Raw genomic sequence first — 144,179 nt, forward strand, 5'->3', positions numbered from 1 at the left:
TATTTTTGTCAGGAGATCCACATGTTCAACTTTGAGTTCTTTCAGAACTCTTGGATATATGCCATCTGGACCTGGTGACTTATTAGGTTTTAATTAATCAATCAGTTTTAGGACCTCCTCTATTGTCACCTCAATTTGACTCAGGCCTTTCAACACCCTTTCCAAAATTAGTGGTTCTGGAGCGGGCAAACACTTCTCATCTTCCACAGTGAAGACTGAGGCAAAAAATGCATTCAGCTTCTCAGCCATTTCCCTATCCTCCTTCAGTAATCCTTTTACCCCTTGGTCATCCAAGGGCCCCATTGCCTCCCTCGCTGATTTCCTGCTTCTAATATATTTGAAGACATTTTTTATTGTTAGTCTTTATGTTTTTTGCAATATGCTCCTCAAAGTCCCTTTTTGCCTGCCTGATCACAATCTTGCATTTGATTTGCCACAGCCTGTGTTCCCTGCACTTGGTGGGATGCTAATAACACCAGCACCATCTGTCAAGAGCCTGGGCATGATACTGGATGCCTCTCTCAATGGAGGTCTGGGTTACACATATTGCCAAAGCGGTGTTTTTTCATCTATGCCAAACTTGGCAATTAGCTCCCCTCTTGTCCAGTTTGGACCTAGCCACTGTAATTCATGAGCCTGTCACCTCCAGACTAGACTACTATAACTCACTCTATGCTGGCCTACCCTTGAGACTGACCCGGAAATTCCAACAGGCCCAGAATGCAGTGGCACAAATTCTGTTGGGAAAGTCACATATGGTACATATACAACCTGTGTTGTGCCAGCTGCACCAGCTTCTAGTTGAGTACCAAGTCAGATTCAAGATCTTGGCTTTGACCTTCAAGGCCTTGAGCAGTCTGGGACAATGTATCTACAGGACTGTCTCTTCTGTTATGTCCCTGACTGAGCGTTATACTCTTCTGGTAGCAATTTGCTGGTGATCCCCAGTCCTAAAGAGCCTTGCTGTCCTTAACTAGGGCCAGGAACTTCTCTTTCCTGGTCCCCACCTGGTGGAACTCTCTGCCAGATGACATTAGAGCCCTGTGAGACCTTATGCAATTCTGCAGGGCCTGTAAGGCAGAGATGTTCCACCCAGCTTTTGATTGAGGACAGCAACAACTGGCACCTTTTTTTTCTTTTTTGTCCACATCTCTTCAGCAGTCTTCCTCACCACCACTACCCCACTTATGCTCTGATTATTTGGAAGGAGAACTAAATTAACGGGACTCCATCATGGGATTTAGAGTTTTATAGGCTTAATTTAACTTTTTTGAAATGTTTTACTTGGAATTTAGATTGTGTATTGTTTTATCTGTTGTATATCATCCAGAGCCTGGCCTTGGTCAGGATGGGCAATCAAGCAAGTCCAATTAATAACAACAACAACCACAACAACAATCCAAGCACCATTTTTTCATCCATACCTTGTTCTGTGCCTGTCTAACTGGCCCTGCATGTGGAACTAGTAGCAATTCTGAGAATGCTAGCTTTGAGTTACTGGCCTTTAACCTAAATTTTTCCTCCAGGACCAAACAAATACATTTCACAGTATTGTTGGTGCCAACATGCACATGACTGCTGGCTTTTCCTGAGCACTATTTACCAACTTATCAACTGTGTGTGTTGTCATAAACCAGGGTTGGCCAAACTGCAGCTCAGGAGTCACATGCAGCTCTTTCACACATATTGTGTGGCTCCCAGAGGTTAAGGAGGAACTTAATGCAGACTTACTCTCAAGTAAGTGTGCTTAGCATTGGGACTTCAGTCAGCCTCTGACACTGACCCATAGGCAACTATTTCTGCCATGTGTGAAGCAAGGAAGGAGGGGGAAATAAGCAGGCTTGCAAGCCCATCTCCTCTACCACAGAGGTTGCCTGAAGACCTAGAGTGGAGAAAGAGAGTGCAAAAGCCAAGGGAGCCACTGGAATGACAGACAGAATTAAAGAGGGCAGTGCAGGGTTCCCCCTGAGCTTCATAGTTCTTGTAGGAGCTATATTTACTAACCTTGGTGTCAAGGCAATGAGAGATGCATAATGATACAAATGGTAGTAAATGATTTATATGGTACATGTATATTTCCTTCTCCCACTGGTGCCAAAATATAATTCCCTAACCTTTCCCTATTCTGGTTTTATGAGGACTGTTATTCCCAGATTTTGTTTTTTAAAAAAGCCTCCTTCTAGCATGGTCATGTTGTAAAGTACATATACATATGTATTTTATCTTTCTGTGCAAAGAAAGTATTAAGAGCTTTAATAAAGATGCATATGTAATATTTGTTCATGTCTTATGGCTCCCAAACATTTGATATTTATCTATGTGGCTCTTCCATTAAGCAAATTTGACCACCCCTGTCCTTAACCTTCACACCAGGCAGGCAAGTCACCATGTGGTCAGAATGCCTGTCACAGATCCCTCTCTCTATTCCTGATAATCTCTATTCCTCAGTCCTCTCATGGAGAGGGCGGGATAGAAATTTAAGGTAAATAAATCACCCACTACCAAAAGCCCACCTCCTCCCAATCACAGAGGAGTATCCAGTACAAGAGGACATTGGTCCATCACCCAAGGAAGGGGTTTCCTTCTAGGGGCCACATCTCTTCTTCTCAGACAGACTCTTACTCTTCAGAACAGCAGAAGAGCCATCAGCACAGGAGTGGGACTGTTCTTGTAGGTCTCTGAAGGTCTTATCCCCAGACCTCTGTCACTTTCTCTTAGCTTCTCTGGGTCAGCAACCCTAGCCTCAAGAGAACAAACCTGCTCACTGACAGTCAAGAGCTCCATGCATCAAGCACACACTCATGATTCCCATCTATAAATGTGGCATCCTGTACAAAAACACTGGATAGCTCTAGAGTTGCCAGCCCCCAGATGGGACTGGGGTAACCCCTGATTTTGCAGGCTCCTGCCCAACCCCAATAGCCATGACCTGGCACAATGTCCCCAACATGATGATATCACAGAAAAGTGACATCAACATGCCGGGGACATCATATGATAATGCTTTTGTGTTTTGGACATCAGAGCTTTTATGTCCTTCCTCAGGAAACTAGTGGAATTCTCTCCTACTCCCCCTTGACCTCCCTTGCTGAACTCCCAAGCTCAACTGTCCTGTTTGTTTGAAACACTGGACACAAGCCCTACATCAGTGGTGGACTGGGTCTCAAAATATTGGTTGCCAAGAGATAAAGTCCCCCCCCACAACTATAAGGCTATCATTTAATTTTTTTAAGAAATAAATAAAAAAATTTTAAAAAAAATACATGTGGAAAAAAGGTACAATTGAAAGTTTTGCTAAATAATGTGTGTGTGTGTGTGTGTGTAGTAATTACAGTGTGCATATATTGTCCATTTTACTGGAAGTATGCAGTTGATATTAAATGTCAATATAGATTGCATTTTCTCCAGGGGAGCTGATCTCTGCCAGCTGGAGATCAGTTGTAAAAGAAGGAGATCCCCAGGCCCCACCTGGAGGCTGACAACCCTAAATACAATGTAAATTTTAGTTATATTACAGTAATAATACTGGAACTTCTATTATATTCTCAAGCTACTAAAAGGACATTAACATTTTTAACATATTGTCTAATGTTTAAGGGGGCCCACTTGCCATCGGGTAAGCTGGCACCCTGGCCAGTCCACCACTGCCCTACATGGATCCTGAGTACCTCTTACAGAGTCAACCCTCTAATGAGTGTTACTTTACAGCTGAAATTGTAGCTCCACCACTAGGCATTTGACTCACCTCATTCAAGCAGAAGCCCCTCCCATCAGGACCATGTGCCTCTAGTGCACTCACCAAAAGCTAGATCTTCACACTGACAACCCCAGACTGCTCACAGACCCCACAGCCTCAAGCAAACAGATACACACACACCAATCCCAAGTACAACTACCCTGTTAGAAACAATGTTTGAAGAAATTATTTCAAGCCCAGGAGCAAGCTCCACAGAGATCCTGAGGTCTACTAGAACCTGATTAACCCAACGAGCGGACATCTAGCCGTCTTGTGTACATTATGACTACAGCACTTAGCACCTATTTTATATATTTTACCTATTTTAAATAACTTATTTGTAATTGATATATTTAAATTGTTCATGTTGTTTTATGTGAATCATGGGACTCCCATGTCTGTTAGCCGCCCTGAGCCCGCCTGGCGGGGAGGGCGGGATATAAAAATAAAATATTATTATTATTATTATTACTATGGTTGGCAGCACCTCTTGAAAGTTTCCTGTAGGAATCTTATCCCTAGTACTCTTACCCAAAACCCTTTATGAATGTATATGCTAGTGTTTGAACCTGGGGTCTGTGGCATGCAAGGTCAGTGATGGAATTTCAGTTCCTCTTTGGGGACATACTTGGCAGTCCAACAAGTATATAAGTGCAACATCACTAGACATGATGTCATGACAGTGTTCCATGAACATTTGCAGCATGCCCAGGTCCTCTGCATCATGTTGTAAGCAATTGCTACCTTGCTTAATGCTTTAGTTTCTCCAAAATGCTGGTTCATTTTGAGAGAGCTGTGGGCACAAAACACTCTGTAAGAACCAGGTACTTCTGACATGAATTACAAACAATTTGATGGGGCCTAAGCAAAAGAAAATCTGTGAAAATACTGTCATAGCTCAGGTACATGAAACAAAAGTATGATAGTTCACTCTGTCTCCTCAGAATTAGTAATATTCTGTCAATTTAGTCTCTTAAATTTGTACCATTAATTGTAGGCTTCTAGAGGAATTCTATTTTGCATCCTTAAACCATCAGGATTTTTCTGACTAGGAACACATGGTGAGAATAAACAGTTAACCAGATCTGACCAATTCATAGGAGGAGAGGAAATAGAAAACTTCATTGGGAGAGATCATAATCATGAGCACAAAAGGAAATAGCAGGCAAAAGAATGAAAAGTGGAATGACACGTTTCATGAATAATGTTGATAAAATATTTTACCGTATTAGCTAATTTAATTGGTCCTCCCTTAAAGTGTAATCTGTGTGACCTTAAGAGCCTGATAAGGCAATGAGACAAAATGTCTGTGATGAGTGCTGTGTATTTTTTCAAAAACCTGATCTTCCCCCTTGTTCAATACCTCCTCTAATCAGGCAGACACTCAAAATGGAAGGTTAACTGTTGGATTTCACATTGGAACTTGGAAACTATTTGTTTAACTTTCCCTCAGATATTAGCTATGCAGCCTTGTGAAACCAGGCAAGAAAGAGAGCCCTGTGGAGTGATTAAGGCATCTAAGGAGCTGAGGGTGCATAACAAACTCCTCAAGCCAGTGAAACAAAATAGGTCAGTGAAGTTGCTGGGGGAGTTACATAAGGGGGAAACGAACAATCCTCACGGGGGAGAGGGGGGAGTCAGCTTGTTAAAAAGGCATAGCAAGTCCCACTTGTGTGTGGTGCAAACAGGACTAGCTTGGAAAGTGTGTGTCTTTTTCATGCCATTTGGATGAGGCTTTTTTCCATGTAATAAATTATATTTCATTAAAAAACATTACCAGCATTACTGAATTATTATTGTTATTGTATTTGGGACTTAGAGAAGGAAACTTTGTTGATTGGCTTGTTGAGGATTAATTAAAATCCCAAATCACATGGAAAGAGTATGTTGGATGATCTAGGAAACCAGAAACCAATTCATTTGTGAGCAACAGAAAAAGCAACATGTTGCACGAAGAGTCCTTCTGACTGGTATTTCTGCTTATCACCACAGCTATCTGCAGGAGGCAGAATCCCATCTTGTTCAGAGACGCCAGGGCTCAGGCAAACAAACAAACAAAGGAGTATGGCTGATTCACACAAAGTGATTGTGCAGAGCCAATCTAACCATGATGAAGAGTGAGGCCTTAGTTTTTTAGATGCTACCAAGCTGTATGTTAATAAGTAGCTGTCGATAAGTAGCTCCTACATGGCTGGGATAATATGGTTAGCATGTCAAACTAGTGTATGGAGCACCCAAATCTGAATCTCCACAGAAGATCTCTGGGTGGACTACTTGATTACTGGACCAGAGAAAAGATCCAACTGATCTAGCATTAAGTGTCAGTAGTGTCCAGCCAGATTCCTTGGGAAGCTCATAAATGGACAGCTGAGAGAGAGAGAGAATTGTCTGCCCTGTTAATACTAAATCCTTTTAGAATTATTAAAATAGAATTTCTGTATGTAAAATTTGACAAAGCTACAAAAAACAGAATCAAAGAACATAATTCAATTGAATCTTTGGGACATAACATAAAGGAAACAGGGTTTTTTTTAATCCACAAATTCAGTGACTCAAATCTCTTGTCAATGCAGAGTTAAGATGAAGATACTCCTCAAGTCAGACCATAAGGAGACAAGAAATACAAAGTTCATCTAATTCTATCAACTTCCAGGAACCAGAAAGAAACAATATAATTCTTGAAAGTGGTAATATTAATGTGTCTGATGTTTCTTCACTACATTTTCATTATGTTTTTAGGGTACTAACATCTTAACTGTAACTAACATTGTATTAAGGTTGCTCTAAAATAGCCTAATAATGTTTACAATGCATTTTAAACTAGTTTTATTTGTTTTAATAATAGTAACCTAACTGTATTAATGTATTGCGCAGACTAGCATGATCTTAGATCTCAGAAGCTCAGCAGGGTTGGAGCTGGTTAGTATTTGGATGGGAGACCACCAAAGAACACCAGAATCTCTACACAGAGGAAGATAATGGCAACCCACTTCTGCTGGTCTCTTGCCTTGAAAATCCCATGAGAGTTGTCATAAACTGACTATAGCTTAAAGGCACTTTACATACACATCTGTAAACATCATGGTAACAAATACGGATGAAATTTTGCTTATATCTAACTTCTAACTAACTGTCAAAACAGAGAAAATGCAGAAGGATTCATTATTGGATCTTCCCAAGGGTCGTTTTGTAGAAAAATAGATGGTGGAGCTTATCCAGGGATTGTTATGCAGCTGCACCTACTATTCAATGGACAAGGTGGGAAAAAGGAGGTGGAACTGTCAGAAAGGTTCAGGAGCTGCACTACTGTGAGCTCCCAATAAATTCAAGGCCTGGATCTTCCCAGGTTCTGTTCAGGCTGCGTTTCAGCCTGCATTTCCATTCTAATTTAGATCAGTGCTGGATACACAGGGGAGAGGGGGTTTAACCCTTTAATCTTTCAGTAGTTTTGCTGATAGAAAATACTGTACACTGACACCACTACTGCCACCCTATGCTATTATAGCCCTTTCAAGATATAAGGACCTGTCATTTTTTTTCCCTTTGAAGAACTAACAACATTGCAAAGGTCTCCAAATAGTGTAAGGGTAGAAGAATTAAAACCTCTCTACTTTTTATTAAGCTCTCTTTGGCTATTATTCAAATTTAAAAGATTCTAGAAGAGCCATGGTCTTCTTAATATCTAGTTTTGACTCTCAGTCACATACTAATCTTATAATGATTACTGTATATATTTCTTCTAAATTTCCTCTCTTTCTATGTGTAAATTGGGGGGAAATGAAACCATTATTGTTAAGAAGGATTACTGCTTCTCCAAATTATTGTAATTTTGTAATGTTATTATGATCTTATTATAAAACACTGGAGGTTTAAATTAAAAAGACAGCCCATAAAATCTAGATTTACTATACTTCAAGTAAAAAAGTGTATATGAAATGTGAATTTGCAGCAAGTACATTATTCTAAAACAACATAAGTATAAGTTAAAATGACAGTCTATAAATTCTAAATGTGTACACTGTCTTTTATTTCAATTTAATAGAAATGTAAATAAAAAGCAAATTTAGATTTTATAATAAATTTAAACAAAAGTTGAATTTAGATATACTTTCCCTTTTTTCCACAAATAACCACTAAATTTTCACTGTGCCATGAAGCTGCTTGTGTAACTTTGAGCCATCTCCCAGTGTTAACCAAATTTACAAGTTTGTTGTGAGCATGAAAATGGAGGGATGTTTTAGGGGGATATATATATATATATATATATACACATTTCCATCACAGTTTGTCATCATCTAACTTTGTTAGATTCAATTTCCTGTATGTTCGCTTGCATGCCCCAGATGTATCCCAAATTCCACGTGTGAGGGGGTTTTTCTGCAGATGCGGAAGTTTGCACCTGCTAAATGTCTGCTGTCCATCTCTCAGAGGCACAAGTGTTCATAGTAGCCCTCTTAGGATGAATGGACAGGAGATCTACCAACATGCTGCCCAGTTGTGTGAAGAGTAACATATAAAATGGGGATCTAGGTCAGAGACATTATATATAGAAACTGCCAAAAGACTTTTGACAAGGCACCTCATCAAGGTCTGCTAAATAAGCTTAGTAATCATGAGATAAGATGAGTACTCTTATAGATTCTCTCTCTCTCTCTCTCTCGGCTTGGCTTCGCGAACGAAGATTTAAGAAGGGTGCAATAGTCCACGTTTGCTGCAGGCTCGCTGGTGGCTGACAAGACCAATGTGGGACAGGCAGGTCCGGCCACAGCAGCTGCAGGGAAAAGTCTGATTTAGGGTTGGTCCTGTAGCAGTGCGATTCTTCCTCAATCTCCTTTTGTCCTCAAGACCAGCTATGCGTGCGTTCTCAAAGGAAGAGACAGCCTGGTGGATGGTGTGCCTCCATGCTTTGCGATCTGAGGCTAGGTCAGACCACTGGTGATGGTTGATGTGACAGGTGCTAAGGGATAGATTAAAAAATGGTTAAATAACATGAAGAAAATAGTGTGACAAAATGGATGGTTTTCACAATGAAGGGGAATGAGCAATGAGGACCCACAAAATTGATATTGATGCAGGTACTGTTTTATTCGTTCATAGATGATCTGGAACTGGGGTAAGCAGTTCTCCAATTACTCCAACATTTTCAGGATGGTGACATAAAAGGGAACACAGGCTGTGGTAAATCAAATCCAAGTCTGTAATCAGGCAGACAATAAGGCACTATGAGGAGCATATTGCAAAAAATTTAAAGCCCAACAATAAAAATTTCTTCAAATACATTAAAAACAGGAAATCAGCCAGGGAGGAGTGGGGCACTTGGAAGACCAAAGGCTAAAAGGATTACTGAAGGAGGGTAGGGAAATGGCTGAGAAGCTGGATGCATTTTTTGACTCTGTCTTCACTGTAGAAGATGAGAAGTGTTTGCCCACTCCAGAACACTAATTTTGGGAAGGGTGTTAAAAGACCTGAGTCAGATTGAGGTGATGAAAGAAAAGGTCATACAACTGATAGACAAATTAAAAACTGATAAATCACCAGGCCCGGAGGGCATACATCCAAGAGTTCTGAAAGAACTCAAAGATGAACTTGTGGATCTCCTGACAAAAATATGTGATCTTTCACTGAAATCTGCCTCTTTTCCTGAAGACTGGAAGGTAACAAATGTCACCCCCATCTTTTTTTTTTTTAAAGGGTTCCAGAGGAGATCCAAGAAATTACAGGCCAGTCAGTCTGACTTCAATACCAGGAAAGTTGGTGGAAACTGTTATCAAAGAGAGAATTAGTAGGCACATTGATGAACAAAAGTTATTGAGGAAGACTCAGCATGGGTTCTGTAAGGGAAGATCTTGTCTCACTAACCTGTTACAGTTCTTTGAGGGGGTGAACAAACATGTGGACAAAGGGGACCCAATAGATGCTGTTTACCTTGACTTTCAGAAAGCTTTTCATTTCAGAGAGTTCTGAGAGAGAGCAGAGAAGCTCTGAGATAGAGCAGAAAATAACTGATATAAGGGTGAGCAGCTGGGGAAGTTGCTGAGAATTTGAGTTTGTGTGACTGCTGAAAATTCTGAGTTTTTGGTGCTGGGGAACTGCTGTTTGTTTGGTTGAGTGGGCTGAAGCTGAAGGTGATTGCTGCTGATTGATTTGGAGTGGCTGTGTTCCCAACCCTCTTTGCATTATTAAGCTGCACCTTGCCAGAGGCGAGAGCTAAAGGGCTCTTGGCCTGGGGGCTCTGTAAGGACCAGGAACCCAGATCCCTAATTTCCTTGTGCTCCCAATGAGGTAAGTTGACCCTCCAGAAGGGGAGCCACATTTATTTATTTATTTATTTATTACTTTACATTTATATCCCGCCCTCTCCGCAAGCGGACTCAGGGCGGCTTACAGTATCATAAAAACAATCAATTCCATAAAACATATAAAACCATAAAACATTTATCAAGTTAAAAACTAGTACGCTATCTCAATCTAGTCTGGCGGTTTTGGGTTCTGACTATGACCGCCAGCTTCTGTAGGATGTCCGGTGGCAGCCCATTTTCAGTCAACCAGAAAAGCCTGCCTAAACAGTTCGGTCTTACAGGCCCTGCGGAACGCCGACAAATCCCGCAGGGCCCTTATAGCTTCTGGGAGGGTGTTCCAGAGTTCTGGTGCTGCCACCGAGAAGGCCCTAGATCTTGTTGCGGATAGCCTGGCTTCTTTTGGGCCAGGGGCAGACAGCAGATTTTTTGTCCCTGATCGCAGTGCTCTCTGGGGGATATATGGGGAAAGGCGGTCCCGTAGATAGGCAGGTCCCTGACCATAAAGGGCTTTAAAGGTTAATACCAACACCTTGAAGCGAACTCGGAACACAACAGGCAACCAGTGTAGCTCTCTCAGCACTGGCCGAATGTGCTCCCGTCGTGGTAGCCCCATTAACAGCCGTGCCGCAGCGTTCTGCACTAGTTGTAGTCTCCGGGTTAGCGTCAGGGGTAGCCCCATGTAGAGAGCATTACAGTGATCTATTCTTGAGGTGACCGTAGCATGGATTACTGTCGCTAGGTCGCTGCGGTCCAGGTAAGGGGCCAGCTGCCGTGCTTGCCGAAGATGGAAAAAGGCAGATCTAACAGTGGCTGCCACCTGAGCCTCCATTGTAAGGGAGGACTCGAGGAGCACGCCTAAGCTCTTGACCTTGGGGACCGGTATTAGTGGCACCCCGTCAAGGGCCGGCAGCTGGATCTCTCTCCCCGGACCGCCCCGACCCAGGTAGAGAACCTCCGTCTTCGTCGGATTCAATTTCAGCCGACTCAGTCTGAGCCAGGAGGCCACGGCTTGTAATGCCAGGTCTAGATTTTCCGGGGTACAGTCAGATTTAAAGGGGACTGTATATTTAAAAAAAAAAGTTATCATGAAGGTAGAATGTCAGCAGGGGGGTGGGGGCTTTCCAGTGTTTTGCACTGTCATATGTATGACTATCTGCCCATAGGACAGAAGTCTTGGATGTGTGCTCGATGCAAGGAGTTCCAGGTCCTCAGGGAACAAGTTCGTACCTTGAGGCCGAGGTTACTGACCTGGAGAAGCAGAGACAGTCAGTTAGGTGCTCAGGGAAGACTCTCAGGGGCGTATTAGATGAGCCCCGCTCTGAACGTGGCAGCTCCGTGGCTGCCAGGGAGCATGAGGGTTCAGAGGGAACAGGGCACCATATTGAGGATAAGGGGAATGCACCCTCAGAAAGGACCTCTTCTTCAGTTGGTGAGTGGGAATCCTTTTGCGCCAAGGAACCATCCCTGGTAGTTGGTCTTGGTAGTTGGTGATTCGATCCTTAAACAAGTAGACAGCAGGGTGGCAAAACCATGTACTGACCATATGGTGACTTGCCTGCCTGGTGCGAAGGTAGCAGACATTACGTGTGTAGTAGATAAGCTGATAGACAGTGCTGGGGAGGAGCCAGTGCTCGTGGTGCATGTTGGCACCAACGATGTGGGGAAATGCAGTTGTGAGGTCCTGGAGGAAAAATTTAGGCTGCTAGGCAGGAGACTTAAGGCCAAGACCTCCAAGGTAACCTTCTCAGAAGTGCTACCTGTTCCACATGTAGGGCAGGAGAGACGGGCACAAATTAGAAGTCTCAATGTGTGGATGAGACAATGGTGTAAGGAAGAAGGGTTTAAGTTTTTTAGGCACTGGGATGCTTTCTGGAACAAGCGGGAGCTGTACAGAAAAGATGTCCCCGGATGGAACAAGGCTGCTGGCGCTTAAAATCAAAAAGGTGGCAGAGCAGTTTTTAAACTAAATCTAGGGGGAAAGCCAACATGAGATGAAATGTCTCTGGTTCGGGAGGACTCATCTCAAAGAGATGAAGGGTTAGCTGTTACTTTTCTACCGGGTAATGGATCAGAGTTGTCCACTGAGATGGTGACAAATAGTATGGACTGTCTGCCAAAGTCTCGAGGCGGTAGGAGGAAGGTTGCAGGCCTAGCTTGCCTGGGAAATTATAGATGTTTGTATGCAAATGCTAGAAGTGTTCAAAGTAAAATTGGTGAGTTGGAATGTTTAGAGTTGGGAGAAAACATAGACATTGTGGGAATTTCAGAAACTTGATGGAATGAGGAGAATCAGTGGGACATGGTGATTCCTGGATATAAGTTATATTGGAAGAATAGGGAGGGAAGGGTTGGAGGTGTGGTGGCTCTGTATGTCAGAGAGGGTATACAGTCCAGTAAGACTGAGGTCAGAGAATTAGATTCCCTTCTAGAAAAGCTTTGGGTTGAAATAGAGGGCCCAAAAGGAAATTTAACTATGGGAGTTTGTTATCGCCCACCAAATCAAAAGATAGAGGGCAATTATAATATGATGGAAGGATTAAAGATAGCAGCTAAACGTAAAAACTGTGTCGTAATAGGTGATTTTAACTACCCGCAGATTGATTGGGTCAATATGTGTTCTGGTCGAGAGAAAGAGATTGAGTTTCTTGATGCTCTCAATGACTGTGCTATTGAGCAGATGCTCTCAGACCTCCCAGAGGTGGGGCAATCCTGGATTTGGTCCTAAGTAATGCCCAAGACTTGGTGAGAGATGTAAAAGTGATCGCACTGCTTGGGAGCAGTGACCATAACATTATTGATTTCACCAAATGTTATTGATTGGGAGAGTTGTCCCAAAAGACCAGCACAACCACGTTTAACTTTAAAAGGGGTAAATTCTCTGAGATGAGGAGGCATGTGAAGAGGAAACTGAAGGGAAAGGTAAATACAGTCAAAACCCTTGGGGAAGCTTGGAGGCTACTTAAAACTACAATCCCAGAAGCTCAGATAAAATATATACCACAAGTTAGGAAAGGCACAAGCAGGTATAAGAAAAGGCCTGCATGGTTAACAAACAATGTAATGGAAGCTGTAAAAGGTAAGGAGGACTCCTTTAAGTGGTGGAAAGCTAGTCCAAGTGAGATTAATAAAAGGGAACACAGGCTGTGGCAAATCAAATGCAAGACTGTGATCAGGCAGGCAAAAAGACACTATGAAGAGCATATTGCAAAAAAAAAAAATCAACAATAAAAATGTCTTCAAATATATTAGAAGCAGGAAACCAGCCAGGGAGGCAGTGGGGCCCTTTGATGACCAAGGGGTAAAAGGATTACTGAAGGAGGATAGGGAAATGGCTGAGAAGCTGAATGCATTTTTTTCTTCCATCTTCACTGAGGAGGACAAGAAATGTTTGCCCGCTTCAGAACCACTAATTTTGGAAGGGGTGTTGACAGACCTGAGTCAGATTGAGGTGACAAGAGAGGAGGTCCTACAACTGATAGACGAATTAAAAACTAACAAGTCACCAGGTCCGGATGGCATACATCCAAGAATTCTGAAAGAACTCAAAGTTGAACTTGTGGATCTCCTGACAAAAATATGTAATCTTTCATTGATAACTGCCTCTGTTCCTGAAGACTGGAAGGTAGCAAATGTCACCCACATCTTTAAAAAGGGTTCCAGAGGAGATCCGGGAAATTACAGGCCAGTCAGTCTGACTTCAATACCGGGAACGTTGGTAGAAACCATTATCAAGGACAGAATGAATAGGCACATTGATGAACATGGGTAATTGAGGAAGACTCAGCATGGGTTCTGTAAGGGAAGATCTTGCCTCACTAACGTGTTACAGTTCTTTGAGGGGGTGAACAAACATGTGGACAAAGTGGACCCTATAGATGTTGTTTACCTTGACTTCCAGAAAGTTTTTAATAAAGTTCCACATCAAGGGCTCCTTAGAAAGCTCGAGAGTCATGGAGTAAAAGGACAGGTCCTCTTGTGGATCAAAAACTGGCTAATTAATAGGAAGCAGAGAGTGAATATAAATGGACAATCTTCACAGTGGAGGACGGTAAGCAGTGGGGTGCTGCAGGGCTCAGTACTGGGTCCCATGCTCTTTAACTTGTTCATTTATGATCTGGAGTTGGGAGTAAGCAATGAGGTGACCAAGTTTGCGGATGGCACTAAATTGTTCAGGGTGGTGAGAACCAGAGAGGATTGTGAGGCACTCCAAAGGGATCTGTTGAGGCTGGGGGAGTGGGCGTCAACGTGGCAGATGAGGTTAAATGTGGCCAAGTGCAAAGTAATGCACATTGGGGCCAAGAATCCCAGCTACAAATACAAGTTGATGGGGTGTAAACCTGCAGAGACTAACCAAGAGAGAGATCTTGGGGTCGTGGTAGATAACTCACTGAAAATGTCAAGACATTGTGCGATTGAAATAAAAAAGGCCAACGCCATGCTGGGAATTATTAGGAAAGGAAATGAAAACAGATCAGCCAGTATCATAATGCTCCTGTATAAATCGATGGTGCGGTCTCATTCGGAATACTGTGTGAAATTCTGGTCACCGCACCTCAAAAAGGATATTATAGCACTGGGAAAAGTGCAGAAAAGGGCAACTAGAATGATTAAAGGGTTGGAACACTTTCCCTATGAAGAAAGGTTAAAACGCTTGGGGCTCTTTAGCTTGGAGAAACATGGACTGCAGGGTGACATGATAGAGGTTTACAAGATATTATAGCATTGGAAAAATTCCAGAAAAGGGCAACTAGAATGATTAAAGAGTTGGAACACTTTCCCTATGAAGAATGGTTAAAACGCTTGAGGCTCTTTAGTCTGGAGAAACGTCGACTGCAGGGTGACAATGTAGAGGTTTACAAGATTATGCATGGGATAGAGAAGGTAGAGAAAGAAGTACTTTTCTCCCTTTCTCACAATACAAGAACTCGCGGCATTCAATGAAATTGCTGAGCAGTTGGGTTAGAACTGATAAAAGGAAGTACTTCTTTACCCAAAGGGTGATTAACACATGGAATTCACTGCCACAGGAGGTGGCGGCGGCTACAAGCATAGACAGCTTCAAGAAGGGATTGGATAAGCATATGGAGCAGAAGTCCATCAGTGGCTATTAGCCACAGCTTATCATTGGAACTCTCTATCTTGTGCAGTGAGGGTCTGTATTCTTGGTGCTTGGGGGAGCACAGTGGGAGGGCTTCTAGTGTCCTGGCCCCACTTTTGGACCTCCTGATGGCATTTGGGTTTTTTGGCCACTGTGTGACACAGAGTGTTGGACAGGATGGGCCATTGGCCTGATGCAACATGACTTCTCTTATGTTCTTATGTTAAGCCAAGGGATACATTTTTTGCTGCTTGTGTCTATTGGCTTGTTTTTAAGGTAGTGATGTGATTTTAATTTTCAACCACCTCAACCAGGACACTGAATAGGCAGGAAAGAAATATCCTAAATCAATAAGGGGTTAGCAACAGGCCATTTCTATGCCTTGTGGCAGTGAAATGAATAAGATATTGTGTGAAGAAGTATGTTTGCAGTCTTATAATATGAGGCTGATTTCTTTTCTTTTGTCCCTGCAAAAACTAGGTCAGAGAAGGAGCTATTCAGAACATGGAAGATAATGGCTGGGATGGAAAAGATAAAAAGGGATGTAAGTGGATGGAGCTAAGGAAGAGTCTAAGAGTGGTATGGTAACATAGGGGGCACATGTAGTAATCTCATGTTTGGAGGGCTCCAGCAGCCTTTGTTCATGAAGCACAACCAAAAGATGGGCAATAAAAATGGGTAAAAACCATACTGGGGACTTCAGCAACAAAAAAACAAAACAGCTTTGCCAGAATATTTTAAGAGTCAGTATGTTGTAGTGGTCAGAGTGTCATACTAGGATCTGGGACATCTGTGTGCGAATCCCCCATGCTTCCAGGGAAGCTTGTGTGGTGGCCTTAGGCCAATCACACACACACTCAGCCTCACAGGGTGGTTGTAAAAATAAAATGGAGGTGAGGAGAACAATGACAAATGTTTTGGTTTTGGTGGGCTATATATGAAATAAACGAACAAATAAACAATAAACACATTTTCAGAAATGACTAGAGCATTGAAAGACTCTCTCTTCAAATTTATTTATAATATGATGTGAACTGAGGATTTCTCAAATGTTTTACAAAGTATTAATGACCAGTCTTCATGTTGTCTCAACTAGTTCTGACCAGGACACTTCCTGACAGTTCAGTTGTAAAGAGCTCCTGGAAATGAATTATTTGTGTTATAGAAAAGATATGCACATTGTGTAACTGAGCCAATGTGGTAAAGTAGCCAGAGAGCTGCGCTGTATAGGGGCATGTATAAAACAGTGCTTTCATTTACATTCTTGGTTCATTGAAAAATGTTATCCATCTTTGTTATTTTTTCGTTATTTATTAACTTTTTCCACATTCTCCAAGTCCTGCTCCACTTTCTGGACAAATGCTGAGATTTGAACTTCACAGTGAACTGGCTCAGAAGGCTAACATATGATGTTAGCCTACCGTGATCACTCTGGAGCCAAGCCCTGGATCTTCTCATCTCATCAATGCTCAAGTTAAACAGCTACTGAACAGCTTTGTAGCTGTACAGTAGCTGTAGTGGAGCTTTGTTTCCTTGCCTTTTGTATCTATGAAATTGGTTCTCCACCGAGGTCATGGATGGTCAGGTCAGGTATTTAAATTACATGGGAGATGAATTGTGCCTCCTGTAAGACTGAGATAAAATATGAACATACAGCCTCAATAATACAGACTTAAATGATCAGCAAAGGTCAGACTTAAAAAACAGCAAAAGTGTTTATATTGCCAGACTGATTGATATGCTGATTATGTATTTATATGATTGGCTGCTATGGGACATGCAATGAGGAAAGGTCTGTGGCGGGGAGGAAATATAATTCTTGCCAGGCTGCATGAGAATGCACTACAACTAAATGTTCTATACCATTTTGTCTGAATATAGAAAAAGTAATTGGATGATCAGGCTTGAGCTGCTCACAAACAGCTGAATGGCTTGATGGCCAAACTGTGGGGTGTTCATAACAAGGCTGGGTCAAGCCAAGCAGGCCAGGCAGAATGCTGGCACAGCCTGAGAACCACTTTCTTCCTTTCCCTCAGTGCCTTAGCTACTCTTTCTGAGGTGCAAGTCTTCAGTAAACTTTAAGAAACATGGTCTCAGGGTACCCAGATTTATTAATTTAAATTTCCCATAGTTCACCAAGGCCAGAGCCACCAAGAGTCACCAGAGGGCCCCTTCTTGGACCCCTCTATATTACAGACTCTTCACATTCAGTATATAAAAGATGCTTGATTAGAAGAGGCATGCTGCTAAGATCTCCAAACGGCACCTTGGTCAGCTTCCTAGGGCCCCAGGTTATCTGCTTGCTAAATTATATTGTATCAAGCTCTGGCCAGCTTGCAGTGGCCCCAGCCCCATAATAAATCATACAGAAGGAGAAAGATAGAAGGTTGTTTTGAATGTCTATGCTCCTCCCCCGCCCCCCATGACTTCTGTGACGCCTACAACAGACAGGGAGTCACCAGAAGAATGAAGAGGTACAAATATTACTAATTGTTATATTTTAAGGTTTTTATTTGTTGTAATCACTAATATCGGAGCACAGACCCAATCACTTTTAGTCTAATGTACCTCACGAACTAATTGTGAAGGTAAAATGTGAAAGCCATTCTGTATGCCACACTGAGCTCCTTGGTGATTAGGGTTGCCAACAGGCCAGATATTTACCATGAGGAGAGGCTAACCAGCAACACTATGATCATAGAGTTTGGGACAAATGGTAGAGCGCTGCCTGACATAAGAACATCACTTCTAGGTGAGGCCGGCCTGCCTCCCCCCCGGAAGACCTGGATCGGGCGTTACAGGCTATCGCAACGTGGCTTAGACTGAGTGGGCTGAAGCTGAATCCGGCAAAGACAGAGGTTCTCTGTGTGGCTCGCGGCGCTCCAGGGGGGGAAATATCCCTCCCGACCTTCGATGGTGTGCAGCTAAAGGCGGCGCAGCAGGTGAAGAGTCTGGGTGTCTTACTGGAGCCTTCATTATCAATGGAGGCCCAGATAACAGCCACTGCTAAGTCAGCATTCTTCCATCTGAGGCGGGCAAAGCAGCTGGCCCCTTTCCTGGAGCGTCGGGACCTAGCAACGGTGATCCATGCGACGGTCACCTCACGATTGGACTACTGTAACGCCCTCTACATGGGGCTGCCTCTGTGCCGGACCCGGAAGTTACAGCTAGTGCAGAACGCGGCGGCCAGGCTGTTGCTCGGTCTCCCAAGATGGGAACATGTACGGCCGGGGCTACGCGAACTGCACTGGTTACCGATTGTATACCGGGTCCAGTACAAAGTGCTGGTTATCACCTTTAAAGCCCTATATGGCCGAGGACCAGCCTACCTGAAGGACCGTCTCTCCCCGTATGAACCCCAGAGAGCACTGAGGTCAGTAGGAAAGAACAGACTGACTACCCCTGGGCCAAGACAAATTAAACTACAGAATACTCGCTCTCGGGCCTTTTCGGCCGCAGCCCCATATCTCTGGAACCAACTCCCAGAGGAGGTGCGGGCCCTGCGGAACCTTGATCAGTTCCGCAGGGCCTGCAAGACCACCCTTTTTAAATTAGCTTTTATGAATAACTGAATTATACCAACAACGAAGAAAATCCGCCATCAGTACTAACTAGAAGAGCGTCAAGGATAGTGTTATAATATGTTTTAGTTAATTGTTTTAACAGGTTTTTAAGGTTAACTAATGTTTAATTTAATGTTTCTAATGTAACTGTTTTATTGTTTGGTGCACCATTGGTCATCGTATTGTTAGCCGCCCTGAGCCTGCTTCGGCAGGGGAGGGCGGGGTACAAATAAAATTTATTATTATTATTATGACAGAACTGAGGTAATGGAATTGCCAGTGCCCCTCACATTGCCCCCAGAATTCACACCCACTACCCAGCTTAGCAGTGGTGGGCAGAGCCAATGGGAGGCAGGAAGTGTCCTGCCACATATAAATGTGGTTTATATTTATATATACAGACAGGACTGCTTTTCTGGAAAAAGAGGTGCCGGATCTCTCAAGAGGGAAATGAAGGAGAAACATAAGAATTTTAAAAGATTTTTTGAAAATTTTGTTTCCATAAAGAGATTTTGGGACTTTATTCCACCACAATTCCCCTGGGGGTGGGGTGGAAGCCCTGTATACAGATATACTTGAAGGAGGACTGAACCAAAGGAGTGGGACATTTAATTTTTATAACGCCCGCAGGGATTTTTGTAAAAAGGCTGCGATAACAGCTGTTCTGCAATTCTTGTTTGTGATCCCTGATTGCCTCGGATTGCCCATGTGGAATGTATAGGAAGTATTTTCATACTCTAAATGAGCTTGATTTGCCTTTATAAGTCTCAGCAAATAGCCTGGACTGATTGATTACATAGCACTCTGATGTTGCTATGTCCAGTACATTATGTTTGTAGAGGCCTGGGATTGTCTGACTAAAAGGAGGATGCATACATGTTTTAATATTGTGCTACTGTTGTGTAGGGATGTCAGGTCCAACTCAGGATATATCTGGGAACTTTGGGGGTGGAGCCAGAAGACTTTCCCATTTCACAAACATAAATAAATAAAAATACAGCAGTGAAGTTCCCTGAAAACAATCTTCATTTGCTCCTCTTGTTGGCCTTTTTTGTTCCCCAGCAGCTGCTAAATGAAAGTGAACACACACACAATGCAGCCAAAATAAACAGTTTGTATGCTCACACTATTGTGATCTCCCTGGGGCAATGGTATAGATAGCTTTACTCACCAGAGTTGCTGAATGTAACAATCTACTGTATTTCAACCAACTTAGGGAGAGAGAGGTCTAGGGGCGGAGTTTTCCTCTATCCCATAATGAGGTTCTAGTTACTACCCTTTTTCTTTTTTTCTTTTTTAACTGCCACTTTACTATTCTAAACAGCTTCTGAAAGGAATGCAAAAGGAACAGAAGGACTGGGCTCTCTGGCTTCCTCGCTCACTCATGTAGCTCTGCCTGCTTGCCCCGCCTCACTGCAGCTTCAGTCTCCCCGAGATTTAAAGGCACGCACACAGACTTTCCAAAATAGAAGCAGTTTGCAAGCTTCTGAACCTGCCTGAGAATTAACGGCACATGGTGACTGTTGGAGTGGGGCTTCCCCTCCGCCAGCCAGTTGGCTGGTGGTGGGGAGGAGCATGCAAAAATGCGTGATCCCCCACAGAGATCTGGAAACTGGCAAGCCTACTGTTGTGTACTACTGTAATTAAGGATGGGCACCATCTGGCTGTTGAACCAAAGTTCACGAATTTTGGGCAGTTTGGGGTTCGCGAATTGGAGTTTGTGAACTGAAGAACTGGGATGAATTACAACAAATTTTGGTGCAATTTGTGGTGGTTCGTGATGGTTCGTGAAGAGCAACCCCTGCTTTCTGCTCTCTCCGTAAGTTGGTTGAAACCCACTGCTCAGCTGCTTGGTTTAAATGTATTTTATACACAAACACACACACACATGCATACACACATTTGATTGTGGAGTGCCAGCTGAATGCCCACCCATAAAGGTGGTGCAATCAGCAGGTGAGCCGCCACATTCTGCACCCACTGCAGTTTCCGGATCAATCTCAAGGGCAAGCCAGCATAGAGTGAGTTACAGTAGTCTAGTCTGGAAGTGACCATTGCATGGATCCCTGTAGCCAGGTCCTGGGGAGATAGATATGATGCTAGCTGCCCAGTGGTCTCGGTCCTTGTGCCACATGCTACAAAGAAACACAGTGTCATCCATCATCATTTCCTCACATAAACCAGGTATGCCTGGGACCTCCCATGCCCCAAACGCTGGACCTCCAAGGGGCTAAACCCCAGCCCAGCAGCTGTGGAAGCCACTCCAATGTGAAAGGAGTGAGCACAGAATTTCCCTGCAGCCAGATCAGCCAAGCTTAAGGCCCAGTGTAGCACTGGCCAGAACAGGTACTGCTGGAACAGTGGGCTTGACCTCTGGACCATCATCTGCAGCCATCACTCCAGTCCTTGCACTGGGCACAGTGCATTTCCTCCATGTTCCTGTGAAGGGTAACTGTCTGCCCCACCCCCTTAGTAATAATAAGAAGAATACTTTTTATTTATATCCCGCCCTCCCTGCCAAAGCAGGCTCAGGATGGCTCACAACATTTTAGTTCAATACAGTACGATACAATATAATACAATAAAATAAAATCACATAATTCAATAAATACCACATTATAAAACCTTCATTTAAAACAACATTCCAATTAAAATTAACAGCTATGGTGCTAAATTACAGGTTTTTAATAAATAGATGGCGGAATACAACAGCAGCAAATCTATCATTAGCTCAGCATTCAGTGAAGGCCATCTTAAAAAGAGTGGTCTTGCAGGCCCTGCGGAATTGGTCTGGTTTATTTTGGACCACCGGAACCTTCTGGTTTATTTTGGACCGCCATACCCTTAGCATGATAGCATCCACCCCCAGATCCATATCAGTTATCAGTAAGACCCTGTCTCTGCCATCCCAACACGACTTAACTACCAGCTCCCTTATTCTTAGCAACCCCAAAAATGCCAACAGTGTAGCCACCCCAAACAATTCTACATCCCACTGTGACCTGCAGTTGTTCCAAAATAAATGGAGAAGCGTCTGGATAATCTCTGGGATAAAGGGTTGTCTAGTGTCAGGTACTAGTGGTGCCTCCCTGACCCAGCCCTCTAGCATGCATCTCAACCTGAAATCCCCCCTGTATTCTCCTAAGCCCCTGGCTTTTGACTGAAAGGCTATTGCCGCCATGTGTCCTTTAATGGTCCAGAAAGCCAGGCCCCTGGTTCGCAATGCTACTGCAAACTGCAACAAATGTTCAACTGGCACCAGCCACTACTGACAAAGCCCCTGGCTGTTTTTGAACCCATGAAAGACTTCCAGGTACCCCGTTTGCCCCCCTCGTACCTGGGGCTAGTGATGCCGCAATGCCCATTCGACTTCGCCTGCCAAGCTTTCACAATTCTTCCAGCATTTGCTCTGGGTCCTGGTTTGTGTTTGGGACCAATTGCCTGAACCATTCCCCCTGAAAGTAAGACAAGGAGTCAACGATGTTGTTATGAACACCTGGCACATGCTCAAATCAGGCCCCACCTGAATAACATAAGTAGGCAGTACAATACATCCAATTAAAGTTTGGGTGTTAGAACATCGGGAGAGGGTGCACAACTATGTCCCTGAAGTGCCTCTCGTCTCCCATTACACAGAGACCCAACATTCTATCAATAATTATGAAATCCTAAACATAGGAATCGACCAGGAGTCACTGTGGATGTGCGTAAGACTTGTCTATGGGAAGAATCCTTTTGAACATACAAGCTAGACCAGGGGTATCAAACATGCGGCCGGGGGCTGAATCAGGCCCTCGAAGGGCTCCTATCAGGCCCCTGAGCAACTAACTCTTATCTGCTTCCTTCTTCCTTTCTCTTGCTTCCTTCTTCATCTCAGCTTGCTTTCCCAGGCTTGCTCAATCACACAGGACTGCAGAGCAAAACCTCAATTTTCTCCATTGGTTGAGGCTCCTCCCCTCCTGGTCCCTTGGGGAAAGAGCCAGAGCTTCCTTTGCCCAGTTCCCTGGATCCCCTGGGAGAAATACAAAGAAAGCACCTTTAAAACCAACAGGTGCTAATGTTTTAAGCATGTTTTATTTTAAGGTGAGATTTTTTTAGTCACGTTTGTGTGTGTCCTTTAAAAAGTTTACATCTCTGCTACCTAATCTTAAATAGATACACACATGGCTTGGCCTGACATGGCCCAGCCTGGCCTCATTTATATCAGATCCAGCCCTCATAACAAATGAGTTTGATGCCCCTGAACTAGACACCTTAGCCCCCAGGGGGCTTAATAATTGCATTGATTTTTCCTGTTTTTTATTATTTTTCCTAAATATTGTTATTACATAAAGAATTGTACATGTTACCAAGCAGTTGGTCTTGCCCCTTTAAATTGTAAAGACAGGTGCATTTAATTAGTAAGGTTGAAAGTTATTTAATGTTCCTACATGTGAATAAGGGTTGAGAGCTTTCTCCATTGAAGAGGACTTGTGCTTGATGTGTTAAGTGAAAGCATTCTTGTGGTGACTTTTACATTTGTATGTGTTCTTAAGAATCTGGATGTATTTGAATTGATTATTATGTGTTAAATAGTATGTATTATATAGGTTGGAAATTGTAATATTGTGGACAACTTTCTATGCCTCCATGAGGAAGGTTGATTGAAACATGCTGACCAGCTAGCAATGTCACAGGTGGTTTTGAGGTATCCATTACAAGATTTTTAAAAAATTAATATTCAATTAGCATTTCATTAATTTGATGAGTCTCTTTGGACTGATATGTTTCAACATACAGGAATTTGTGTACTGTTGTATTGTTAATTGATTTTGAAATGAATTTGTGATTTAAGACATTGCTTATGAAAAATATTACAATTTGAAAATCAGTATATTGTTAGTTAATTAACCACAGTCTATTTTTGTATTATATTCGCACCTGGATGCTGGCAACTCCAGGGCTTATGAGGCTTCTTGGCCTTACCTGGGGCATAACCCATGAGAAGAACTGTACCACATTGTTTCTTCATTGAGTAATTATTTTCAGCTTCACACACAATGCTCTTAATGCTTTCTTGCAATGTGGTGCTCCTGGTTTTGTTGTTTTTAGGGTCATGTTCTGTGGCAGATCCCTTTAACAAGCAGAACACTGAACTGGCTAGGTACGCCACTGTTACATGTGACTGGGCCTAAATCCTAAGGGATAAGAGCCTCTTAAATAAACTTCCAAGCATGAAACAATTTCTTTTCTGTCCCCAATGCCTGCCACAGGTCAAAATGTAAAGCAGGACTGTACTCTAGTGAGTGAATGATGTAATTACGTCCATTTGTTACAAGGCAAAGCTTTCAAAAGCCATGCAACTGGGGGATGGGTGGTGGACTCTGTCCAGGAGGTGTGTCGTGATGACAAGCTATTGAGCCAATCACAGAATCGAAAGATCATCACATTCATATCATAAAGAAAAGAAACACCCAGAGGTATTTATATATGAGAGAGGCTGAGTGAGTGAGTTTGCTGGCAAAGAGAGGTTCTGAACTTGCAACTTCATTGAAGGCATAGGAGAGGGAGAGGGAGGGAGCTCTCTCCTACCAGGATCAAACAGGCTAGGCCCTACTTTGAGAGGATTCTCTTGCTTTTTTTGTTTTTCTTCCTTTTAATTCTTTTAAAATTTTGGAGTTTGAGGATGACTGTTCTTGATACTTAACTGTTGTCAGGATTTTTCCCAGTTACTTGCAGATCATACCTAGGCCTTTGGTTTGAGGGAATTTCAGCAGCCCCCCACCCCACTCATCAGGCTGACTTCAAACCAATTTAACAGGGGTTTGGTCAATTAAACTTGGCTAATGTTTGGTTGTTGTTTTTTTAACTGAGCCCCACCAATATTAAACATTCTTTTCTGGGCTTTTTTTGAGCAGGAATGCACAAGAACCCAGTTCAGGCTGGCTTGGCATCAGGAGGTGTGGCATAATATGCAAGTGAGTTCCTGCTGGGCTTTTTCTACAAAAAGCCCGATGTGAAACAATGATGATGTCAGGTGTGTGACCTAATATGCAAATAAGTTCCTGCTGGGCTTCTTCTACCAAAAAAGCCCTGATTGTTTTAAACTTTGAATGTATTTTAAGAAATTACAAATTTAATCAATCAGTGTCTATTTTCCTCTACACTTCCATCCCACACCCACAACCTGATAATAATGTCAGTGTTCCAGGATACTCTTCACTCTGTGCCACTGATTAAATATTTACCCAGGCATTCACCAGCTGTTCTTGTCAGGGGAAAATCTCAGCTGGTTCACTGCTCTCCTATCAGTGCAGAACGGCAATGACAGGATGTGGGGAGAAAAGTAGATTTAGTTTTAACCAGGGGTCATTTTGTAGAAAAATAGGTGGTGGAGCTCATCCAGGGATTGTTATGCAGCTGCACCTTCTATTCAATGGACAAGATGGGAAGGAGGAGGTGGAACTCTCAGAAAGGTTCAGGAGCTGCGCTACTGTGAGCTCCCGCTGAATCTGAGTCCTGGTTTTAACCAAGGGGCAAATGGCCAGATTTTAGAAATGCTAAACCTTTTTTTTTAAAGCGGATTGAACTTTTCTGTCGAGGCAAGGTGGACAAGAACCACAGCACTGCCTTGCTTCTCTTGCCATCTGCACTACATTGACCTGCACCAGATCTTGATCTGTCCCTGGCTCCTTGCATTGTACCTTCCTGTTGCAATGCATTAAGGCTGATGATCAAATCTGAGTCTTTATTTTTCTGATCTGCATATTCTGCTATCATGTTAAATAGGGTAGCAAATTAGCTGAGGTCTGCAAAATCTGGTTTACTCTGCAGTTTTCATTTAGCAAAGGTTATCTTAATGTAGAACAAACTGAGGTCATCCAAGGGCCCTGTTTTGGTCTTCTGCCTCAGGTTCTGCAAGGTTTATTTTAATCAGCTTACAGTAAAAGTAAACTGTGTTGCTCAATTCTTTCCACTGATATAACAAGCAGTTTATATTACTTGGCAATCAGTTTGTTTAGAAAATTCAATCTGGATGAAGCTGGCCACAGAAAGGCAAATGACAAAGATTTCAAAACAGAAGTCTGAGAGTCTTCTGTTCGCATTGGGACAAGTTGGCAGGTCTGGTTCTCTATATGATTAGTCACTCTTTTATGGGCATTACGGATTAATATGACTGTCTACTCTTACAGGTTAATGAGCAACAGTGGTGTTTAATCCATGGCTAAGTGGCAGAGCCTCTGCTTACTATAGAAGGTGTCAGGTTCAATCCCTGGCATACCCAGTTAAAACAGTCAGGGAGTAAGTAGTGTAAGAGACCTCTGCCTGAGACCCTGGAGAGCCACTGCTTGTCTGAGAAGACAGTGCTGACATTGATAGACCAGTGGTCTTACGCATTAAGGCAGCTTCATGCCTTCAAAAGTTACTAATTAGAATTAGCACCAAGATGTCTCCAGACTGTAGGTTCATTAACTAGGAATTATTGTGGAGGAAATAACCCAAGTACTACTGGTATTGTCCTTGATACCCAGAACAAACTGGGCTGGATTAACTATGCAGCTAATATACTCTAGAGTTTGTCTCAGGTTAGCATGAGCTGAGTTATAGTCCTTCATGCAGGGGGATGCCTTTTCAAGAAAAGCAGCCACTTGGCAGAAAGAAATCTGATGACAGGTACCTGCAGGACTCCAAAATTTCCACTGCGCATGAATAAGAAGATGCTGAGATCTGGCATGCAGAAAGGGGCTGATGATTAACATGTAGGCAGATGCCCGCATCTGTTCTGAGGCACATCAGCACTTTGCAGTACAAAGCAGGAGTATTATAACATTTATATGAGTCTCTTTATTTCACTTACAGGTAGGCATGGTGACTTCCCATTTCCTCCTTCTTGACACAAACTACTGCTGTGAAAGATTTGTGGCAAAACTGAAAAAGTGAGTTGTGCTCTGTTATGACATGAGGAACTCCCCATTCCTTGCACCTGCAGATATTAAAGAATAGTTTGTGCATTTGCACCATTAATTGCTAGAGGGTGAAAATGAGAAATGAGAAATTGAAATCTACCTCCGTTCCTGAGGACTGGAAGGTAGCAAATGTCACCCCCATCTTTAAAAAGGGTTCCAGAGGAGATCCGGGAAATTACAGGCCAGTCAGTCTGACTTCAATACCGGGAAAGTTGGTAGAAACCATTATCAAGGACAGAATGAGTAGGCACATTGATGAACACGGGTTATTGAGGAAGACTCAGCATGGGTTCTGCAAGGGAAGATCTTGCCTCACTAACCTGTTACATTTCTTTGAGGGGGTGAACAAACATGTGGACAAAAGAGACCCGATAGATGTTGTTTACCTTGACTTCCAGAAAGCTTTTGATAAAGTTCCTCATCAAAGACTCCTTAGAAAGCTTGAGAGTAATGGAGTAAAAGGACAGGTCCTCTTGTGGATCAAAAACTGTCTGAGTAATAGGAAGCAGAGAATGAGTATAAATGGGCAGTCTTCGCAGTGGAGGACGGTAAGCAGTGGGGTGCCGCAGGGCTCGGTACTGGGTCCCATGCTCTTTAACTTGTTCATAAATGATTTAGAGTTGGGAGTGAGCAGTGAAGTGGCCAAGTTTGCGGATGACACTAAATTGTTCAGGGTGGTGAGAACCAGAGAGGATTGTGAGGAACTCCAAAGGGATCTGTTGAGGTTGGGTGAGTGGGCGTCAACGTGGCAGATTCAATGTGGCCAAGTGCAAAGTAATGCACATTGGGGCCAAGAATCCCAGCTACAAATACAAGTTGATGGGGTGTGAACTGGCAGAGACTGACCAAGAGAGAGATCTTGGGGTCGTGGTAGATAACTCACTGAAAATGTCAAGACAGTGTGCGTTTGCAATAAAAAAGGCCAACGCCATGCTGGGAATTATTAGGAAGGGAATTGAAAACAAATCAGCCAGTATCATAATGCCCCTGTATAAATCGATGGTGCGGTCTCATTTGGAGTACTGTGTGCAGTTCTGGTCGCCGCACCTCAAAAAGGATATTAGCATTGGAGAAAGTCCAGAGAAGGGCAACTAGAATGATTAAAGGGCTGGAGCACTTTCCCTATGAAGAAAGGTTGAAACGCTTGGGACTCTTTAGCTTGGAGAAATGTCGACTGCGGGGTGACATGATAGAGGTTTACAAGATAATGCATGGGATGGAGAAAGTAGAGAAAGAGGTACTTTTCTCCCTTTCTCACAATACAAGAACTCGTGGGCATTCGATGAAATTGCTGAGCAGACAGGTTAAAACGGATAAAAGGAAGTACTTCTTCACCCAAAGGGTGATTAACATGTGGAATTCACTGCCACAGGAGGTGGTGGCGGCCACAAGTATAGCCACTTTCAAGAGGGGTTTAGATAAAAATATGGAGCACAGGTCCATCAGTGGCTATTAGCCACAGTGTATGTGTGTATATAAAATTTTTTGCCACTGTGTGACACAGAGTGTTGGGCTGGATGGGCTGTTGGCCTGATCCAACATGGCTTCTCTTATGTTCTTATGAGAAGATGAGATTATTACCTCATTTCTAATGCATACAGATAACAAATTCCATACTCATGTAGAAAATTTATGCTGGAATAAAACTCCATTAAGTGTTAAGGTGCCACAGTATTCCAGGTTCTTTTGCTGCAATGGATAGACACAGCCACCTCGCTGAAATTATATTAATGTAGAGATTATTCAAGAGTATCTTCAGCCCTCCTGGGCTGCTGTTACATATCAAAGCGAAGCATGTGATTTGTTTTGGTAAGGCCTGGAGAATTCCAAGGCTTTTTGCAGAAAATTGGGTAGGGCTGCATAGTTGTGATTTGTGCCCTAATTGTCATTGTCTGGATGTGCTTAGCTGCAGCAGCCCAGAACATGGTGCCACAGCAGTCTTCCTTTCTGAATGGGGCTATCTATAAATCCTCCCAATTATGAACAAATTTGTTAGCAGGACCCAGTAGGGATATGTGAGTAGGGCTGCTAAGCCCCTGGGCCGGGCAGGGGTTCTCCCACCTGGAGGTTCCTAACCTGCTGGCCCGCATTGGGCTGGCAGGGGGAACCTCCCTCGATGCTGCCGATATGATGACATCACCCAAAAGTGACATCATTGCAACGCCGCATGTCGGCCACTCTAGGGGTTTCCGATAAAACTCTATGGTTTTCCCGGATGCTCTAGCAATTTGGGAGGGGAAACTATAGAGTCCTCTTCCCAAATTGCTAGAGCATCCAGGAAAACCATAGAGTTTTCCTGGAAACGCCTAGAGTGGTCGGTGCACAGCATTGCCAGCGTGATGACGTCACTTCTGGGTGATGTCATTGTGCTGTGCATGCATTGTGCTGCGCGTGCATTGCACACACAAAAAAGTCCCCTGTCAGAGGCTGTGAGGGACTTGGAAACCCTACCTGTGGGTTATACCTACAAAATGAAACAGATAACCAGTTCTGATGTCCCTCTTATGCACTCAGCATCGCTTCAAACAATCAGTCAGGGAATTCAAACTTCATGTCAAGATTTTCCCTTCCTACATAATTAAAATCAAAATACACATGCTCACATATATTGACAGAGAGATCTCACCCATCTGGGCTCACCAGGCAAGCAAATCAAGAGGATGTTTGGGATGTAGGGATACAGGGAGGGTAGAAGTGGAGGAAGAACTGACAGGTTTGACTTGTACCCATCCTCACCCCCTGCTGCACCTTCCAGGAAGAAAAAGCTTCAGATGATGACATGTGGTTCTGCTGGGGCTTCCCTTCCTCTCGGCTACAGGTGGCATAGGTTAGGGAAGCAACAGATGCCCATTGCCTCATAGACCTGCTTGGAATAGCAAAACACCTTGAGTTGTTCTAGCCCTTGGTATTTGTCCTTTGCCAGCACCAGGATCTTACCATGGATAACACCAAGGGGCACTCAATCAACTGGCCAGAAAACTTGACATTGTTCTCCAAAGTATCAGGAATGTAGTATTACCTGTCGTCTGCTCTGGACCCAAACTGATTGGGAGTGGGCCCAGGTCCACCTATAGGAAGCCAAAGGCTCTGCAGTTAGGCAGAAGTCCATGAAGGGGTTATCCTGAAGCCAGGCAATGGAACCACCTTATCCCATGGCTTTATACAATATGTTTGTTATTCTTACTGATTATTTTAAAAGGCTGAATAAAGTCTTATGGATCTGAGGTAATTGGACAGTCAGTAAGAAGAGACTTGAACCCCAGAACCTTATATTTTAGAACTCAAATCCTGTGTATTATATACCCAGTGTTTGGCAGTTCATCCTGAGTGCAAAGAATTTTACTCAGTTCCATATGAATCTTCTTAGCCAGCTGATGATGTGATGTCTGGCTGTATGTGTGAGAAATGAAAAGAAGGAACTTTTATCACCCTCACACTGAAACAATTGTAGCCAAGCTATTGCCCGCCAAACCCATAATCCATTAGTGCTCCTTCCAACAGCTAAACCTGGAGATTAAAGGCCTGAGTTCAAGTGTCAGGTTCCATGGTAACCTGTTTCTGCCAATCTATGTTTTCTCAGCCATGAGAATGTCTAGAACAGATAGCGTTAGGCCTGTCACAAACTTTTTGTGAAGCTTCTGAGTATGATTTTTTGAATAAGTATGAAGGTAAGAGTAAATGTGAGGCAACACTGAGGGAATGAGATTTGGGAGCCCCTGACAGTTTTGTGGACTTTAAAATGGATGGGGCCTAACAATCCAGTAGAACTGACATCACAGTCAATGTGAATAGGATGTGGGAGTGGAAAGAGCCTGCACAGATTTAGAGCAGAAAAAAGACAGAGTGAAGAATGAACCACCATGAGGGCTGAAGATTAATCATTCCACTACCTTATTTAGTCACCGGTTATGAAGAAGAGTATGAGTGAAATATATCTAATGATCCTCCAGAGGTGCTTTCCCCATTTATCCAGGTAAGCTACTGGACTGGAAGAGTTTACCAACATATACCTTCTTTTGTCCAGAGCAAGTATGAAGACTGCCACAGTGGAAACCTAGGGCTGGGTCCAGAATAATAGAAATTCTGCCCACAGAGTGCAATATTTCCAGTCATACCACAATTTGAAGAGGTTGTGCAATATGAACAGAGATGCATAGGCTTTACACTGTGATGAAACATTGTTCAAAGAAATCTAACTTTGGGGAGTACTTTAGGTAATGAAGTTGATAACACAGCACCCACTGTGTGGGATTTTGGACATTGTCAATTCAAATCAGATAAAACTCTTGTGCAAGTCTTAGCTCTAAGCAGCAAGAGAATCAGAAGATGGGGTACTTTCAACAAAAGTTTGTGTGCTTTTTCAGGATTCTACAGATATATCGTCTGGCTTTGCTATCCAACAGAGATATATTGCAAACAAAACAAAAAAAGAGAAAAATCAGCCATATTTTTTTTATTTATCATTGCTGGGTTTCGTTGATGAACCATAGAGAAAATCATTAACTGACTGAGTGAAAGTGTCTTTTCCTTGTTCCTGGCTGGCCTGTTCTTTTTTATTTTCACGTGATCCCCCACAGGGTTGTGCTGTTCTTGGCCTCCATGGAGGTGGAGCAGTGGGGGATCTCACTCAAAGAGCTGGCCTGCCACCTGCCGGTTAAAAGATTCAACAGGCAATGAAAGTCACCTTTAATTAGTGACTTCCTCTTGGGACAGAGAAGGATTAACTTTTGTTCTACCGTCTACCTTTCTGGTTGATTATGAAATATGGATGATGTTTCATATCTGTATAACAGCTCTATGTGCTCTGGGATAAAGAACAAAACAGGATACCAGAGTCCCTTTTAGTGCAAGCCTCTATGTCAGAGGTTCCAAAACTTTTTCCAGCAACCCCCACCTTGGTTCCATAAACTCAACCCCAGTGCCCCCTACCCTACCCTACCAAAAGTATTATTCAGGACTGCAGTTTGAATAACCCACTAAGGGTCACAATAATAATAAAATTCAAAACAATAACAATTAATTGCACATTCATTCAAAAGTCAATTAAATTTTTTAGTTTATTCAACAAAATTGACAAGCTTGATCCAGTGATACCAGCTTTTCAAAGTGTGATAATCATTTAGCAAGAATTTTAGATACCACATTTACTAGCTACTTCACTGTACAGTAAATTCTTAATGCAATGGATGAGCTTGATGAAGTGATACCAGTTTCCCAATGTCTGGTTTGGTCTTTTAGGAAAAGTCTGAAATCACAAAGTTTAGTAATCTGGAGTTGATATCTTTGCTTGGAAAGAAGTTGGAAGGCCACTAATTTAGAAATCCAACAAGGAGCTTTTCAACTACTGTCCATTGTGTAGGATAGTGATCAAAAATTTCCTTCTGTAATCAAAACAATTTCTTGGCTTCAACTCAATGTCATTTTATTGCTCAGTTCTTCCTCCACTACCCCAGCATCTTCAGTATTTGAAAATGGATTTCTCACCCAATCCGGAATTTCCATTGAAAGATTCTCAGATCACTTAGACATCTTAATGTACAATATCCAAACAGTCTCCTGGGCATGGTACGGAGACTGTCTTGGTTGCCTTCACAGATGACCTTAAAAGGCATCTGGATCAAGATGAGTCAGTGCTGCTGCTATTGTTAGATCTTTCAGCAACGTTTGACACGGTTGACTATGATCTAACGATCCACCGCCTTGCCGGTATAGGATTCTAGGGGATTGCCTTACAGTGGTTTTCCTCCTTTCTCCGTGGTTGAGGACAAAGGGTGGCCCCTGGCAAGCAGACTTCTTTGCAACACCCACTTGATTGTGGCATACTGCAAGGTGCTATTCTCTTGTCAATGATGTTTAACATCAATATGCACCCCCTTGCCCAGATTGCTCGAGGTTTTGGGCTGGGCTGCCACCAATACACCCAGCTCTATCTGTTGATGGATGGCCATTCAGACACTACTCTGGATCAACTGACGGGGGCTTTGGAAGCTGTGGCTGGGTGGTTGCGACAAAGCCAGCTGAAGCTCAATCTAACCAAGACGGAGGTCCTGTACCTGAACTGTGGGGGACTAGAGTCGGGCCTCTGACTCCCAACCCTGGATGGTGCATCTTTTGCACCGGCTCAGAAGGTGAAGAGTCTGGGAGTGATACTGGATACCTCACTTACCATGGAGGCCCAGGTCACAGCAGTTGCTCGATCTGCTTTTCACCATCTTCGGCAGGCCAGGCAGCTGGTGCTCTATCTATCCCCCCAGGATTTAACTACTGTGATCCATGCAGTGGTCACTTCCAGGCTGGATTACTGTAACTCACTCTACACAGGCTTACCCTTGAGGCTAATCTGGAAACTCCAGCTGGTGCAGAATGTGGCAGCACGGCTGTTTACTGCATTGCCTTTATGGGCAAGCATTCAGCCAGTGTTGCACCAGCTGCACTGGCTACCTATTGAGTACCAGATCCGCTTCAAGATTTTGGTACTGACATTTAAAGCCTTATGCGGTCTGGGACCAACATTCCTGAGGGACTGCCTTTCCCCATATATGCCCCAGAGGTCATTGCGATCAGCTACACAACATCTTCTGACCACCCCTGGCCCTAAGGATGTCCAGCTCACCTCAACCAGGGCCAGGACCTTTTCGGCCCTGGCCCCTGCCTGGTGGAATCAGCTTCCTGTGGAGATCCAGGTCCTACCTGAACTACTGCCATTTTGTAGGGCCTGCAAGACGAAGCTGTTCCAGTGGGCTTATGGTTGAGGCAGCGGGCGTCCTATTATTCCATCATTTGGCCTCCCTCGTGATGACATTGTGCCTTGTGGTGACATTGTGCCCTATTGCAGTGCTATCTTATTGCTACTACCATCATTTAATGTGGCCCTATAACTGGTTACTTGATATGCTGTGCCTTTTTTGCCAGTGGTGCATTTTATGTATGGTGTTATTGTTTTTACTGTTTAATTTTAATGTGGTTTTAACTTTGATCTGTAGGTTTTTATTGTTGTTATTATGTGTTATGATTCACCTTGAGCCTGTTTACAGGAAAGGGCAGAATATAAGCCTACTAAATAAATAAAATAAATAAACTTCCAAAATGGCTGAGACACAGCCATTGGGAGGAGTCAGGAGGTAGAGGTGGAAGTGTATATGAACCCACCTAGTTAACACAGGCATTCAAGGGGTGTGGCAGCATCTTGGGAGGCCAAGAGAGAGAAGAGACTGTTATTCAGCTGTGGCTTGGAAAGAATGCTAGGCCAGGCCTGGACTTGATCAAGATCCAGGCTGATATTTGCCTCTATTGTCTACTGAAATATTTTGCAGAGTGAAAGACATCATAGAGGTGGAGGAACAGTCCCATATTACTAAGACATTGTCCAGACAATCCATTTAAGGTATAGTTGGGGGGGGGGGTGTTGAGCAGTGATGCAATTCTGGCTAGTTTGGTGTCAGGGGTGTGGCCTAATATGCAAATGAGTTCCTGCTGGGCTTTTTCTACAAAAGCCCTGGATATAGTCCAGATGTCTTGTCTCAGACTTCTGCAAGGACATCACTTTTCCCCTACACTGTAGGCACTACATTTTTTAACTCAGGAAATACTAGAGCACTTCATTGTAATGTGCAATAGTCACAGAATATTGCCTGTGAATGCTGTGGATAAGGGATATAATATAGTGGGTTCTAAGCATCAAGGACTCGAGGCAATAGTGATAACAAGCTCTTTATTGAGTACAGCATGCAAATGGATTAACTTCGTAACTCCAAACAGACCTGGCAGGGCCAACTATATACAGTACTGTGTTCCCATGCTAGTCTTTGATAGGGCCATTCAAACCAGCTGGGGGCCTGTGATTGGAGCAGGGCAGTTAGGATTTGGATCCTCTTGCCCATTGTTCCTCAGTGTTCACATACATAACAAGGGATAAAATCCACCCCCCAAATCATTACCTAGTAATAGTATTAACAATAATATCTATATTATTATGTATCTCATCATTATTGTAGATGTTTTAAGTTAACAACAACACCAACTAATGTGACCTACAAGAGGCACTCTTTAAGTCCTCATCAAAAAGGAGTGAAAACTACTAACTCCTTTAAGCTAATTCCTCTTCCTGGAAGAATGCTCTATCTTTTTATGAAACTTTTACTTTTCCCCCAGTTCTTTGACAGGTAGGAGCTCCCACTGTCCAATGGTGGAATGAACAGGGCAAACACCAATATACCACACCTATCTTCTTAAAACAAGCTGGTCATCTCCCTCCACCACAATATCATCTTTGAATGAGGCTTCATAGTGCTACGATGCAAAATTTTAAAAAATAAAATAAACAAAGCAGATGCTCAAAAATATCTGGCTAAACTCAAATATTTGGCCCACATGGGGGGAAGACACCTTTGCATACATAAGATTAGGAAGGAAAACAAGTAGCTAAATCACCAGGATAACATCAGGGTAAACAGGATCTGAATCTGGTTCATAGTTTATAACTTTACTCATTTACAGCACAAATTTCTTAAGAAATGATAATTTGTTCACCAAATGAATTAAACTGGTAGGTTCAAAGCAGAGGTAGCCATGCATGACTGCCATTTTTTAATTGAAAATCCCCCTTCCACCGCTGCCACCTCTCAGAATTGTAAATGACAGGCACAGGCACAATACTGGGTTGGACAGGGCAAACATCAGTACACCAAATGGTTGCTTTTCCTTGGGCCTGATCCCTCCCCCCCCCCATCCCACCTGCTGTTCTGGACCACCAGTCCTATTGTTTTGCTGACTTGAAGAGAATGGGCAAGCCAGCTATTTTTGCAGCAACAGGAACAGACGATAGAAGACAACAGAAGTAACGCAGAACCCAGGGCTGAGGCTGAAACATAATAAGAGCTGAGTCTCCATCCATTGTGCCCTATAGCCTAAGAGCAGGTTTTATTCGATGGATAGAATTAAAGGTCTCTAATGGCACATGAAGAGCTGCCCTTGCTATGTTTTCACCCAGAAACAACCCCATTTCAGCAACTTACTTGACTTCTTTCTTGGCCAACAAATTCCAGTTCTGTTCAGCAAGCAGTTTAAACAAAAGAGAGAGATTAGATCTACTAAGAAACATATACAAGAGCTTGGCACCTGGGCATCTTTTGTCCTGCCAAGCCAGTTAGCTCCAACATCAGATTCAAAAGCAAAAGGAGCCTGGTTCCACATGCATTCCTAGGAAGCCTTCCAAGAAAGCTAAAAAGGAGAGGTTGAATTCTGCTCTTCAGCTAGAGGATAAAAACCCCAAATAGCAGAGAATGTCTTTGGCTAGAAAATAGCTATCAGATTGGACTGGGCTGGGCTGGATTCCACATAAGACAGGAGAAGCAATAGTATGCAGGTTTAGATCTGAGTTATGTCTTCTTTTGTGCTTTAAGCTAAGCAATAATATGCAGGTTTAGATCTGAGTTACATCTGCTTTTGTGCTTTGAACTAGAAAAACTGAGGGCTTTTTGAAAATTTGGCCATTTCAGCTTTCATTTTCAGTTTTCACAATGTAGATGTTGAAATGTTGATGTTGACATTTATTAAATTATGTTCTGTTTATCAGGAACTGTCAAACACTGACTGCTGCTGAATGTCAGTTGTCAGATGTAATTCAGTGTTGGTTGCAAAAGTCAAAATCTTCAGATGGCAAATGCTTCTGCCAAATAGTCAACAAATGTTTACACATCCAGAGAATCTTCACCATCCAAATTCACAGAGAAGATTTAGAGGTTCCATTCTAATTTAAACCGCAGAGCATGTGCAGAAGAGGACCAGTGCAGAGTAGTGGCCAGAGTGTCAGACCAGGATCTGAGAAACTCAGGTGTGTATCCCCAGGGAAGCCTGCTGGGTGACCTTTTGTCAGTCATATACTCCTAGCTTAATCTACTTCACAGGGTTGTTGTGAGGATAAAACAGATGAGAAGAGAACCATATAAGCTGCTTAGGCAGGGTATAAATGAAATAGATAAATAAATCTGTGTATATGATGGAATGTCAAGAGATGGGAGCAAAGACAGTACACAGAAGTAAACTTCCTGGTGATAGTTTGTGACTGTGAAAATATGCTTCAAAGTGTGTCAGCTATTCCTGATAATGACTTAGAAATCAGAATGGTGGCTAAACAAGATTCTCAGTACTTGGTGGCGAAACTGCAGGTTTTGCAAAATTGCAAAATTCAGCTTTTCTTGATAACAAATTTGAATTGCCTGGATATTTTAGCATACACTACACACAGCCATCAATGAGCATGAGTTGATCACAGTACAAGCTATGATCTTGGCCACTGGAAAATAAAAATTGGATGCCTACAGGGCATTCTCTGGATCTTACCTGCTGATGATACGGGATTGTTACTCCACGGGCATCTCTGTGTGTGCCAGCCAAAACTAAATAAATCATCACTGTGGCCTCCATTTGGTTTCTAACACTACATTTCTAATTCGGAAATCAAATCCCATTGGAAATATATCAGTGATGCAAATATGAAATGTAAAGGATAAAAAAAAATGATAAATTAGTTTGATCTGCACATTGAATAGACCAGTACTTACAAAAGGAGGTTAAAAAGAGGGAGAGTGTAGGCGGAGGTGGGGAGGTGTGTAATCAGACCCTTCCTTGCTTTTGCCCCCTTGGATTTTGTGATGATCTGAGAAAAGTTTTACAATTGAACAGCACCCGTGCCAACCAAGGGAATCAAATCCAAAACCAAACACAAACCTTGTTTGCAAGTTAAGACTCAGCCTTAAATCCTTCTGAGGTCCACCCAGTGTTCAGACATTGTTTTCATCTAGCCTGAGAAATCCAAACATTTACTATTTCCCCACGCAGATGGTCGTTCTCTGTGGTAGGTCTCTGGGTATTTCTTGTTTTCTCCTCTCCACCCCCCCCCCCACACACACACACATACTTAACTTAGATTTTACTAGATGCCTTGTGCATATTCAGATTAAATCTTGCTGGCCCAAATGACTTGGCAGACCCCTCTTATGAGCTCTGCTGCATGTTGGTTCACTTTCCAACTCAATAAGGGACATCAGTGGAAAGAAAATGTTACTATGTTCTGGAGATCCATGTACATCACTTTCATCTGTCAGTAAAGATACATCCAGACCAGCCAGCTTTCATGATCTGAGCCTCAAAACGAAGTGACTAGCTTGGATTGCCCACATCATTTGACTTTTAGAAGTCACTTTTCCACAGTGTCTCTTGTATTTGAACAGTGATCTTCTAATACCCTCATTGGTCCAGCCTGTTCTCATATGTTATCTCAGTGTTCTGCCTCCTCTGAATTTTTTGCTAGCCAGTTTTGCACGTATCCCATTTAGTCATTAAACTCAAAACACCCTGCTTATTCCTTTGGAAGCAGAAAAAGAGTTCTTTTTTTAAATCATGAGGATGGACAATGTGCTAGACTTAGACCAAGCAGATGAGGATTCAAATCCAGGCTCAAACACCCTGGCTCACTAGTTCTCAGCCTAAGCTACTTCATAGGCTTGGACAAAATAGATAACTCCAGGCACACTGTAGGAATGATAGATTCCAAATGTCAGGGATTAATTTTGGCATTACCATCCCCTGAGAAAAGGAGAGATTTTAAATTTTGTGCATACATTGCATGGAAGTCAATGTATGATAATGGGCATGGTTGTGTGTAGACACATTAAATATTTCTTAAAAAACCACACACACACACACACACATTCACAATACCAAACAGTAGAAGAGCAGCATAGATGCAAAAACACCAAGAATTTCAACACAGGAGTTCTGACTTTGATGGCCCTTAAGATCAGACACTTCTACCCTAGCAGACTATTGCAGACTACTGCTTTTTTAAAAAAAAACAATGCAAGCTTCCCTTTGTTTCTTTCTGCTGAATTGGTAGCATGTGCCACAGCCTTAGGGCAAGTTCCGTCTCTGTGATTTAAACAATGGCAAATTCTTAGCAGCTGAATCCCACTGGAAAGTCTCTATATCTAGTATTATGACTGCAAAATAGCTGGTGGAAACTCCAGCAAGGTTACAAGCCTGGCAAAGTACCATGGGATGTTTCAATGACACCACAGATGTACTTATCTGGTAAATGATTCAATAATCTTTATGAACTGCTATCAAGAGACTGGCTTACTGCCAAGGATATTCTTTTTCAGAAGTACATCCATATCTATGTGTCTTTCCAGAACAGGGAATCTCCTGAAGGTACAGAAAGGAGACACAGACTACAGTTTTCGAGTAGGTCTTTTAATTTCTCCATGATTTCTTTCCAGTGATCACTGATGGGCATGAACCATCTCAAAAAGGAAACATTTACATCACCATAATACAATACAATACACCATAATACAATAAAACATGGCACATCATTTATCAAGCAATTCAGCAGCCATTTAGAAGTCTTCTGGAAGTGGGATCTCATCAACTTTCTGTGGAAGGTCTGAAGAGACAGTGCCAGCCTCACCTCCTGAGGGAAAGAATTCCGAGGTGGGGGAAGAGCTGATGCTACCACAAGCCTTGCCAGTCTTACCTCAAACAAAGTAGGTTTCTTCAGGAAGGCTTCATTCAGTCTCAGTACTCACATTTTTGCTATGACAGAAATGCTTCCTCAAGTATCAGGGACCCAAGACATCTAGGCCTTCAAAGGCCAAAACCAGGACTTTCTTCTTTATATATAATATACAGATGTACATATTATAAATATGGATAGTATTCAGGGCTTTTTTTTAGCCGAAATGCACAGGAATGCAGTTCTAACTGGCTTGGCATCAAGGGTGTAGCCTGATATTCAAATGAGTTCCTACTGGGCTTTTTCCACACACACAAAAAAGCCCTGGTTCTTCATGTAATATGTGTATTTCTGCCTGTGTTTGTAAAATCACACACCAAAAAAAGCACCTTGAATTGAGCTGCGGGGGGAATCTGGCAGCCAATAATCATAGAATCATAAAGTTGGAAGGAACCTCCAGGGTCATCTAGTCCAACCCCCTGCACAATACAGGAAACTCACAAAGACCTCCCCCTAAATTCACAGGATCTTCATTGCTGTCAGATGGCCATCTAGCCTCCAAGGAAGGAGAGCCCACCACCTCCTGAGGAAGCCTGTTCTACTGAGGAATCACTCTGTCAGGAAGTTCTTCTTAATGTTGAGCTGGAAACTCTTCTGATTTAATTTCAACCCACTGGTTCTGGTCTTACCTTCTGGGGCCACAGAAAACAATTCCACACCTTTCTCTATATGATAGCCCTTCAAGTACTTGAAGATGGTGATCATTTCACCTCTCAGCCTCCTCCTCTCCAGGCTAAACATCCCCAGCTCCTTCCACCTTTCTTCATAGGACTTAGTCTCCAGACCCCTCACCATCGCCCTCCTCTGAACCCGTTCCAGCTTGTCTATATCCTTCTTAAAATATGGTGCCCAAAACTGAACACAATACTCCAGGTGAGGTCTTATCAGAGCAGAGTAAAGCGATACCATTACATCACGTGATCTGGACACTATACTTCTGTTGATACAGCCCAAAATTGCATTTGACTTTTTAGCCACCGCATCACACTGTTGACTCATGTTCAACATATGATCCACTAAGACCCCTAGATCCTTTTTGCGCATAATACTGCTAAGACAAGTCTCCCCCATCCTATAACCATGCATTGGATTTTTCATATCTAAATGCAGAACTTTACATTTATCCCTGTTAAAATTCATTCTATTGATTTTAGCCCAGTTTTCCAGCCTGTCAAGGTCATCCTGTATTCTGTTTCTGTCTTCTACTGCAGGGGTGGCCAACGGTAGCTCTCCAGATGTTCTTTGCCTACAACTCCCATCAGCCCCAGCCATTGGCCATGCTGGCTGGGGCTGATGAGAGTTGTAGGCAAAAAACATCTGAAGAGCTACCATTGGCCACCCCTGTTCTACTGTATTTGCAACCCCTCCCAATTTAGTATCATCTGCAAATTTAATAAGCATTCCCTCTATTCCTTCATCCAAATCATTGATAAAGATGTTGAACAAAACAGGTCCCAGGACAGATCCTTGAGGCATTCCACTTGTCACTCCTCTACAAAAAGATGAGGAACCATTCACAAGCACTCTTTGGATGCGATCTGTCAACCAGTTACAGATCCACCTAATGGTAACAGGATCCAAACCACATTTTACCAACTTGTCAACAAGGATAGTATGTGGAACCTTATCAAAAGCCTTATTGAAATCAAGATAAACGATGTCTACAGCATTCCCTGATCCAGCAAGGTAGTCACTTTCTCAAAAAAAAGAGATCAGGTTAGTCTGACACGACTTGTTCTTGGGAAACCTATGCTGGCTCTTAGTAATCACATCCATTCTTTCTAAATGTTCCAGGACCAACTGTTTGATTATTTGTTCTAAAACTTCTCCAGGGATAGACATCAAGCTGACGGGTCGGTAGTTACCCGGATCCTCTTTTTTCCCCTTCTTGAAGATGGGGACAACTTTCGCCTGCCTCCAATCTTCCAGCACCTCTGCTGTTCTCCAAGAATTCTCAAAAATAATAGCCAGAGGCTCAAAAATTACATTCACAAGCTCTTTTAGAACCCTTGGATGCAGTTCATCTGACCCTGAAGACTTAGGGCGTTTTCGCACTTACCTTAAGCCGGAGCAACGTCCCTCTTCACCGCGCAGCGTCTGCACAGTTTCCGCACTAATTGCTGCGGAGCACCTGGAAGAGCCGCAAAGTCCCGCGGCTTTTGCGGCACAAATGTAAACCGCCAAAAACCGGTTTACATTTGTGCCGCAAAAGCCGCGGGACTTTGCGGCTCTTCCAGGTGCTCCGCAGCAATTAGTGCGAAAACCATGCAGACACTGCACGGTGAAGAGGGACATCGCTCTGGCTTAAGGTAAGTGCAAAAACGCCCTTAGTTTCATTTAAAGAAACTAGGTGTTTATGTACTGCTGATCCTAGGTTGGAACTTCATACCCTCCTTATATGTTCTGTTTTTGCCATGTTGAGCACCGTTTCCCTCAGAAGAAAAGACTGAGGGAAAGTAGGAACTGAGCAGTTCTGCCCTCTCTTCATTACCTGTTACAATCTCACTTTCCTGCCCTCGCAACAGGCCTACCATGTCCTTGCTCTTTCTCTTACTCTGAACATAAGAAAAGAAACCTTTTTTTGTTGTTTTTAGCATCTTTGGCCAGCCTAAGCTCATAATGAGCTTTAGCTTTCCTAACTTTTTCTCTACAAGCACGTGATTTGTTTATATTCATCCTTGGTTATAAGGCCTTCCTTCCAATTCCTAAAGGAGTCTTTTTTATTTCTCAAGTCTTTAGAGAGCTGTTTATGGAGCCAACTCAGCTTCTTTAGGCTTTTTCCATTTTTTCTTCTCATAGGAATTGTCTGTGTTTGCTCTTTTAGTATTTCATTTTTAAGAAACTCCCACCCCTCTTGAACCCCCTTCTTCCGTATTATTCGCACCATAAGGCGCTCCGGACGATAGGACGCACCTTCCTTCTGGGGGGCGATCCGCTGCCTCCGATCCCAGCACTTCCTCTGTGCCTGCCTGCCTGGCTCCAGCTCTGACGCTTACAGCAAGCGCCAGCATTGCTCCCTCTGCCCTCCGATCCCGGCACTTGCTGTAAGCATCAGAGCTAAAGCCAGGCAGGCAGGCAGGCATGGAGGAAGCACCCGCCCCCTCCGCAAACCCAGCACTTTGCGAGCGCCGGCTGTGGAGGGGGCAGCGTGCTTCCTCCGTGCCTTTCTGCCTGGCTTCAGCTCTGACGCTTACAGCAAGCGCTGGGATTGGAGGGCAGAGGGAGCGATCCTGGCGCTTGCTGTAAGTGTCAGAGCTGGAGCCAGGCAGGCAGGCGCGGGGGAAGCACGCTGCCCTCTCCACAGCTGGCGCTTGCAAAGCGCTGGGTTTCTGGAGGGGGCGGGTGCTTCCTCCGTGCCTGCCTGCCTGGCTTCAGCTCTGATGCTTACAGCAAGCGCCGGGATCAGAGGGCAGAGGGAGCGATCCTGGCACTTGCTGTAAGCGTCAGAGCTGGAGCCAGGCAGGCAGGCGCGGGGAAAGCGCCGGGATCAGAGGCGGAGGCAGCGGATCGCCCCCCCCCCCCAGGAAGGTAGGTACCGGTACCTTCACTCCATAAGACGCACACACTTTCCCCCCCACTTTTTTTTGGGGGGGGAGTGCGTCTTATGGTGCGAAAAATACGGTGTTTCTGACCATGAGATTTTACCCACCATAGTTCTAAGTTTATCGAAGTTTGCCTTTCTGAAGTCCAACCTATAAGTCTGACTACGTATAGGTTTTCCCTTCCCTAAGTCTGTAAATTCCAAAATCACATGGTCACTACTGCCTAGGGTGCCCATTATTTCCACTTCTTCAGTCAATCCTTCGCTGTTGGTGAGAATCAAATCCAAGATAGCAGATCCCCTTATTTCCTTCTTCACTTTCTGGGAAAGGAAGTTGTCAGCAAGACAAGTCAGGAATCTATTTGACTTTTCATTTTTGGCAGCGTTGGACTTCCAACAGATGTCCAGGTAATTGAAATCTCCCATGATCACTGTATCCCTTCTCTTGGAGAACTTTGCAGTCTGTTGTAGGAATATCTCATCCAAGTCCTCTGCCTGGCTTGGATGTTGAAACCAAACAGGTGTTACATGTTCAGGATGATGGGTTTCAATAAGACCCTAGCTGCTGTGTTTTGGACCATCTAAAAAGCTTCCAAACTATCTTCCTGTGCAATTCCACACAGAGAATTGTGCAAGAGTTTAATATTAATGCTACCAAGTCATGTGTGAAACTGAGCTAATGGCAGCACGTGGAATCAATTCAGGGCCATTTGACTCATTTCCGCACCCACTGGTTGGCATCATCACGGGATTACCGAATCTCACATCCTTTCTTTTTTTTTGGGGGGGGGGGGGGTTAACTTTTTATTACAATTAACAACAACAACAAATATATATATATATATATATATACACACACACACACACATACACACACACAACATAAACTTAGGGATGTAGACCGCGGGATGCATTATATCATTAGAATACAAATCCTTTGTTTTAACCTAACCCAAATCATACATTCTACAGTAACCCCTTTTTACACTATATTCTTATTATCTTTCCCCCATAACCATTCATACAATAAGTTCCATTTCCTTTCTATCTATTTGTCTATTTGTTAATTTCTTCTCTTAATATCTCCATCAGAGTATCTACCTCAGCTCAGTCTAGAACCAACCAAAAATACTTTCTTTCTTCTACACTGTGATCCAAAAGAACATTTGGCATTTCAAGTCATCTTACTTTGTTTATAAATTACATAGTATCAATTTAATTCCCTGCAACCACACACAAAAAAACCAGCAAGTTCGGAATACACTTTCATACAATAAGTTCCATTTTCCTTCTTTCTATTTGTCTATTTGTTAATTTCTTCTCTTAATATCTCCATCAGAGTATCTACCTCAACTAAGTCTAGAACTAACGGGAAAAAAACCTTTCTTTCTTCTACACTGTGGTCCAAAAAAGAAGAAAAAAAATATATTGGCATTTCAAATCATCTTACTTTGTTTATGAATTGCATGGTATCAATTTGTTTCCCTGCAACAAAGCAACCAGCAATTTCGGAATACACTTTCTTCAGTTTTATTGGTGTAATATGCCAATGATGTAACTTTAATGATTTGTCTCTCATCGTCTGGCAGACCAGTTCCTTCATTTTCCTCCTAATACACCTTATATAAACCTCTCTCAGCAGGAGGTGTTCCTTGAAATAAATAAGGCAAGCTCTATAGCCATTTTCTATATCTTTCTCCAATTCCTTTTTCTTCATACCAAGAACTGGTGTCAAGATCTCTACTATCACCTCCTTTATAGCATCATACCTATCCTCTGGAATATTCTGCATTCCTGAAATATGCACTACCTGCACCGTTTCTATTCTCACTAATCTGTCCCCTTCGTATTTTTGAACTTTTTCAATCTCCTCAGACTTTTCATTCACTACTTCCACTTTTCCTTCCACATATTTTGCAGATTGTGTCAAGCCATGAATCTCTTCCTTTACTTCCGTCAATTGCTTTATCAACAGTGGTAACAGTGGTAACCTCTGTGGAGGTTTCCGGTAACAGCAAAGGGTTTCCGGTAATGGCAAAGGGTTTCCGGTAACAGCACGGTGCTAACAGACGTGTTTGTCAGAGCTCTGGCTTTGCAGCGTCTGTGCTGGTCTTTTTTAGGGGGTTCTTCAGCTGGTAAGAACTCGGTGGTGCCCTGTTGGAGGGGCACTCATGTGGAGGAGTGCTGGGTGCTCTGTGCCAGTTTTTCTGAGCATAGAGCCCATTCAACATACTACTTCAAGCCCGGATAGACCAGACGCCTTAATGACGAATTAGCTGTGACCACCAGAGAAGGGGAGTAGGCGAAGCAGCATTTGGAGGACAGAATAAATGGTAAAGAAGGGGGGGGAAGTATATCTGACCCTAAACTGGAGACATAAATGAAGTGAGTTGTTTTGCCCCTACTTTCGAGTGGAGTCCGAAGCTGGGGGGAAAGAGACTTGGTTTGGCGAATGCACAAAGGCGGAAAGCGGAGGAGTGGTGGAGGACTACCTTGGCAGCAACGGCAGAGGTTGGGAGTCGTAGACTGGCTGTGATTGTAAAAGTTTGTGAAGAGCACTGAGACAGAGGAGGTGAAGAAGGGGGGGGAAGAGGAAAGAAGCAGGAGATGTCTGACGATTTAAGGGGAGCCTTCATGAACTTCTTTTCCTCTTCCTTTTCCCATATGCTCGTGCATGGCGATTTTCTTAAAGAGACAGGGAGCTAAATAAAGGCTCAACGGTGGTTATAATTTACAGGGTGGAAAGAAAGTCACCGGACCTTTGAAATGAGTTGAATCTGAAGATGGGAGACTTTTGATGTAGTATAGAGTTTCCAGGAATGCAAGGGCGGAGGTGAGGTGGAGAGGCTAGAATTCCGTTGGCAGAGATGTGGAAGAACAGGAATGGATTTACTGAACTGGCTTTTTGAACTGGTAGCAGAAAAGAGGAGCAGAGATTAAGATTAAGAAGAGGAAGAAAAGGGAGAAGAAGAAGAGGAAGACAGAAGGATAAGCGGTTGGGAAACATTAAGGATTTAAAAGAGACAGTTAACAAATAATTAATGGATTGAATAATTAATTATTAATTTGATTACTGCTGATTTTCTATATGATTTTCTATATGTAATGAGTTAATGTGAATGTTCGGGTGAAGGGTGTTTGGTGGTAAAGAATAGTAATTTAAGGATATAAAAACCAACTGGCATGTGAGAGTGTTAAAGGAAGGTGATGTATGAATTTTGAGTGAAGTAAGGCGAAGTAGTAGTATATGAATTGAAATTGGGGTGTCAGTAAGACCTTGGACAATAGAAAAATGAGTACGACATACAAGTAAGACAAAACAGATAGGTTAGTCCCATTATTGGCAACTTTAAAACTGATGGAGGTAATGTCCTCACAGGAAGTTATAGAGGAATTGCAGAATTCTATGCAATTGTATTTTATGAATGCATTGAGTCAGGTGCAGGCAAATCTGACAGAACAATTAGATGGAGTAAATAAGAAATTAGATGGCCTGAAAAAGCTATCTCACATCCTTTCTGATGTGGCCTAATCTCATTGTCTTGTCCTTCTGGTGTCAACCTGAATGCAAACTGCCTTACCTCTTTCACAGTTCTGCCATTCAAATGTGGCTTTTTCAGGTGTTACTGAACATTTATGAGTTAGTCACTTTAGTCTTTTCTTAGCTATGTTGTCTGTGGCAGCTAAGAAATGCAAGATCTCTTTTGCTCTTTAAACCCTTGGCAAACTGACAGCAAGCCTATAATGTGACTTGTCTCTGTGCCCTTGTTCTCCCTTTAGGTGCCTGATCCTGTGATATATGTTACGGGTGAAAAACTTACAATTCTAGCCACCCACATTTTTCAGTTCACCCGTTATCATTAAGCAAGCATCACTTAACACTGAGATGCTCCTGCACTTGCCAGGTGTTGGCAAGACACTCTGGCAAGAGCTCTTAGATTTCACACAACAATCCTGGGAACCAGAAAAAGTTTGTGTTGTGTAATCAAAGGTGTGAAAGTCTGTTTTGGCCAGACAAAAATTTTAAAAAAGAGAAATGTCAAGAATCCCTTTTGACTGCTATGTTCTGGAACAGTGATATTGTTTGACATGTACATATCCTCCATGCAAAAGGACTGTAACTGTATTCAGGGGCTTTGCAGACATATAGATCTTATCCAACATGGAGCAGCTTGTTCAGGGCACTATGTTTAAAGTTCAAAAACTCAAGACTCCCTCGGCCTGTATAACCTGCTAACCTAACTCATGTTGATCCCATTGGCAGTTTTCATGTCAATCTTGCTTTGATGTCTGAATGTGAAAATTATGTAAACAGGGCTGTGTAGCATACTGAGACAGGAGACGTTGGTAGGGCAACATGCTTTAATGGAGGCACGTTACAAGAGAGCGAACACGCGGGCCGGGCCCCGCTTATATACAATATCCCGGAACAACCTCCCTGGCTGGCCAGCCCAATCCTGGCCAGTTAAACTTCCCGCCACAGCCTGTGATGGGCGGGGTGTTTCGCGCCCTGTGCGGAGTCGCCTGGGGACAGCCTCTGCACATGGCCGCGTTTGCTTGGTCTATCGTCCTTGCGTTATATCGTAATGGCATCCTAGCGATACACTACAGGCTGGACCTCCAACTAAGCAACAGACAATTGCCTACGGCACCACCAGTCCAGGGGCACAGAACTGGACCCCTGGATTAGTAGGGCTTTCTTCCAGCTTTTGCACCCTGGGGTGAAAAAGCAGGGAAAAGATTTTTTTCTTTCCCCATGCCTCTCAGAGGCATGGCAACCCCTTCTCTGGGGTCAGGCCACAGCAGCAGCCTGATCTCTCTATTCTATCCTGTTGGCACATAGGATAGAATTGGTTATCAGTGTGTGGAGTGGGGGGGGGGCAAGTAGTTAGCCTTGCCTAGGGTGTCAAAATGTCTAGGTCTGGCCTGGATGCAAGTGACAAAGGGCTCCAAATATCCACCCGGAGGAGGTGGCTAACTAAAAGGAAAAAATGGAAGAGAACTTCTCAGAGATTGGGGGCGGGGGCAAAACTGCTTTCTGAAGCAGAAAGGGGAGCTCAAAATGTTATTTTTTATAACTGCACATTTAGGCTACATCTGTATTAAAGGTAATTCACTTACATCTGGGCATGCCGTGGTTCAAAGAGAAATTACAGTGAGCAGAAACCCATAAGAACCTGAAGTCAAGTGAACTTACTTTGCATCAACTGACCATATCTGATTTGCTCCTTCACCTAGACATTTTTAAAAATCATTATCAACAGTGGTAATATCCATCCCTGGTGTTCCTTCAACATGACAGCAATGATCTACATTCTGCTTTCCCACAAGTGCAATTGAAAAAAAATTGAAAATGTTCCTGGGCCTTTGTTAGTTAGGGTTGACCAAAACCAAAGTGGGGGAAATGAAGGGATATGCACTCCTCTTCAACAATTCTGCACAAGTTCCCCTGGGCCTGAATCATCATAGAATCCCTTGGTTGTAAAGCAAGGATCCAGACTTACCTGGGTTCTGTTTTGCAGGGCTGTGGGGAAGGCGGGAGGAATGGCTGGGACAGCACAATAGGACATGCTTTGGAGACTGTCGCAGCAGTGTGGCCTCCCCTCCCCCCTCCTCCTGTACAATCACATGGGCTTGGCATGGCTGGGGGAGGGGGGTGAGATCCAGCCCATGGCTGGCAATGTAACAGCCTCCATGCCACTGTTTCAGTCCCATCCTCTGGGATCATTCTGATGCAGTTGCTGGTGCACTCAGCCTTGGCCACCACATTGGGCTGGGCCTAACATCAAACGTTACCTCACTTTCCTAGAGTTATTCCCCATCCTGGCGGTGATAGTCCTATGGCAAGAACATTTCAGACACAAAAGAGTTTGATTCTGGTATGACAACCAGGCTGTGGTGCGGGTCATCAACAAGCAGTTCTCATGTTGAGTGGATTGTATGTCTGCTGCACTGGTTTATCCAGGTTTGTTGGCTAACATCACATTCTCAGTACACCATGTTGCAGGAATGGTCTCTCCCCACAAGGAATTTGGCACCCCCTCATTTATGATTGGGATAGCCACCACCATGGCCAGGCTGGAGCTCCTTGAAGCCAGCATCCCCAGCCATCAGCAGGTTGAAACTGGATGTGAATGTGGCCAATCATAAGGTCACAAATTTTGTAGGCAAGGCAGTCATGGCCTTGGGGAAATCACTTTGTTCACCACCCAGATATTTCCTTCTGACAGGATGCATTGTTCTGACCTGATGGGGTGCACATTTTCAAGTGGGATCAGAATATCTGGTTGCATGGCATCTGTCATGTCCTTCAGGTTTGGTTGTAGCTGTAGGAACTTTGATGGGACTCAGACAGGTTCCCCTGGGTTCTTGTCCACTTCTTGTGGTGGTGTCAGCATGGGGGCAGATTCATTTCAGGGGAAATTCAGTGCTTCCCCCATCTTGGGAATCCCCATAAGGGATTTGGGGGAGAGGGCTTACTGGAGACATGCCCAGCTTGGCGTCTGTCAATCCACCCTCACCTCTAAGCGACAGGGGAGGCCATGCAGTGGCTTCTGCCCACATGGAATCTCACAGAAACTGCCATCCCATTGTATCTGATCAGCCAGCAGGTGAGTCAGCCGATGGTCTGGATCTCATTTTTCCCCCATGCTTCACCAAGGCTCTTCCATTGATAACCAATAATGTTGTGGCTGGTTTCAACCCTACAAGAGTTTGTCTATAATCATGGAATTTGGTTTGCATGCCCTGAGTGTCTCATTTCTGTTCTGAGGTGCAAATTAATGGGTCTCTACATGTGTGTCCCTTTCCACACACCTTTAGTGCCCTTATCTCCTGTTATTGACAGGGAAGTAAAAGCTTATTCAAGACAGGGGAGATTTGACGTCCCTGGTCTGCATTTCTACTAACTTCTGTCTTGTCAGGATTAAGTTTCATTTTGTTCACCATCATCCAGCCCATTACGGACTCCAAGCACCAGTTCAGAACATCAACAGCATCCTCATAATTAGGTGGATAAGAAAGGGAGAGTTAGGGATGATCCACCTATTGGTGACATTGCAACCCATATCTCCTGATGATCTCTCCCAGGGGCTTCATTTAGATATCAAATAACATGGAGGATAAGACAGAACACTGTGGTATCCCACAGGTCAACAGCTAAGAACATAAGAGAAGCCATGTTGGATCAGGCCAATGGCCTATCCAGTCCAACACTCTGTATCACACAGTGGCCAAAAAATTTATTTATACTCTGCTCCATATTTTTATCTAATCCCCTCTTGAAGCTGGCTATGCTTGTAGTCGCCACCACCTCCTGTGGCAGTTAATTCCACATGTTAATCACCCTTTGGGTGAAGAAGTACTTCCTTTTATCCGTTCTGCTCAGCAATTTCATTGAATGCCCATGAGTTCTTGTATTGTGAGAAAGGGAGAAAAGTACTTCTTTCTCTACCTTCTCCATCCCATACGTAATCTTGTAAACCTCTATCTTGTCACCCTGCAATCGACGTTTCTCCAAGCTAAAGAGCCTCAAGCGCTTTAACCTTTCTTCATAGGGAAAGTGTTCCAAACCTTTAATCATTCTAGTTATCCTTTTCTGCACTTTTTCCAATGCTATAATATCCTTTTTGAGGCGCAGTGACCAGAATTGCACACAGTATTCCAAATGAGACCACACCATCGATTTATACAGGAGCATTATGATACTGGCTGATTTGTTTTCAATTACCTTCCTAATAATTCCCAGCATGGCGTTGGCCTTTTTTATTGCAATCGCACATTTTCTTGACATTTTCAGTGAGTTATCTACCATGACCCCAAGATCTCTCTCTTGATCAGTCTCTGCCAGTTCACACCCCATCAACTTGTATTTGTAGCTGGGATTCTTGGCCCCAATGTGCATTACTTTGCACTTGGCCACATTGAACATCATCTGCCACGCTGACGCCCACTCACCCAGCCTCAACAGATCCCTTTGGAGTTCCTCACAATCCTCTCTGGTTCTTACCACCCTGAACAATTTAGTATCATCTGCAAACTTGGCCACTTCACTGCCTACTCTCAACTCCAAATCATTTATAAACAAGTTATAGAGCATGGGACCCAGTACTGAGCCTTGCGGCACTCCACTGCTTACCGTCCTCCACTGTGAAGACTGCCCATTTATACTCACTCTCTGCTTCCTATTAATTAGCCAGTTTTTGATCCAGCTATTAATTAGCCAGCTATGGGACAGAGCAGGAATCCCCCAACACTATGTTCTGTTACTGACCTCCATCAGATTGGACTTGAACCACTGTAACATGGTGCCCTTAGTCCCAGCACTGAAATGAGGCTCAGTAAGATACTATGGTCAATAGTATCACAAGCCACTGAGAGGTCCACTCCCCATCTAGTTTTTGATTGAAGTCATCAACCAAAGCAGTCTTTCTTCCAAATCTTGGCCTGAAGCCAGATTAATATGGGTGCAGAAAATCAATCTCTTCCAAGAGTCCCTGGTGCTGAAAGGCAACAACTCGCTCTATCACCTTGCCCAAGAATGGAAGATTGGAGACTGGCCAGAAATTTTCTAACATAGTAGGGCTCAGGGACTCCCCCCCCCCATCAAAACAGGCCTAATCACCGCCTCCTTGTGTACTAATGGTACATTTGCCTACTCTGTATTGAAATGATCATCCAGCTATATGTAAAGAGAAGCCCAACTCTGTGATGCAATGTTCATATGTAAACCATATGTAAACCAATAAATGGAATGGGCAATAACTGGGCAAAATTATCGAGAGGGCTGTGGCATTGCAGTTGCAGAGTTTTCTGGATGACACTTCCACCTTGGATCCATATCAGTCCAGCTTCCATCCGGGCCATGGGGTGGAGACGGTGTTGGTCGCCCTCATGGATGACCTCCGGCGACATCTGGATCGAGGCGGCTCGGCGGTATTGCTGTTGCTAGACCTATCGGCTGCGTTCGATATGGTCGACCATCGGCTGCTGACCCGCCGTCTCGCCGACGCAGGAATTTGGGGGCTAGCCCTACAGTGGCTCTCCTCCTTCCTTGAAGGTCGGGGACAAAGGGTGGCGGTTGGAGGAGAGATGTCCCGGAGACACCTACTTAATTGTGGGGTGCCTCAGGGGGCAGTTCTCTCCCCAATGTTGTTTAATATCTTTATGCGCCCCCTTGCCCAGATTGCCCGGAGACATGGGCTGGGTTGCCATCAGTACGCTGATGACACCCAGCTCTATCTATTGATGGGCGGCTGGACCGCCGACACCCCTATAAACTTGGACCGGGCGCTGCAAGCCATGGCAGACTGGATCAGGCTGAGTGGGCTGAAGCTGAACCCAGACAGAGGTCCTTTGCGTGGATCGCTGCGGGCTAGGAGGGGAGATCCCCCTACCGGCCTTTGACGGTGTGTCACTGGTACCAGTGCGCAGGGTCAAAAGCCTGGGAGTGTTACTGGAGTCCTCCCTGACAATGGAGGCACAGATAGCTGCCACTGCGAAATCCGCCTTCTTCCATCTTAGGAGGGCGAGACAGTTGGCCCCCTTCCTAGAACGTAGCGACCTAGCAACAGTGATCCATGCAAGGGTCACCTCGAGACTAGACTACTGTAATGCCCTCTACATGGGGCTGCCCTTGTGCTGAACTCGGAAGTTGCAGCTAGTGCAGAATGCGGCGGCCAGGCTGCTACTGGGACTGCCTCGGTGGGAACACGTGCGGCCCGGGCTGAAGGAGCTGCACTGGCTTCCAGTTATATTCCGAGTTCGCTACAAGGTGCTGGTTATTACCTTTAAAGCCCTATATGGCCGAGGCCCTGTCTACCTTAGGGACCGCCTCTCCCCACATGTTCCCCAGAGAGCACTAAGATCTAGCTCCCAAGGCCTTTTAAGGATCCCTGGACCAAAGGAGGCCAAACTGAAAGTAACAAGAGAGCAGGCCTTCTCCGTAATGGCCCCCCACTGGTGGAATCAATTACCGGAGGAAGTGCGAGCCCTGTGGGACTTTAGTCAGTTCTGCAGGGCTTGCAAAACCACCCTCTTTATGCAAGCATATAAGGAGCCCTGAAAACGATACCTAGCCATCGAAATATATCCACTGAACATAGCACCTTAATTTATTGTAGTTTTAACTTTTATGTAACCATTTTTAAATGTATGTATCAACTGTATTTTAAAATTGTTTTATGTAAATCATGGGATACCATGTCTTGTTAGCCGCCCTGAGCCTGCTTCGGCAGGGAGGGCGGGATACAAATAAAAGTTTATTATTATTATTATTATTAGTGGTCAGTCTTGCCTGTCCCCTCCTTCCATGCTTCACATGAGATGTCTACTTTTTATTTTGAAAGTGCCGCATGAGTCTTCATCCATTAACCTATTCCATCATTGTCTTGCTGATTTTTTAAAAAAGAAACTGTGTTTTTAAAGTGCAAAACTTCTTTGGAAATAGATGGAGTTTTCTGTTAATATTATAAGGGAACAGTGGACATCTAGCATATCTGGGAGGGGGCGGATTTTTTTTTGCAGAGGACTTCAGCCAAGAGGAGTAATGGGTAAGGAGTATATTTAGGTTACTTCCATATGGAAGTTTTGAGACAGGCTTCCACACTAGATCTTTCTCCCCCAGAAACTGGGGCTAAAGGTTAACTTTCTAAAGAAAGGAAGGATGTTGGGGATACAGAGGAACTACTAGTAGGTCATTATAAAACTATATAAATACAGCTATTACAATTTGTAAGCCAAAAAAACCTCTCTGGTGGCTCAGCAGGGGCATTGGGAATGTGGAGGAAATGGCAGCTGATGGACATAAGTAAGCACAAAACTCTTACATGGAAATCCTGTTACCATTGTAAATGCCTCTGCATACATAGCAGTGATAACAGAGCATCTTCATCATGTGGATGCAGACTCAGACTGATTGGCACTGATGGTGCGTGCAACAATAATGAGACTGTATCCAATCTTGCATCACCACCCAAAAGAAGTAATTTTGTCTTACTCTGAGTGATTACTCAGGAATATTAATGCATGTAGATATCAACATTAATACAGCTGTGATATAAGGCCTTTTCACATGAGTGGAGGATTGTTTTCTTTGAAGTGTCTCACCTGAGAATATTTGCTGTAGCACATCTCCCCACTGGCATTGTGGAAAACACCTTGGAACAACAATAATATCCATTCACATACCATCAGATTCTTTTCAGGCATAGATAATATTATCACACTCCATCCATTTGGGAAATGGCTGTTGTACTTTCATAGCTGTTTTGCAAGTTATTTCATTGTTTATGTTTAGAAGTTTGTCTGGGGTTGCTAGCTCTGATTCAGAAAATATCTGAGACTTTGAGGGTGGAGCCAGGAGCAAGGTTGTGACAAGTATGATTGAACTCCAAAGGGAGTTCTGGCCATCACGTTTAAAGAGACCACAATCCTTTTAAGTGCCTTCCCTCCATTTGAAATAATGGAGATGAGGCACCTTCTTTGGGGGCTCATAGAATTGAACCTCCTGGTCCAATGTTTTTGAAACTTAGGGAGGGTTTTGAGGAGAGGCACCATATGCTATGCTGAAAAATTGGTGCCTTTCCCTCAAAAAAAAGTTCTCTAAGAGCCTCAGATAAACACAGATCAATTATCCATTATACCCTATGGGGACTAGTCTCCATAGGGTATAATGGAGTACCCAGTGAACATTTCCTCCCCCCTCTCTGATAACCCTGAAGCAGGGGGAGGGCCTCCAAAGCAGAGGATTCCCTATCTCCAACTGGGGATTGGCAACCCTATTTTTTCCATTAGGGAGATTGTAGTTTGTTGCTTGGCAGACTGACCCTCTATACTGAGGAGAGAAAGTGGTGTAGAATGGAGGGTAGGGCTGCCAAGCCCCCAGTCCAAGTGGGGAATCCTCCTAGGAGTTTCCCAACCCGCCAGCCCACATTGGGCCGGTGGGGGGAACCGCCCCCAATGTCACCAGTGTGATGATGTCACCTGGAAGGTACAATGGTACAACAGGTACCATAGAGTTTCCCTCTCCCAAATGGCTAGAGCATCTGGGAAAACCATAGAGTTTCCCCGGAAACAGCTAGAGTGGCTGCCGCACGATGTCGCCAGCACAATGACGTCACTCGCGGGTGATATTGTGTCCTGCGTGCTTTGCACACAAGTTAAGTCCCCACTGGAGGCTCCGAGGGACTTGGCAACCCTAATGGAGGAACAAAAATAGGAGAAAGTAAAGCCAGGGCTATAAGGGAACAGAATAATAAAACCTGCCTCATATTGTCTCCTAGCCTAACTTTTGTTAAACAGATCACAAACGTACACACATAGGAACATTAGAGAAGCCATGTTGGATCAGGCCAATGGCCCATCTAGTCCAAAACTCTGTCACACAGTGGCCAAAACCCAGGTGCCATCAGGAGGTCAACCAGCAGGGCCAGAACTCCAGAAGCCCTCCTACTGTTACCCCCTAAACACCAAGACTATCACTGCCCCAGACATAGTGTTCCATCTATACCTTACGGCCATTAGACACTGATGGACATCCATTTCATATGTTTATTCAATCTTATCTTGAAGCTGTCTATGCTTGTCGCCACCACCCCTTTCTGCAGCAGTGAATTCCACATGTTAATTGCTCTTCAGGTGAAGAAGTACTTCCTTTTATCTGTTCTAAACCTACAGCTCATTAATTTCATTAAATGCCCACAAGTTCTTGTATTGTGAGAAAGGGAGAAAAGTATTTCTTTCTTTACATTCTCTATCCCATGAATAATTTTGTAAACCTCTAGCATATCAGAGAAACACATAAGATTCTCCTGTGGGAATTCTCCTGTGAAGTTATGGAAAAGCAGAGAGCATGGGCCTGACCTGAATAGCCCAGGCAAGTCCATTCTTGTTAGATCTCAGGACAAGTATTTGAAGACCTCTTTGGAATACCAGGAGTCAGGAAGCAGAGGCAGGCTTTATTCAGCCACCTCTCTGAATATCCTCCATGCCCCCAGTAGGGATCAGTCACCAGAAGTTACCATGACTTCCAGGTGCACACACACACAATACAAAAATACCCCCCAAAAAAGGGAGGAAGAAAAGCAGAGGCCATGTACATGATAGGTGGAAACACCATCCTGGAGTGTCAAAAACTGCCTAATGAACAGAGATGAAGAGGAACAAGAGGCATGAACAGTTAGTCTTATGAGAGAGAGAATCCTAATTCATCATAATGGCAAAAGTGGAAACAAAGCAGGGGAAGGGAGACTGTTATGAACAACTTGCCAAGAGGAACAGAATTTTGTTGGTGGCTTGAGAGGAGTGCAGGTGGAGGTGACAATGTACCAGGAAATTATCCACCACTGCAAACCAAAATAAATTACAAATTCAGGATGTTAATGCCAAAAGGTACCCTCTTTCTAGGTCAGGGGTTTCAAAATTTTGCAAAATGCGTTCATTATTATCTCCCTTAGAGGTATATGCCACCTCCTTAAGGGGGCCCATCTTGCACTATAAGAACCACAGATGTAGACATAAAACAGAAAGTGGAATTGGCTCGTGTCCTGCACAGAATTTTCAAATGGGGAGTGAGTAAGTACTTTGCAGAGAAAACAAAATGGAAATGTTATGAGTTCAGAGTTAAATATTATAATAAAACAAGGAGGGGATTAAGCTCTGGCAATGGCTCTGAAGCATGCAGAGTAGAAGAAAGAAATTAGTAAATTCCTGCCTAATGACATAACACTAGTTAAGCATTTAATAGTCACAGAGGATTTTAATTACATTTCCCACATCTGAATCTGGAAATGCATATTGTTAAACACTGGCCTATAGAATTAACTCTCCCCCATGTCTCCCTTTTCTTCCTTGGAAGAGTTCAATACCATTTTCTAATTCAAAGCCCTGAAGAAACCAAGCATGGCATTTGTATTAGGAAAACAGTAATGGGATATGGAGCCTTTCACCTCAGGGGTCATTTTGTAGTGACCCCCAGTTATTATCATCTGATTTCTGTTCACAACTTCTGTGTAATGAGATGGAGGGGACTTGGACCAGCTCCTAGTGCCCAAGCACCTAAATATATCACACAGACACACTACCACAATTGGCACTAATTAGCCCCCTGCCTGACAGATATCCTCCACAGAGAGGCCAAGAGCCTAGTGAACCATGGAGAATGAACTCCTTTCTTCCTCAGTCCCTCAGGGCTCTGTCTTTTGGTCAGGTTGCAAATGAGATACACAGTAATGGGTCAGCCTGTTTTGCCACTTGGGAAGTTGAACAAGGACATAGCAACAGGATAACTGAGTGACAGAGAGCCAAACTACACATTACAAAACAGATCTGGATGGAGTCTAACAGCTTAGTAAAAGACAGAAATTGAGACTGAAGACAGAATAAAGGATTGAACCTTCTCACCCTGCCACTGCTGGTACAATCGTTGGCCTTTTCCGCACAGACTCCTACTCCATATCAGGTCAGGATTGTGCGCCGGATTTAGTGAAGAGTTCTGCACATTTCGCCCCTGATCAAATATTTGCTCCTTCTTTTCTGCCTTTACTGCGGATTTTTCGGTCCCCTGATTTTTGCGGCATCACCTTGTTTGTTCCTTCTTTAAAACAGCAGCTGTGTGTGCTGAAATCACACATTCGGGGGAAGATTGCCCGCCTCTTGGCAGATATTCATGCCCACCATTCTCACTCGTAATGACACATATGATTACGCTGCGAATGCTTTGCTTGCTACCGCCTGCAATGGTGCCTCGGGCTTCTTTTTTTAAAAACCTGCATACTGTTTGCGTTACAACACAATTTTGGACCATCTCTGAAGCATCATTCCAATTAAATGCCATGTTATTGAGAAATCGCTTGCTGCTCATTGCTGCTGAGCCGCAATGGTGCCTCATGATTTTTTTTTAAAAAAGACTGCAGACCTTTCGCGTTGCAACGTAATTTTGGGCCATTGCCCGCCGCTTCTGCAGTATCATTCCGATATATGCTATTTTGAAATTGATTCCTGCTCATTGCCACTGAGCCTCTGCATCGCCCTGTGAATGTTTTAAAATAATTTTAATCTTGCTTATTTGAATGTTTTGACTCATCCAACCGTGCATGGAGCACACACGTTGCTGTCCAGCTTCTTGTTTCACCCTCAAAATTCCTCCTTTTTATTGGGCTGTACAAATTTTGGTGTGTCATGCTTTGTTAACATTTCCCTGCATTCTGCCCCTGCCAGTTCATTAGTAATTATTAGTAATCTTTCCAGCCAGAGCGTGCCATCTCCTGTGCTTGTGACGCGAGGAGATTAGCTTGTTGGTCAATGAAAACACTGTCTTCATTGAAGAGGAGGAATGCAGATTCTGGCCATGGCATTTTCATCCTCAGAGAGTGCGCAAGGAAGTAATCATCACAGAGATTGTTGAAGACAAAGATATTGCCATTATTCCAAAAAGTGCCTACTGCTCCAAGCACACTCCGACATCTGTTTGTGAGCATGCTTGAGATAAAAGGTAAAGAAAATATGGCGTTCCCTGAACTTTGTTTCTTCAGAATCCCCACCACCACCAAAATTCAAGTAGTGGCGGCCAAATACTGATGACCAATAAGAATGCAGACAGAGATCAAAGTGCCTATTGGTTACGCTATAACGTAACCACGCATGCAACCAAAAAGAAAAAAGAAAGGGGTGGAGTCAGACGCCTAGAAAAAGGGGGAAAGGAGCAAAATTTGTGAAAGATTAGTCAGTGCAAAAACATTTGCTCCGGACAACACACTAAAGTTGAGGCGGTAGTGCGGAAACAAAATTTGATCTAGGGAAAAATAGACCTGCGGCACACGAGAAGCAAACAGACCTGTGTGGAAAAGGTCTTTGTGATAATACAGCCTGGCACTATAACATATGAATAGCCATTCATAAATATAACTGAGAGAGTGACCTGCCACACACATTGTGTCTTCATGCATCAATGCAGGTACAATGCAGTATGTTGATGACTCACTGTGAGGCATCTGGGGGCGAGGCAGCTTTATTTCTTTCTCAGCTCTCAGAATTGTGTAGATAATGCTACCCAGATGCTGTGCTAACAGTCAGTCAAGTGAGGCAGATGAAACCTCCATGTTCAGAGGAAGTACACCTTGCTGGAGAACAAAAAATGGAGGAAGACTGTATGTGGGCTTTTCAGAAGCACCAAACTGGCCATTGTTAGAAACAGGGTACTAGACAGCTGGTTGGACCCTTTAGGCTCTCTTGATATTTATATCTTCCTTGAAAGAGAGGATATAAAGATTGCCACCTATTGTTGAGATGAAAAGCTATTTTAAGGCAGCCAAGAAAAATACTAGACAAGACTTAAAGATGTTATAAAATTACATAACAGCAGCCATAGCCAAAGTAACCGTTTTTATCACATACATACCGTTAGAGTCCTAATAACAGCAAATAAAACTACTTCTGCTTGGCACCTAAAAGTCACTAGTGTAGGCATCAGGCAGGCAAATAAGAGGAGAGAATTTCATAAACAGCATGCCACTAAAAAAAAAAAAAGCCCTAATCTCAGTAGGCAAGGGCCTACAGAAGATGACCACTGATAAAGATTGTAATTGCTGAGCAGTTGAAGTTTCTAAATGGTACAGCATACTGCAGCAAACTAACTTGGATGTCACCAGAGTATGAATAACTGATCTTTTCGTTTCTTTCCCCCCAGGAAAGGCTGTAACTGGTGCATCTTCATGGATTTAATAGAATGTAGGACTTGGATCTGAACATTTCAGGTTCCTATTCTCTCTCAGTCTTATTTAGCCTTGGGTAAGTCACTGTCTTTCAGTACCCCCTTTAAAAATAGCAATAATAACCTGTTTTACAGGACTGTTGTAAAAATTGGCACACAATTTGGATAGATACTAAAAAATCAGCCATTTGGTCATTCTAATTAGATTTATATATGACAACCGGAATGCAGTTTCCAAGGCAAACTAGAGGCATCAGTGGCCTTGGTGGGTATCAGTGGATTTAACCTGGACTTTTCATGTGTGTTCTGTACATGAATTTATAACCAGATGTTACTGTCAAAATGAACCTAACATTCCTGATGGGCTTTCAAAGCAGCCCATAAAGCCTTTGAGGAAGCCAGAAATATTTGTCAGCTTCTACTCTGCACTGAAAATATTTGTTGAAAGTGCAGCATCTTCCCTACACCCCTGGGAGGATTAAGGAGGACTGGTTTCTTTGAAAAGGAGGGAGAGAGAAATTCCATTCAGTGTGTTCTCTACTCTGAGTCACAATTGAACTCCACCTCCTTGCCTCTTACAGAAATGGTAATGAGATGGGGAGGGGGCAGCAAATAGGACAGAAGAAAACTGCTTTTGGCCTTTCTCCTGAATGGATTAATTTTTCTCACACAAGATAAGATGGTGAGTGTATATTCTCTGCTGATGGACATGGTGGAAAGTGGTGACCCTTTTTCATTCCCCTGGGTGCAGCTGTACCACTAAGAAAGGCACAAAAACAGTCCTACTCATTCACCATCAGACACATGCAAATTGTTTGCCTTGGGGCTAGGCTGTATCATAATTTTATAGCACTAGTTTATACCAGTGTTTCGTCAGTGTAGAGCTGCATATATCCATCCCACCAACACTTCTCTACGTCATTTTTCCAAGTCAAAGTGTCGCAGTGTGATTAATGTATAATTATTAATGCTTTGTTTAAAAATCTCTTTCCTCTGAAGTCACTTCTTTTTTAAGAGCTCCTTTCTTTCTCCCTACCTGCCTATAAACTACTGCATAACCTGTTGTATCTTTTGCAGGACACAACATTTTATCTGGGGGATTCATGTTGTTTGCAGAGCATGTGTTTAAGATCCTTCCCTCCCACACACACAACAAAAGACTGTACTAGTTCTGATTCCTGCCCAAACCACCACAATGCCTATGTTTATTTTTAAGCAAAAGTATACCAATAAAAGTGAATTCTTCATGTTTATGATCAGAATCTTTCCTAAACTAATCTCTCTCTCTTTCTCTCTCCATTACAATGTGTGTCTTGTCTTTGTGTGTTCTCAGACCCATTGCCCTCTCTGGCCCACAAGAATGATGCCCTGTTTATTTGTTTACAAATAAAATGTTGACCCAACATCAGGACTGTGGAATGGGTATTTAAATAAATCCAAGACATTAAAAACATTCCTTAGTAGTGGCACTAGCTTTAAAGGTGTCACTCTTTGCCCTTTGTCCCGCCCAGCCCAGGCGAGGACTGAGCGAGGGGGACCCCCCCTACGCTCGCCAGCCGTTTCCCCCCCCCCCCGAGAGTTTCCCACACCTCCCCAAGCCCCCGTGGCGGCCCCGCCGCTCACCTGGGCCGACGGAGCCCCGGCGGTGGCCCGAGCAACGCCCCACAGCCGACGTGCTCGTCTCCGGGTCCAAGGAGCGTGGCCAGAGTGAGACATCAGGGAGCAGGAGGGAGAAGCCAAGCCCAGTGCCAGGCAAAGAGAAGGAGAGCCGCCTGACCCGCGGCGGCGAGAGACGCAGCACCCCTGCATGCTGCAGAGGCCCAGGACGCCCAAGGCATGCCCAGGAAGCCCAGCCCCGGCACGCCTCTCTCGGGCGTCCGGGGCTTTGAAGGGGGGTGGAGCCAGGGAGGGGTGGAACCCAGGAGGGGGGAAGGACTGGGACGGGAGGATAAAAGGGAGGGAGGCAGGAGGTCGGGGAGGAAGCTGGCCGGTGCTTTTTGAGGCTGCCTCCAGAGAGAGAGGGACAGGAGCTGCTGCACAGCCAGAAGGGGAACGGGGGCCTGTGGTGAAGTAATCTGGCTCCCACCCTTGTTTCTGAGACCTCCGGGGAACACCCACAAAGCACCCAAGGGGGGGCCGCCCGGGATAGAGGGACAACGGCTGCACCGGGAGACCGGGAGGGGGGCCCGGGGTGTGACACCCTTTTAGATCAGGATATGCACTACAACCCTACATAGTTACCCCAGCCTAAACCAATTCAAATCAATGGTACTGAAATAATTCTGCATAGGATGGCACTGCTAGTTGTTGTCTCATTCATGTACAGTGAGTGGAGATGGTGATTGGCATAGCATCAGCTATCAGAAGAAAAGTCAAGTTCAGTGAGCCCTCTTACTCCTGAGATCATCTGTCACCAGAGCCAGCGCATGGGAGTAGGCAAACTAGGCGAATGCCTAGGGCGCCAGCTACCAGCAGGGATGGGGGGTGGGTGCCTCCTCCCCACTCATGCTGTCCTCGAGTCCCCGAGCCCTGAACGCGGTGAGCGCTGCAGAGGGAAACCAACCGGGGTTTTTTCTTGGCTTTAAGGGATCTCCCGGAAGACCTCCACTGATCCCTTAAAGACAAGAAAAAATGGGGCTTTTCCTTTCCAGTGCCTGCTGAACTCAGCCAGCGCTGCAGAGGGAAACTGACTGGGTTTTTTACTTGGCTTTAAGGGGTAAGGAGAATGCCCCCGTCCCCTTAAAGCCAAAAAAAACAGCTGAGCGCTGCGGAGGGGATGTGCTGAGCATCTGGTATGATGACATTACATCTTGGTGATGTCATCATGTTGTGTGCGCGCTTTGTACATGCGTGAGAAAGCTACTTGTGGGGGCATGCATTGGGGTTCTGCCTCAGGTGACAGACCCCCCACGCGCCTGCCCTGTCTGTTACAATTTTCCAAATTGGGGTTGGGGGGGGGACCTAGGACCTTAGCAATTATAGGAATATTTATTTATTGACATTTTCTCTTGTCTCCTTCATGGAGCATGGGTTTGTATGCCTGGAGTTATCCCACTCTATCCTCATAAGAGCCTTGTGACATAGATGGGACTCAAAGACAGTGACTTAACTATGCTCACTACATGAGCTTCATATTTGAGAAGGAATCTGAACTTGGTTTCCCATGTCCAAACTCAACACTCTATCCATTGTCTGACATCATATGTCAAAATTATGGCAATGCTGGATTTGCTAAGAGGTTGGACTGTAGCAAAAGTGGTTACAGTAAATTGTACAGTTTATAGTTTCTGTGTGATCAACTGTATGAGTCAAATAATTGCCCATTTTGTGTGAAGCAGATGGATTACTCTTTCTTTCTTTCTTTCTTTCTTTCTTTCTTTCTTTCTTTCTTTCTTTCTTTCTTTCTTTCTTTCTTTCTTTCTCTCTTTCTTTTTTACTTTCCTTTGTTGGATGACTAATAGTGCCATCCTAAGCAGAGTTACACCCTTCTAGGTCCATTTGAGAAGGATTTAGAGTTTAACTGTGCTTAGGATGCTACTGCCAATTATTCTCTAAATTGAATGAAGCCTTAAGTAAAAAGTTCATGTCTTTTTTCCACAAGTAGGATGCTATAGTCAGAATGAAGTCAAGCAATCCATAGAAGGTTAGCATGTTATGTGGGTGTGATTTAATGCAGAGAAATTAATCTGTTGTATGGATATGATTTAGCCTGTTCCTCCCTAAATTTAGGGATTGTTCTAAATGTAAATCTTCCAGCTGTGCACTTCTAGCTCCAAATTTGCACAGAGCCTTTTCCTTGGCCAGATTCAATACCCTTCCATCAGCCATTTAATCTGGCAGATTTCAAGGGACTCCCTATTTGAGTAGGTACTGTCCCTGTAAAATGGATTGAGTTGAGACTATCGCCCATGTTCTTCTCCAATGTCCTCTCTATTTGGCAACCTGCTGGGATCTTTTATATCCCATATTGGCCCAAATTTTAGAGACGCCGGATGATTTTAAGGTTCTTTTCTTGCTTGTTAATTCTGATTCGGAAACAACTGAAATAGTAGCAAAGTTTACAGAGCTATGGTTACTCGTCCTGATAAGTAGTACTATGTATCAGGTTTTACTATGTTGTTATCTTGTTTATATCTTGTAATCCTAATTTTGTTCTGTATGCATTCTGTACTCTCCTAATCTGTAACCTGCTCGACCCTCTACTTTATATTTTTATATATGCCAATGTCTTGTAATAATAATAAGGATATGATTTAATGCATGGATTTTGTCAGATCTCTGAAGCTATGTAAGGTCACCATAGTCCAACATTTGGAAAGGAGACCACCAAGGAATACCAGGGTCATGATACAGAGGCAGGCAGTGTGGCAAAACACCTCTGAATGTCTCTTGCCTTGAAAACCCCACAGGGTCGCTATAAATCAACTGTGACTTGTGTGTGTGTTCCTTCTATATACACTGGAAGAAAGGTAGAACAGATTGTTGTTGCCATTTCCAGAATTCCCCTCTCGAAGCCTTTGGGTGATGGCAGTAATGCCAGTCTCTCCCACCCTATAGGTCTTGCTAGTTGATGCCACATTGGTCATTAATGAAATATAAACTACCCCTGATCCAATTGGGGATGAGGTTTATGAACTGATGTGTGCTATCAAGCTCTGGCTGAATAAATCTTCGTTCGCGAAGCCAAGCCGAGAGAGAGAGAATGAGTGCATTAACCCTGAGGGGTATTCAGTGCAGCACTGACTGCAGCTGAGAGCCAATGTGGTGTAGTGGTTGAAGTACAAGAGTAGGATCTGGGAAATCCAGGAATGAATCTCTGCCATGGAAGTTCAGGACCACCCTTTCTCAGCTTAAGCTACCCTCCTCCCAGGTTCTTCTGAGGATAAACAAGCAGGAAGGGAGAAAGACTAGTTTCTGTTCCAACCTCTTTGTTTCAATCACCTGCAGCACAAAAAAATTGCTTACCCTCAAATTAATCTGGACATAGAATTGCACTCAATGGCTGGTTTGGGGAAATTTCAGTATTCATCCTTCTCTAGTAATGTAGTTCATGATGACTTCAAAGTCACTATTCCAGCTATTTTTAAATAGAATGACTTGGCTCTATTTGGAAATGTTACTGAATCTGGATTTTCTGTTTGGAATCTCCTTTCAGGAATCTCTTTCAGATTTTATAAACTCTGAAGCAAATTCCAGTGATCTATGAGTGATCCTTGAGGACTTAGCATGGCAGTAGGTGACTGTGCAAAGGTAAAAAGCCTTCAAGTTCTGCACAGCATGATTGTGCTAAATTATCACAGATCTCCTTGGATGTGGGGCATGCATGGCCTTCAGAATGACTGAAGCATCAAGAACCACTGGAATATGTCAAAGCCTTCTCAGCTAATGATAGAATGCACCTGTTTACTTGGCTATGTTTCAGGGAGACCATAACTTTTCTGCCAAATTATGTTTGTGGTGTACAGGGCCAGTTCCAAGTTTGGAGTGGGGGAAGGGCATGGGAAAGAGTGCTCAGGGGTGCCCTCTCCACTGCCACCTTCAATGTCACCCCTTGCCAGGCACCTGCTCATCCATCTGGGTGGTTCTCCACTATTATCCAACAACATGTCCTCCCCTGTAAACCCTCTTGCCACTTGTGCTCCCAACTATATGCATCACTTGCATGCCTTTTCTTTAGTAGTGTTGGCAGCATGTTCAGCCATAAGACAGGACAATCACATGGGCAAGAAGGGCAGTGGCAGCGGACTCTGATGGAAGGTCTGGGTCTTGGCTGCTATCCCAGTCTTGGGTATGCTGATGCCAGCCTTGGTGGTGGAGCTCAACTGCATATCTGAAGAAAGCTGCATCAGTGTCTTGCTGCCCAATACATGCTACATTGTATGTAGGGATGCAGCAAAATTTGCTGCAAACATATTCCACAGTTGAATTGACATGGCTTGGTAGCTGCAAGGACAGTGAGCTGATCCCCAGATTTGTTATTTTGGCAGCAAATGGCCTAAACTATTTGATAACTAGTTTCCCGCTGCATATTAGCTGTGCTTGCTAGTGTACAGGTGCTTGAGCATGTGAATGCAGCTAATCAGAGCAGTCCTTGCTGATGATGCATTTGTTTGCCTAGTATAAACTAGAAAGGCTTGTCCAAAACAGCCAGTCTTCCATTATAGATGTTGTGTGGCAATAGGCTGGGTTGCAGTGTGCATGCATAAATACCATTGTGCTATTTGGAAAAGAGTACAGAAACCCTCTGTTCAGCTACTAATGGATCACAAGAAGTTGAACTAATAATGGAAAAATCAGCTGCTTGCTTGCAACTGGTGATCAGGATGTGATTGAAACTGACTACTTTGAGACTTCCCAGAAGCATGCTTTGGGTGTTCTTTGAACGGAAAAGCAGTACATAAATTATGTAAACAAGAGAAAATTTATTTATTAATTTATCAGATTTATGTCCTGCCCTCCCCTGACAGGCTCAGGGCAGCTAACAACAGTTTTAAAACATTAGCAATTTACAAACATATTAAAATTAGATATATAAAAACATTTCCATACATATTAAAAATCCGAGATGGCAAGCTTCTGATTTCCATTCAGTGAGATTGTCAATGCTGAAGGTAATAGCCACCTCCCCCTAACCATTAAAGGCGAGTTTGAATAGTTCGGTTCTTACAGGCCCAGCGGAACTGTGGCAGGTCCCACAGGGCCCTAATGTTTTGGGGGAGGGCATTTCACAAAGTGGGGGCTGTTACCGAGAATGCTCTGGCTCTAGTGCTGGTCAGTCGAGCTTCTTTCGGTCCAGGGATCTTAAGGAAATTTTGAGACCCTGAACGTAGTGCTCTCTGGGGTACGTATGGGGAAAGGTGGTCCCGAAGGTAGACAGGTTCCAAGCCATATAGGGCTTTAAAGGTTATAACCAGCACCTTGAAGCAAATCCGGAACGCCACAGGCAACCAATGTAAGGCTTTCAACACAGGTTGAGTGTGCTCCCGTACAGTTAGCTCCATTAACAACCTGGCTGCTGTGTTTTCTTTAATTAAATTATAATTTAGTTAAATTAGATAATTAAATAAATATGTGTGAGGAAAAGCCCCCTTATAGAACATCAGGATTACCAGCTTGGTTGCCAGGGCACCTGGAGAAGTGACTCGCTCACGTCTGGCCAGGGAGTGTGGGTACACCTATCCAGGGGCAAAAGGGACTTATGCAGTACTATCAGCCATAACGCTACAAAGGCACTCTACACCGGTACAAGAGTGCCCACCAGGAGAACGGAAGGCTTCCCGTCATTCCCTATGATGTCCATCCCAGCATTGGAGCGAAGGAAACTGCGCCGCCAGGAGCTATCCAGGTGAACAGTTATGAAGTTCTGACCATGGAATCCACCGTGGAGGCCTGACACCACGCAGCCATCTTCCTACCAGGCTCAATTCCATTCCAGTGAAGCGAACGGCTCACGTACACACCAGATGTCACCTTTGACCTACAAGCAACCTACCCACCCCAGGAGTGGTTAATTGTCCAACCGCCACTTTCTTTGTTTAACAAAGAATGGTGCCCAGGAGAAGACAGAAGAAGAGGAAGACCATCTTCAACCAGAGCCAAGTTCCTTTGTACAAACTGGGTGTTACCTAGGCCATGATTTGACTCTCTATTGTCACCCTTTCAGATGTCCAATAGTCTTAAGCATCTCCCCACCCAAGTAATCTCTCTATTATTCTCCCCAACTGTCACTTTGGAGCCTCCCCCTGGTCCGTTTCAACCTGAAAGTTCTCTCAGGTATCCAGGATCCAGGCAAGTCCATTGGTCAAGAGCAAGCACCCAATTACGTGCCACCAATGAACTTTCTATTATATGGCCGAGGACCTACCTACCTGAGGGACCGTCTCTCCCCATATGAACCCCAGAGGGCACTGAGATCAGTTGGGAAAAATCTAATGACCATCCCCGGGCCGAGGGAGACTAAATATCAGAATACTAGGGTACGGGCATTTTCAGTCGCGGCCCCTACCCTATGGAACCGACTCCCCGAGGAGGTGCGGGCCCTGCAGAACCTTGACCAGTTCCGCAGGGCCTGCAAGACCGCCCTTTTTAAACTCGCATACCTGGACTGTTAAGAAGATCGGCAATTAAGCACCCGCCAATGCGGTTAAGACCACACCGCTGAATAACTGCACTTACTGGATTGTTTTAATGTTATTAAGTTAATATTTACTGTTTTATATTGTTAAATGTAAAAGTTTTAACCATTGTATGTTTTTATGAAATGTTGTTAACCGCCCTGAGCCTGCCGAGGTGGGGAGGGCGGGATAGAAATAAAAATTTATTATTATTATTATTATTATTATTATTATTATTATTATTGTCACAGTAGTCCAGCCCTTATGGTCACTGTGAAACCTCCCCTTTTCATGAGGTCATGCACCAGCTGACCACCTTCCTCCTCCCTTGTACTTCCCATCCCCTAAGGGCTCAAGAGAGTCCTTATAATCTGTGGACTAGCTACCCACAGGTGTGCTTCTATCAGTATCCCAACTTCCGCTGCATAGATCCATCCCTGATTCCTGATCAGTTTTGGGTCCCTTCTCCCACTTCCTCGTTGCCATTAGAGCCTTCCTTGAAGACTACAATAGGTAAATATCACCCTGTTTGTCTACCGATGTGTTCCCCTATCTCTCTATCTATGTTTCCTAGGACTGAATGTGTGTTTTGATGAGTATTTTATCTTGTATGGAAGCCTATATTTTTCTTAATAAATTTTAATTGTTTTTACTTAATTAGAGTCCCTAATCTGTTAAGCATTACTTTTCTGGACGTGTTAATCCTGTGTACACAGGTAAAACAATCCTGAGTGAGCCAGGTGCCCACCTGACAATTCCCCAACCTCGTTTTGAGGGCATTTTGGCTTACATATGCTGGAGTTGGTATTTTGCACCAACTGGGAATCAGGTGAATTGAGCATCACACCACGATGGTAACTTTTGTACTCCGGACAGATCACTGGCTTGGATCCGCCAAAAGGTTTCTGAGAACTCAGGGGATTTCTGCACTTTCAGCTTAGGTTTGCCAGGCCCATGCCTATGAATCCTAGGAAATGTTGTAGGTTGGAGCCTGGGAGACGGCAGTGTCATAAACACTGTGATGTCACAGCTCACCTGCCCCCTACCTTGATAATCTAGGAATCCACTCTCTTACACTTCCCAATCAGGTTACAATCAGGAAGTGTAAGAGAGAGGGAAGAATTTTGATTGGATAGAAGTGCTAGGACATGCATTAAAGCTTGGAGAAAGTCCAGTGGGTGAAAACAAGGCTCAGAACTCCTGGGTTCGGGAAGCCCGTTCAGCTTGAGCTTGCATAAGAGGACTTTCATTTTATTATTTCACACCAAAGAATCTTCCAGATGGATTAATGCTGCCTTCATGGTTTGCAGTCCACCACATTTGAGCACACTGGGAACATGGATGTCAGACCTGAAAGAGAAAGGGAAAAAAGGACTTACCTATTGAACTACTTACGGACTGAGATATTTAGTAGGCTGCATCCTCTTCCAGTTTACTGCTTTGTTTCATTGGTTTTCTCTGTTCAACAGTTGAACTAATAAGGAAACTAGTTATTTTGCTAATTTGATGTTTTATGTCTTTATCCCTTTAAGAAATCTGTTCAGGCAGTTTACACAGAAGTGTTGCTTTTAATCTCCTTCCACAATCCCCAGTTGGGGGCAGGGGATCCTCAGGTTTGGAGGTGCTTTCCCCCACTTCAGGGTCATCAGAAAGCAGGGGGGGATGTCTGCTGGGCACTCCATTATACCCTATGAAGACCGGTTCCCATAGGGCATAATGAAGAATCAATCTGTGAGTATCTGGGGATGCTGTTTTTTAAGGTAGAAGCAACAAATTTTCAGTATAGCATCTGGTGCCTTTTCTCAAAACACTCTCCAAGTTTTAAAAAGATTGGACCAGGGGGTCCAATTCTATGAGCCCCCAAAGATGGTGCCCCAACCCCCATTATTTCCAAATGGAAGAAAGGCATTTAAAAGGCATGTTGTCCCTTTAAATGTGATGGCCCAAATTCCCTTTGGAGTTCAATCATGCTTGTCACAACCTTGTTCCTGGCTCCACCCCCAAAGTCCCCAGATATTTCTTGAGTCGGACCTGACAACCCTACACAGTCTCAAACAAGTAACATTCTGCATAATGTGTTAGGGGGATAGAATCCTTATAGCAACACCATCTCCCCACCAGACAGACCTATGGTGATTTATCACCAAATATGTGGGAAACACCAAGATATCACTTTACGTACTTTGTCCTTCTTGCCCTCTGAGGACCAGTATGGCAGATATACACATGCATTAACAATGCAGTTTTAAACAGTTTCAGAGGGTAACCATGTTGGTCTGCAGTAGCACAGTCAGATTCAAGTTCAGTGGCACCTTAGAGACCAACAAAATGTTCAGGGTATAAGCTTTTGAGAGTTCAAGCTCCCTTTTGTCAAACACCTGTTTAAACAGTTACAGCTGTCTAAATCCATTGAAGTCAGCAGGTTAAGAAGGACATAACTCTGTTTAGGATTACACTGAGATTACTACTGTTAAAAACACTAGAATGGGTTTCCCGTTGTTTGTCGCTCTGGTAATAATCACTCATGAAGGAACACATGGAAGGAGAGACCACCAGAGCAGAAAGTAGCAGCAGCAGCAGCTACATATGCATTTCAGTCTGGCATCTCTAAACAAGGATGAAAAAGCATTGCCAGATTTCTGATTGCATTGTGGGTTGCAAGAGAAACCAGCAGAAAGCATTTGCTCATCTCCTGGGCTTTCTGGACTATGCTTAGTTGTTTTCAAACAGTTTTGGAACTCAGTTCTGGCTGCCACTATTTGTTCTCAGGATTTACGTCTGTAAACAAATAGATTAGAAAGATACCATAAAACTCTGGCATCCTCTTCTCCAAAGAAAATTAGCAGGCATTCTATTCTAGTGTAGCGTAGTCTAGTCTATATTCCTTCAATAGGATAATAGTTAGGAATGAGACATCTGCATCAAAATAATATGATCCCAATAGCATGGAACTGTTAATAGCTACATTCAGGCTCCAACTGTGGGCCTGTTTTTTATTCACATCCAAGAACAACATGGTTTGTGTGCAACGTAGAAGATGGTGCCATGCTGAACAGCTGTTCGGCTTTTGGTCCTCTGTTGCTCAAAACAAGGCCCAGGGAACATTGTGTCAAAAGTCCAGGATCTTCAAGGCTCATGTAACGTAAACTTTATATTGATCAAACACACGCCATGTTGTGCCTTTAGTGTTTCTGACTGTCCCCTGTGCGTGTGTTTTTCAGAATGGCTGCATTAGTACTTTATGGGATGACCAGCTTATAGGAAAAGGGAAAGCACCATTCTCCCTACCTCCTTTCCCCTCAGGCTGCCATTAAGTTTGTTTGCCTGTGATTCCTTCCAGCTGACACAGCCAGTCTGTTACCAGTTAAGTTAAACAGAGCCTGTCCTGTAATAACCTCTGTTTCATTCTGCTAATTGGTACCAGCATCCAACCCCTGCCTGGGTCTGCCCTCCAGCTAAGAATTGGTTGAGTGGAGTTCTAAGCTTGCCAGAGCAAACTCCTCCTTCTGTTGCTGAGCTGAAGCCCATTCTTTCCGTATTGTCATTTCTGAGGCCAAAACAACATGCTTGGCAGTGGATCTGAGCTTCTGCCAAATCAAGCAGGGGTGAGGGGCCTGATTTTCAGCAACCAAGAGAGCAGTAAATTTAAAAAATAATCCCATATTGAAGAAGCATTGTCAATAAAGTTTCGTCCACACACATATGGCCTAGTTAGCTCCAGCAGTGTTTTTGGTTATACAGTTATCTAGTTTTCTAAACATTCTTTGTTTTTGCAAAATTATTCTAGGGTTGCCAGCCTCCAGGTGGGGCCTGGAGATCTCCCGCTTTTACAACTGATCTCCAGCTGACAGAGATGAGCTCCCCTGGAGAAAATGGCTACTTTGAGGGTGGACTCTATGGCACTGTACCATGCTGAGACCCCTCCCCAAACTCCACCCTCTCCTGGATCCACCCCCAAAGTCTCCAAGTATTTTCCAACACAGACCTGACAACCCTATTGACTGCCTTTTAAACGTAATTGGTCCCCAAGCCAGTTCACAATACAGTGTAAAAACAAAACTACATAAAACAACTCACAATATCTAAAAGAGAAACCACTTGGTAGCAATCAAAGGCCCTTCAGACCAGGTAGGTTTTTAAACCAGAAACTGGTGAGATGTTACAAACTGCATTTATAACTTGCAGCTATAATATAGTTGTTATTTCCCTGTGGCACCTCATGAGTAAACATGCAGCAATCTTGATCCAAATCAGACCTTGATAACTGCTGTGCATTTACTAATGAGTAACCACCAGGAACAAGCAGCTACAGTATAGCTGTAAGTCTTTGTGGTGAACTTATACAGTTTGTAACATCCAGTTAGGCTCCTGGTCTAGAAGACGCTGAGAGATGCAGTGATTCTCAGCCACCACCTAGAGCTACAGTCTCCAAAGAAAGGACAACATGGGAGGGAACAGGAAGTGCTTCATTATTCCATTTGCTTCTGCTAGTATGCCACTTTCAAATGCTTTAACTAAAAGTTTTTAAAGAAAAAAGAAATAACCTGAAAGCCAGTTCTTGTGCATTAAATCATTCCTGAGTTAGGTTCAAGTAGAAGTGTGGTCAATTAAGTAGATCCATCTATGATGATAATGTATATAGTTAGTACTTTAGGGTTGCCAAGTCCAATTCAAGAAATATCTGGGGACTTTGGGGATGGAGCCAGGAGCCATTAGGGGTGGAGTCAAGATCAAGGCTATGACAAGCATAATTGAACTCCAAAGGGAGTTCTGGCCATCACATTTAAAGGGACAGCACACCTTTTCAATTCCTTCCTTCCATAGGAAATAATGAAGAATAGGGGCACCTTCTTTGGGGGCTCATAGAATTGGACTCCCTGGTCCAATCTTTTTGAAACTTGGGGGGTATTTTGGGGGGAGGCACTAGATGCTATACTGAAAATTTGGTGCCTCTACCCCCAAAAAACAGCCCCCCAGATACCCCCCCCCAGATAATTGATCCAGATACCCATGGATCAATTCTCCATGATTTTCTATGGGCATAAATCTCCATAGGGAATAATAGAGTTCCAAGCAGACATTTCCCTCCCCTCCCCATGCTTTCTGACGACCCTGAAGCGGGGGGAGGGCCTCCAAACCAGGGGATCCCCTGCCCCCACCTGGGGATTGGCAACCCTATAGTACTTATTTTTATGTTGTTTCAGTATTGTAGCCTACTCTAAGCATAACAGCATTAAGAATTGCCTTGGTGGATCAGAGCAAGATCCAACTATTCCAGTATTTTGTCTCCAACTGTGATCAGTCATATAGCGTTAGGATGCTCATAACATAGATATAATAGAAAAAGGTATCCAGTTCTTTTTTCCAAGCATCTGCTGCTCAGTTGTATCCCATTTCTAAACATGAAGATCCTATGACAACTAATAGCCATAGATACACCTATTATCCATGAATTTGTGTAATTCTTTTCAAAGCCATCTAAGCTAGTGGCCACATGAAAGCCAAGAGAGAAGCATAGAGTAGAGATTCAGTTCCCATTTCCACCTACCTACAAAGGCAACACTTTTCTGCAGTTTTTGTAAAAATGGCTGCTGCAATTTAACCAGCAGTGAAACAGCAGTGTTGATTTTTAGATGTCATGAGCATGCTTCAGAGCCAATTTTCAATGAATTACATAAAATATGGCTGGGGCGCTCCTTTCCAAATTCTTCTTCTAATATGTTTACAGATTCAAGGCCAGACTATATGTGATAGCAGCCTGCATTTTGAAATGTTGCTCTTGTATTTGGGGGATATGGTACAATTCAGGGGTGGAATTCTAGCAGGAGCTCCTTTGCATATTAGATCACACACCCCTGATGTAGCCAATCCTTCCAGCGCTTACAAGGCTCTTTTTTGTAAGCTCTTAGAGGATTGGCTACATCAGGAATGTGTGGCCTAATATGCAAAGGAGCTCCTGCTAAAATTCCACCCCTGGTACAACTGAAAGCAAAAAGGAGGACACATGGGAGGGAGGGTGCTGAATCCAGATATCAGTCCCTTCTCACAGTGTCTTTTCTCTCATTGGAACCCAAGAGGACAGATTATCTTGAAGAAAAAACAAACTCCTTTTTGTTTGCCTCTGCTAAAACACTGGCCCTCTGGTTCCCTGTTTTGGCTTTTTGAAACATGACCTTAAAATTTTGTTTGTGTGAGTGGCTTGCACTTTGAGGTTCATCTTCCCTACCTTTCTATAAGTAGCACCTCTGAATGGGAAATGGAAGTGCATATACATGAAGATCATGTGCTGTGCTCAGGATGCCATTTCCACATTTATTTATTTGAAACATATATATGCCACTCATCTACCCAAATAAGGCCCCTAAGGTGACAAACAAAATATTTCAAAACATAGAATCACAGAATCATAGAGTTGGAAGGGACCTCTAGGGTCATCTAGTCCAACCCCCTGCACAATGCATGAAACTCACAAACACCTCCCCCTAAATTCACAGGATCTTCATTACTGTCAGATGGGCATCTAGCCTCTGTTTAAAAACCTCCAAGGAAGGAGAACCCACCACTATGGGTGTGCCAAAAAAAAAATTCTGAATTAATCGGATTCAGAAATATACGGGGCCAAAATATTCGGAATACTGTATATTTCCGAATACCGGTATTCAGAATAGACATATATACTGGAGATATATGGCTATTTCCAAATATATGGCCCCATTATACCCTATGGGCCATTGAAATCAAAGGCAAAATAGGGTATATTGGAAGCCGCCTGGAGGGGACAGGGTTTGAGGGAGAGCCCCCAAAATTGCAGGAGACCTGCAGGGGACTCTCCCCTACAAACCCCCAAAGTCCTAAAAAGATTGGGCCAGGCGTTTCCATTCCATTCCTATCCCACCATTATACCCTATGGACCAATGAAATCAATGGCAACATAGGGCATAATCAGAGGCTACTGGGGGGGCAGGGGGGTTGAGGCAGAGCCCCCAAAACTGCATGGAACCTGCGGGGAACTCTCCCCTACAAAACCTCCAAGTTCCAAAAAGATTAGGCCTGGGGGTCCCTGTCTTTGGGCTCCCCAAATGGCCCATTGCCACCAATGCTGGGGAAAGCCCAATTAGCCACTTCTTCCACTATAATTGCTGTGGGAAAAGTGGCTCTGGCTAGAGACGGGTTTGAGGGAGAGGCCCCAAAACTGCAGGGCAGCTTCAGGGGACATCCCACATGCCATCCCCCTGGCCCAAAAAGACAGCACCCATCTGTGGGCACCCCAAAAGGAATACTGTTCCCAATGGTGAGAAAAAACCAATTAGAGTCACTTCCACCGCTGTAATTATCCTAGGAAAAGTGGCTCTGGGGAGCAGGGGGTTTTGAAGAGAGCCCCCCAAACTGCTGTGCAGCTTCAGGGCACTGTCCCACACAAAACCCAGAAGGCCAAAAAAAAAATTGGACCAGGTTGTCCAATTCCTGGGGCACCCAAAGCCAAACGTAACTTCACACCAGAGAATCTCTATAGGACCCAAATGCACTACATCCATCTATCTACTCTATAAACCCTGCTGGCCTGGAACCAATATAAACCCAGTTGCCAATGTCATTGCCATACAAAACACAATCTGCTCAAGGTCTGCTCTGCAGACCTGGCTGCAGCAAACCCAGATGCCAGCTCTCCAGCCTTGCCTCAAACAATGCAGGGAGAGCTGGCCATGCACAACAAGCATGCTGGTTCTGGGTCTCTCACCCAGATGCCAGCTTCCCTGCCACAGAACATGCAATCTACAGATGCCAGCTCTCCAGTCCTGCCCCTAACAACACTCTCAAACAAGAGAAGCTGTGGACCAAACCTAGCTCCACATCATTCTATATCTGACACAAAGCAAGAAGCATTTAGACTTACCTTGAATGATGGATGGTTGGCTGGTCCAGGCTCTTTTGCATTACCCAGGGTGCACCACAAGGAGGTGAGCCAGAGTTGCACCACAAATGAGGAAGATCGCTGGGAGGGCTCAGATTGTGTGAGAGGAAGGGAACCATTCCTTCTCTCTCAGCTCAGCAGCAACACACCAGCTATCACTGTCCCATTAGAGAGACCTCAGCATTGGTATGGCTGCTGGCTGCGTGTCATCATCACTGGCACCGCCTTCTTTCTTCCTCCTGCCCCTGAAAAAAAAATTGGGTTTCCCTGGCTGGGCCTGTGGGTGCTGTCGGAGGCTGCAGTTGGGGGCTGCAATGGCCCTTTCAATATTATTAGGCATGTGTGGTTGGGGACTGGAGAAATTTGGATTGCTTTGCAGATTTTAAATCAGCATTCACTTTTGTTTTGGGGATGGATGAGGGGTGAGGGGGTACACTGCCAATCAATTTGTGAGTTTTGGGGCTGTCTTTGGATTCTAGTCTATGTTTAGTGGGAGAGCGTTTTACAACCACCTTCCAAGCATGGACCAAGAGAGGATGCAGGTACAAGTAGGTGCTCACTTCATTCACTCTCAAAGTCTACGTTCGGGGAGCTGAACAGAGGCAAGTTGACCTTCAGGAAGACCAACTGCTCAACTGTCCAGGGTTGCAGGTGATTGTGATGTGGGCAGACAATGTCGCCCATATGTGAAAAGACACACTTGCTCTGCACACTTGTCGGTGGGCATGAGAGGAACGCCTTGGTCATGGAGGAGAGGGCCAGCCAGACCCCCTTCTTCATGACCCAGTAGTCCAAAGGAGACGTTTCCTGCAACTCGTTGGGTTCCGAAAGATAGTCCCTCACCATCGCAGCACCCATCTCCGCTCTCAGGGGCCTACCGCTCCCAGAGGGGCCAATGAGCCGCCCGATGAGTGTCATCTCAGCACTCTTCTTGGTGTGAGTCTGGTGGGAAACACTGCCTAGCCAGGGAGGTTGGGGATGAACAGCAGTGGAAGTGGCAGATGAGCTGCTTCCACCCCCCTCCTCCTCAGCTACCGGCACTGGGCCCGCCCTGATTCTGCAGCGCTCGACCTTCTGGGAGAGCTCTTCTCACCAGCGATCGAGCTCGTTGGCCCACTCAGCAATTGTGCCCTTAAGGTGCGGGTCTAACATGGTCACCATCATGTAGACCTTATTTTGGGTGAAAGTCTGAAAGTGAGCCTCAAGCCCTTCCTGCAGCCTAACAACCAGGACGCACACCACTGAAAGAACATCTGCACAGCCTTGAGCTGGCACTAGAAATGAGGCCAGGTCCGCATGGGCCATGTGGACCATGGGAACGACCAGTGCGACGAGAGCATTTCTGTGTGGGTCTTGAAGGTCCCAAGAACCTCCACAGTCTGAGAAATGACCACCCAATCCTCTTGGGTGAGACGGTTCTCATCCCGAAAGACCCTCGTCTCAAAGACAAAGGCATCCAGGACTGCTCTCTGCTCCACCATGCACAGGTGCCATGCTCCACCATGGCACAGGTGGAGTTCCAGCGTGTGCTGACGTCACCGATCAGGCAGTGCCCTGGCATGCCTATCAGGGTCAGTTTCTCATGCAGCAGATTGCTGCGTGAGAAGTGACCCGTGATGTGCCAACATTTCTGGAGCAGAAGTCAGTACTCATGGGTCTTGGCTAGATACCGGCGATCCTGACTTTTCGTCTGGCCCAATGCGTCCTTAACCACAAGGTGGAGAAGGTGGGCCACGCAAGGAAGGCATTTTAGGCCCTGATGCTGGACAGCCGCCTTAATGATGGAGCGACATCCCTGCCTACCCAGCCCTAAAACTGCCATGAGAGGATGACTCCGAGAATGTCCGCCATTGACTGCCTCAGCGTGCAGCAAGGCCAAGCAATAGCCGGCCTAGCGGCCCTGATCCTGCCTGCCGCTACTGCCACCCCCACTCTGCAGCTCACTGGGTTGCCACCAATGTGCAGTCAGGAGAGATACCCCTCGAACACATGCTGGGAGCTCCAGATATCTGAGGTGAAATGAACAGTCCCCCTGGTAGCATGGGACAAATGCTCCTTCACTACAGATCTGGTCGCCCTGAAAACAGATGGCACAATGGTCCTGCTAATGGTGGTTCTAGCAGGAACTTTGTACCAGGGAGCCAGGTATTCGAGCAACACTAGCACCCAAGGATTCTCAACCACTGAAAATGGAAGCCCATGGGCGACCAACCTGGCAAGGTTCCAGGCGATCACCCTCCTGCCATACCTGATTCCCCCTCTTGGCACACAGGTGCCACCCCCACCAAACATCTCAGGCAGATATGCCTGGCATCCCTGCCCTGTTGCGGAACTCTCCTGGAGAGCTCTGGAGGTAGTCACGGTGGGACGGACCTCCTGGTTGGGTGGTCTTGGCCGCTTGGGCACCCCAGCACCAGCCTGCTTCTCCCCCTTAAGAAGCACTGCCTGGTGGTGCTTCCGCAGTGGTTCCTCACCCCCCCCCCGGAGTCAGGTGGGCAGGGTCCCGCCAACAACTGATCCAGGCCCTGCACAGCTGGCACTGTGCATAGCATGGATCCTCCATAAGTCGGAAATGCTTCCAGACTTCAGAGGTGTACAGATGCCCAAGCTGACCAGTAGTTTGGGTGTCTAGAGCCACCTCCTGTGAGGTGCTCGGGGCAGACACATCATGTCTCGAGGTGGCAGGAGGGGCTGCGTGGGGTTTTTTACAAACCTAACTCACTACATTGTACCCTGAACCAAAAGGTGCCCTGCCTTCTTTTTAAAAACCCTCCCACCAAAACTTGTTTGTTTGTTTTTTTGGTCCCTAACCTGTTCTTCTTTGGGTTGCGGTAGTAGTCTGGTAAAGTTTAGGAGACTAGATGATCCTGCCTCTACCTGGCTACAGTTTTTAAAAGGCTACCTTGAGATGAAGGCAATCCTTGTTATATCCTAGTTAAACGTCTCCTAACTAGATCCTGGGACAAACTGAATTTCCTTGCAAACTAGAAATCAGGTGTCCCCTATAACTAGAGAGAAGCTGTGGTTTACCCTGTGGAACCCTAAGGATGCACCAGCTTTCAGTGGCTGAAAGCAAGATGCACTGCAACCCTAGTCTCTTTAAAAGGGAACCTGATGTGGCCTAGTAGTCACACTGCCTTTTATGAGAAACCTAAAATCTTTTTAAATTGCCCCTATCTGGCCTAGTTGAATTTTGAAAGAAGATAAAGCCCTAAACTGGATTAACTTTTTTTTTAAATTTCAAAAAACACAATCCCTTAAAACACCCTTATTAGTGGGGTAGCCTATTTAGTGGTCCTAGCCAAACCGAAAGCACCCTCAGACTCCAAAAATAACTCTATAAAAACATGAAAGTGACCCATCCCACACAGCCCACACAACAACCCCCTCACTCAAACCAGAGGTAATTAAAAAAAATGACAGAAAGAAACTTAACTTTTAACCCCTCCCCCCAAAAACCAGAACCAGGAAAAGGGACAACAGGACAGGATGCAAAACCAACAGCAACAGATCCAAACAAATCCAACTGAGAAAAGGCCAACAAACTCAACTGCTAAAAAAATGATATTTTAATAATAAAAATTAGGCCAAACAGCCCCCCCCCCCTGCAAAGAACAAGAACCAAAAGAGAAAAGGAACAACAGCAGCACAACACAGCAAATACAGAAGCCTTTTAAAACAGTAAAAAAACTTGACTTTTAACAATACAGGAACTTTATCAACCCCTCCTCCCCCCAAAAAAACTTCACCCTAACCCCAAGAAATCCAAGCCACCCAAATCAGGAAAAGTAAAAGGACACTGCACTTTTAAAAGTCCTCTCACTAAAGTAAAATATAGGCAAATTGGCAAACCCTCCACCCCAGACCCCCACCCCCAGCAGAACCCCCTAACCCTAACCCCAAATAACCTACCCACCCACCCACCCAAATCTGGATAAGTAAAGGGTCTCTGAGACTTAAAAAGTCCTTTTACTTTTATCCTAACTAAAATAAAAACAAGAACCCCAAGACTGTCTTACCTTAGATGTCTTCTCTTCTCCAGGCAGGTCAGGCAAGGCAGCAGCAGCAGCTGAGGCCAAGGGCCAGCGCAGCACAATCTCTCTCACACACCAGTACAGCAGCATCAATGGAATGGAGTCCAGCCAGGTAGACTCCTTAAAAAGGTTTTCTGTCCCTATACAGAGCAGTTTCAAAAAATACCACTGCTCTGTGATTGGCCAGAGAACACTGTTTACTTGGTTACCCAAGTAAACAAAAGAACAACAATGTTGCTGATGGCTGGGGGATTAGCCCAGCCATCAGCTACACAACAGCCCTGCAAAGCATGCATTTGCAATGCATTTTGCAAATGCATGCTTTGGATTGGCTGCTGGGGCTCCTCTCCTCGTCCCCCTCCCTCCCTGATCTCAGGGAGGCTATGGGAGAGGCAGGAAAAGGCTTCCAAAGGCGGGAAAGGAGGCAAGCAGCTTCCCTGAGGCTGCAGAAGCTCCTTTCCCGCCCTTTACATTGAGTTCCGTATACTTCCGAATATTGATTCAGAAGTATACAGGGAGCCATATACAGCTCCTGCATAATGCCTTCCAATTGGATTCGGAAGTATACGACACCGTATACTTCCAAATCAGGGGGTATTTGGCGGTCTATTCAGTTCGGCCAAACCAAATGGACACCCCTACCCATCACCTCCCAAGGAAGCCTGTTCCACTGAAGAACTGCTCTAACAGTCAGGAAGTTCTTCCTAATGTTGAGCTGGAAACTCTTTAGATTTAATTTCAACCCATTGGTTCTGGTCCCATCCTCTATAAGACTGCCCTTCAAGTACTTGAAGATGGTGATCATATCACCTCTCAGTTGCCTCCTCTCCAGGCTAAACATGCCCAGCTCTTTCAACCTGTCTTCATAGGACTTGGTCTCTAGACCCCTCACCATCTTCGCCGCCCTCCTCTGGACCCCTTCCAGCTTGTCTATATCCTTCTTAAAATTTGGTGCCCAAAACTGAACACAATACTCCAGGTGAGGTCTTAACAGAGCAGAGTAAAGCAATACCATCACTTCACATGATCTGGAAACTATACTTCTGTTGATATAGCCCAAAATTGCATTTGCCTTTTTAGCCACCGCATCACACTGTTGACTCATGTTCAGCGTATGATCCACATAGACCCCCTAGATCCTTTTCGCACATACTACTGCTAAGACAAGTCTCCCCCATCCTATAACCATGCATTGGATTTTTCCTACCTAAATGCAGAACTTTACACTTATCCCTGTTAAAATTCATTTTATTGATTTTAGCCCAGTTTTCCAGCCTGTCAAGGTCATCCTGTATCCTGTTTCTGTCTTCTACTGTATCAAATCTTTAAAACAGCATTTAAAATATAGGTATGTATAAAATATTTTTAATTAGTAACATGTAAAAACACACACATGTATAACAACACAACCAGGGAGGAGGGTCAATAACAGTGGAGGAATGACAAACTCAAAAACAAACAAAACAAAAAAGTCTTCACTCACTGGTGGAAGACAACAATAGATGGAGGCAGATAAATCTTCCTGTGGAGTAGGTACCACATTTCAGGTGCTGCAGCTTAGGAAGGCCCTTTCTTGGGTTGCCACCTGTCTGGACTTAGATGGCAGGGGCACCTGAAGCAAGGACTCAAAAGATGGCTGGAGTAGAAGAAGATGAAGATATTGGATTTATATCCCGCCCTCCACTCCAAAGAGTCTCAGAGCGGCTCACAATCTCCTTTACTTTCCTCCCCCACAACAGACACCCTGTGAGGTGGGTGGGGCTGGAGAGCCAGTTTGGTGTAGTGGTTAAGTGTGCGGACTCTTATCTGGGAGAACCGGGTTTGATTCCCCACTCCTCCACTTGCACCTGCTAGCATGGCCTTGGGTCAGCCATAGCTCTGGCAGAGGTTGTCCTTGAAAGGGCAGCTGCTGTGAGAGCCCTCTCCAACCCCACCCACCTCACAGGGTGTCTGTTGTGGGGGAGGAAGATGAAGAAGATTGTGAGCCACTCTGAGACTCTTCGGAGTGGAGGACGGGATATAAATCCAATATCTTTTCTTCTTCTGGAGAGGGCTCTCACAGCAGCTGCCCTTTCAAGGACAACCTCTGCCAGAGCTATGGCTGACCCAAGGCCATTCCAGCAGGTTCAAGTGGAGGAGTGGGGAATCAAACCCAGTTCTCCCAGATAAGAGTCCGCACACTTAACCACTACACCAAATTGGCTCTCCAAACTGGAGTAGACAGGTAGGTTTATATGGGAGTAGCTGGTCATCAGCACTGCAATTGCAGCGCTATAGTTTGGTCTACTGTAGGACACCTGTGCATTTTTAGCACATCTTAAACCAAAAGAGCAAGCACTCTCCTGAGTTTTAAAATCCTGGAAGGCTAGTGATAATAAAGTAAATGAACTGAGCATACAAACAACAAAATAAAACTTTCAGAAACGTATAATAGTGGTAGAAGGGGAGGGGAGCCTTGGGCAGTGGTACTTGATATGAGAACTGGGGCAACAGAAGTGTGCCCCTACTTTACCTGCTAACAGTTGGAGCATACACACATCAGCTCAGTAGACATTTCTGATTCAGGGTTCAGTTCACATTCAGAAAGTTGTCTCAACAATCCTAATGGTCAGGTTCTGTTTGCTACTTCCCACAATGCTGGTCCCAGAAGCACTGCCAGTGCCACAGGGGTTTGCCTTGGTTACCTGGGCAGAGAACTGACCCTTCATGCTGAGCAAAATGGTCTGGCAAGCTGCTGTTCAGTAATATGTCAGACTTGCATGCCACTGCACTAGCTACTCTTTCCTTGAAATGGCTGCAAGAAATTCAGAATTAGACACTGAAAAGGTAAATGCAATCACTCAAGAAAATAGGGAGAATAATTCTTCAGCAGTCTTTTCTGGGAATGAAATAAATAAATAGTGGATAGGATATCTGAGTGGTGTTTCTAGTCCTGCTTGGCTTAAAGGCTGTTCTCTGAACTTGAACTGGCAAACTTCTCCAGATAGAGAGCCTGACCTTATTGGATCACCTTATATCTAGAGAAATTGGAGAACTTGTTTCCAGCTTCAGTTCCCAGCCATTAACTCTATTTGACAACCATAGGAAAGAAAATTACTTGATCCCAAACATGAACAGGCTGATGTGAAACAGATCTTTATTGTCCTGCTTTATCTCCAAATTGTTATAAAGCATAAAAGGAGGGAGTGGGTCATATAAATAAACATGAACTTAGTAAATCCGCACACAAAAAGCCACTGGAATTATTCTCTGCAAACTATTTGGCAAATTCAAACCCTTTTTTATTAAATTGTTTGTGGTTAGATTTGAGGGGGGGGGGCGGTCTGTGTATGCATCTGAAGAAATCATTCCCACACATAGGAATACATTTGATATTTGGTCCGTTTCAGGAGTAAAATTCATTGTGACAGGACACGTGATGGGGTATGAACAGCAATAGCTTTCTGTGGATCATCTGGGTACAAATCATGCAGAAAATAACTAGTACAGACTTAGCCTTGGTCACTGTTTTGATTGATGACTTCCTCAAAGCCCTCTCTGCATTAACCCCTAGCAGGCCTTTCCAAGTCCAGCAACAGACTTCTAAGCCCTATCCTAGACCAAAACTTATTAAAGTGAATGGGAATTGTTCCAGAACAATGCCTGACGATGGGCCTTCAAGTTTTTCCTTGGAGTTTAAAAAGTTATAGTGATATAGCATCTAGTGATTTTTTTAAAGTCTTCCAGTGGTGGTGATGGGTAGCCAGTGGGAAAACACAAGAAACTGCCTCAAATTTATGCAGTGACAGTAAATCTGCAGCAGAGAATTGTCATGAGGATGCAGCCATTTACACTTGTGAAATGTAGAAATGATGTCAATTGATATGCACATATATACATATGCACTCACACCTTTTATTACTCTCTTAGTTGTACAATGTCCCATTCCATCTGGCCTACATTAAAAGTATCATATTTAGGAATGAAAACAAGATGTGTCTATTATAGTAATAAAATCCCTCATATATTTCATTCAAAATGCTTCATATACATTGCATCATATTCTTACAATAACCCTACATAGCTACTACACAAAGAGAGAAACACATACAGACAGGCATAGCTGTTGCCTTTTGAGACTGAATGGACAAAATCGCAGCATTAAAGCTGCAAACAATACCACAAAACACATATATCTAGCCCTCTTGTAAGGGATATATGTCATGCTCTGCACACGACTGTAATAAGCTTCTCTGCTTTATGGCCAGCTGCTTTCAAGACACCCCTCATTTATTCAGGACAAATGTTTCTCAAAGGACTATGAACTGCAAGCATTCAATTGAATTTCCATTCAGCACAGCTCAGACCTCAGCTAGAGCATCTTATGGAGATTTTAGTCCAAGAAAAGATGTAAGCAAATTGGCAAGGCTTCAGAGAAAAGCAATGAAAATGATAAATAGTTTGAAATAAGGAACCTACAAGGAGGTGTTAAAGGATCTTGGCATACTTTGCTTAGAGAAAAATATATGAAGCTGCCCTATACTGAGACCACCCAGGAAAGTATTCCTACTCTAACAGCAATTTTCTGGGTCTCAGGCAGAATAATATCTTTCTTCTACTTGATCCTTTAATTTTCTGCTCAGGAATGACTGCAGCTGAACACTACCTCCACCTGCTTTAAAAGTAGAGGGCTGGGTCAGCAAAACCCACAAGATATGGACCTGCTCCTTCAAGGGGAGCACAACCCCATCGTGAGTGAGAGCCACCTCAAAAACCAGGTCACTCCTGCTGTTCACCAGTAGTGTTTCTATCTTGTAAAGATTAAACTTCAGTTTGTTAGCCTTATCCATCACAAAACTGCCTCCAGGCACTGGTTCACAGTTACTACAGCTGCCATAGGATCAGCTGGAAGTGCAAGACAGAGCTGAGTGTCATCCATATATTGGTGAAGGTAGTCCCCTGTGCAAGCACCAGTCATTTTTGACTCTGGGGTGACGTTGTTTTCACAATGTTTTCATGGCAGACTTTTTACGGGATGGTTTGCCATTGCCTTCCCCAGTCATTTACACTTTGCCCCAGCAAGCTGGGTACTCATTTTACTGACCTTGGAAGGATGGAAGGCTAAGTCAACCTTGAGCCGGCTACCTGAACCAGCTTCCGCTGGGATCAAACTCAGGTCGTGAGCAGAGGACTCTGACTGCAGTACTGCAGCTTTACCACTCTGTGCCATGGGGCATTATATTGCTAATGATTCAGCCCAAATCTCTGGATGACCACATCCAGCAGCTTCATAAAGATGTTAACAAGCATGAGGGATAAGATGGAACCCAGCGAGATCTCATAGCATGAACATCAAGAAGGCGAACAGCATCCACCCAGACTACTTTCTGAAACCTACTTCCCAAGTAGGTTTGAAACCACCACAAAATGGTGCCTCCGAGTCCCAATTCTGAAAGGATATCCAGACAGATACTATAGTCAATGGTGCTGAAAAGTCACTGAAAGATTCAGGAGAATCAACATGGTTGCACTGCCCCTGTCCATCTTCCAGCACAGGTCATCCATCAGGTGACCAAGGCTGTTTCAGTCCCATAATCAGGTTTAAAGCCAGACTGGAAAGTAGTTCATCTGGGAAACCTTGAATTTTTCCAGTTACTGTTCAATCACCTTGCTCAAGATTGGAACATTTAAGACTGTAATTATTGAATCTCCAAGGTTTCTTTAATAGAGGATGAACTATTCATCCATCAAACTCCAAGGTTTCTTTAACAGACTCTTTCCTCTCTCAGAGAGGCATTAACTGCCTCTCAGGACCAATCAGGTAGTCCCTGACCCCCAGCAGATGTAAGCAGCCAGGAAAGGAAAGGGTCAAACAAGTAGGTGGTAGGCCTCAAAGATCCACATCTTCATACATAATAAACTGAAAAGTACCCCCGAACAACTGGACAAGTCAGACCCTGGACACCATGTGTAACGTACTCGAAGCGGAGACGAGAGTAGGGCAACATAGTTTATTAGGAGCACGTTGCAAGAGAGAGAACACGCGGGCCGGGCCCCGCTTATGTACATTTACCCGGTTCAGCCTCCTGTACAGGTCAGGCCAATCCTGACCTGTTAAACTTCCCGCCGCAGATGGTAGGCGGGGATTCCGCGCCCCGCGCTAGAGATGCCTGGGATTACCCAGCCGCCTCTGCGCGTGGGCGCGTATTTCCGCCAATACATTACACTCCTCCCCCCCTAGTTAACGAATATAGTCTTTGAGATGCGCGGGCGGTCGGCTCTCCCTGGTGGACCGTCTGGGAAGGTCCTGTGGGGGGGGCGCTGCTTCCCTGGCGGGCACGTCTGGGGGTTGTGGTGCCGCCAGAGGCGGCGGGGCTGGTTCCTCGGGTCGGTCGGGCTCGGTGGGTCCCTGCACTTCGGGCGTCGGCACTGCCGTCATTGGGGGCGCGTCGTCTGGTCGGCCTCTGGCTGGCTCCGCCTCCTCTATGTCCGCCGGGTCCTCGGGCAGCGTCCGGCGGCGTAGCTGGTCGATGTGCCGCCGTAGGACCTGGCCCCCCTCGGTTGATATGTCGTAGTGGCGGGACCCCGTTACTCGTAACACTCTGCCCGCCACCCATTCGGGCCCCCTAGCGTAGTTCCGGGCATAAACTGGGTCGCCTGCGAAGAACCCCCTTGCCGCGTCCCGGACCTCGGGACTTCCGCTGGAGTCAGCGGTCCTGTCGGGGTGTAGTCTGTCCAGCCGTGTTATGAGTTTGCGCCCCATGAGGAGCTCGGCCGGACTAACCCCGGTGGCCGGGTTGGGGGTGACCCGGTTATCGAAAAGGAACGCAGCTAGTCTGTGGTCCCAGTCTCCCTGAACGATGCGGCTTAAGGCTTCCTTGGTTGTGCGGACCATCCGCTCCGCCTGGCCGTTGGTGGCCGGGTGAAAGGGGGCGGAGCGAATGTGTTTAATCAGGTATCTATTGAGGAACACTTGGAAGTCCGCCGATGTGAATGCTGTCCCGTTGTCTGAGACTATGGTATCCGGAATACCGTGTGTGCACAAGACCCTGCGCAGCGCTTTGATGGCGGCGGCCGCTGAGGTGGACCCTACTGGAATGACCTCTAGCCATTTGGAGTGGGCGTCCACAATGATCATGAAGATTTGACCCTGGAATGGCCCTGCAAAATCGATGTGGAGCCTCGACCAGGGCTTCCGGGTGGACTCCCACCGTGTGGCGGGGGCTCTGGGAGGCTCAGGCCTTGACTCCTGACACGTGTGACACCTGCGAACCCACGTCTCAATCTCCCCGTCCATTCCCGGCCACCAGACGTAGCTCCTGGCTAACGCCTTCATTCTGACTATGCCGGGATGGGTCTCGTGTAGGGATTCCAGGACTCGCTTTTGCAGCGGAGGCGGGACCACCACCCTGCTTCCCCATAATAGGCACCCCTTGTGTGCGGCTAGTTCCTCCCTCCTGGTCGTGTATGGTTTGAATTCTTCCCCCATGTTCCCCTCCGGCCAGCCCCTCATCACCCAGTCGAGCACCCTCGCCAGTGTTTTGTGTTTCTGTGTTGCCTTGGCGACCTCCGCGGCGTGAAGGGGCTGCTCCGGGAGGCTCTCAATCATCATGACCTGGTGTGCGGGGGCGGGGTCTGGGCCTACTTCTGGGAGCGGCAAACGGCTGAGCGCGTCCGCGTGGCCCATGGCCTTGCCTGCCCGGTGCACCAGTGTGTATGTGTAGGAGTTGAGGAATTGGTTCCACCTCAACACGCGCTGTGAGAGAATTTGGGGGGTTTGCCGGTCAGGGGCCAACAGGCCTAGGAGCGGCTTGTGGTCGGTGGCGATAGTGAACCTCCGCCCATACAGATATTCGTGGAACTTGCGGACCCCCGCCACGATTGCCAGTGCCTCTTTGTCTATCTGCGCGTAATTGCGCTCGGCTGGAGTGAGCGTGCGGGAGTAGTATGCCACCGGGACCTCTCTCCCGTCCGGGAGTTGGTGCCCCAGGACTGCCCCCACTCCGTAGGGCGATGCATCGCACGCCACGATGACGGGGAGACCCTCGTCAAAATGGTGGAGCACCGCATTAGATACTAAGATGTCCTTGACCGCCTAGAATGCGGCGGCTTGCCTTTTTCCCCACACCCACGGGGCCTTTTTGTCCAGTAACCTGTGGAGGGGCTCAGCGAGGGCTGCCTTGTGGGGGAGGAATGAATGATAAAAGTTCAGCACCCCCAAGAAGCTTTGGAGCTCCGCCTTGCAGGTGGGGGCCGGGGCCTGCAGGATGGCTCGAGTTTTTTCTTCCGTTGGGTGGATTCCCGCGGAGTCTACGGCGAAACCCAGGAACTCCACCCGTGGGACCCCCAACAAGCATTTCTCCCGTTTGACCTTGAGCCCCGCTGTCTGGAACCGGCGGAGCACCTCTCTCAAGCGATTTCCGAACTCTTCGGGGCCGGGGGCGGCGATTAAAACGTCGTCGAAAAACGGCTGCACTCCGGGGATCCCTTTAAGGAGAGCGTCCATTATACTCTGAAAAATCCCCGGAGCGACGCTTACCCCGAACTGTAGCCTCTTCACCCGGAAGGCCCCCCTGTGTGTCACTATGGTTTGGGCTTCCGCCGTCTTGGCGTCTACTGGGAGCTGTTGGTAGGCCTGGGCCAGGTCCAGCTTCCCAAAGACCTTAGACCCTGCTAGAGCAGCCAGGACGTGGCTCACCACCGGCACTGGGTAGGGGTTGTCCTGTAGTGCCTTGTTTATCGTGCACTTATAGTCGGCACAGATTCGCACGTCCCCGTTTGGCTTGATTGGGGTTACTATGGGGGTTTCCCAGGGGGCGTAGTCCACCGGCTCCAGGACGCCCTGGGCCATGAGGCGGTCTAGTTCCGCCTCTATCTTCGGTTTTAAGGCGAAAGGGACCCTCCTCGCCTTGAGCCGAATCGGCCTGACCGTGGGGTCTAGTGGTAGGGAAATTGCCAGCCCTTTGTAGCTCCCCAGGGACCCATCGAACATGTCCGGGAACTCTTGGCAAATCTCCCCAAACCCCTTGGGCGCTAGGGTTTGCTCCACCCCCTCCACGCGGATTCCCAGGGGCTTGAACCATGCTAGTCCCAACAGGGTAGTCAGCTGGCGCTTCACCACCAGGATGTCCAGCGGCCCGCGGAAGGGGCCCCGCTCGACTTGCACCCGGGCCCACCCCGCGATTTGTACTGGGTTTCTCTGGAAGTCCCTGAGTATTAGGTCCGCCGGCCTGAGTTGCAGCCGCCAGCCGGGGCACAGCCCCCTCAGGGTGTCCTCGGCTATTATGGAAAGGGAGGACCCTGAGTCCACTTCCATTTGGCAGGGGCTTCCCTCTATGAGGACCGCCAGTTTGATTTTGCCGGGGCTGTTGAGGGGCAAGTTCAGTACCTGGGGGGTTGTTGAGTCCGCCGACTCATGGTGCGTGGTCGGCCTCCGGCGGTTGTCCTTGGCTCGGCAAGCCCGAGCAATGTGGCCGGTCTTCCCGCAGCTCCGGCAGTCCCAGGTCCGATACTGGCAGTTTCTTCTGTCGTGGGGGTCGCCACAGCTGGCGCACTTGGTTGCCGGGGCTCTCTCTGCCGCTGGGGGTCGCTCGGGCGCTCGCTGCCGTGGTGCCGCTCTGCTAGGTGGCCCCGCTGGGCGGCGCAGCTGGTGAGCCTCCCCCTCCTCCTGGTGGTCGTCGTCCAGCTCCTCGTGGTGGACGGCGTCTGTCCGGCCCTTGGGGAAGGTCCGGGCCGTCCGCTCGAACGCCACCGCTTCGCTGAAAGCGCTCTGGAGGGTGAGCTCTTCCTTGGCGAAGAGCTTCTGTTGGAGCCTCTCATCGCGGAGGCCCCACGTGAATCGGTCGGCCAGGGTTTCTTCCAGTTGTGGAAAGTTGCAGCTCCCGGCGATTTTGCGGAGGGCTGCCAGATAGTCGGCGGTCGATTCTCCTACCGCCTGGTCCCTCCTGTGGAACAGGAACCGGCGGGCCACCCGTGACGGCTGAGGCGAGAAGTGGCCGGTGAGGAGCCTGATGATCTCCTCGTAGGACTTCTCTGCGAGGCGGGCGGCGCCGAGAGACCCTTGGCGATCTCGAACGTGGCTGCCCCGCAAACGCTCAGGAGAACGTCCCTCTTTGTGCCGGCGTCGGTGATCTTGTTGGCCCTGAGGTAGAACTCGACCCTTTCCGAGTAGGACTCCCAACCCTCTGGATTCACTGGGTCGAAGGTCTCGATGGACCCGGTGGTTCCGCTCTGGCTTGCCATGGCGGCGTCAGCGGTCGTGGCCGGTGGTTGCCCTAGATCTCCGTTGTAGCCGATGAGGCTAGCATCCCATCCTCGTCGCCACTGTAACGTACTCAAAGCGGAGACAAGAGTAGGGCAACATAGTTTATTAGGAGCACGTTGCAAGAGAGAGAACACGCGGGCCGGGCCCCGCTTATGTACATTTACCCGGTTCAGCCTCCTGTACAGGTCAGGCCAACCCTGACCTGTTAAACTTCCCGCCGCAGATGGTAGGCGGGGATTCCGCGCCCCGCGCTAGAGATGCCTGGGGTTACCCAGCCGCCTCTGCGTGTGGGCGCGTATTTCCGCCAATACATTACACCATGTGACCTTGGTAGTGCTAATACAGAATCCAAGTCAGTATGGATGCAAGAGATCACTCTTCAAAAGGTTGAGCAACATGGTCTCAGTGAAAGAACAAGCAGTCCCAATATTAGGTAGGTACACAGCCTTTAAACAAGTGTCCTGGATGGGGCATCATGTTAGGGGGATAGTGACACCACCTCCCCAATCAGCCTACATTAATGTATCACCAAACACCTCAGGGGACACAATCAGGAGATGTTAACCCCTCACCTCCCCTGACCAAATCTTAGTGATAATTGCAAGTGATCCTCTTATCCAAAATTAAAAATGGAATGGCAGCTTTTTTTCCCAGTGATTGACCTGGCATTTAACAGCAGGTTTTTAATACCAAAAAGATTTCTTGATACGATCACCAGCATCATCTTGGCTGGAAGAAGAACCAAAAAGAGTAACAGCTCCCAAATGTCTATTGTCCCTTTCCTTTACCTGTCCTATACTTCTCCCACCACGATATCTATCCCTGCCCCACACCCTATTAATCTTGTTATCATCCCCCCACAGCCCCGAAGCACAACATTCCAACCAGCAGGTAAGACAACAACAACAAAAGCAAAACAAGAACATTCATTCACCACATACACACAAAACAGAAATCCAAACCAAGGTCTTACCTGGGTAGGAATAAAGAGCAAAAATACACACACAAATAATAAAGACAACTCCAGATCCAGCTCTCCCTGGGCCTGAACAAAAACAAAGTCACACAAATAGACTCTCACATCGGGAAAAATAAACAAACAGAACGGTGCACCTTGCCCAGACATTCCAGACTTCTGTCCATTTGTGTCTCCCTAGTAGTGCAACAGATTTTAAAGCAGCATTCCTTGACCACCACTTCAAAACATGCAGAATTCTTTCAGATAGCAAAGCCACAGGCACTAAGTCACAAGCTACAAGTCAAAGGCTAACAGCCCCTTTGGTTCACACCTCAGTGAGAGCTCTCCCATAAAGATGATTACCTGAAGACATGGCAGCCAAGGTTTCAAATTGGGTAATTAGTTCATCTGATTCTCTTAGTGCTCCAACTCTTTTCCTTCTACATTCAGCACACTTTAAAAAAAATAGTTATTTGAGCTAAAGGGCTCTTGGCCTGGGGCTTTTAGCCTGGGGGCTCTCTAAAGACCAGAAACCCAGATCCCTAAATTATTTTAATATTATTTATATATTTGTTTTATTTAAATATTTATATGTTTATTTGTTGTTTTTCAAGAGTAGAAATGGTGAATAGACAAAAAAGAAGATAGAATATGGAGGCAGGGCCGACCCTACCACTAGACAAACTAGCCAAATGCCTAGGGCACTGGCCTTCTGAGGGTGCCAAACTGGGTACCCCCAAGTGACTCAGTGACATTATCAGTGGTGGGGAGGGGTGCCAGAAGTTAGCCTGCATGGAGGCTTGGCTCAGACACAGTCTGTGATCAAACAACAAGTTTCAGAGACTTCTGAGAGAAAGCAGAGAAGCTCTGAGATACAGCAGAGAATAACTGATATAGGGGTGAGCAGCTGGGGAAGTTGCTGAGAATTTCTGAGTTTGTGTAAGGGCTGAAAATTCTGAGTTTCTGGTTGCTGGGGAACTGCTGTTTGAGTGAACTGAAGGTGAAGGTGATTGAAGGTGATTGTTGCTGATAGATTAGAAGTGGCTGTGCTCCCCACCCTCCTTGCATTGTTAAGCTGAGCCTTGCAAGAGAGCTAAAGGGCTCTTGGCCTGTGGCTCTTAGCCTGGGGGCTGTGTAAGAACCAGGAACCTAGATCCCTAATTTCCTTGTGCTCCCAATAAGGTAAGTTGACCTCTAGAAGGGGAGCCACATAAACAGGATTTAAAAGTGGACTGTATATTTTTTAAAAAAAAAAAGCTATCATGAAGGTAGAATGCCAGCAGGAGGGTGGGGGCTTTCCAGTATTTTGCACTGAGTGTCACATGTATGACTATCTGCCCATAGGACAGAAGTCATGGGTGTATGCTCGATGCAAAGAGCTCCTGGTCCTCAGGGAACGAGTTCGTACCCTTGAGGCCAAGGTGACTGACCTGGAGAAGGAGAGACACTAGTTAGGCACTCGGGGAAGACTCTTGGGGCCGTATTAGATGAGCCCCACTCTGAACGTGGCAGCCCCCTTGCTGCCAGGGAGCATGAGGGTCGAGAGGGAACAGGGCACCGGGCTGAGGATAAGGGGAATGCGCCCTCAGAAGGAACTACTTCTTCAGTTGGTGAGTGGGAATCCTTTCGCGCCAAGGAACCATCCCTGGGCAGGGAGAGAGGGAGGGTCTTGGTAGTTGGTGATTCAATCCTTAGGCAAGTAGACAGCTGGGTGGCAAAACCGCATACTGACCATATGGTGACTTGCCTGCCTGGTGCAAAGGTAGCAGACATTACGCATGCAGTAGATAGGCTGATAGACAGTACTGGGGGGGAGCCAGTGCTCGTGGTGCATGTTGGCACCAACAATGTGGGGAAATGCAGTCATGAGGTCCTGGAGGAAAAATTTAGACTGCTAGGTGGGAGACTTAAGGCCAGGACCTCCAAGGTCAGAAGTAATACCTGTTCCACATGCAGGGCAGGAGAGACAGGCACAAATTAGAAGTCTCAATGTGTGGATGAGACGATGGTGTAGGGAGGAAGGGTGTAAGTTTATTAGGCACTGGGATGCTTTCTGGAACAAGTGGGAGCTGTACAAAAGAGACGATCTCCACTTGTCCCCAGATGGAACCAGGCTGCTGGTGCTTAAAATCAAAAAGGTGGCAGAGCAGTTTTTAAACTAAATCTTGGGGGAAAGCCAACAGGAGATGAAATGTCTCTGGTTCGGGAGGACTCATCTCAAAGAGATGAAGGGCTAGCTGTTACTTTTCTACTGGGTAATGGATCAGAGTTGTCCACTGAGTGTCACTGTTATGTGTAAAGAGACAGCTTATAGCACGTGCTGCAGAACTGAAAGTGGATCTAGAGGCTTAGATGATCTACATGACAGCAGGTGGCTGGCTGCCAGAGGGATTGCATCAGCCAGCAGAGTCAGCATGACACAGCAAGTTGCTGATTGGCTGTCCCATGTATAAATGTACAGAGTAACTGTGGTGATTGTGGGTTTATGGAGTTGGAGTGCAGCGGAGCATATTGTCAGTCAGCAGAGTGAGTGGTATTGTAAATAAATGTATATAGTGGTTTTACAGCTACTGTGTACAGCCTTCATTCTTGTGTCGCTAAGAATCACCCTCTTGGTCTCTAAGCGCATCGACAGGGTTATGGACCCAGCACGCTTCCGCTGCGCCTAAAAGACCTGAGAGAGGTGGTAAAGAAAGGACGCTGACTTGCTCCAGAGGCTGCCTAGGAGGTGAGACCAGCAGTGGCTGAAAGGAGTCTGAGCAGGATGGCTACAGCAGGAGCTACTGTGCTGGTGGAGAAGCTCACCACTACCAACTACAACACCTGGTCGCTGAGGTTAGAGCATTTCCTGAAGAAAGAGGGGCTTTGGGACTGTGTGTCAGCTCCTCCAGCTAATCCCACGCCAGCAGAGGCCGTTCAGGATCAAAAAGCTCTAGCCACTATCATTCTAAGCATTGCAGACGACCAGCTGGTGCATGTCCATGGGCACCAGACAGCAAAGGAGGCTAGGGACGCTCTCAAGGCTGTGTATGTACAGAAGTCAGCAGGCACGCTGATATCCCTATGGAGGAGGCTCTACAGGAAACGTATGCTGGCCGGGGAGTCAATGAGGGACCACCTCGACGTTATGTCTAATTGTTTCCAAGACCTAGAAGCAAGAGGGAAGGCCGTGGCTGAGGAAGATAAGGTGTACATCATATTGAGCTCTCTGGATGAGAGATATGACATGCTGGTGGTAGCATTTGAAGGGCAGGACGCTGACAAGCTAACTTTGCCTTACGTGACCGGCAAACTCCTGGCAGAAAAGCAGAGGCAGCTGGAAAGCAAGACAGAGCAGACTCGAGCCAAGGGAGAAGATAAGCCGAGGTCTGTTGGGGCTGGTTCCAGCTGGCAAGCCGAGGAGGGAGAAAAAGCCTTGCAGGTGCGGAGAAGGCGTTGTTATCTGTGTAATCAACTCGGACATTTGAAGAGATTTTGTCCACAGCAGCAGAGAATGAGCCGGCAGCAGTCTTCAAGGACACCCCAGGTGACTCTGGTAAGAACTGGTCCGGGACTGCAGAGTCTGCCCTGGTTGTAGATTCTGGGGCTACCCAGATATTTTGCTGCTGTGAAGAAGAGTTGCAAGACTGCAGGCCAGCTGAGCAGAAAACTGTGAGCTTAGCTGATGGGAGGCAAGCTAGCGTGCTTTGCCAAGGCACGGTCTATTTTCCTGGACTTAATCACAGGTTTGAGAATGTATTATGTGTGCCAGAGTTAGAAACTAACTTGTTAAGTGTCTCCGTTCTGGCAAGAGCTGGGTTTACCGTAATATTTGATAAGCAGGGCTGCGAAATTTTGAAGCAGGGTAAACAGCTGGCTAAAGGCACTCTAAGAGCTAATGTGTATGAGCTTATGCAAAATGTGGGGAAAGCACAGACTGTGTGGAATAGACAGCCCCACAGCAGGTGCATTCACAGGCTGCATAGAAGGCTGGGCCACGCCAGCTACAATACAATAAATAAAACTCTGGAGATATTAGGGGGAGTGAAGGTTGACAAATGCAATGCCTTCTTAGATTGCAATGTTTGCAAAGAAGCCAAATCAAGGGCAGTTCCATCGACCAAACGGAGTGAACGAGTGTCAGAGAGACCGCTCCAATTAATACATGCCGACCTGGTGGGGCCGTATGCACCCAGTGTTTCTAAAAACAGGTTTGGGTTGATTTTGGTCGATGACCACAGCAGGTTTGGGTGGGTGTATGCTATTAAGCACAAAAGTGATGTCTGTGCCACCTTCAAGTACTGGGCTAGGAGAGTGCAAAAACAGTTAAATGCTAAGATTGCCTCAATTCAGACTGACCAGGGAGGTGAGTTCCTGAACAAAGAGTTTACCAACTATTTGAGGCAAGAGGGCATAGAGCATAAAGTTGCCAATGTTTCCTCCCCGTGGGAGAACGGGGTGGTACTCCAGGGTATCTGCCATGCTTTGTTAGAAGATAGTGGACTAAAGCAGGCATACTGGAGTGAAGCCTTAAAAGCGTCCTGTTATATTTCCACTCGTTTGTGGATGGAGGCTATAAACACCATACCCTACAGGGTCCTGTATGGGAGAAAGCCATCCCTGGATCACCTCAGAATATTTGGTTCAAAGGCTTGGGTGAACATCCCTCTGGATAAGAGGAGAAAGGGAGGTCCCAAAAGCAAAAAGCTTGTGTTTGTAGGGTACCAGAATGGCATGAAGTCCTGGAGGTTTGTGGACAATAATGACTTGATTAAATGGAGTAGGTCTGCCTCGTTTTGTGAGGATGATAATTGGGCTAAGATTCATGCCAATGAAATGCCTAGAGAAACAAAACTGCAACTGTCTCTAGAAAGTGAGGAGGGGCAAAAGCCAGAAAGCTCACTGAAGCAGGAGGAAGACAGTGTGAGCAGTACAGCTGGCAGCAGTAAACAGCAGGAGACTTCTGAGGCTGTAAAAAGGGAGCCGGTCAGAGTCTCTGCAAGGGAAAATAAGGGTGTGCCGCCCAAAAGATATGATTTTGAGGCTGATGTTAATTATCTGGGCAAGGGAGATAGTTTGCCAGATGGAAAGCCAAGGGGCTGTGTAAGTGCACCAGAGGTACACGTGGATACTTCTTTCACAAGGGAAGAAGGAGGATATACTTATGTATATGATGACTATCCTAAAACATATCCCAGTGTGCTGGAACTGTTGAATGAGATGTCGCTTGGAGAGCAAGGAGACACATGAGCAAAGCCTGGAAGGAGAAGCTGTAAGCAATAACTGAATTAAAAAGGGTGCAATGTATAAATGTATAAGTGCTGGAATGCAAAGCAATGCTGTAACGTTAAACAAACTTACTGTTTTAAAATGTATGATAAGATGTAACTAAACTATTGTAAAATTGAACTGAAGAGATGTAACAATTTCTAAAAAACTGCAAATGTTAAGATATGTGTAAGAAAAGCTGAATCTGTAAGCAAATGTGATTTGGAAAACTATGTGCACCTTTACACCACATTACACGGTAAAGTTGTTTTCAACAAGTCTGGGAAACAAGCCAGCAAAAAAGATAAGGCAAGTGCTCCGTCTGGGCGGAAAGCCAACTGAGGAGATATGGTCAGTCTGGGCAGAGTGCCAACTGATAAAGATATGCTTGCAAGTTAATTGGCAAGCGGAGAAAAATGTGTGTGTGTCCAGGAGGAATGGAAATACTGAACTGTAGCCAAAGTATATATGGGAATGTATGTAACCAAATGTATTGATGGTGATTGATGACCAATATGTATAAGCCATGTTGTAATGTAGGGATGACAGCACAGCTATAACCTGAGGAGGGGTGTCACTATTATGTGTAAAGAGACAGCTTATAGCACGTGCTGGAGAACTGAAAGTGGATCTAGAGGCTTAGATGATCTACATGACAGCAGGTGGCTGGCTGCCAGAGGGATTGCATCAGCCAGCAGAGTCAGCATGACACAGCAAGTTGCTGATTGGCTGTCCCATGTATAAATGTACAGAGTAACTGTGGTGATTGTGGGTTTATGGAGTTGGAGTGCAGCGGAGCATATTGTCAGTCAGCAGAGTGAGTGGTATTGTAAATAAATGTATATAGTGGTTTTACAGCTACTGTGTACAGCCTTCATTCTTGCATCGCTAAGAATCACCCTCTTGGTCTCTAAGCGCATCGACACTAAGATGGTGACAAACAGTATGGACTGTCTGCCAAAGTCTCGAGGCGACAGAGGAAGGTTGCGGGGCTAGCTTGCCTGGGAAATTATAGATGTTTGTATGCAAATGCTAGAAGTGTTTGAAGTAAAATTGGTGAGTTGGAAAGTTTAGTGCTGGGAGAAAACACAGACATTGTGGGAATTTCAGAAACTTGGTGGAATGAGGAGAATCAGTGGGACACGGTGATTTCTGGATATAAGCTATATCGGAAGGATAGAGAGGGAAGGGTTGGGGGTGGGGTGGCTCTGTATGTCAGAGAGGGTATTCAGTCCAGAAAGACTGAGGTCAGAGAAATAGATTCCCTTTTAGAAATGCTTTGGGTTGAAATAGAGGGCCCAAAAGGAAATTTAACTATGGGAGTTTGTTATCGCCCACCAAATCAAAAGATAGAGGACGATTATAATATGATGGAAAGATTAAAGATAGTGGCTAAACATAAAAACTGTGTCGTAATAGGTGATTTTAACTACCCGCAGATTGATTGGGTCAATATGTGTTCTGGTCAAGAGAAAGAGATTGAGTTTCTTGATGCTTTCAATGAATGTGCTATGAAGCAGATGGTCTCAGAACCAACCAGGGGTGGGGCGATCCTGGATTTGGTCCTAAGTAATACCCAAGACTTGGTGAGAGATGTAAAAGTGATCGCACCACTTGGGAGCAGTGACCATAACATTATTGATTTCACCATTTGTATAACTAGAAAGTTGCCCCAAAAGACCAGCACAACCACATTTAACTTTAAAAGGGGTAAATTCTCTGAGATGAAGAGGCATGTGAAGAGGAAACTGAAAGGAAAGGTAAATACAGTCCAAACCCTTGGAGAAGCTTGGACGCTATTTAAAACTACAATCCTAGAAGCTCATATAAAATATATACCACAAGTTAGGAAAGGCACAAACAGGTATAAGAAAAGGCCTGCATGGTTAACAAACAAAGTAATGGAAGCTGTAAAAGGTAAGAAGGACTCCTTAAAACGGTGGAAAGCTAGTCCAAGTGAGATTAATAAAAGGGAACACAGGCTATGGCAAATCAAATGCAAGACTGTGATCAGGCAGGCAAAAAGGGACTATGAGGAGCATATTGCAAAAAACATAAAGACCAACAATAAAAATGTCTTCAAATATATTAGAAGCAGGAAACCAGCCAGGGAGGCAGTGGGGCCCTTGGATGAGCAAGGGGTCAAAGGTTTACTGAAGGAGGATAGGGAAATGGCTGAGAAGCTGAATGCATTTTTGCCTCCGTCTTCACTGTGGAAGACAAGAAGTGTTTGCCTGCTCCAGAACCAATAATTTTGGAAGGGGTGTAGAAAGACCTGAGTCAGATTGAGGTGACGAGAGGAGGTCCTACAACTGATAGACGAATAAAACCTAATAAGTCACCAGGTCCAGATGGCATACATCCAAGAGTTCTGAAAGAACTCAAAGTTGAACTTGTGGATCTTCTGACAAAATATGTAATCTTTCATTGATATCTGCCTCCATTCCTGAGGACTGGAAGGTAGCAAATGTCACCCCCATCTTTAAAAAGGGTTCCAGAGGAGATCCGGGAAATTACAGCCAAGTCAGTCTGACTTCAATATCGGGAAAGTTGGTAGAAACATTATCAAGGACAGAATGAGTAGGCACATGGATGAACACGGGTTATTGTGGAAGACTCAGCATGGGTTCTGTAAGGGAAGATCTTGCCTCATTAACCTGTTACAATTCTTTGAGGGGGTGAACAAACATGTGGATAAAGGAGACCCAATAGATGTTGTTTACCTTGACTTCCAGAAAGCTTTTGATAAAGTTCCTCATCAAAGGCTCCTTAGAAAGCTTGAGAGTCATGGAGTAAAAGGACAGGTCCTCTTGTGGATCAAAAACTGGCTAATTAATAGGAAGCAGAGAGTGAGTATAAATGGGCAGTCTTCACAGTGGAGGACGATAAGCAGTGGGGTGCCGCAGGGCTCGGTACTGGGTCCCATGCTCTTTAGCTTGTTCATAAATGATTTGGAGTTGGCAGTGAGCAGTGAAGAGGCCAAGTCTGCAGATGACACTAAATTGTTCAGGGTGGTGAGAACAAGAGAGGATTGTGAGGCACTCCAAAGGGATCTGTTGAGGCTGGGTGAGTGGGTGTCAACGTGGCAGATGAGATTCAATGTGGCCAAGTGCAAAGTAATGCACATTGGGGCCAAGAATCCCAGCTACAAATACAAGTTGATGGGGTGTGAACTGGCAGAGACTGACCAAGAGAGAGATCTTGGGGTTGTGGTAGATAACTCACTGAAAATGTCAAGACAGTGTGCGATTGCAATAAAAAAGGCCAACACCATGCTGGGAATTATTAGGAAGGGAATTGAAAACAAATCAGCCAGTATCATAATGCCCCTGTATAAATCGATGGTGTGGTCTCATTTGGAATACTGTGTGCAATTCTGGTCACCGCACCTCAAAAAAGGATATTATAGCATTGGAAAAAGTGCAGAAAAGGGCAACTAGAATGATTAAAGGGTTGGCACACTTTCCCTATGAAGAAAGGTTAAAACGCTTGGGGCTCTTTAGCTTGGAGAAACGTCGACTGCGGGTTGACATGATAGAGGTTTACAAGATAATGCATGGGATGGAGAAAGTAGAGAAAGAAGTACTTTTCTCCCTTTCTCACAATATAAGAACTCGTGGGCATTCAATGAAATTGCTGAGCAGTCAGGTTAAAATGGATAAAACGAAGTACTTCTTCACCCAAATGGTGATTAACATATGGAATTCACTGCCACAGGAGGTGGTGGTGGCTACAAGCATAGACAGTTTCAAGAGGGGTTTAGATAAAAATATGGAGCAGAGGTCCATCAGTGGCTATTAGCCACAGTGTGTATATATATATGTGTGTGTATATATATAATTTTTTTTGGCCACTGTGTGACACAGAGTGTTGGATGGATGGGCCATTGGCCTGATCCAACATGGCTTCTCTTATGTTCTTAAGTTTGGCACGATCTGGCCACGCCTCTATTTTATCCAGTGTTAGTTGTTTCTGAAAGGTTTGTCCAAATATGCCATCGTTAACCCGCCTCACAGCACTCTCACTCCATGGTTGACTGTTCAGATTGTTGCTGCATGGTAACCATGAGCAGCTGGGCTACATCCTTTTTTTGTTTGTTTGTCTTTTATACACATGCATAATCATGTATCCAAAGCTCCAGGTCCTTTTTGACATCTCCACAATCCCTCTTCCAAGTACTGTGGCCTTCTCTCAACCCCCTTCGCATTGCATCTGTTCCTTGGATACATGGGGGAGAGTGTATGCATCATGCAGATGTACATGAGATTAACCCCACTGACTTCAGTACATTTACTGTTGTGTCGATCATGATATGCTCTCCAACAGCAACACTTTTTCTGCTAATACAGATGGCATGAGGGAAAGTGGGATGGGGAGTAAAGCTCCAGGTTCCCTGCCAATATGAGAGCCTAACTAGGGACTATTTCCATGGCTTTCCAACCCCAAGAAACAGGAGGGATGGGGGAGGATTGTTGCTCAAAAACAACTCCCCTGGGGCCTCCCAATCCTGACAGAGTATTGGGTGCAGAAACGCAAAAGCAGTAATTCAGAACCCTGGGGCAAAGGTACACTTACGTGCACATCGCTACATGATCAAAAACAAAGCGGCAGAATGGAAGGTTCATACTTCCCAACCGCCTTAAGTGCGCAACAGGGGAGTTCAGACAGCCAGAAATGTGGAGTGAAAACATTGACATCCATAAAGATCAGACTTTCCCTGGCATCAAATAACTTTGATTCGAAGTCGTCAGATCGGGTTGCCAACCACTAGGGAATGGGAGGCAGATGTTACTGTCTGATTGTGCACTTTAAATCTGGAAGGGCCAATGGCTGGAGCTGATAGGAGTTGTAGGCAAAAAACATCTGGAGAGCTACTGTTAGCCACCCCTGCTGTAGGCTGATCCTGCATTGAGCAGGGAGTTGGACTAGATGGCCTGTATGGCCCCTTCCAATTCTATGATTCTAGCTGGGGCAGTGGGAACTGAGAGCTCTCATCATCCCCGAATAAAAACTGTAACAAATTGACTTTATTTGGGTTCAGCTATACTGGTAGCTGATCAGGTTCACTGGGTTTTTTTCAGGTATTTTTCATGCTCAGTTTATCTCAAATACACACTCCTAGTTCACACCCTTGGAAATCAGTGTTCAAGGACTGTGTACTATCTGTCCAGCAATACTGGAAGAGGTAGCATCTGAGTTCCCACATGTATTCACTGAGGCATTAGGAATGTACAAAAACTCACCAGTGACTTGCAAATGAATCTTGCCATTTGTATGAGAGCCCAAAATGTTCCTTTTGCCCTGAGGTCAAAGATTGATGCAAAACTTGATTGGCTGATTGCACAAGGAGTTATTGAGCCAGTGACTCATACAAACTGGGCCAGACACATTGTTTCTGTCTTGAAACATAAAGGTACTATGCATTTGTGGAGATTACAAAAATACTGTAAATTACAACACCCATATCCACTGTCTGCCATAAACCAGTTATTGTCTGTCCTTGCAGGGGAGAAGATTTTTGCTAAACTTGACCTTGCTCAAGTTTATAAAAAACTGACAGTAGATGACAGGGCTGACAGTAGATGACAGGCATACCCAAACCATTATTACACATGAAGAGGCTTTCCATGCGAAATCTCTTCAATTTGGAATCTCAGTGGCATAGAAATTTTCCAGTGCTTCATGGAAACTCTATTAGCAGGTATTCCTGATGTTGTGCCTTACTTTGATGACCTCATCAAAAGAGCAACTCATGGATCAACTCTGAAAAGTTCTGCAGAAGTTTGATCTTTTAGGCATCGCAGTTAAGAAAGCGAAATGCCAGCTGTGAGTTTTCAGTATCAACTTCCTGGGATACTAGACTGACGCAACTGGTATCCACTCAACACAGGATAAGGTAAAAGCATAAGAACATAAGAACATAAGAGAAGCCATGTTGGATCAGGCCAACGGCCCATCAAGTCCAACACTCTGTGTCACACAGTGGCAAAAAATTTTATATACACACATACACTGTGGCTAATAGCCACTGATGGACCTGTGCTCCGTATTTTTATCTAAACCCCTCTTGAAGGTGCCTATACTTGTGGCTGCCACCACCTCCTGTGGCAGTGAATTCCACATGTTAATAACCTTTGGGTGAAGAAGTACTTCCTTTTAGCCGTTTTAACCTGTCTGCTCAGCAATTTCATCGAATGCCCACGAGTTCTTGTATTGTGAGAACTTCTTTCTCTACTTCTTTCTCTACTTTCTCCATCCCATGCATTATCTTGTAAACCTCTATCATGTCACCCCGCAGTCGACATTTCTCCAAGCTAAAGAGTCCCAAGTGTTTTAACCTTTCTTCATAGGAAAAGTGCTCCAGCCCTTTAATCATTCTAGTTGCCCTTCTCTGGACTTTCTCCAATGCTATAATATCCTTTTTGAGGTGCGGCGACCAGAACTGCACACAGTACTCCAAATGAGACCGCACCATCGATTTATACAGGGGCATTATGATACTGGCTGATTTGTTTTCAATTCCCTTCCTAATAATTCCCAGCATGGTGTTGGCCTTTTTTATTGCAATCGCACACTGTCTTGACATTTTCAGTGAGTTATCTACCACGACCCCAAGATCTCTCTCTTGGTCAGTCTCTGCCAATTCACACCCCATCAACTTGTATTTGTAGCTGGGATTCTTGGCCCCAATGTGCATTACTTTGCACTTGGCCACATTGAACCGCATCTGCTACGTTGACGCCCACTCACCCAGCCTCAAAGGATCCCTTTGGAGTTCCTCACAATCCTCTCTGGTTCTCACCACCCTGAACAATTTAGTTTCATCCGCAAACTTGGCCACTTGAACAACTTAAAGAGCATGGGACCCAGTACCGAGCCCTGCGGCACCCCACTGCTTACCGTCCTCCACTGCGAAGACTGCCCATTTATACTCACTCTCTGCTTCCTATTACTCAGCCAGTTTTTGATCCACAAGAGGACCTGTCCTTTTACTCCATGACTCTCAAGCTTTCTAAGGAGCCTTTGATGAGGAACTTTATCAAAAGCTTTCTGGAAGTCAAGGTAAACAACATCTATCGGGTCTCCTTTGTCCACATGTTTGTTCACCCCCTCAAAGAAATGTAACAGGTTAGTGAGGCAAGATCTTCCCTTGCAGAACCCATGCTGAGTCTTCCACAATAACCCGTGTTCATCCATGTGCCTACTCATTCTGTCCTTGATAATGGTTTCTACCAACTTTCCCGGTATTGAAGTCAGACTGACTGGCCTGTAATTTCCCGGATCTCCTCTGGAACCCTTTTTAAAGATGGGGGTGACATTTGCTACCTTCCAGTCCTCAGGAACGGAGGCAGATTTCAATGAAAGATTACAGATTTTTGTTAGAAGATCCACAAGTTCAACTTTGAGTTCTTTCAGAACTCTCGCATCTATGCCATCCGGACCGGGTGACTTATTAGTTTTTAATTTGTCTATCAGTTGTAGGACCTCCTCTTTTGTCACCTCAATCTGACTCAGGTCTTTCAACACCCCTTCCAAAATTAGTGGTTCTGGGGCGGGCAAAAAATTCTCGTCTTCCACAGTGAAGACGAAAGCAAAAAATTCATTTAGCTTCTCAGCCATTTCCCTATCCTCCTTCAGTAATCCTTTTACCCCATGGTCGTCCAAGGGCCCCACTGCCTCCCTGGCTGGTTTCCTACTTCTAATATATTTGAAGAAAGCTTTATTGTTGGTCTTTATGTTTTTTGCAATATGCTCCTCATAGTCCCTTTTTGCCTGCCTGATCACAGTCTTGTATTTGATTTGCCACAGCCTGTGTTCCCTTTTACTAATCTCACTTGGACTGGTTTTCCACCGCTTAAAGGAGTCCTTCTTACCTTTTACAGCTTGCATTACTATGTTTGTTAACCATGCAGGCCTTTTCTTATGCCTGTTTGTGCCTTTCCTAACTTGTGGTATGTATTTTATCTGAGCTTCTAGGATTATAGTTTTAAATAGCATCCAAGCTTACCCAAGGGTTTTGACCGTATGTACCTTTCCTTTCAGTTTCCTCCTCACATGCCTCCTCATCTCAGTGTATTTACCCCTTTTAAAGTTAAGCGTGGTTATGGCGGTCTTTTTGGACAACTCCCTATTTATACAAACGGTGAAATCAATAACATTATGGTCACTGCTCCCAAGTGGCGCAATCACTTTTACATCTCTCACCAAGTCTTGGGCATTACTTAGGACCAAATCCAGGATCGCCCCACCCCTGGTAGGTTCTGAGACCATCTGCTCCGTAGCACAGTCATTGAGAGCATCAAGAAACTCAATCTCTTTCTCTCGACCAGAACACATATTGACCCAATCAATCTGCGGGTAGTTAAAATCACCTATTACGACACAGTTTTTATGTTTAGCCGCTATCTTTAAGCCTTCCATCATATTATAATCGTCCTCTATCTTTTGATTTGGTGGGCGATAACAAACTCCCATAGTTAAATTTCCTTTTGGGCCCTCTATTTCAACCCAAAGCATTTCTAAAAGTGAATCTAATTCTCTGACCTCAGTCTTACTGGACCGTATATCCTCTCTGACATACAGAGCCACCCCACCTCCAACCCTTCCCTCCCTATCCTTCCGATATAGCTTATATCCAGGAATCACCATGTCCCACTGATTCTCCTCATTCCACCAAGTTTCTGAAATTCCCACAATGTCTATGTTTTCTCCCAACACTAAACATTCCTATTCACCAATTTTACTTCGAATACTTCTAGCATTTGCATACAAACATCTATAATTTCCCAGGCGAGCTAGGCCCGCCACCTTCCTCCTGCCACCTCGAGAATCTGGCAGACAGTCCATATTGTTTGTCACCTTCACAATGCCCCAAGAACCAAATGAATGCAAGATGTTCAAGCATTTCTGGGCTCCTAAATTTTTATCACGTTTCTTAAAAATACAAAGCTGCTATAGTAGAACCCCTTCACCATTTGTTAGATAAAAGTGCTCAATGGAAGTGAACTCACAGATTTAAAGAAGCATTTCTAAGTGTAAAGAAGCTACTGATTTCTGACTCTGTTCTTCTTCCCTATGATGAGCAGAGACCTTAGTCCATTACATGTGATGTCTCACCATTTGAGGTTGGGCTGTCCTCAGTCACATACTACCGGATGGTACAGAGGCACCAACTGCCTTTTATTTTAGGACAATAACCTCAGCTGAAAGAACTGTGCCCAGACTGATAAACAAGCTTTGGTTATTGTGGCAGGAGTTTAAAAAATTCATAATTACATTACAATCATTTTTTCTGAAATCCACACAGACCACAAGCCACTTCTTGGAATTTAACTAAAGACAAGCCAATGCCTTTCATTTTGTTTCTCTGTATGCAAAACTGGGGTATTATGCTGAATGTATACATTTACAAGCTCACATACAGGTCAGGGAAAACAACCACAAATGTGGATGTATTAAGCTGTCTGCTTTGCAGATACGTGACTGTGACATTCCTCTATCAGCAGAAGTCCTTAAGCTGGAATCAATTCGTGTGTTCACACACACTAAATAACACACTTTGCAACTGGATTTTTACTGTGTAAGAACAGCAAAATCCACTTGCAACCAGTCACTGTGTGAATGCACCCAACGAAAGAACCCCCTCTTCAGGTTGCACAAACTGCTAGGATGACATTAAAAGACCTTAGCTTGACACATGTTCTCAACTGTGTTTAGAGGGACTGGCCCACAGAAAAACTGGCTGAAGTATTCAGGCTATTTCTATATCATTAGTATGAATTGTCAGTTTATAAGGGTTGTCTATTATGAGGGAATAAAGCTGTAATTCCAGAAGCAGGACATCAACCAAGCAGCACATCCAGGTATTGCAGTGATAAAAGCATGGACCAGAAGTTGTGTGTGGTGGCCAGGAATGGACATTCACATAGAAAGGGTTGTAAGTTATTGCAGTCCGTGTCAAACTACCTGCCACAGTCCACCAAAGGCTACTGTTTTCCCTCAGGAAGTGACAAAGAAGCCTTGGTCATCCCTCCACCTAGACTTCACAGGACCATTCCAAGCCGAAACATTCCTAATTATTGTGGGATCATTTTCATTAGCCATAGTCCCAGTCCTAACTTCAAATGCTGCCATCACAATTCTCCATCAACTTTTTGCAGCTCACAGAGTACCAGACACAATGGTGCAGTTTTCATCTCTGCAGTTTTCCAAGACTTTGCTAATAACAATCTTATTAGGACCATCACAATGATGTCACATAGACCCCAGCCAAATGGGCCAACGGAGCAGACGGTCAAGCCCACCAAAGATGCACTGAAAAGGATAATTTCTGGGCAACAAGGAGACTGGGCAACAAGACTGGCAAGATTTCTGTTTAAACAACATGTTACATCCTGCCCTACAATGGGGTCCAGTCCAGCTGAGTTATGTATGTAGTCTCAGGACATGCCTAGATTACACCCACCCTGACATTGCAAGAGACTTGCAGTCAAAGAAAGAACAGGAGCTGTACTCTGCTTTGACATCTCGGAGTCTACCTACCTTGTCTCTTCAGGAACCAGTGTTGGGTTCACAGTGGGTTCCATCTAAAATTGTGGAAGTCACAGGGCTTCTCTCATATAAAGTGCAGACTGCAGATGGACAGTTATGGAGACATCATGTGGATCAGCTGCATGGTCACACTGACACTTTTAATTCTAACATCTAACAAAACCATCCCACAAACATGGAACTCTGAATCAACTGAAGGATGATGCTCTGATCATATCAATAGGGATTCCTCTTCATCACTGGGCAGAGATGACATTCCACTGAGGTATCCGGGGAGAGGTTTCCTCTACTGAGACTACCATTGAATCTAGTACCAAGGGAGGAACACAGCAGCTGTAAAGACATCCAGTCGAGATGGCTGACTATTATATCTAGGGGGAGAAATGTTGTGTACTGCCCCTTTAAGAAGCCTCAGTGCAAGCAAGGGATTCACTTCCCTGCTGTCAAGCCTGGTTCTTTTATAAGATGGCTGAACAAATGTCAGGCTAATACTCTGGTTCTCCTCCATTATTTACAACCCAGAAATCACGTATGCCTTACCATCTGGCAAAAGAATGTTTATGTTATCAGGGAAGGCATGCTGTGTCTGAAAAATGCACTCCCTAAAATTCACAGGCTCCTTATCAGTTCACGCTGTGGTGTGAGAATGATTTTTGTAGTAAAATGGATAGTCACTGCTGTACCCTTTAACCTTAGATTTGAATGAAGTGCCTTTTGTAACATTTTATGATACCCTATATATTCACCATGTAACCTCTGGTATCTCAGTATTTTCCAAGGACCATGTTCCTTGGGCACCTTTGAATTCCTAAATAAACCAGGACTTCATTATTGGGAATCTCGGGGCTTGACACCTGCTAGTAAGCTGCAGGCATGCTGGGCCTATACTTACTGTTTGAGAACAGGCCAGAACAATCCTGGGCCTAATGGACAAGAAACAGCTTTTAGCTAAATATTGTTGTATTCCCTTCTTTTCAAACCAAGTTATCTGCCCTGAAGTTCAGTGTTAAATAAAAAGTTGTAATTCCAGAAGTTGTAATTCCAAAAGTTGTAATTCCCGGGGCTTCAGCTAGTGTCAGCGTTTTTGCACGGGAAATAGAAACTGCTAAAAACCAGGGTTTTGTTGCCATGCAAAAATGCCGACGCAAGCTGAAGCCCCGGGGCAGATAGTGGGAAATCGGAAGGATGCCGCACTGAAAAGAGGAATGTCAGAGTGGCGTAGGGTGAGTGCGAAATCAGTCTGGGTGTTTGTTGTTGCTTCACTATACAATAATTACTGTGGCTGGGTTGGATTCCAAACTTCAAACCATAGTTTCCAGTCTTGGATCAATAAACCCTAACTAATCATAAAGTGGCCAGCATTCTATGCTTACGCTAAACATAATTAGTTTACTTAAACCATGGCTTCACATTATGTCTGAACAGAGAACTGGTGTATATCACCCTGCCTATCCTGTTTTGTTTTGTTTTTGGGGGGGGGGGGCGGAATTATACAAGTGTAAGATTGAACTGTGGGAATAGCAAAATATTAGACATTGTTGTGATTATTTAGAAAAGCATCAATTAACTCCCACCACTTTCTTGAAGGGTTTTATAGCTTATGCTTTTAATTAACAAGCATTTCGTTAAGGCTGCTTAACTTGGCTTGGCCGACTCAATGATGGCAAATTATCTCCTTGGCTCAGACTATCTGGCAAGTTTCCCCCATCCACATCCACCACACCATGCTAGCTTTCAAGGCAAGGAGAAGGGATATTTCTCAGGCATCGTGTCATAGTTCAGAAATACTTTGCCTGAAGCCCTGGAGTTTATATATTTCACCATGAAACCAGTACGGCTATAAAAAAAACTGTAAGACCCAAGAGATACACACTCCTCTACAACTCTCTGGATCCTTATATAACATCCCACACACTAAGCCACTGAATGCCCTCAAGCCAAGGGCTGACCTCTCTCAAATCTGTTTTATTTCTCTGATTGCTGCATGGTCAATGTCACATGACATACATCCCTATTATCAGGCTTCAAAGGCAGCAACCTTGGTAACTAAGAGTCACATGCTACCAATTGCATTCCACAGCAGCACCTTGCAAGAACGTAAAGGGACGAGGGGCCCTTGGTGCTTATCCCTACCAAGGCATTCTAGAGAAAACAGGCCAACAGCTCCTCCATTTGTCCCTGAAAGTTAACAAATGTCGTTGTCTTTTCCTTCCACTTAAATCTATCCTACCTCCTTAAGGATGCTGGTGAAATGATTCTGCGTGTCATTGACAAAAACTATATTTTTTCTGCTTTCCTTCTCCATGGTATTTGAAAATTTTGAACTCTACACTTATTAAACAGCCCATGAACTGTGACTATAATATACTACTGTTAGCAGGCTACCAAAGGGAACACAGATGAAATTGAAGTCTGGGAACACTGAAGTGAATACTGTTGTTCATATGAGTGTGAAGTGGTAAAGATTCATGGGCATCTTGCCACTTTAGTTTTCAGTGTTCATCTGTATATCTTCATTTTATATCTAAAAGCACAGTATGTCCCAGTCTGAAAATATTTAAACCCACAGATTGGGGCCATTTAAGCAGAAGTAAGGTTTTTTCAGCAAACCTGGGGGACACTCCCCCTGGTTTGTGGAAAAATCTGGATTTTTAAAAAAAGGCAGGGGGAATAAATCTCCCCTTAAGAAAAGAGCTTAGTCTGCACAGCCATAAAAAAAATTTCCTGCTGTAAGTGAGCGGGGAAGTAATTGCTGCTGTGGCTTTTTAGGGACAGTGTGAGCAGAGGAACATAAGAGAACCATGTTGGATCAGACCAATGGCCCATCCAGTCCAACACTCTGTTACACAGTGGCCAAAAGACCAGGTGCCATTAGGAGGTTCATCAGTGGGGCCAGGACACTGTTGCCCCTCCCAAGCACCAGGAATACAGAGCATCACTGCCCCAGTCAGAGAGTTCCATCAATACACTGTGACTAATAGCCACTGATGGACTTCTACTCCATATGTTTTCCAGTTTCCTCTTGAAGCTGTCTATGCTTGTAACCACCACCACCTCCTATGGCAGTGAATTCCTTTTATCTGTTCTAACCTGACTGCTGAGCAAATTCATTGAGTGTCCACGAGTTCTTGTATTGTGAGAAAGGGAGAAAAGTACTTCTTTCTCTACCTTCTCTATCCTATGCATAATCTTGTAAACTTCAATCATGTCACCCCCAGTTGATGTTTCTCCAAGCTATAGAGCCTCAAGCATTTTAACCTTTCTTCATAGAGAAAGTGTTCCAAATCAATGCTTGCAGCAGCAAGGTTTGCCTCCCTGGGAGGGAAGGGAGGATCTACAGCCCGTTTGGGCACGTATTTGAGGGGGCGGGGCCAGGCCGTTGTAACAGCCAGACCTCTGCTCCCTGCTTCAGTCTCGACGACGATCAGCTTGGAAGGGTTGATCTTTGTAAGCATGGAGTGCTGACAGAGAGGAGGCCTTGCCTCTTCGTCAGGATTAGAGCGGTCTTGCGGGGATTCAGGAGCCTGAGGCTCGGAGGCTGTGTCTGTGACAGCGCTGGCCGCCTTTGCAGGCCAAGCCCAATTTGATAATGGCCCTACCCCTGTGAGGGAAAGAAACCCTCTACTCACAGCAGGGATGCACTGCCCCGCAGGCAAAGCCGGACCCCAAGGCCTAGCCAGCCCTGCATACGCTTGCAAGATGTCCCCAGCCTTACCGACGGATCCCACTGGCACCACCGTTGACCCAGCTCCCGCAGCTCCAGATGATAACACCGGCTTGGCCTACTGGGCAATGTGGCCCCGGTGTAGTTTGGCCGGGTGTGGGACAGCAACATAGTGCAGGCTCTTTCATCGGGAATTGGGGCGCCTCTTCTCCTTATGGGATGGTTCCTTTTATCACTTTACCTTTTGGGGAGGTTGCTTTGCCTTTAGGGGTTCATTTGTTGCCTGCAACAAAAGATAAGATCTTAAAAGGGGAGTATGTCGATATCTTCTCCCTTCTGTTTCGGGAGTTGGAAAAGAAGGATAAGGAGGATCTGGACAACAAGGAGAAGGAAAAAATAAAGAAGCGCAAGGTGGATTGGACCTGGGCGAATTGGCTGCCAGGGTTTTTTATCTATGCTGGAGTGATTGCACGTGCCCAGCCTTGAAGGGTGGCTGCACTCATCCAGTACGTGGATATAATTTATAAAGGGTACACTATGTTTAGTGGGCCTGCCTGGATTCAATATGATGAGGAATTCAGGATGAGGGCCGCATTGTACCCTTCCCTTCAGTGGGACCGTATTCACCAGCAACTGTGGCTGCAGGTCATGTCTCCTGCCCGGCCAAATTTAGGTGACAGCTCTGATAGCGTTCATTTGGTGGCCAGGTCGGGTGCTACCTCCTCAGCTTCTGCAGCCTCTTCCCGCAGTTCTGCGGGGCAGGGGGCTCAACCCCACCTGCTTTGTTGGGAGTTCAGTTCTCAGGGAGTGTGTAGCAGAAAGGCTTGTCAGTTCAAGCACGAATGCCCCATGTGTGGCGGGCCTCACTCCTTCAATAACTGCCCGAAAGCCCGGGTGCATAAGAATCAAAAGAAGCTAGGAGGGGGAAGTTATCAGGCTGGAAGAGGGGCCCAGTCCAATGAAGGTGGGTCCTCTTGAGTGCTGGCTGTCCAGGTATCCACGGAGAGCTGACAGCGTTTACCTGTTAAATGGTTTCAAGTTCGGATTTAGGATCCCTTTTCAGGGCTCCCGAGTTCCGTTTTTGTCTGAGAACTTTAGTTCTCTTAAGGGTTTAGAGCACGTAGTTAAAGCAATGGCAGGTCTACGCTTGCTGCAGCATAGAACACGGGTTACCAGCAGCATGAGGGAAGATTTGGGGGTTTGGCAAGAATTTTTGGAGTCCTTTAATGGGATCTCCTTTTGGAGAGAAGACATGAGGCTTGAAACTGAGCTTCAGGTCATGTCTGATGCTGCTGGATCTCTGGGTTTTGGAGTCTATTTCCGTGGACATTGGTGTGCGGACTGTTGGCCAGACTCCTAGAGGCATGCGGGAGTAAACAGAGATCTTACATTTCTCGAGTTTTTTCCCATTCTAGTTGCAGTTTGGCTGTGGGGGAAGGATATGGCCAATCGCACAGTTCATTTTTGGTGTGATAATATGGCAGTAGTCCATGTCATTAATTCCCTTTCATCCAAATCCTAGCAGGTTATGAGGTTGATAAGGGCCTTCACTCTGCGTTGTCTGCAGCATTACATATTGTTTTTAGCCAAGCATGTTCCTGGGGTGAATAACGGGGTGGCTGACGCTCTCTCTCGTAAACAGATGGAGAAGTTTCGTCAGCGGGCCCCAGATGCCAATCGAGAGGCGGTGTCAATGCCCCAGGAGCTATGGCTGATTGGAGAGCCGAGGCCTGCAGAGCAATAGGCCTAGCCATTGCGCCTAGCACCAGGAAGTCTTATGAACGTGCTGTGCGGCAGTTTGAGGACTTTAGAGCTGAGGTGGGGTATCACGTTGTTTGGCTCCTCCCAGTGCAGCAGTTGCTCCACTACTGTGTTTCTCTATGAGGTAAGGGACTGGCCGTGTGATCCATTAGGGGGCGCCTGTCTGCATTGGCTTTTGCCAGTAAGGCCCTGGGTTATAAGGAGGAAACAGCTGATTTTTGTCTCCAAAAAATGCTGGAGGAGTGGGCCAGAGAGGCTGGTCCTAGGCTGGATGCACGGAAACCTATTTCCTCTCTGATTCTTAGGGGCCTGAAGGGGTTTGGGGCACGGTGTGTGCTTCATATTTTGAGGCCACTTTGTTTCATGCTGTGTCTTTGGTAGCCTTTTTTCGGGGCTCTTAAGAGTCAGTGAGGTAGTGGCACGGTCCAAAAACGATATTTATGGAAATGCTTTGTTGCGACGGGACCTGAGGTTAACTGAGGGTAAGGCGGTCATTACTGTCCTTCGCTCTAAGACGGACCAGTGTCAAAAAGGTACTGTGCTGGAGCTTGGCACCTGCTCTGAGTTGGCACCTGCTCTGAGTTTGAGCTGTGCCCAGTTCTGCTTTGGCTGCTTATTTGGCAGTTCGGGGGCCCAAGGAAGGGTTTTTGTTTTGTCACAATAAGGGTAGTCCGCTGACAAAGCATCAGCTTTGGGCTGCGACGTCATGGGCTTTAGGTGAGCTGGGGTTGTTTGGGGTGCGGTTTGGGACCCACTCCTTTAGGATTGGGGCAGTTTCGACAGCTGCTGCCCTGGGGTATCTTTCCTCCTCCATTCAGCGCTTGGGACGGTAGTGCTCATCAGATTACAAATCTTATGTTCAACCATTCCTCAGTCCCTAGCTTTGCTTGTTTGACTGTAATGTTACTGGTTTATGTTCTTGTTTGACTGTTTTTTCTTTTTAGATGCTATTGTTCCTGGCCAGCGGAGCCAAGTTCTCATCTGTGGCCATAGCCATGTGTTTTGGGCCGCTCGTCAGGCACGGAGAACTCGTTCAGCTCTCAGCTGGGACTCAGCCAAGATGTTTGTGTCAAGTGGCAGGGGCGCCGGGGCCTTCAGTGGCCAGGCCTGCTGCCTTTGTTAGTCCAAGCGAGCATGAGCCTTCCTCCTCAGGTTTTAATTATTCACCTAGAAGGGAATGATCTCAGGCTAATACAAGGCAAGGCGTTGTCTTGTAGGCCCGTGAGAATTTTCAGTACATTTGGGAGTGATGGCTTGGGACCAGTATAATTTGGTCAGCCATGCTTCCCCGCCTTGTTTGGCGCAGTGCGTGGGACCCTGCAGCTATTGAGAGTGCATGCAACAAAGGTAATAAAATAATTAGGAAGGCATTTGAAGGGGGGATGGGCCACTATCTGCCTCATCTGGATATTTCTACGGAATTTTCTGACCTCTACAGAGGGGATGGGATACATCTCTCAGAAAAGGGTAATATGCTTTTCTTGAGAGATCTCCGGCAAGGGCTGTGGGTAGCGATGGGTGCTAAACCCTAAGTTGAGACTTGGCCTTAGTGGTGGCAGGTTTTTCTGGATTAGGGTACTATGCGGCTAGGGGAGGACAATGAAGCATCCCCCTTTTGGGGAATTTGGGGTCTGGCGTGATCAACCTTGGGGTTTGACCCGGGGTGGGGAGAATGCAGACTGTCCTGGAGGCTCAACTAGAGGGTGCCTTCCATTGAGACGTGTGTCTGGTGGTTGGACCCTCTGGGGCATGCCTCCCAGCTGGGCCAGCCTGGTGGGAGCTGCGTCACACAGCTCCGACTGGGGGCTGGGTCTCTCGCCCGTGACTGGCAGGGAAGCGGACTGTTGAGACCCCTTGCCCTGACCAGTCCGCAGTTTGGGTGCCCTTGCCGTTTTATTATGATGATCAATAAAGTGGCCCATTATTTATACCAATGCATTGTGTCCGACTCTTCATTCCAACTTGGGGGGCAATGCTTTAATCATTCTAGTTGCCCTTTTCTGGAATTTTTCCAATGCTATAATATCTTTTTTGAGGTGTGGTGATCAGAATTGTACACATATTCCAAATGAGGCCACACCATCTATGTATTATGATACTGGCTGTTTTGTTTTCAATTCCCTTCCTAATAATTCCCAACATAGTGTTGCCCTTTTTTACTGCAGTCACACACTGTCTTGACATTTTCAGTGAGTTATTTAGCACGACCCCAAGATCTTTCTCTTGGTCAGTCTTCGCCAGTTCACACCGCATCAACTTGTATTTATAGTTAAGATTTTTGGCCCCAGTGTGCATTTCTTGACATTTGACCAGATTGAACCTCATTTGCCATGTTGACACCCACTCGCTCAGCCTTGGCCAACCGATTTGGAGTGCCTCACAATCCACTCTGGTTCTTACCACCATGAACAATTTAGTATCATCCACAAATTTAGCCACTTCACAGCTTACTCCCAACTCCAGATCATTAATGAACAAGTTTAAAAGCATGGGATCCAGTACTGGGCCCTGCAGCACCCCACTGCTTACCATCCTCCACTGCTAAAATTGCCCATTAATACTCAGTCTCTGTTTCCTATTAATTAGCCAGTTTTTGATCCACAAGAGGACTTGTCCTTTTACTCCATGACTCTCAAGCTTACTAAGGAGCCTTTGATTAGCAACTTTATCAAAAGCTTTCTGGAAGTCAAGGTAAACAACATCTATTTGGCCCCTTTGTCCACATGTTTGTTCACCTCCTCAAAGAACTCTAACAGGTTAGTGAGACAAGAACTTCCCTTACAGAACCCATGCTGAGTCTTCCTCAATAATTTTTGTTCATCAATGTGCCTACTAAGTCTCTTTTTAATAATGGTTTCCACCAACTTTCCTGGTATTGAAGTCAGACTGACTGGCCTGTGATTTCCCAGATCTCCTCTGGAACCATTTTAAAAGATGGGGGTGACATTAGCTATCTTCTATTCAGGGCTGGATCTGGAGGGAGGGGAAGAAGGTGTGCCTACCTCTGGTGCCATCGGGGGTGCCAAACTGGCCACCCCAACCACGCTTTTCTTCTCCCTAGTTCTGTGTGCACAGACCTGGGAAGGAAAAAGTGAGGGCGTCCCAGTGGTGTTTGTACTGTCCTCAGAGCTGAGGAGGGCACAAACACTGCCCCCACCCCTTTCTCCTCCCCCACTCTGTGTGCACAAACTGGGGGAGGAGAAAGTGATGACATCCTGGTGGTGTTTGTGCCATCCTCGGAGGCCAGGATGGCACATACGTTGCCCCCACCACTTTCTCCTCCCTGGGTCTGTGTGCACAGACCCAGGGAGGAAAAAGCAAGGGCATACCAGTGGCGTTTGCACCATCCTTGAAGCTGAGGCCAGCACGAACACCACTTCCCCTTTTCTCCTTCTTGGGTCTGTGTGCACAGACCCACGGAGGAGAAACCAAAGGCATCTCGGTGGTGTTTGTGCCTTCCTTGAAGCTGAGCATGGCACAAACATTGCCCCCCCCCCTTCTCATTGGGTTTGTGTGCCATTTTTTGAACGTGGGGAACCATTTTTTAGTTTTGCCCCCACTCAAAAAATAGGCAGATCTGACCCTGCTTCCAGTCCTCAGGAACGGAGGCAGATTTCAATGAAAGATTGCATATTTTTGTCAGGAGATCCACAGTTTCACCTTTGAGTTCTTTCAGAACTCTTGGATGTATGCCATCCAGGCCTGGTAATTTATCAGTTTTTAAATTGTCTATCAGTTGCAGGACCTCCTCTCTCATCACCTTAATCTGACTCAGGTCTTTCAACACCTCTTCTGAAATCAGTTGTTCTGGAATGGGCAAACACTTCTCATCTTTCACAGTGAAGATGGAGGCAAAAATGCATTCAGCTTCTCAGCTATTTCCCTATCATCCTTCAGCGATCCTTTTACCCCTTGGTCATCCAAGGGCCCCACTGCCTCCCTAGCTGGTTTCCTGCTTCTAATGTATTTAAAGAAAATTTTATTGTTGGTCTTTATGTTTTTTGCAATATGCTCCTCATAGTCCCTTTTGGCCTGCCTGATCACATACTTGCATTTTGTTTGCCACAGCTTGTGTTCCCTTTTATTAACCTCACGTAGACTAGCTTTCCACCATTTAAAGGAATCCTTCTTACCTTTTACAGTTTCCATTACTTTGTTTGTTAACCATGCAGGCCTTTTTCTATACCTATGTGCCGTTCCTGACTTGTGGTATATATATTTATCTGACTTTCTAGGATTGTAGTTTTAAATAGTCTCCAAGCTTCCTCAAGGGTTTTAACCCTTTTTACCTTTCCTTTTCACATGCCTCCTCTTCTCAAAGAAGTTACCCTTTTTGATGTTAAAAGTGGTTGTGGAGGTCTTTTGGGGCAACTCCCTATTTATACAAATGGTGAAATCAACAACCATATGGTCACTGCTCCCAAGTGGTACAATCACTTTTACATCTCTCACCAGGTCTTGGGCATTACTTAGGACCAAGTCGAGGATTGCCTCTCCCCTGGTTGGTTTTGTGACCATCTGCTCCATAGCACAGTCATTGAGTGAATGTGAATGGTTCCACATCCTCTTGTAGAAGGAGTCACAAGTGGAGTGCCTCAAGGATCTGTCCTGGGACCTGTTTTGCTCAACATCTTTATAAATGATTTGGATGAAGGAATAGAGGAAAGGCTTATTAAATTGGCAGATGATACTAAATTGGGAGGGGTTGCAAATACAGTAGAAGATAGAAACAGGATACAGGATGGCCTTGACAGACTGGAAAACTGGGCTAAAAGCAATAAAATGAATTTTAACAGGGATAAATATAAAGTTCTGCATTTAGGTAGGAAAAATCCAATGCATGGGATCTTAGTAGATCATATGCTGAACATGAGTCAACAGCGTGATACAGTGGCTTTATCAATGATTTGGATGAAGGAATAGAGGGAACGCTTATTAAATTTGCAGATTATACTAAATTGAAGGGGTTGCAAACACAGAAGAAGACAGAAACAGGATACAGGATGACCTTGACAGGCCGGAAAACTGGGCTAAAATCAATAAAATGAATTTCAACAGGGATAAATGTTAAGTTCTGCATTTAGGTAGGAAAAAGCCAATGCATGGTTATAGGATGGGAAAGACTTGTCTTAGCAGTAGTATGTGCGAAAAGGATCTAGGGGTCTTAGTGGATCATATGCTGAACATGAGTCAACAGTGTGATGCGGTGGCTAAAAAGGTAAATGCAATTTTGAGCTGTATCAACAGAAGTATAGTGTCCAGATCACGTGATGTGATGGTATCGCTATACTCTGCTCTGGTAAGACCTCATCTGGAGTCTTGTGTTCAGTTTTGGGCACTACATTTTAAGAAGTATATAGACAAGCTGGAAAGGGTCCAGAGGAGGGCGACAAAGATGGTGAGGGGACTGGAGACCAAGTCCTATGAGGAAAAGAAGGCGCTGGACACGTTTAGCCTGGAGAGGAGGCGGCTGAGAGGTGATAGGATCACCATCTTCAAGTACTTGAAAGGCTGTCATATAGAGGATGGCGTGGAATTGTTTTCTGTGGCCCCGAAAGGTAGGACCAGAACCAATGGGTTGAAATTAAATCAAAAGAGTTTCCGGCTCAACATTAGGAAGAACTTCCTGACCATTACAGCGATTCCTCAGTGGAACAGACTTCCTCCTCGAGAGGTGGTGGGCTCTCCTTCCTTGGAGGTTTTTAAACAGAGGCTAGATGGCCATCTGACAGCAATGAAGATCCTGCGAATTTAAGGGGAGGTATTTGGGAGTTCCCTGCATTGTGCAGGGGTTTGGACTAGATGACCCTGGAGGTCCCTTCCAACTCTATGATTCTATGAGTGTCTAGAAACACAATCTCTTTCTCCCAACCAGGGCCGGTCCTAGCCTATCTGGTGCCCTAGGCAAAGCTAACCTCTAGCATACACACACACTATTGCCACTGGATTAGTGTTTTATTTTGCTATGAGAGACTCATGTGATCTGAGAGGGCTACAGCTCTGGTCAACAGGGCTCCAAATGCATTCTGAAGTCCAGCATTTCAGAGAGATTCCAGCCAAAGATGTGCATGGCGTGCCTGCACACACACACTGGCTGCACACCTTCCCCCCTCCTCAGTTTACCTTGGCTGCACATCTATCTTAGAGAGCATCCTCAGTGCATGTTGAGCTTTCAGGAGCACAGTAAGCAAGTGGGAAAGCCTTGGTAAGGTGACCAGCAACGACTGCAAGCTGGGAGTGAGGAACACTCTGGAGCCAAACCTCGGGGCCAGCCAGCCTGGGGATCTTCTCCCTCCTCCTCTGCCCCCCAGATTTATTTATTTAGTATATGCTGCCTCGAGACTTTGCCAGGCAGTCTATATTGTTTGTCACCATCTCAGTGGACAACTCTAATCCATTGCCCGGTAGAAAAGTTACAGCTAGCCCATCATCTCTGAGATGAGTCGTCCTGAACCAGAGACATTTCATCTCCTGTCAGCTTTCCCCCAAGATTCAGTTTAAAAACTGCTCTGCCACCTTTTTGATTTTAAGCGCCAGCAGCCTGGTTCCTTCTCAGGACAAATGGAGACCATGTCTTTGGTACAGCTCCTGCTGGTTCCACAAAGCATCCCAATGCCTAGCAAACTTGAACTCTTCCTCTCTACACCATCATCTCATCCACACATTGAGACTCCTAATTTATGCCTGTCTCTCCAGCCCTGCGTGTGGAACAGGTAGCACTTCTGAAAAGGCTACCTTGGAGGTCCTGGCCTTGAGTCTCCTCCCTCACAGCCTAATTTTTTCCTCCAGGACCTCACAACTGCATTTCCCACATAGTTGGTGCCAACATGTACCATGACCACTGGCTCTTCCCCAGCGCTATCTACTAGCCTATCCAGAACACATATAATGTCCACTAACTTCGCACCAGGCAGGCAAGTCACCATATAGTCAGTATGCGGGTTTGCACCCAGCTGTCTACTCCCCCTAAGGATTGAATCATCAACTACCAAGAGCCCCCCTCCCTCCCTGCCCAGGGATGGTTCCTTGGCATGAAAGGATACCATTCATCCACTGAAGAAGAGGTCTGTTCTGAGGGCACATTCCCGTTATCCTCAGCACAGTTCCCTGTTGCTTCTCAACCCTCATGCTCTCTGACAGCAGCAGGGCTGCCTTTTTCAGAGTGGGACACATCTTACAATTCCCTGAGAGTCTTCTCCATGTGCCTAATTGACACATTGCCATGTAGAAAAGTAACAGCTAACCCTTCATCTCTTTGAGATGAGTCTCTGCTTCTCCAGGTCATCCACCTCGGTCTCAAGGGTGTGAATTCGTTCCCTGAGAACCAGAAGCTCCTTTCACTGAGCACACACACAAGACTTCTGTCAAGTGGGTAGATAGTCATACATATGACACTCAGTGCAATACACTGGAAAGCCCCCAATCCCCTGCTGGCATTCTGCCTTCATGATTGCTTTTCAAATTTACAATCCATGTTTGCTGAGGAGCGCTAACAAGAACAGATGGTTTCCAGTCGCTTCGGGTGAACGCCATCTCTATCATTGGAGCAGAAGAAAGTGCGCCACTAGGAGCTATCCAGACCATGTGGTTTTCAGCCTTGACCATAGAATCCACTTTGGGAGGCTAACACCAGCGATCTTCCAGCCATGCCAAGACTTCATTTCAACAAAACAGAAGGCTCACATACTCAGCAGCTGTAACCCATCCAGGAGGCCATCACGCCTAGGCGTGGACCCTGCCGGAACGCCTAAGCCATTGTCCAACGGAATGAAGGACAATGACCGGTGTCAAGAAGAACACTGAAGAAGAGGAAGTCCATCTTCAGCCAGAGCCAAGTTCCTTTGTGTACACTGGGTGTTACCTAAGTATTAATTTGGCCATCTATTGTCACCCTTTTAGATAAGTTTAATAGTCCTAAACACCCCTCCACCCAGTAATTTCCCCCAATTCTTCTCTCCAATGGTCATCTTGGAGCATCCCCACCCTGGTCCAGTGTTACCTGGAGGTCCAATCAGGTAACCAGGACCCAAGCTTGTTCATTGGTCAGTTTTGGTAACCCAATTGGGGGCCACCAATTAACTTGCTATTGGCTACTGAAGAAGTCCAGCCCTTATGGTCACTGCAGAGCCTCCCCCCTTTTCTGCCCCTGTACCTTCCATCCCCTGAGGGTCTATGGTAGTCTACTTAACCTCTGACCCAATTCCACTCATGTGTGCATCTAGCAGTACCCTATCTCCACTGCCTAGATTCATCCCCAATTCCTGATCAGTTTTGGGTCCATTTCCCCCATCCTCTTTCGTCACCATTGGAGCCTTCCTGAAAGACTACGATTGGTAATTATCACCCTGTTTGTCTACCCATGTGTTGTCTCTATATATCTCTCTATTTTTCTTAGGACTGTATGTATGTTTCATGAGCACATTGCCTTGTATGTATGCCTATATTTTTCTGGAATAAATTTTAATTGTTTTACTTAATTAGAGTTTTTGATCAATTTAAGCATTAATTTCTGGACGTGGAATCCTGCATACATAGGTAAAAGATCCTATTAAGCCAGGTGCTCACCTGACAATTCCCCAACCTCAGTTTTGAGGGCATTTTGGCTTACACCACACCCACCCCCAGTCCTTGGAAAAATTGCCTTCCACAAAACCAGTGCCAAAAAGGTTGGGGACCACTGAAGAGGCTATTCTACCCTATTAAGCTCCAACAGTAGACATGGGCACAAACTAGCTGATGCACTAAAGTTGGTCATGAATTTTGTCTGGTTCATGGTTCACAAAGTGATGTTCACAAACTGAAGAATTGCCATGAACTTCCATAAATTTTGATGTAGTTTGTGATGGTTCATGATACAGTAAGTGGCAATATTCACACAAAAAAACCAAAAACAGCTGAGTGGTGGGAAGCTCCCTGCCACTCAGCTAATTGGCTTGGAGCTATTTAAACCAAACAGTTGAGAGGTGATTCCCAGTACTCAGCTGTTTAGAAACTCCTTCTGTCTGCTCCATGTGAGAAGCCACAGGAAGCAGGGAAAGGGCTCAGAAACTGATATGAACCAATTAGGTTTGCAAACCAGCATATCAGTTCATGGTGCAGTTTGTGGTTCAACCATGAACTGAACTGAACTACAAAAATGCTGTTCATGCCCATCCCTATCCAGCAGCTGTTGCACTGCCAAGGAGGAGGGAAGGTGGGTGGTGAGAAGCCACCTGTCAGGTTGTTTACATTGAAGTTTACTTTATTACCTGCACTGTTTATTTACTGGTAACTAACCTTATGCCTTTTGCTGTACTAACCCCAGTATTGTAGAGGAATGTGAAGGATGGCCGGGAGGGGGGAGCCGAGGTGCCAAGAGGCCTTTTGAAGTGTAAAACATCTAGCCGGTTCCCAGGCGCCTAGCAAGGCCACAGCAGGGGAGGAGAGACAGTTTATGTAGGTGGGAGATAACAGATAGGCGCCCTGGCTATTCTCACCAGAGGAGCCCCAGTTTTATTATGGGAAATGATTTAAAACCCTTATGCTTTGATGTATATCCATATATGCTCATGCTTGCACCCCTCTCGTTATTAGTATCAATGAACCTGCGTAGTGAAATGCATTGCTGTAATCAATAAAAGGAAACTTTGTTTTCAACAAAGCTAAGCCTGTTCATTGTTGAAACTTCAATGCCCCTTCGCTGACATTTTGATACTAATCACGAGAGGGCTTATCGGAGGAGAGTTACTTTGAAGCGAATGGCTGAAGAAGCACTCGACGGCCGAGAGTCCTCCCCAACCAAAGAGAAACCAGCGTGGCACGTTATTGAACCACGAAAGGTGAAGAAGGTGAGCAGCCAAGCGCCGAAAGCCTCCTGGAACCCCAAAACCTCTACCACGCTGATGGACGAGGCAGCGCAGAGGCACGCGAACCTCCTGCACACCCCGGGGGAAGTGGAAGACCGTGGGAGTCCGGACCGGCGGAGTGGCCTGGCTGGAGAAGGAGGAAGCCGGGAGCAGACCCCACGGGACGAGTGGCACCCCGACTTGGAGGGAGAGGATGGATGCAATTCGCGGGCCTCCTCCCCGAGGCGCGACCCAACCGAGGACCTACGGAGGAAGATGGAGATCCTTGGGTGCGATCTGTGGCGAGAGATGAAAGCGAACATGTCCCTAATGCTGCGGGAGGTGCAGAAGTAGATCGATCGAGCCTTGGCTCAGGCACCAGGAGGTTCCAGCGGCCAAGCACCCCCGGTCTTCGCCCCACCGGCACCACCGGCGGGGGCGGCAGCGGCCCCGATTGGAGCTGCCGCACCGAAAGTAAAGATGCGGGAGCTGGATGTTACCTTCGATGGCACCCCCGACAAGGTGGAATACTTCATTCTCCAAGCCAACAGCTACATGCACTACTGGGGGAACACCTTCCCAGACGAGCACAGCCGGGTCGCCTACCTCGGGTTGAAGATGATGGGGGACTCCCAACTGTGGTACATAAGCCTCCACGAAGTCCGTGGCCCTGAGGTAGCCACCATGGCGGGTTTCCTTCAGGCCCTCCTATTCCAATTCGAGGACCTGCTCCGAGAGACCCAGGCCATTGCCGCAATAGATGGGATCCGGCGAGGGAGCAAGTCGATCAGAGAGTACGCTCTGGAGTTCCACAACCATTGTCAAAAAATCAGAGGCTGGAGCAAGGCCATGAAAGTTAGAGCCTTCAAAAGGGGGCTGCACACCGGCATACTGGATTGGGCCCTCCAGCAAGCAAGGCCCACTACCCTCAACGGCTGGATCCAACTAGCCGGAGAGGTTGAGACCAACATGAAAGAGGTGGCCCTTCAGCGTCAAGACCACCAAAGCAAACCCAGCCGGGAGGCCCGCCCGGCTCCCAAGGCAGAACCCAAGAAGGCGCCGGGGGGGACCACCAAGCCCTTCTCCGGCACTCGCAAATGCTACCAGTGCGGAGACCCGAATCACCTGGCTGCCAACTGCCCCAAGCGGAGCCAAGCAACCACCCCCACAGCGAAAGGCCCCCCGAGCGGGGCGAAGAAACCGACCAAGCCAAAGAAGTCAGGCCGGAGCAGCACCACCCTGTTGATGGTGCTTGACAAGGATTCTATAATGCTGGAGGAGCTGGGGGAAGATCCTTGGGAGATCAAGCCGGCGGGAAACGGGGCCGACCTGCACTAGAAGGTGCCCAGCGGCAGGTCTCGGAGAAAGCGGCACCACTACGGGTGAGAATATTGGGGGAGCTTATGTTCGTCCCGTTGACTTTATTAAATGTGAGACTGAAAAGATTCATTCACGCCAGGGCCCTTATAGACTCAGGGTGCACACAAGAGATCATAACCCCCCGACTAGTAGAGATGTTAGAACTGAATAAGGAGCCATTGCCCTGGCCCCTCAAATTTGAGCAGATGGATGGGACTAGGATGAGAGGGAAGCCATGTACCGAGCAGACCCAGGAGGTCCCGATGGGCGTAGACGACCACTGGGGCTTGGAAGTATTTGTGGTCGCCCCCTTCTGCTCCTTCGACATTGTTCTGGGGGTGGGGTGGCTGGCCAGGCACCAACCAAAAATCGAGTGGGGGGAGCACACTATAGACTTTATCAACCGACGGTGCACCCACCACCTGTGGAGGGGGCTGTGGGGGCCGAAGCCACCCCCTAAGAATGAGAAACTCTGTGTAACCATAGAAGAGATAAAAACCATCCCCCAAGAATATCGGGACTTGAAAGGGGCGTTCAGTGAAATTGAAGCCGATGAACTGCCACCGCATAGGAGCACAGACTGCGCCATAGAACTCATCCCGGGCCAGTCACTACCTAAAGCAAAACTGTACTCGATGGGGTGGGCAGAAAAGGAGGAGTTGCGCAAATTCCTAGACAAAAACCTCCGCCGGGGCTTCATCCGCCCTGCCACGGCTCCTCATGCGGCCCCAGTACTCTTTCATAAAAAGAAGGATGGGAGTTTGAGACTCTGCACCGATTTTCGCGGGATTAATGGGATTTCCATGGCCAACGCCTACCCCCTCCCTCTAAGTAAAGACTTGTTAAGCGAAGTCTCGAAGGGGTCAATATTCACCAAACTTGACCTCCGGGATGCTTACTTCAGGGTAAGGATCAAGGAGGCGGGTGAATGGAAGACCACGTTCAACACTCCCTTGGGACAGTTCAAGTACCTAGTAATGCCATTCGGGCTGCAAGGGGCGCCAGGGGTGTTCATGAACTTTATCAATGATGTACTGAGGAAATACCTGTACCGGGGGGGGGGGGGGTGGTGTACCTGGATGACATCATTATCTATTCCAACGACCTGCCCTCCCACGTAAAATTGGTCCGCGAGGTCCTAAGCACCCTGTACCAAAACAAACTCTATGCTAAACTCTCCAAGTGCGAGTTCCATCAAAAGGAATTGGATTATCTGGGATTCAGAGTGTCGGGCAAGGGGCTAGCAATGGACACGGCCAAAATACAAGCGGTACTAGACTGGGAACCCCTGAGGACACGTAGAAAGCTCCAATCTTTCCTCGGGTTCGCAAATTTCTATAGGTCGTTCATCCAGGGGTTCGCCAAAGTGGCCCTACCACTGACGGACCTACTCCAGACCAAGGGGAAGGGGCCCGAGGTGAAAAAACCCGGGGCCAAGCTCGCATGGACTAAACAGTGTCAGGAGGCGTTCGACAACCTAAACCGCCTTTTTACCAGCGAGCCGGTATTGGTGCACCCGAATGAGCTTAAGCCCTTCGTGGTTCAATGTGATGCCTCCGACACGGCCGTAGGAGCAATATTGATGCAGAAGGATGATGAGGGCTGCCTACGGCCATGTGCCTATATCTCGCACAAATTTTCAAACGAGCAGCGAAATTGGTCAGTGTGGGATAAAGAAGCCTATGCAGTCACATTCACCCTAAAGACTTGGCGTTCGTGGCTGGAAGACGCAAGCGTCCCGTTTGAGATTTGGACTGATCATAAAAACATAGAGGCCCTCACGGGCCACCGAAAACTGACGGGGAAACAAATCCGGTGGGTGGGATTCTTCGACAAATTTGACTTCATGATGCGGCACATCCCGGGCTCAAAAAATTTCTTGGCTGACGCCCTCTCGAGGCTCCCCCAGCACAAGAGTGAACGAGAGGAAGTGATAGACTCCCTAGTACCCCCCGAAGCTGTGGCGGGGGCAGTGCAAACCAGATCAAAAACAACCACGCAAAAGAAAGATCCCTGGGGGGGGGGAAATTAAAAACCGAGGCAGAGGAGGAGGGAGAAAATCGCCCACTGGGGGTGGAAAAGGGGGAAGGAGGATTTTGGTACCACGAAGGAAAACTCTATGTGCTGAAATCATTGAGGGCGGAAGTGCTGCAACACTGCCATACCAGCAAATTGGCGGGGCACTTTGGCTATGTTAAGACCCTCCACCTGGTTCATAGACAATTTTGGTGGCCTCAGATGAAAAAGGATATTTCAGAATTCATTCAAACCTGCCCCAAACCTGTCTAATGGCGAAAAGAAGGGGGGGAAGGTTCCAGGACTTTTGCAACCACTCCCCACCGCAGAACGACCATGGTCAGTAGTGTCAATGGACTTTATTGTAGAGTTGCCACCATCTCGCAGCCGAACGGTGATATTGGTGGTAGTGGACACTTTCTCTAAGCAGGCTCACTTCATCCCCTGCCGAAAACTCCCCACCGCAAAAGAACTGGCCCACTTGTTCTTCCTCCACGTGGTCCGGGCTCACTCGTTCCCGGACAAGGTCATTAGTGACCGCGGGCCACAGTTCATTGCCAACTTCTGGCGAGAGTTTTGTAAACTGACTGGTATAGAGCAGGGGCTAAGCTCCGCCTATCACCTCCAAACGGAAGGTCAAAGTGAGAGGGTGAATGGACTTTTAGAGCAATACCTACGCTGCTACATAAACTTTCAACAATCCAACTGGGTGGACCTTTTACCCTTTGCAGAGTATGGCTACAACAATAGCCTCCATAGCTCAATCAAAGTCTCCCCGTTCCAAGCAGTAAACAGCTACGAGAGAAAGCCTTTCCCCTCGCTCCCAGGAGGAGACAGTCCACCCCTATCCCCGGAATGTCACCAGTGGTGGGGGAACCTATAGAGGTCTTGGAAGGTGATCCAAGAAAATTTAGAAGAAGCAAAAAAGGATTACAAAGCTCAATTTGATAAAAAGCATAGCCCGGGTTGGGACTTCCAAGTGGGGGAGACAGTCTTCCTTTCCACCAAGAATCTGCCCTTGCCTCAGACCTCCCGGAAACTAGCCTACCAGTTTTTGGGTCCATTCAAAATAAAGAGAGTAATTAACAAAGTGACTGTAGAGCTGGACTTGCCCAAGCTGTTCAGTAAAATACACCCTGTTTTCCATTGCAGTCTTATCCATCGCGATCCGGGTGGGTCGAAGTGGCATCCTCGGAGCCCTAAACCGGAACCTATTCTGGTGAGGGGCCAGAAACATCACGAAGTGAAGGAGATTTTGGATGCTAAGCTACAACGGGGGGTTTTGCACTATCTAGTCCGCTGGCGCCACTTTCCGCCTAGCTGTGATGAGTGGGTAAAACACTCTGATCTAAACGCTCCTTTCTTGCTGAAGCAGTTTCACCTACTGTACCCAGACAAGCCCCGAGCGAGAGCTTGGGGGGGGGGGGCAGTATGTCAGCTTATATACATTGAAGTTTACTTTATTACCTGCACTGTTTATTTACTGGTAACTAACCTTATGCCTTTTGCTGTACTAACCCCAGTATTGTAGAGGAATGTGAAGGATGGCCGGGAGGGGGGAGCCGAGGTGCCAAGAGGCCTTTTGAAGTGTAAAACATCTAGCCGGTTCCCAGGCGCCTAGCAAGGCCACAGCAGGGGAGGAGAGACAGTTTATGTAGGTGGGAGATAACAGATAGGCGCCCTGGCTATTCTCACCAGAGGAGCCCCAGTTTTATTATGGGAAATGATTTAAAACCCTTATGCTTTGATGTATATCCATATATGCTCATGCTTGCACCCCTCTCGTTATTAGTATCAATGAACCTGCGTAGTGAAATGCATTGCTGTAATCAATAAAAGGAAACTTTGTTTTCAACAAAGCTAAGCCTGTTCATTGTTGAAACTTCAATGCCCCTTTGCTGACACCACCTTGCAAAGGTCCTGAGAGGCATCAAGGCAGCTGCACTGCAGATGGGGAGGAACATCTGGTGATGTGGCAAGGAAGATGAATCATAAATAGCCATGCTGTCAGGAGAGAAGCCATGTGTGTGCCCAGATGCACAACCCCTCAGCTGTGACAGTAAAGTGGAGGGTGGGTGAGAATCCAATGAAAAACATTCTGCCAAACCACATGGCATCATGGCTTAAATCATACCAGGAGGATGCTACATTGCTGCTGCATAGAGCCTACCACAACTTCCAACGTTCAACCTGGCCAACCCCTCCCAAGTGACGTGGGGCTAGCTAGCATGGTCACCAGAGACTCCTGTCTTTGCCAACCATTAGGCAAAAACTGGGGGAGCCTTCTCCCAATCTCTTCTTTACCAGCGCTGCAATCCGGCCTTCTTTAAATGTCTCAGCTGCATTTGTCCACAGCATCTGGTACTCAAAGAAGAATGCTCTTTCAGAAATATGTCCCTTGAAGGTCCTGTCCTCCATGTGGTCACTTAATCCTTTTATAAACCCATTTCAGCATTTTGCCACATAATACCCTGTTGAGGTGTGTACTTTAGGCTGATCATATATGGGAAAAATCTGTATGTGCTTTTTTAAATCTCAGATGTGCTGTTTAGCAGTTTTCAGATGACTGGGAGTTTTTCACGTTTTGTGAGAATGCAAATAATCTCTTCTCCTTTTTCTGTCTCTCCATGACACTCACAATTTTAGCAACATCTGCCAAAATAATCTATTTTGTCTGAGATAAAAGTCCTAAATATTTAAGCTTTCCTTCCTGAGGAAGATGATTCATCTCATGGATCCTGTCTGTAGTATATTTTTTTAAAACACTCATGTGGAAAAGATGTCCCTGAATAACATTGTATAAAAATAATTCTCTACTCCAATCAAGCAAATATGTTTTCTGGTTGCAGAATCCAGAATTTTCTTAATGCAGAAATCAAGACCCACCACCATTTGGGTGGCACAGAATATGATTCTTGCATCACTTCATTTATCTAAGAAAACCTAATCTAGCTGCTAAAGATTGTGACGTGGCTCTGCCTGGTTGAGGATTATCATCGAGTCCTGCCTAATTACTGTTAAGTGCCAGCCAACATTTTGTAACAAGTCTTGTTTTGTCAGGCAGTTACTTCCCAGCAAGACACTAAGCATGGAAAGTGCCATCACACCAACAGGTAGGAAAAATACTCCCTGTTGCTTAAGGAAGTCACAGTATATTTATAAATCTTTAACTAGTCTGGCCATTATTTTAAGTGCAAACAGATACAAATATGATCTTTTCTTCTCATTGGTTTTTCAGGGCAGTGTGTAATTTTCTTTTTCCCATCCAAACTCAGCAACATTCAGTTAAATATTTTTATGATCCAGCAGACCATTTCCCATGAGAAAGGGAGAATCCGAAGTAAGCAAGAGCAGAAATATATAAAACACAAACAGATTGAAATCTCAGGCTGAAAAAAGACTGAAATCTCAGAAGAGCCAAGAGAGTTGAAGTATTTAAGCTGTGCTCACTATATGGTAACTGGGAGGTAAGGCAGCATGGTATAGCCTGCTCTTGTCAAATCTCAATAGCCAAGCAGGGTTAATACTTGGCTGGGAGACCACCAAGGAGGACTCTGCAGAGCAAAGGCATGGAAAACCACCTCTGCTTCTCACTTACCTTGAGCGTGCCTTGCAGAGCCACCATAAGTCAGCTGCAATTTGACAGCACTTTACACATACACACAAATATAGTAGCTGGTGATTTTGCTATTTGCCATTTTCCTGTGAAAAGACCTCTGCAGAACATAAATCCATCTTTCAGTTCTTTTAATTAGGATGCACATCAGTTGAGACCATTTTCTACCATGTTGTAGAGAGGACAATCCATAGTGGCAATTGCTGATACAGATTATGGGATCACAGCAAATACAGCAAAAAAAATTTAAAAAATGGGAACAATACACTGGAGAATTATACAAAAAAAATGGAAGTTGGTTTTTTGAGAATTCTTGGAGAACAGGCAAGGTGCTAGAAGATTGGAAGCAGGCAAATGTTATTCCCATCTTCAAGAGGGGAGAAAAGGAGGATCTGGTAACTATCGACTTGTCAGCTTGATGTCTATACCTGGAAAAGTTTTAGAACAAATAGTCAGTCCTGAAACATTTAGAAAGGATGGCTGTGATTACTAAGAACCAGCATGGGTTTCTCAAGAACAAGTCATGTCAGACTAACCTGATTTCTTTTTTCGAGAAAGTGACTTCCTTACTGGATCAGGGGAATGCTGTAGACATCATTTATTTTGATTTCAGTAAGGCTTTTGATAAGGTTTCATATACTATCTTTGTTGACAAGTTGGTAAAATTGAAGATAGAAGATGAAGATATTGGATTTATATCCCGCCCTCCACTCCGAAGAGTCTCAGAGCGGCTCACAATCTCCTTTACCTTCCTCCCCCACAACAGACACCCTGTGAGGTGGGTGGGGCTGGAGAGGGCTCTCACAGCAGCTGCCCTTTCAAGGACAACCTCTGCCAGAGCTATGGCTGACCCAAGGCCATTCCAGCAGGTGCAAGTGGAGGAGGGGGGAATCAAACCCGGCTCTCCCAGATAAGAGTCCACACACTTAACCACTACACCAAACTGGCTCTCCTGTGGTTTGGATCCTGTTACCATTAGTTGGATCTGAACTGGATGACAGATCATACCCAAAGAGTTCTTGTGAATGGTTGCTCTTCCACTTGGAAAGGAGTGAAAAATGGAGTGCCTCAAAGATCTGTCCTGCAGCCTGCTTTGTTCAACATCTTTATGTATGATTTGGATGAAGGAATAGAGGGAATGCTTATTAAATTTGCAGATGATACTAAATTGGGAGGAGTTACAAATACTGTAGGAGACAGAAACAGGATATACAATAATCTTGACAGGCTGGAAAACTGGACTAAAACCAATAAGTTCTTCCTAATGTTAAGCCAGAAACTCTACTGATTTAATTTCAATCCATTGATTCTAGTCCTACCTTCTAGGGTCACAGAAAACAATTCTGCACCATCCTCTATATGACAGCCCCTCAAGTACTTGAAGATGGTGATCATATCACCTCTCAGTCGCCTCCTCTCCAGGCTAAACATGCCCAGCTCCTTCAACCTTTCTTCATAGGACTCAGTCTCCAGTCCCCTCACCATCTTTGTCACACTCATCTGGACCCATTCCAGCTTATCTATATCCTTCTTTAAATGTGGTGCCCAAAACTGAACACAATACTCCAGTTGAGGTCTTACCAGAGCAAAGTAAAGTGATACCTTCACTTCACATGTAAAGTGATACCATCACTTCCTTTGGCATAGGGTTTGTCCTGTTTGCCCTGTGTAGGGAACTGAAGAACATTGTTGGCATTTAATGGCAACATTAATGTGCCACAGTGCTTGAAATGTTTTCTTCCCAGCCTTTCCAATATTGACAGTGTGCTTGGTCAGGAGAAAATTGCTGAAAGAAGTGGGATTAGGTAAGAGACAGAGGGAATTTAGCTTCTGGCACCCATGTACTCTTTATTTAAAAATATACCATCTTCAGCTGAAGATTTCTGTTCATGGGAATTGAAATCTGATGCCTGTTTTTTCTGTGCTGGAGTTAACAGAAAGGGGAGGGGAGGGATTACTCCCAGAATAATGATGCAGACAACCAGATACTGCTGAAACAATATCTCAGTGTTTTTTAGTATTATCAACTGTCATTTTTCAAATTCACTTTTATTATAATTGGTACATTAGATGTAATTTTTGACAGCACATACCAACATGACGTTGTTTATTTATCTGGTTTCCAAAAGTCTAAGCCATTTCAAAGTGTCCACAATGAAAAACATGACAGAGAGAAAGATGACTACAAACAGAATCATCCAAGTCAAAGACACTGGCAAGAGAAAATTCAGTCAGGAAAGCCAAGTATAGCAAAGCTTTCCCAGTGCTCATGGTAATTCAAGCTCATGGTTGTAGGAAGACTTAATTTTCACCTTTTTGTGCAAGACTGATGAAGTAAATGGAACACTTGAGTGTGAAATGCTGTCAAGTCACTTCTAATGTATGGCAACCCTCTGAATTAATGACCTCCAAAACATCTTATCCTTAACAGCCTTTCTCAAGTCTTGCAAACTGACTTCTTTTTTTGAGTCAATCCATCTCATGTTGGGTCTTCCTCTTTTCTTGCTGCCTTCAACCAGGGCCAGACCTAGACTATCTGGCACCCTAGGCAAGGCTAACTTCTGGTGCCCCTCCCCCCCACACTGATAATGTCACTGAGTGACATGGGAGGGTGCCCAATTCGGAGCCCCCAGGAGGCTGGCATCCTAGGCAATCACCTAGTTTGCCTTGTGGCAAAGCCAGCCCCACCTTCACCTTTTCTAGCATTTTTGTCTTTTCCAGTGAATCTTTTCTTCTCAGAATGAAACCAAAGTACAACAGCCTCAGTTTAGTCATTTTAGCTTCTAAGGAGACATCACAATTGATTTGACCTAGAATCCTATTAAGGATGATTACTAATTAATTTGCCATTATCTAGACTGTTTGGAAAGGGGGAGATCAGTTGATAGCGAAGAGGTAAAGAAAAATGTTACAAATAAGGCAAACTGGCTGTACTTACATATGGAGTAGAATTTTGCATGATGTCAAACATGTTAATCATGTCTAGTCAGTAAACCAGCAAGAATTAGGCCTGCTCACAGAGTTGAAGGTTTGAACTTCATTATTCTTGTTGTTGTTATTGCGATATACATTTAAAAATACTTAAATGTATAAATTATTTTAATAAGGGTTCAGGGCAGTGTACATAATATTTCAGAACATACAGTAAGCTAAAATCTACAGTGAAAAATAAAATTAGTAACAGGTAACAAATAACAGAAAAAACAGCAGCAGAGAGGTAACCAGGAAGTAATGTAGGTACCTGTGTTGAACTTCCTCTGCCATTTTTGCACTGATGGCACTGGAGTGTAGCTGACAAAAGAAACAAACAATATACAAAAGTACTGGAGAGAAAACTTTGGGGAATTGGTGGACATACTGGATTCTGTAGCCCAAAAGGTAGCACAGAAAGTCCAGGAGACCTGATCTCTGTCTTCTATGTCCCAAGATGTAGATAAATCAGATAAACTGAGACAACCTCCCTCCCAGGCAATATATTCATTACAGTGAGTGTGTGTGCGTGCACGTGTGTGCGTATGTTAGGATTGCCAACCTCCAGGTGGTGGCTGGAAATCTCCCAGGATTACAACTGATCTCCTGGCAACAGAAATCAGTTCATCTGAAGAAAATGGCTGTTTTGAAGGTGGATCTATGGCATTATACCACACTGAAGTCCCTCCTCTCCCCAAACCCCACCCTCCTCAGGCTCCACCCTTAAAATATCCAGGTATTTCCCAACCCAGAGTTGACAACCCTGAGAGAGAGAGAGAGAAGGATAGCAGATATAAATGAGTGATAATGGCCTTACAGGTGCACAGTGAGAACTAGCAGTATTTGGCAGTCCAGGAAGAAAATGTAGCAGAGCAAGATGAAAAGCCAAAATAGACCCTCTAAGCACTGTGGGTTGGCAGAATTGGATACCCCACCAGTAGTCACTGAGTGGTCCACTGAGCATGAGTCATAAATTAACTTGAACAGGCTCTCTGCTCAAGAACCTGAAGAGTTACTGCTTGTCATATTAGGCAGCAGGAGCTCCTTGGAGAAATGGTCTGACTTGGTAGCTTCTCAGATGTATCCTACAAATGCCAGTATGATTTCATGTGTGTGTGTTTAAAAAGCAGCCTTGGGTGGATTTTTTTAAAATTCAGGAGAAGTCTGAACGTTCAGTACTAACTACCTAATTACCCATGGATCATGTAAATAAGACCTACCTTTTTATTTACATCTGGTATGAATTAAAATTGGCTTCACTATGTACAGTCCAAATAGGATTCAATAAAGGGAAAAAACATATTCTGGACTTCTTTGCAGGCCATTCTCTGCCCATGGATAATACTGTTGCCAGCAATGGCAGTCCCATTTACACCTGGAGGAAATTAAGTCTTGCTGTTTTAGGCTCAAGAGAACAAAACAGTTATAATTCAAAACTATCAATATGCCTTTATCCTGTGATCTAAAACATCCTTTAAGAAACTTATTCTGGAATTTCCTATGTTTTTTTAAACTAAACTGTTATAATTAGCATCCTTAGATCAAGGATCCAGAACTGAGAGAGCAGGATTTGGCACATGGAAGGACACGCATACAAATTGTAGTGGTGAATATAAACTCCCTGGTCAGACCCTAAGGCTACCCATGGCTCATCCACATCCCCTGGTATCATTAAGGAGTAGTCTGGGGGGGAGGGGAAATGTTCAACTATAATAAGTGAGTTTTATTCAGACCACTTGAGAAAAGTAAACAAAAAAAACTTTTAAAATTAAGCCATATTTCTGTACAGACCATGTTCTTTTGCAATTCAATGTGTGCATGAGAGAGAAAGAGTTCAAACTATGATGATTACATCCCACCTCCCCAAGTCTGGGTGTCCAATCACACAAAGTATACAAATTAACATACTTATTTCATTTAAGCACATTTATGTCCATGTTTTCTAAGCTCACTGCTTTGTGTCAGCTCTTAGCAAGTACCTCAAGAAATTGGAAACAAAGTCATAGAAAGATCTTGTCATTTGCTCACATCAGAAAGCAGTGATCTGTTTTGCCTTCTTGAGAGTACAGCCAAGTTATTTTGGTACAGGCGTCATGATGTGAAGTCACCTCAGAGTCAGAAACAACTCGTGTTTGCACAGGGAACTACCTTTACCTTTATTATATCCTACTCTTTTAAGCACAACATGGCTTTTTGCAACTCTCTCTCTCTGTATATATGTATGCATGTATGTATAAAAAATAAGCAAAATATCCTCCTGCACTGGGAAGGTCTTTCAGGCAATTACTCTTGCTACTGCACTGCAAGGAATTAATAATAATAATAATTTTTTATTTATACCCCGCCCTCCCCGCCGAAGCAGGCTCAGGGCGGCTTACAGGACATGGTATAAACCATGTTATAACAATAAAAAACAAGATAATACAGTTAAAATACAATTCATAGGTTAAATATATTAAATAAATAGTCTAAAACCAGTATAACGTAATAGTACCACAATCTCAGTATGTACAAAGATGGCTTGATGTTACTACCAGGTTCTGTTTTAGAAAGCTAGTTGGAAGAGGGCGGTTTTGCAAGCCCTACGGAACTGATTGAGATCCCATAGGGCCCACACCTCCTCCGGTAGCTGGTTCCACCATTGGGGTGCCTGTATCGAGAAGGCCTGCTCTCTAGTTGTTTTTAATTTGGCCTCCTTTGGCCCAGGGATTTCCAGAAGATTTTGTGAACTAGATCGCAGTGCTCTCTGGGGAATATATGGGGAGAGGTGGTCCCTAAGGTAGGCAGGTCCTCGGCTATACAGGTGGCAATTACAGAGGGACAAAATCCTCCCTTGTGATCTCAGCAATTCCCCACAATATCAGTTGCACCTATAGCAGAGTAGACGTACACCCGAACAGACAATCTTAAATAAGATATGATAGCCCCTAAATAAAAATAGAAATAGGGTTAAATCTGCATGTAGCTCCTTTACCTGTGCACTGAATTTGCAAGAAGAAATACACTCATGAAAACATCCCAAAGCCTTAAACTGATATGCACAATTGATAAGACTGAAGGAACAGCAATGCAAATGGAATAGGACAAAAGACAAACAAGCCAACTGATTTTAGTTTAAAATCCACTCTCTACTTAGCATTTGGAACATAGAATTGGAAACAGAATACTTCTTTATTAGTTTTGCAAACAATTATGTACTTAGGAACCACCTTCTACTATCCCTTTGTGATTCTTTGGCTGATTCCGCATTTGGTGTTTGCCTCCCTTTCACTCTGAGGTTGTTCCATGTGGGTGTGATTTCCCGATTCCGCACTAGAAGATTTCTCCCGGATTCAATTCCCAATCTGTTCTGTGTATTCTGATTCCGCATTACGGCTGCTCCCAGAGTTTCCCCCACAATCATAGCAATTTCCCCCTCCCTCATACGTTTCCCTTTTTTTTTTTAACACGCATGCATGTTCGCGTTACAATGCAATCGTCTTTGTTTGCATTACAATGTAATGCCAGAGGCATAATACTGGCAAAGTCATGTGTTTTCCTTTCACCCTGCCATTGGCAGATTATCTAAACCCCGGGAAATCTGAGTCGGCAATCCACCATTTTTATCCACACACGCTGAATGTTAAGCACACAGTTTTCCATTAAAAGCTATAACAAATTACAAACAGATGCATGAAGGTGGGGGGGGGGAGATTTATGCAGAGGGGTTAAGGGAGAAAGTTTCCCCATCTATCAAAAATATAAACCTATAAACATAATCAAATTCCCGTTTCCGTTTGAGGCCATACGGGGGGGGGGGGATTGATAAAGGTGGCAATCGTGCAAATTTAAAGTAGTTTGTGTAACATCGCTATTTATTTAGTTGCGTTGTAACAATCTTATTTGGAAAAAAAAATTATAATAGGAGTGATTTTTATCGGAGGGGGGAAGAAAGTAATCACAATGCAATGACACATTATCAAAATCACATGGAATACCATAAAGAATGGGGGCGGGTGGAAGCAAGGGATGTATTCAGTAAAAGAAAATCGCATTACATCATTATATATTTTTTGCCTTGTAATGCGAAACGTGATTTGTTTGAAAAAAATACTGTATTTCAGGAAAATATTGGATAATTTTCAAAGGGAGTAAAATTAAGGAAGTATGACGATATAACTGGGCGGAATCATGGGTGTGGAGTTATGTGGGTGTGTTCTACTGATGCGAGAAGTTTGACAGCGCATTGCCGTGAGTTCCGCGCATAAATTTCGAGCCCCGAAACCGTATCAAAAATAAACTTCTCACATTTTGCCGATCTCCTAAATGCGGGACAACACTGCTTTGGAGGCGGGTCAAACTGCCGCCCCGGGTCAAGATATGCGGAAACCAACATCTGCCCCAGAGGAAACACAGTGCTAACTTGGCAAATTTGCATGTATTTGGTGTTACAGCTTTTGTTCATATTCCTCAACAGCTCAGACGTAAAGGCCAACTGAAGGCTAGACGTATGAGGTTTCTCGGGTATGAGAGAAACTGGAGCTGTTATCGTTTTGGCACACTCGACAGCCGTGAGGTGGTGATTAGTGCTTCAGCCACGTTTCTGGAGCGATCAGAAGGCTGGAATCGCTGCACCCAATCGCCAGCGTTCTGTCCTGAGGGTGACCAAGGAGTCCGGTTACAAGTCAGCTCGATGCCTAGCAACCCAGAGGAGGGAGAGGCGGCTGAGTTAACCCCTAAAGAGGAGATGCCTGATGAGGAGGAGACGGATATGAAGCCTACCAGTGAGGAATTATCCGGGAGGAATGTGCCAACTGATGAGCCTGCATTGAGGAGATCTACACGTGAAAGAAGAGCTCCTGAGAGATTTAATCCTGTGATGTCTGCTATACATGAGCCTGAGAAATATACTGACATTTTCTCTTTGTCCAAGGAAGAGCAGTGTAACTGGAGGGCTGCTATGGACGATGAACTTTCTTCCCTGAAACGTTTAAATGTTTATGTTGAGACTGATACTGTACCTGCTGGTGTAAAACCCATAGGCACTAGATGGGTATACAAGGTGAAAACAGACCAGTCTGGGGGGAAAAAGTATAAGGTGAGGCTTGTAGCACAAGGCTGCAGACAGACTAATGAGACTTACGATGAAATGTTTGCTCCAACGTTAAAGAGCAGTTCACTTCTGACTGCCTTGACGGTGGCAGCTAGAGAAAAACTCCATTTTACACATTTGGATGTCTGTGTGGCATACCTAAATGCTAATTTGGAGCACCAAATTTATTTAAGGAGACAAGAAGGTATTCCTGGTACTGGAAAAGGATACTGGTTGCTTAATAAGAGCTTGTATGGTCTAAAGCAAAGTGGTCATCAATGGTCAAAATGCCTAGTGGGTACACTTAAACAGCTAGGGTTTACCCAGAGCATTGCTGATCCATGTGTGTTCACCAAGGGAAGTGGTGAAACAAGATGTATTGTTCTTACTTTTGTGGATGACTTGGGGATTCTAACCAAGACAAAGAAACAAACAGATGATATTGTTTCAGCCTTAAATAAGAAGTTTAAACTGAGAAATCTTGGTACTGTACAAACCTATGTGGGTGTAGATATTGCAAAAACTACACAAGGTTTTAAACTGTCACAAAAACCTAAAATCATAGATTTGTTGAACAAGTACAAGATGACTGATTGCAAAATTGTTTCAACCCCTATGGTGACTGGCTTTGTAAATGATGTTACTGATAGCCCACCATGTAATGTTGAAATGTACAGGTCGTTAATTGGTAGCCTGAGCTATATCAGTAATTGGACACGGCCAGACATATCGGTAGCCTGTAATCTGTTGGCAAGAGCTACCCAGAACCCTAAGCAGAATCACTGGATTGCTGCTAAGAGAGTGTTGAGATATTTAAAGAACACTGCTGACTGGTGTCTTTATATCGAACCTAGGTGGGAGCTAGCACTGAAAGTGTATACTGATGCAAGTTTTGCAAGTGATTGTGAAACCAGAAAGTCAACAACAGGTCTTGGGAGAGGTATTAGTATGCTGGAAGACACAAAAGCAGTGTGTGGTTGCATTGTCCACCGCCGAAGCAGAGTTCTGCGCACTTTCTACTGCATGTACTGAAGTAGAATGGTTTAGACAGCTACTAAAGGACCTGCAAATAGAGGCAGAGAAGCCTGTTGAAATTCTGGAAGACAATCAAGCTGTGATTGAGATTGCAAAAGCAGAAGGAGTAAAGACAAGGAATAGATACACTGACATACGGTACCAGAATGTCAGATCATGTATCATGGAAGGGTTGATAAACATAAGGTATTGTGATACTGGCCACAATACAGCAGATATGTTTACTAAACCCCAGACGATGGAAAAGCATAATGAGCACTGTAAAAGGCTCGGATTGAGAAACGAACAGAACTATTAAGAGGAGAATGTTGGAACTCAATCCTAAAATGGCTGACTGACTCCATCTTAGTAATAGTAAATGTTGTTTTCTGCAATGTCATGCTGAGTCATGCTGCATCATGGTCCAGCTGTTACCTGTTACTGAGGTAAGATGGAATGACCTCAGCTGAAATTAGGCTTTGTGCTGACTCACAGAGCTGATGCAACCTCTGGTGAGCTTGCATCATTGATGTGTGTATTTAGGGAAGCTCAGTGAGCTTGCTCTGTCTGCCTGTAAGGATTGTAGGTACTGTGAGGCTCACTGTCTGGGTGGCAGCAAACACTGCTGGTGTTGGATCCTATGCTACTGTGCTTGGATCGTGCTGTGTATACTTACTGGTGTATACTGTTATCTACTGAAGTGTGTACTGATTACTGTGTATGACCTTGGCCTGGCAACGACTCTGAATATTGGATACTATCCTGGTAATATATTCTACCATTGAATACAGTTATCTCTCTTGTCTATTAATTCCTGTGTTTGTCTGTCCCTCTCCTTCAGTGTTTTCTGCTGCGTGCAAAATTCTCTAACAAACTGCATAAAATCCAACATGCATCTGGCTTTCAGCCATGCCCATCTCATCAGTTTATGTGCGTCTGACCTCGGCCTAAGTGACCTTTCTTGAGAGTTAACTTCAGCACAAGCTTATACCAGCTCAAGTAGTCTGTGGTTCTTACAGTTGCAGATTTATGTGTCCCATGGATTTCAAGGGAACTTAGCATGCATAACTGTGGGCTAAACTACAACCACCATCTGCATACAGCTGAGTCTGGTGTACTTGGAGCAGGGCTGATGTCCGGGACATGCAGGACCACAACCTATTTTCCAATGTCACAGGTTGTATTAAAATGCTGCCACTGAATGATTGGTTACAAAAGGGAGTTACAAAAGGGGCTCAAATGCTCCATTTTGGAGATGTGACCAACTATAAATAACATGCAGGATAAACAGCCAACTGACAATTACAGACTGCAATTCCTGCCATAGCATATAGACAACACCTGTTAATAGGCAACGTTTACCAACGTATTTATTTCCTTTCAAAACAACTGTATTTACAAAGATTAACCCCAGAATGACAAATTAACTACTTTCGGTGAAAATGTTAAACCCTTAATGATCACTTGTATATATTTTCATAACCTACTACACTGCTATTTCTTTCATTCCAGTGGTTCTCTTTAAGATACAGCAACATACCAAAGATACACAGCAACATTGCTTCAAATTTGGGAAAATAATAAATACCTGTGACATCAGTACATTGTTTTAACCAGCTCCTGTAAAAGGGATCCAAGGATGGGATGCTCAGGAATGACATGAACAAACTTTTCAGGGATTTGGTTTTAACTGCAGCCAAAGGCTTATACTCCAGAGAAAGCAATCCTTCTTCCAATGTCCATAACTGTACAGAGAGTGAAGTGAAGCAATTGTTTCTTACTTTTGACCAGCTCCTTCTCTGCAGTGACCAATTTTTGCACTGAATTAGGATTGTGCTTAGCCTTTATTTTTTTATTTATCTAAAACTTTTAATCCTGCTTTTCTGATCAGTTTGGGCCCTCAAGAGAGTGAACAGTTAAAATACACTAAAAACCAAATTTTAAAATAATACTAGTGAAAAGTCACAGTTAATTTATGGCAAACCCTCTGGGTTTTCAAGAACAGAGATGGTTTGCCATGGCCTACCACCCTGGACTTCCTTGGTGGTCTCCCAACCAAGCACTACCCAGGGCCTACCCTGCTTATGGTTCCAAGATCTGACAAGATTAGGCCTAGGTCAGGGCTTAAAAATAATAATTAAAAATAATACATATATTTGATGTATTATTATATATAATAGAAAGGAGAATTGATAATGGAATACCAAACAAAATGAAAAGATATTCACCCATTGGAGGAAAATAGGGTTGCCAAGTCTAATTCAAGAAATATCTGGGGACTTTGGGGGTGGAGCCAGGAGCAAGGTTGTGACAAGCATAACTGAATGCCAAAGGGAGTTCTGGCCATCACATTTAAAGGGACCACACACCTTTTAAATGGCTTCCTTCCATTGGAAATAATGAAGGATAGAGGCACCTTTTTGGGGACTCAGAATTGGAACCCCTGGTCCAATCCTTTTGAAACTTGGCAGGTATTTTAGGGAGAGGCACTGGATGCTATGCTGAAAATTTGGTGCCTCAGAAAACAGCCCCCAGAGGCCCAGATACCTGCGGATCAATTCTCTATTTTCCTCTATGGAAACCGGTCTCCATAGGTAATAATGGAGTGCCCAGCAGACATCTCCCTCCCCCCCAGTTTCTGATGACCCTGAAGTGGGGGGAGGGCCTCCAAACCAGGGGATCCCCTGCCCCCACCTGGGGATTGGCAACCCTAGAGGACAGCAATGATATATGCAAAGGAATCTCCTTTGTGAGGAAATTCCGCAGCTTTGATGTCACAGCTAAGAAGTCCCTTTCTTAGGGTTTTTGGGAAGACAGGATTTGGGGAGGGGAGGGACCTCAGCAGAGTACAATGCCATAGAGCTTACCCTCCAAAGCAAACATTTTATCCAGATAAACTAATTTCTGTCATCTGGAGATTATCTGTAGTTCCAGGAGAACTGCCAGCCCCACCTGTCAACCCTCCCCTAGTTGCTAGCTGCCTTAACTCAGTTGCTCTCATTTGTAGGACACTGGGGCAAATTGATAATTAAACATATCTATTTGAAATCACCAGGGTACTGATTCTTCAGCATATTTAGAGGTAGATTCTTACCTGCTGGTAACAAAACAAAGTCTGTGCTTTGAACTGTATTTTCCCACATCCATGCTTCTTCCCTACTGTGCATGACAAGGAGTAAGTTACAGCCATTGCCACAGCTGATGTTGTGTAAAGATACCATCCATGCAAAGTAGCCATTCGGATCCTATTTTGTGGAGAATATGAAAGCAAAGGCCATGTAATATAGTGGGTTCAAAGCATCGAAGAGACGAGGTTGCAGTGATCATAGCTCTCTTTATTAAGTTACAGCATGGTAACCGCTGAACTAGAAGACTGCCAAACTGGGCCAATGTGGCCAACCAGGCCTCAGATTCAGCAGGAGCTCACAGGAGTGCAGCTCCTGAACCTTTCCAGGCCAACTGGAATGATGTTCCAGTGTTTTCCGGGTCAAAAAAACCCCTGGCTGAGGCACTTACTGACAGTGGTCCAGCAGCACCAGAGGCCATCTCAGTTGAGTCATCACTTTCCCCGGCTGATACTGCAAGGAGTATTGGTACCCCACCAGGAAGATGGACCAATGCAGGACTTGGGGTGAGAGCATCTGGGGCATCTGGTGGTCCAGGGCGAAGAGGCCGAGCAGCAACTTGTGGTCTGTCAGGATTGTAAAGGGACAGCCATAGAGGTAATCATGACGTTTTTAAAACCCCGCTACTATGGCCAGACCCTCTTTATCGATTTGCACATAATTGCGCTCCAGGAGCCACAGAGTCCATGAATAGTAGGCTACCATGACCTTGCGGCTATCCGGTAGCCAATGGGCCAAGACAGCACCAACCCTGTAGGGAGAGGTGTCAGAGGCCAAGATGACGGGTAGCCACTCATCAAAGTGTGCCAGCAAGCTATTAGAAGTTAAAAGGTCCTTTACTGCCTGAAAGGTGGCAGCTTGCCGGCAGCCCCATACCCAGGGTGCCTTTTGTCCAGTAGACAGTGGAGGGGCTCAGCCACAGCTGCCTTGTGGGGGAGAAAGGTGTGGTAAAAGTTCAGAGGCTGAAAAATACCTGGAGCTCTGCCTTGTAGGTGGGTGCTGGGGCATCACAGATGGCCTGAACCTATTCTTGTGCCGGGTGAATCCCTCTGGTGTCCACCGTGTAGCGTGTACCCCAAGAATTCAATTCATGGGACTCCCAGGAGGCACTTCTCCCTCTTTACCTTCAGTCCAGCTGAGTCAAAATGTTGGAGCACTGCATGGAGTTGGGAGGCAAACTCTTCCTCGGTGACAGCAGTGATCAGCACATCATCAAAGAATGGCTGCACCCCAGGGATACCTTTTAACAAAGAGTCCATTAAGTCCTGAAAGATCCCCGGAGCCACGCTGACCCCAAATTGTAGGTGTTTGACCTGGAACATGCCCTTGTGTGTGACTATGGTTTGCACCTCCACCGTGGCCTCGTGAACTGGGAGCTGAGCCAGGTCCAATTTGTTGTAAATTTTGGCCCCCGCCAGAGAAACCAGAACATGGTTGACCAAAGGGACCAGGTAAGCGTGGTCCTGTAGCACCTTACTTATAGTACATTTGTAGTCCACGCAGATGCAGATGCTGCTGTTGGGCTTCACTGGGGTAACAATGGGAGTTTCCCACCATGCATTGGAGACCGGCTCTAAGACCCCTTGCGCCATGAGGCGATCCAGCTCCTCTTCGATTTTTGATTTTAGGGCAAAGGGGACATGTCCGGCCTTCAGCCTTATGGGCTGCACAGTGGGGTTCAGTTGCAGGGACACGGGGAGCCCAGTGTTTGTTCCCAGTGTGCCCTTGAAGACTGATGGGAACTCTCCACAAATGCTTTGGAAGTCTGTGCTTACAGGGGCCTGGTATATGCCAGTTACATGGATCTCTAGAGGATCAAACCATGATCACCCCAATAGACTTGAAAGGGACCTAGCAGCAACTAGCAATGGCAGGGTTCCCTTGAATTGTCCATATTTAACCCGGAAAAACCCCACACCTTCCACAGTGACCTCCTGTTTTTGGAAGTCCTGCACATGCACAGGGGAGGGGTACAGGTGGGGTGTCCCCACCTTGGGCACAGTTGCTTGAAATTACCAAAAAAGTAGCCACCAAGTCAATCTGCATTTTGCATGGAGTGCCCTTGATGACCACAGTGGTTTTCAGTTTGTCTGGGGAGGGCATGGACAACTGCTATACCTGCAAGGATACGGTTTCGAGGGAGTGCAGCTTGTCGACTCTGGTGAGCTTGTGGTGTCAGCCTTGTTGTCACTGCATCACTCCTCCTGAAGTGGATTGGGTTGTTCAAGACCAACAGACCCATGCCAAGTGGCCTGTCTTTCTGCACTGATGGCAGACGGCATCTCTGAATTTGCATGAATGACACTCATGTGACTTCCTGCAGCTGGTGCAAGCCAGGATGACGCAGTCTCTGTTGCACATGGTGGCAGGCATTGCTGGGCCAGGTGGTGCAGCTTGAGAGCATCGTCTTTGGACGCTGAGGTGAGGAGCTGGTGAGTTCTGGATCTTTTCTGCAGCGGTGGCAAATTTCAGGGCCTTTTGCAACATCAGGTCGTTAATCTCCATGATCTTTCAGCGGGCCTTCTCGTTGTACCGACCATATGTGAAGCGGTCTAGCAGGACCTCTTCCAGTTGGGTGAAGTCTCCCCAGACTCCGAGCTTTCTCAGGGCAGCAAGGTAGTCAGTGGAAGACTCTTTCAGCTACTGGTGGCAATCATAGAAGCGAAGCCACTGGATCATCTTGGTCGGCTGTGGGGAGAAATGGCTGATCAGAGTCTTGATGATCTGGTCATTCATGGAGTTCTCAACTGTGGCAGGTGCGACCAGGCTCTTGGCTAGCCTCAGGGTGGAGATGCCACAGGAACCCACCAACAGGGCATTCTTCATCTCACAGTCTTCTTCCCTATCCCCAAACTTTTGGGCCACAAAGTAATATTTGAGGCACCTGGCCCATGTCTCCCAAAGCTCGGGGTGAGCTGGGTCAAACTCAGGCAATGATCCTGGAGCAGTAGCCATGTCGATCGGCGGTAGTGATGCAATGTGCTGAGCTGGAGTGCAGAGGTCAGTGATGCGCATTGCAGTGCCAGTTGCCTGGGCTCGCTCAACAGGATCCCACCTTTGTCACCATTATAATATAGTGGGTTCAAAGCATCGAAGAGATGAGGTTGCATTTTTTGAAGTTTTGAACTGCTTAATTGTATTTATTGTTTGAAGTTTTGAACTGATTGTTAGCCACCTGAGTCCGCTTGCAGAGAGGGCGAGATATAAATTAAAGGTAATAATAATAATAATAGTT

The 144,179-nt window shown here is 45.2% G+C and overlaps 1 long non-coding RNA gene across 1 annotated transcript; it reads left to right on the forward strand.

Moving 5' to 3' along the window:
- Positions 1-23,065: 23,065 nt before the first annotated feature.
- Positions 23,066-60,718, forward strand: LOC132575907 (uncharacterized). Its single transcript, XR_009555711.1, has 4 exons — positions 23,066-23,201; positions 26,536-26,612; positions 59,442-59,542; positions 60,543-60,718. It is a non-coding gene; the product is annotated as an uncharacterized LOC132575907 (long non-coding RNA).
- Positions 60,719-144,179: the final 83,461 nt, after the last annotated feature.

The sequence above is a fragment of the Heteronotia binoei genome, chromosome 1 (genome assembly GCF_032191835.1).
Source record: "Heteronotia binoei isolate CCM8104 ecotype False Entrance Well chromosome 1, APGP_CSIRO_Hbin_v1, whole genome shotgun sequence".
Classification (NCBI taxonomy): Eukaryota; Metazoa; Chordata; class Lepidosauria; order Squamata; family Gekkonidae; genus Heteronotia; species Heteronotia binoei.